This window comes from Pristis pectinata, chromosome 14, assembly GCF_009764475.1.
Source record: "Pristis pectinata isolate sPriPec2 chromosome 14, sPriPec2.1.pri, whole genome shotgun sequence".
In the NCBI taxonomy this organism is placed as follows: domain Eukaryota; kingdom Metazoa; phylum Chordata; class Chondrichthyes; order Rhinopristiformes; family Pristidae; genus Pristis; species Pristis pectinata.
In genome coordinates this window covers 37,252,257-37,358,374 of record NC_067418.1, presented here as the reverse complement: position 1 = coordinate 37,358,374, position 106,118 = coordinate 37,252,257, and the positions used below count along the sequence as shown (strand labels likewise).

Genomic DNA, 106,118 nt, shown 5'->3' with positions numbered 1-106,118 from the left:
AAGCATTGGGCCCAGCTTCCTTCTTTTTCTTCAAAAGGGCACAATTAGATATCACGTGGCCAGGTTTCCTACAGTAATAACAAGTACGCTCAACAGGTTTCTCCAGCCCTGGCTTCTTTTCATCTTTTCCTTTTTGATTACCTCCCAATTTAATCTCTGGTTTACCTGGATTGTCTTTGTAACTCTTTTGAAAGGTTTTAGGTTGTCCCCATTTGGATTTATGGGTTAAAGCATAATCATCTGCCAACCTAGCAGTTTCTTGTAAAGTTTCCACTGCCTTTTCATTTAAATATGTTGTTAATTCAGCTGGAACACATCTTTTAAAGTCTTCCACTAGTATCAATTCTGTCAATTTATTGTAATCCCCATCTACATTTTTAGCCAGGCACCATCGTTCAAAACATATTCTCTTTCCATTGGCAAATTCCATATAAGTCTGATCTGCAGATTTCCTCAAGTCTCTGAATTTTTGTCTATAAGCCTCAGGGACCAATTCATAGGCCTTCAAAATAGCTTGTTTTACCTTGGTATAATCAGCTGCATCCTCAACAGACAAAGCAGAATAAGCTTTTTGAGCTTTACCTTTAATCACACTCTGTACCATAAGAGCCCATCCTTTCCTTGGCCAGTTTGAACTCACAGCAACCTTTTCAAAATGTTGGAAATACTGATCAACCTGATCTTCTTCAAACGGAGGGACTAATCGAACCTCCCTGCTGGCTGAAAAATCATCATCAGAATCAGATTCCGAACTCCTACGCTTCATTTGTAACTCATGCTGCCTCTTTTTCTCCTCGTTATCCAGCTCCATCTGCTTCATTGCTAGATCAGCCTCTATCTTCATCTGAGTTAGCTTTTGTTCGGCCTCTATCTTTAACTGGGTCTGTTCTCGTTCGGCCTCTAATCTCTTTTGTTCTCGTTCGGCCTCTATCTTTAACTGGGTTTGTTCTCGTTCAGCTTCTACCTTTGCCAGCTGCACCTGTGCCTCAGAAATTGCTATTTCACTGCCAGGAAACTGTTTTAACACTTCCTTCTCAAACACCTTCTTTTCCACATAATGGCCAGCTATCAGTCTCTGAATATCTGCCTTTCTCATAGACTGCTTTACTTCTGTAAGGTTTAGCCTTGTAGCAATCTTTATCAAATCATCCTTTTTCGCCACCTCCAATCCCTTTTGGGTTGGTGACTCCAAAAATGCCTTAATATCCATTGCTGCTGGTTTCCACACACACAAGCCAATTAAAAAGAATTTATCAGACCTCCCTCAAAAATCTTTGGATTGAATCTCGCACAAATCTCGTCAATCTGGGGTACAATCCCAGACGACACTCGTTAACCTTGGGAACTATCCCGGACGAGCCCCCAATTTTGTCACGAACCAGCAACAAAAGAAACACACTGAGCATGATTTAGTGTTAAAAACTATTTTATTAATCACTACTTATGATAATACGTAAAATAAAAGTAAAAATGTTAGTATGTTAGAATTCAAGAATGTTAAACCTCGAACGTTAACCCCAAAACTAAACTCGTTGTGTGTGTGTGTGACAAAGTCCAAAACTCCCAGTTCCTGAATGGTTCTTAAAGTTCAGTTCCGCAAGCCATAAGGTGAAACATGAGCAAGGGCTTCTTCAACAACCACCGTTGTCTGAAGATAAGATGTAGATGTAGAAAAACATAGAGAGAGTACATACGAAATCCAAATGTTCCACGATGGAACCCAAACGACACTTCAGTGTTTACTCGGTAGTGACTTCCTCACCCCGAAAAGCATCCGAACCGTGGTCGTCCACACACAAATACCTGTTTCCTTCTACAGGTCAGCAACAAAGTGAACTCCACCGGATTACTTCCAACTTCCATACATGGATTTCAGTGGCAAACACAGTTATTGTTTCTCATCCATCGATAGAGAAAACAAGCAGGCTGGTGTCTCTCTCCCTTCTCTCTCTCTCCTTCTTCTTCTTACTTCTTCAACAACGTCATTACGTCCTTTATCTTCTATTGACGTAAGCACGCCCCACACACACATACACACACACTCTCTATCTTAAAGGGACTTTCACTGAGTCCGTAACACTTGTTAACACTTACTTCCATGGCCTTATATAAGTCTACTTCTGTACACCCTTCCAGCTCAAAAACCCTCTGAGATATCTGCTTTCTTCCAATTCTGGCCTCTGGATCTTACCCACATTTAATTGCTTCACCAATAGCAACCTTCAGCTCCCAAGGGCCTAAGATCTAGAACTCCCTTCCTGAATATTGCTGCCTCTTCATCACTCCTCCTTTAAAACTCACCATTAAGCTGATTTTTTGACTAATCTATCCTGCCCCAATATTTTCTTCCAATGTTGGGTATCAAATTTTGTTCGATAATGCTCCTGTGAAGCACCTTGGGATATTTTGCTAAGTTAAGAATGAATACAAATACATTGTGGTTGTTGTTGAAGGTGCTATAAAGATGTAAGCTGATGTTTTTAGTTATTGCAGAGAGAACTCAACAAAGCAGAATGCTACGCTGTATTGCCTAAGTCAGTTCTGGTCAAGAATAATGTGTTATATCTGCTTATCAAAGTTATAGGGAATATAGATTCATAGGATCTTGGAGTTATACAGCATGGAAACAGGTCTTTTGGCTCAACGTCCATACCAACCCAGGTGCCTACATGTGTTGGTCCCATTTGCCTCCATTTGGCCCTTATTCCTTTAAACCTTTCCTATCCATTTACCTGTCCAAATGTCTTTTAAACATTGTAATTGTACCACTTCTTCTGACAGCTCATTCCATATACTCACCACCCTCTGTGTGGAAAAACTTGCCCCTCAGGTACCCTATAAGCTTTTCCCCTCTCACCTTAAACCTATGCTCTCTAGTTTTAAACTCTCCTACTCTGGGATAAAGACTGTGACGATCTACCTCATCTATGCCTCTCATGATTTTTATAAACCTCTATAAGGTTGCTTCCAACGCTCCAGAGAAAACAGTCCCAGCCTATCCAAGTCTCTCCTTATAACTGAAGCCCTCCAGTCCCAGCAACATCCTTGTGAATCTTTTCTGCACCCAGTTGTGTTCGATTAAGTTTTCTTCAACTTGCTCTGAGGAAAAAGCTTTATAAACTCTTCAACCTTCAACAGACCTTTAGTATCACAATGGGACAATTGGAAGCAGTCCTTTCAGCAGTGTGGACAAAACTTTATTTTGCACGTAACCTGCATTCTACATGACTTGAAACAATATTTGATGGGATAGTATAGAAAGAAAAAAAAATCTAGTTAAACAGTGCTGGACTCTGGTACTGCAGCTCTGACGAGGACAGCACAAACATATATACCTTGATAATCATGTAAATAGTTTCCCAAAAAAGTTATTTAATAAACAGTATTTGTGTACTTACCTAATGGAAAGTTAATAAATAGTGTTATGGAGTCAGGATAAAAACTGTTCCTGCAATATCCTGATTATTATAAGTCCATATGTTTCATTAAGCTGAGTGACTGTATTGCACTCTATACTTATCCTCCTTCAGTAACACAGTGCTAATTAAAACACTACTCAGAGAATGCTTAGCACCAGTAAATAATTATTTTCTATTTAAAAAACAGATTACAAAACAGCCATTTAGGGCTACTTTTCCCCAATTTCCTTTCCCCTTTCTTCTATGTAAGCTTTTGATTTATGTTGGAGTGCAGTTCCGATCCAGATTCAAACCAGATCACAGTTTTGATTCCCACTGCAATTGTCAAAGTGCTCTGATTTGTTTCAATGACTCTTTACTTGAGAAGGGAGAAATTCAGCCAGGGTTCTCACTCCTTCTCAGCCTCCATGGGCTTGTTAGAAAAAGGCATTCAGTGTGAGATTCGGTGAAGACAGCATCCAGGATAACTAAAAAGGACTTCACAGTAGAATATCCTGATGGCATTCACTACCTTAGCCAACAGATGAGAAGACCTATATGGCAATGTATTTAAGAATCAGTGATGATTGTGCAGTTATCTCCAGCTGGAGTCCTATTTCTGGTGTGATAATGGAAAGACTAGGGGAAGAGAAGTACGTGTGGAGAAAGTGAAAGTAAAATAAACTACAATATTCTGTGAAAGTAATCTAGTCTCCCCATTTTGTTCACCTGTATGATGCTGGTCTGTTGCCTAATAAATGCTGGAGGGTTAATTGGCGAAAGATTTAATAAGCAAAAGACTGTACCATGAAGATAACACATATATAGCTGAGTAGATCCTCAGTGTCACAAGCCACTGAAAGAATCTCGGGTGAATTGGCTTCTCGTCCTATGGCTGATTGAGTTAAAAACAATAGTAATTTACATTTATTTTTACTAACACAGAAATGGATAAAGGAGCAAATAGAATGTCCAAGGTGGATATAACCAGCAGTTTATTTAGGAAATTACTTGATAATCTCTGGGATCATTTATGTAACCGTTCACTATATAACTATACAAAGTACCTTAACACCTGCAATCAGGATATCAGTCTTGCTATTCATTAATGCCCTGGGCCATTATGGATAAATTCAAGCACTTATAGATTTCCTCTATGAGGAATTATATACCATCCTGGGACAAGAGCAGCACAAGTTAAGAGGGAATAGGTATCAAATTAGCATTTACACAGTGTCTTTCCAACCTCAGAATGTTCCCATGTTCTTTTTAGATAGTGAAATTGTTTTAGTCATTTTTGGAAAGTAGAAAATATGCACACAGCAAGGTTCCACAAGCTGCAATGAAGTAAATAATCACAGAATCTGACTGGAAGTCTGTGACAAGTGATGTACTGCAGGGTTTGGTGCTGGGATCTTTGTCGTTTTTGATATAAGTGACTTGGATGTGAATGTAGGAAGGAATTTTAAAGGGGAAAGTTTGTTACACAGAGAGTGGTTGATATGCGAAATGTGCTTTTGCCCATCTACAGTAATCCCATTTGTCCACATTAGGTCAGTGCCCTTAAATGCCTTGCCTATTCATGTGCCTGTCTAAATGCTTCTTAAACACAGTGATTATATCTGATTCCATCACCTCCTCTGGCAGTGCATTACAGACACTAACGACTCCCTGTGTAAAAACTTTCCCTTCAGATTCCCTTTAAAACTCCTTCCTCTCACCTTAAACCTATGCACTTTTTTTGATACCCATATCATAGGGAAAAGATTCTGACTATCTACCTATCTATGCCTATTATAATTTTATATACCTGCATTAGGTCACCCTTTCTGCTTCCGTTGCTCCATGGAAAACAAGGCCTATGTTGGGGCAGCAACATTGTTCAGATGGGCAGTGTTGAGATGTCTGTCCAGAGTTAGGAACTTGCAGTAGGTCATCCATCAGCCACCCTTTAAATCGGCTTCCAGATCAAAAGAGATCGGGGAGCATGGATTACCACAGGATAAATATCACCACAGAAAATTACCCCGGTACAAAAGCATCATGCCGCATGCCTGGGAATTTTACGTGTGCCTATATCTTTTGTGGTTGTGCACCTGGTGCACATTGATGGAGTGGAAGCCCATGAGGCTGATGAATTCTTGTGATTCTTTCAGTGGTGCCTGGATTGTCTCGAGATTGCACTTGGTGATGCACTGCACCTGGGGAAATTCATAAGATCTTCATAGTGAGGTGCCTACTTATACTGACTGACATCATTTCAGGCAAAGCTGAAATAATTACCAGTCTTGATAAACAATCCTTCATTAGGTCGCCATTAACACTTTTATGCAGCTGTTTAAGGATCCTGGATCAACAGCAGAGCCTTGAAAGTAGCTTGAGACACATAGGCTGAGGGTGATGCTGAGCTTCATGGTCACTAGTAATATCTGGTCATCTGGTTCAGCAGGCAAGGGATCTAGTTCAAGGACATTGCAGCTGTTTCCACCTGGTGTGATGTCCTGGGGCCCCTGAGGCATTGTGGCTCAGACATGTGAATGATACCAAGTCTGCCTGCAGGTATTGTTTTATGGTTAGTGCCTCCTGCGAGCTGGGTTTCTTTCATCTGTCAACCCCATCTGCTGCTCCCTTCTTTGCTGCCCAAATCCACAGAACAGGACCATGCCACCAGTCCTTCTTGTTCTTGTGACCTCTCTTTGCTTTTTTTTTCCTTCCCAAATGGCTTGACATAGCTCTTAATTTTTAGAATCTGTTTCTCAGAGGACAGAAAGAGATCAGGTTAAAGAGGCTATTTAATTTTGGAAATATATTCATTTTAGAACCAGCTCTATACACAGTATGAAGGTTAAGCTGAGAGTCTATGTTAAAATTAATCTTACTAAATATTGGATCATATTTAACCCTGTCATATCTGAATTAATTCTATTTGTAGTTTATTCAATTTAGTACACGGTATTCACAAATACAAATTTATGATCACTTTGGTGAACATTTCCTTTCAGACTCCAAGCTTCCAGCTTCCCTATTGTTTTAATTGTCTACCCCACTCTCACTCTGAACTCCCAGTATTTAGACTCCCACATTGTTGCATTGAAGCTTGGGGGAGTCCAGAACTACTACATCTATTGATCAGGCATTTTACACCCTTCCAGCCTCATGATGTGTTCAATCATTTTAATCATAACCACTGCCCCCAGTTTGGTTGGTGTTGATTACGTTATTGCCCTTTACAGCTCCTCTAGAACCTTCTATAATTTACTTTACCCTTTATTATCTACCACACCTTTTTCTTGCACCATCGTCCTTATTATTCTTTCATCTCTTCTAGCTTCTGCTCCATCATAGATGTTCTCTTTTGTTCTTCTCTCACATCCCATCATTTTTCTCTGACTCTGAACTTGCTTGAAATTGGTTGCTGACTTAGAATTGTGGAGATCATTTGGCCCATTTGATCTTGGCCATTCTCCAGATTTACTCTATCAGAATTGTTCCTGACTTTCGACATATCCATCAAATATCTTTCAAAACTTCTATACTCTAGGGAGAACAACAGCTCCTCCATCCTCTCCATAGAATAATTTCCATCACTCTGGCACCATTCTAGTAAATGTCTTATTCATGATATTGAAGATCTTTTTTGTAAAGATCACTCAGAATTGAATTCAATTCCAACTGAAGGTTGAGAATGTTTTACAAAGGCTTAGCATGACTGCTTTAATTCTCTATTAATAAAGCAAAGAATCCTATATATCTTTTTTAAACAGCCTTTGTATCTTGTTCTACTCTACGAGATTTGTGTATGTCTACTTTGTGGTACTTCATCTGCCTCTTGAAAGTCCATTATCCAATATATAATGCACTAACCTCATCAATATACTATGTTACTTCATCAAAGAAGTCAATCAAGTTAAATAAACATGACTTGCCTTTAACAAATTCATGCTTTCATGTACTAATCAAATGTTTCCAAATACTGATTAATTTTGTCCTGGATTATGTGGATTGGCACCAGTGATGCCAGAGTTTGTCCCTTTCCCTTTTATCTAAAATGTAATCCTCTGGTGGCATCAAACGGGATTTGAAGTCTGTGTCCAGAACCTACCAGAATTTCTACCCTTGTTTCTTTCAACAGCATAAGACGCATTCATTCAGATCAGGTGACCATTGAGGACCATAATCCCTTTAATTATATGCATGTTATTTTGCCCTATCAGTTGTTGCTACTTCCTTGTCCTTTACTGTTCTACCGGAAGTATCCTTGTCCCTGGTGAAGACAAATACAACTTTCTCTGGCACCTCAGCTCTGATTCCACGAAGACATCTCTTTTTTGGACCTCATTTAGCCCCACACTTACTTCAACTTTTACTAAATGTGTGCCTAAAAAATACTTTTGGCCCCTACTGTGGGAGCAACTAATCTAGTCTCATATTTGCTCTTTGCACCTCAATCCCTTTTTTAGATCTCCTCTATACTTCATATATTCAGCCTGGTTCTCTGCTGTAATATGAACTTTGCAATTGTCATAAATCTCCTTTTTCAACCTCTATGTCTTTATTTAGCTTTGGATGTCCTTCCTTTACCTTTCAAGAATTCATTGATTTTTGATTCCAATCCACCTGGGCCACATCCCTTCACAACTCACTGAAGTTAATTCACCTCTAGTTAAGTATTTATTTTACATTTGATTGCATCTTGTCATTTTCCATAATCATTCTAAATCTGACAATGTTATGATCACTGTTCTCCAAACCCTCTCCCCCTGAAATATGTTCCCTTTCTCTTCTTTAGTCACTGAAACTCCATTTCTTCTTTCCTGACTGAGCTGGAAACTCTCTGGTCAAGGAAGTTCTTGTATACACATTTCAGCCATACCACCCCCACCCCCCTCATGCTTTACGGTATTACCATCCAAAAATATATACATACCAACAAACTGGGAAAATTGAAGTCTACCATTCGTTATTTCAGGGCAGTACAGTGGTGCAGCTAGTAAAGCTATTGCCATCCAACACCAGAGATCCGGGTGCTGTCCGCATGGAGTTTGCATGTTCTCCCTGTGACCACATGGGTTTCCTGCAGATGCCTGGGTTTCCTCCCACAAACCAAAGATGCACGGGTTGGCCATAGAATCATATGGTCATTCAGCATGGAAACAGGCCCTTCTGTCCAACTCATCTGTGCCAGCCAAGATCTCTATCTGAGCTAGTCCCATTTGCCTACATTTGACCCATATCCCTCTAGGCCTTTTCTATCCATGTACCTGTTCAAATGTCTTTTAAATATTGTAGTTTTATCTGTATCCAATTTTTTAAATGGGATTAGTGTAAATGGGTGGTTGATGGTCGGTGTGGACTCAGTGAGGCAAAGGGCCTGTTTCCATGCTGTATCTCTCTATTTCTCTATGACTCTATGATATTCAATATTGCTTGCAACTTACTGTAATCTGTAACAAAGAAATTCAGGTCAGCTTCACGTTTCACCCTCTTACCTCAGGTGGCAATAGCATGTCTTTTGGATTCTTGAGTGTAATTTTGATGCCCTCTCTAGAAAAATAGATTATCAACACTCATTTCTGTTTGTACGTAAAGAATGGATATGTGCACAAGAGACAGAGTTGCAATGTTTGTAGGACCATACCTCACCATAAGTCAGTGTCCTCAGGAGAGGAGATACCTAAGGAAACAAGGAAGGACATTTTGTATAACATCTTTATAAATATTACTGCATCGAATTACAAATAGTTCTCCTGTATCTCATGTTAAAAACAACGAGCTCATCAGTTTTAGGATATGAGATTATCCTTTATGTAAGTCTTCCAAAAATGCCAAGTATCATCCACAAATAAACATGTACTGGGGCCCCAAGGATTTGAAGTACCTGAACAAAAAGTTTAGTTCCTCAGAGACACTGGAACAAACAAAAAAACTATTTATCAAGATTGATCCCATAGGAGATCAAGAAATAGTCTTAACATCTTCTGTGAAGTTGCAAGCTAATCTGAGTTTCTCCATAGAATGTTCCAACCTTCCTCTCATGTGGACTAGGTATTCAATAAAAGGGGCTGCAGTCTAAGAACCCTTTCAGCTCCAGTAAGTGTTATTCTTGGGGCAGTACTTCTCCTCAGACAGTATTGGCAATCCACCTTCTTCAATACCTGCAGTCTTGAGTAGCTTGATACTACAGCCTGGTTTGCTAAACTACTTCAGAGGACAACTAAAGAGGTTTCACATCAATCCATCAGCTTCAAAGTCACCTTTGGCCAGTTTTTATTTCCACATTTATTTTTACTGAATTCAAATTTTCCAACTAAAAGGGCAAGATTTGAAATCAAGATCTATAGATTATTAGTCTAATCATTACAATACTGGCAGGATTTAATTTAGTTGTTTTTGTAATTATCTATTTTAATAAAGGCTACCCAACTTTGAGTGTACTTCTCACACCAAAAATTCTACTGGTGCCTTAGATCTGGAAAATAGAAAAGGGGACAAGACTCTAACCCCTCCAGGGTGTTTCAACATTTCATTAGATCCAGGCTGGTCTGCACTTCACCTCTATTTGCCTGCTTTAGAACATAGAACAGTACAGCACAGAACAGGTCCTTCAGCCCACAATGTTGTGCCGACATAACTATTCCCTCCTACCTACAGAATGCCCATATCCCTCCATTTTCCTCTCATTCATGTGCCCATCCAAGCCCCTCTTAAAAGCCTCCAATGAGTTTGCCTCCACCACCCTATCAGGCAATGCATTCCAGGCATCCACCACTCTCTTGAGTAAAAAACTTACCCCTCACGTCTGTTCTGAAACTACCCCCTCTCACCAACACCCTCTGGTATTGGCTTTTGATCCCTATTCCTTGATAACCCTAATCCCAACAAAAAATCTGAGGAGCTGTCAGGAGATGTTCAAATTGGCCCACATCCACAACCTTTTGAGGAAGATAATTCCAGGTTTTGGTGCAAAAAGCTGTTTCCTGAATTCTTCCTTGAAAATCGAGCTCTAATATTGATGGTGATTATTTTTTTGTTCTGGACTCCTCCACCAGAGAACCTGCCTTCTCTTTATCTACCTATTCAAACCTCTTTGTCATTTTAAATGCCTCAGTTCTGTCACACTCAATCTTCTAAATCAAGGGAATGAAATCTTAGTTTGTACAAGCTGTATCTCTCCGAGATCAATATACTCTTTCAGTTTACAAATCTATAAGTAATATTCAATATGGAATCAGATAAAGGTGCTGCACAACTGCACATCCCTTCCAGCCCCCTTTGCTTGAATGTCAAGTTTCCTTGAGCCTTTTCAATTACTTTGCAGGGAATGTTATCGACATCTAGCAAGCTGGGCCTGCGTGTATTGGCATCACTATCCCCAGGCAGAATGATGATAATTGAGCAATTCTCCCACTTAACATCACTGAGATAGTGCATTGATACTAAATGACTGGAACTGAGTTCAAACATATAATTTCTATAAAACTATCCACCAGTCACTCCAAAATGCAATAACATTATATTTTTCCAAGACCTTTATGTGAATAGACACTCCTGACTGATGCTGTAGTGCATTTTAAATATCTTATGTCTGCTGATTAAGTAGATTTTGTTTGCTATGAAATAGCTGATTATTGATACAGTAAATACATCAGAGTGTCAGTACACTGCTGTCAACCAATAAATTGGAAGTGAGGGGGGAATGATGGAATATAGTTTATTTCATAGTAAACAAAGTCTGTTTACTCAGCAATGTATTTATGTGTTTAAATGGGTAATACAATAAGCAGTCTATTGAGTTTAATTTTCAAATCGCCATGATTGGGAGAAAATGAAGTTCACAAGCATAAAGTACGACTTCTTCTGACGGTAGTTCCTCCATGAAGGGTTTCTGTTTGGCTATCAGCATGGGCTAAATTGTGACAGAGTGGTTCTCAGTGAGTACAAGGAAAAGAGCAAGGGTTGGCTGTGTCTGATTTCAGTGGGTGGTCACAGTGAGAGCTGGTACCTGAGTGGTCATTATGTGGCAACCTAAGAGAGTACATGTCAGTCATCAGTGCGGATAGCGGATGTCACATCTTTATGTATCTGGTGTGGTCATAATACTTTACTCCAACACTGCTCCGTGTTCCTTGTAGTCAATTAGCTGCACATATTCTGCCAGGCACTCACCTCCTCTCCTCTCCTCTCCTGCCTCTTTGCCATCTTATGATTTATTGTAAGTTGTTGCAGCATAATGTGTGAACAGTGCAACTCCTTTTTGGGCCAGAACCCCAAAGTCACAGCTGCTTGAAATTCCATTGGATGTTTTTGCAGGGTCAGCCACTTTCCAAATAAGGAAGCATTTGACATGAAAAAATACCAGCAGTCTTACAGCCAGGATCATGATTGAAAATCGTGATCCTCTGGCAGCTTTTAAAACCAGAACTAGGGAAAAGCATCCCACAGTTCTACCACTCCTGTTTGAAGCAAATGAATTTCTAAGCCTTTATAAGTCAATTTAAAGAGAGCTTTTGGAAATTATAAATTAATACAGGTTCAATTTTCTAACCAGTCTTTTCTGACAACTTGAAAATCATCAATTATCGAGATCTTGACTTCCATTATTTCCTCCATGACAGTTATTTATTGTTTTGAAACCAATAACTCTCTCCCCTTGATTTATTTTTGTTCCCTTGCATTCTTTGTAACTTTTCTCTTCCTCTACCATGACAATGCATATACATTAATTTAACTGGGCTGACATTGCCTTATCAATTGTTATGGTATCACCAGCATTTGTCTTTAATTGGCCTACATTTCCCCTTTAACATTCTCTTTCTCTTAATCTATTTAGAAAAAAGCTCTTAACATTGACAACCTTTGCAACTTTTTATTCCATGCTCCCATTTCGATTCACTTTGTGTACTGACTTAATTTATATGTCCAGGTTACTTTTTATAGTTCTCCCAGTCTGCATGGAATTCCAACTACCCTTGCAATTGTGTGTTGTTAGCTCATTACAGTTTCTTAATTTGTTAGTCAGTCATTGTTGCTGAACTGCAGAAGTGGCAACATGCAGTTTGGACGGTACATACAAGTTTGGTTTTGTACCCAACATAAGTCTGAATAATTCCTACTGTTTATCTGTATATTTACCCAGCTTCCACAGATGCTGCCTGACCTGCTAAGTTTTTCCACCCTTTTCTGTTCTTGTAACAGAAAAGCCCAGTTTACTGATATTTTATATTTCATCCTTTCAAAGCTTTGGAATTAAAGTTTTAGTTTGTGGATACTCCTTTTCAAACCTAAATAAAAAGGTCAATTATAGGGTTACTGTTTGCAATATATTACAGTCATTACTCATCATTGAGCTTATCACCTTCAGTTCTAGTAATTTGTTGTCTCTGTTTTTAAGCTACTCTGCTTATTCTAGTTTGTGAAAATTAATATATCCTGTTATAACCACATTGATTCTGCTACATGCACCTGTAAGTTCCATACTTATACCTTCCTCCACTATGACTGCCATCAGGAATTCTGCAGAGAACACACACCAGAGCTTTCCCCCTGATTGCTTTTTTTAGCTCATGCTGCTTTCATTGCCTATCCACTCAAGCTGACCTTTTCGTCCAGTGCCCCTAAATTGTACTTTTTTGATTAATCGATTTCATATTCATTGATTCTGCAGTAGTAATGACAGTGGAATATCAGTGTTTACTGTTGTTACTCAATGAGATGCAGTGACATTGGGATTCCTGCACGTGATATTTTTAGGACCAGATGTTTCGTGAAGCAATACACCTTTAAATCTCACTTTTGTCTTTTGCAAAAGGCTTAACATTTTCAGGGTGCTTTGCAGCTGGACTAGTTTGTAAATAGCTTAACTACCTCTCTTCAAGTAATTTCTTTCATTTACAGAGGAGAAGGCTGAAGAAAGCACAGCCACAAAGGTATGCTAAATCACTGACAGAATTCACAGAGATCCCAGGTTGCTGCTAGTTTCACCTAGTGAGGCTGGAAAAGACCAACAGCTTTGCCCTCATTATTACCACAAAATCTGGGCCATCATACTACTTCCTTAAATTATAAGCCTATTCTAGAAGTAGCAGTACTACAGAAGGCAAATTGAATCGAAGCATGCTTCTCAGTGAGCATGAGGGTTTGCAATCTTGTCCATCCTCCCCTTTTCTAGTGGGTATACCCCAAGACAAGTCCACAGTGGCTAAGGTACCTGTCAGCTTTATAGAATGATAAAACCCTCCCTGACCTCAGATGTTCACCAAAGTCTTACTGACTGGCCAATCACATTTCTTTCTGATGTGTGTGTTTTTGGACCACATATACTGAGAGCAAGTAAATAACAGACAAATTAAAATTATTTTGATTGATTTGTTTCCGTCACTGTCATTATCTGTTTGCTAATAAATTTACATATGTCTGAATTATAATTAATAAAGTTGAATTCTAATTAGCAAATTTGCATATCAGTAAGTCAGCTGGATGAATTTGCATTTAGCTGAATATATTTGCTCGAAGAACTTGAACCTTAGCCAATTTACGCTGCAAGAATTTGAATAATTTCGAAATGAGATATTTTCACTTATGAAGTGTGAAGTCAAGGTGCCGCAAGGACGTGCGACCCAGAAAGTGTTAAACAAAATCACGCTCTGCAATATTACTGGCGAGCACACCATAGCGTGGCTCATTGTGAGTCAGAAGATAACAATAGCCATGTAATGCTTTGTGATGAATTGTGTTTATCAACCACACTGAGGTAGTATGACTAAATAAACCAGATTCTATTTCTATTGCATAGTATTCTAGGATTTCTGATTTGCCACACCAGAACGGTAAATAAACACACAGCTGCTTTAATGTTTATTTCTACTTTCAAATGGGCTAACCTTGTTAGAATGTGTTTGGGGTGGGGCTTGTTATCAGCAGATAACAAATTAGTGACTACCCAATTTTGTTATTAATTATAAATACATTCAGAGTTTATTACTGATACCATTGTTCATTATAAGGAGTCAGCTGTGGCTCAGTGCTAACACTCTTGTTTATGAGTCAGAAGGTTGAAGTAACACTCGAGAGAGCTGAGCATTAAATCTACATTGACACTCAAGTGCAGTACTGTGTTAAAACTAGAAAAGGAATTAAATGAACGGCAAATAAATTGGGGGGGGCGTAAATAATTGATTAATTTGAAATTTGTAGATAAACAGAAGCAACAAATATCCTACTTGCCTAATAAATTTCCAGTATTTGCTAGAATTGAAAAAAAACAGCTTTTCATATTGTTCCTCTGGTTTCTTTGGAAAAACAGCTATATATGCTGTAGACGCTGATGAGAAACATTCTTCCAGAGTGGAATTCTTACCTTTAATTTTAAATGCTGCCCTGTTCTCCTCCCTTTATGTTCCTCTAACCTCCTACAGCTGTATCTTTCCAGAATATCTTTGAATTCTGGCCTCTTAAACCTTCAAATTTAATCATTGAAGAGCTGTTTGAAGAGAGGAAAATATGGCAGTCAGTTACAACTGCACAGAGGACAATAGATGGTTCTACAGAGCATATGTAGCTAAATGTATTATATTTGAGCGAATGCCTCACATTTGCTGCCACCAACCCCCACCCCTGCACAATCCTCGCAGCCACTATAACCTTTGTTTGCTGCACAGGTTTAAGCTCTGAAATTCCTCCCAAAATCTCTCTGCCTGTCCTTACCTAAAATACCCCATAAAACCTACTTCTTTCACCAAGCTTTCAGTCAATGCACTGATAGTTTCTTTGTGGCTTTGTGTTAATTTTATCTTATAAGGCTCTTTTGAAGTGCCTTGGTAAACATTGCTACATTAACAGGAGTGTATAATAGAAGTTATTGGGCTAACTCTTCTGCTGCTTGAGATCACTGGTTGCTTCCACCCTGGTCATGCTGTTTCTGCTAGTGTGGGTCGGGGGCAGTCTTCTGTAGGAAAGTTGGCTTCCAGCTCATTAGGAACAGGGGACACAAGAAACTGTAGACGCTGGAATCTGGAGCAACAAACAATCTGCTGGAGGAACTCGGTGGGTGAAACGGGGTTGATGCAGTGCTTCGACCCAAAACATCAACAGTTCCTCCCCTCCTTCCCCCAAACACAGATGCTGCTCGACCCCCTGAGTTTCTCCAGTGGATTTTTCATTTGCAACAGCCATGATTTGCAGGGCTACTTGTAGGATGAATGGCCTGCTGTGCTGAGAGAACAGCCTTCCCAGCAGGGCCTGTTGGAAGGGGGTGGGGTCGGGCAGTGTCTGTGGGAGGTGGGACCAGGAATCACCAGCTGCCTGACCTGCTGAGTGCTTCCAGCAATTTTTTTGTTTTTGTTTCAGATTTTCAGCATTAGCAGTTTCTTTGCTTTATAATCCCTGACCAGTTCTGACGTAAATCTGCTTTTCTCTCTCCCAACCGGATGAAGTTTTCAAGCATTCCCCTTTACTTTAGATTCCCAGCAACCGCTGCATTCTATATCTGAAAGTTCCAGCAGGTGATTTTCCTTTCCTCTGTCCTCCTTGTATCTGCATCTCCTCCAGACACATTGGTTGCCATTAACAAGCCTTAAGCATCCATATCTTCTTGGTCTCCAGCCTGTCACAGATCTTTTCTGTTTTCTTCATCCCTCCCGATTCCTTCAAAATGTACATTTTCTAATTTCTCATGTTTCTGAAGTAAGGACATCGACCTGAAACATTAAAGCTGCTTCACTCTCCACAGGTGCTGCCTGACTTGCAGAGTATCTCCCCCATTTTCTGTTCTCATCCAAGTTCTTCGGACTATTTTCGGTAAAGACACAGCAATTTTCAGTCTTTGTGTGTTAAGTCTCCAGTTTATTGCTTACACTGGATTACACTAACTGTACACCAGCTGAAAGTGGGATCCATTGGGCTCCAGAGCTTAGCAAGAGAAAAAAAATTGTAAGTTTCATTGTCATATTCAGGTGAAATTCCTTCCTTGAAATGATCATTGATTAAATAGTTAACAAGCAGAGGGGAAAGGAATTTCACATCAGATGTTAACTAACTTTTAGTTCTGTGCTTCTTTCTAAGTAGACTGTACCTGACCAGATGAGCTTTTTTGACATTTTCTGATATCATTTCAGTTCAACATATTTGTTGCCAGTATTGCATAGAGGAACTTCTAAATGAATCACTGGGATCCTGTGCTGGGAAGAGCGGATGTCTGGTGAAAATGTTTACCTGTGATTCACCACATTTTCTTCATAGGTAACTTGCTGTAGGTTATGGGTTGCCCATGACTAACCATGATTTGGATGAGGTATGAGGGAGAGATGTGGACTTCTGGAAATATAATCACTATTGAGAAGCCTGCTTTGGCACAGGGAGAGAAAGCATTACTTTGGCCAGCACTGCTCCAGATCTATGTTCTAGTCAACACATGCAAGAGCTCTAATCATCTTAGAAATGCAACACACAACACTCACTTCCGCTTTAGTCAAAATTACTTGAGGAGTGCATTAACTTCACAGACAGCACTGCCAGACGCCTGTCATCAGTGGATAGCTGTTCACTAACACAGCTCTGGCAGCCCCAGTTCCCTATGATTACGGGAGCCAATTCTCTGTCATTTGGGATCTGGTTATTGATGTTTAAACCCATCTGCCTGCAGTGAGCCACAGGAACTGGTTATCAGGCAGTCCAAAAGAGATTCACAAGGCTAATTCCTGGGATGAGAAGATTGTCCTATCAAGAGAGGCTGGACAGGTTGGATTCTTTGACGTTTACAAGAATGAGGGGTGATCTTATTGATACGTATAACATCCTGAGGGGGCATGGCAGGGTGAATGTTGAAAAGTTTTCATTAGTAGGAGAGACTTGAAGGTGGGGACATTGTTGCAGGATAAGGGGCCAGTCATTCAAAATGGAGGTGCATAGAAATTTCTTTTCACAGAGGATGGTGAATCTGCAGAATTCATTACCGCAGAGGGTTGTGAATACCAAATCATTAGATATATTGAAGGAGGAGGCAAATAAATTTTTGAAAGATTGTGGAATTGAGGGCTGTGGGGAATTGGCACAGAGGAGGAATTGAGGCCATGATGGTATTGAATGGTGGAGCAGGTTTGGGGGTCTGAGTGGCCTACTCCTGCTCCAATTTCCTTATGTGTATTCTTCTTTTCTTGTGTGGTAACCCTGGAAGCTGCTGATGCTACAGCTTTTAGTAATCCAAGGATTTTTTTGTTAATATTTTGATAGTTGAATTATGGTATTTACAGTCATAAACCCTTGTTAAAAGTACAAAATATTAGTCATTTTATTTGAAAGTATCCCTGTTGTCTATGATGTTCTCCCTGATATTCATCGATAAGCTGCTTATGGCATTGTTGACAAACTGAGAAAGATAAAGGCTGATAGCCCCATCTGCTGATGATTTTTCAAAGCACAGTTACGGTGGGTGACAGGTTCCCTCTGTCAAATGAACTCCACACAGATCCAAAAGTAGCAAACTCATATTTCAAAAATTGCAGTGCCAGTTATCCCAACTCTGAAAATCATTAATATAACAACCCAGTGTACCTTGTTGAAATGGTCCCAACTCACTGGACATTAATAGATATAAAATGTGGGGGTTTGTATTTAAATGCAGCTGGAGTACCAGGGTTTAAGTTCCAGGTAGAATGAGAATGTCACTGGAGGTGCGATGAATTTGAACAGCATTCTTTAAAAAGTCTTTTCCTGAGGATAGCTGCAAACTGAAGTGAGTACTAACCTTTATACCAGAGAGCTTCTGTATATCGATTTTTACCAAAGATTTTCCATAGTTTTAGAAAGAATGGCTTCATCTAAAGGAGTGGGCAGACAGATTCAAAGGTGAGACTGGTCCATTAGATAACTGCAGAAGAGCCCATATAGATGAAGTTCAGGGAAAGAGGGTGAGATTGCTTGTAATACATAGATAGAAATAACGAGGAATATCTTGCCAGATACAGAGAGGAAAAATTCATTGGCATTGAGTGCCTCAGGAAGTTCCTTATCCAAGTTGCAAGAGAACACAGAAATAAATTCAATGATCTCAGAAGGACAGGTAGGGTAAGAGAAATGGCACTGTTGCTTTTTATTCTTGGACAATGTGGGACTTAACAAGCCCAATGTTGGGTGCAAGCCCATAAATAGGTGACTTGGAATTCATTCAGAAGTCATTAGATCCCTGGAGACACAAAAGACTGCAGATGCTGGAATCTGGAGCAACAAACAAGGTGTTGGAGAAACTCAGTGGGTCAGGCAGCATCTGTGGGAGGAAAGAAATTATCGATGTTTCAGGTCGAAACCCTGCATCAGGACTGACAGTGGAGAGGCGAGATGACCAGTACAAAGGGGAGAAGGGGTGTGGTGAGAAAGGAGTCTGAGATGATTTGTGGACTGAGGAGGGGTGTAGGATGACAGGCAGATAGTGCCAGGTAGTGGAGGTAAGCGGGGGTAGAGTTGGAAGACTGGCAGCTGAATGATTCACGGACGCAGACAAAGAGAGAGGGGAAGAAGAAAGAAACAACAGATGGAGCGAGGTGGGGGAAGTGAGGTGTGAAGGTTGGAGGTTGCTGCTGGAGGGGAGATAAACAGGAACACAAAGGGCTACCAGTGCTGGACTCTAAGTAAAGGAGGTGAGAATGGGAACCATTAGGGGATAGATGGAAGGTGGGGGAGGGAAACCTGTGTGTGAAGTGGGTGGATGGAGTCAGGAGTGGGAAAGGGGACAAAAATGGGAAGACCGGAAGATCAGAAGAAGAGGTGGGGGGGGGGGGGGGGGGGGAGGAGAAGGTGGGTGGGGGTGGGGGGTGGTGGTGGGAGAGAGGGGAAAGTAAAGGAAAAGGCAGGGTTACCTAAAATTGGAAAACTCAATATCCATGCCATTGGGTTGTAGACTACTCAAGGTGGAATATAAGGTGTTGCCCCTGCAGTTTGTGTTGGGCTTCATCCTGGCAGTAGAGAAGGTCAAGGATGGACAGGTCAGTGTGGGAATGGGAAGGGGAGTTGAAATGATCTGCAGCTGGGAGCTAGGGATGGCCATTGTTCTGTGAAACGGTCGCTGAGTCTGCTGTTGTCTCACCGATGTAGAGGAGGCCACACCAGTAGCACCAAATGCAGTAGACGAGGTTGGAGGAGATGCATGTGAACCTTTGCCTCACCTGGAAGGACTGTTTTGGTCCCTGGATGGTGGTGACGGAGGAGTGTTATGAGTACTGCGAGGTCAGGGGAGAGTGCCAAGGGTCAGAGAGGGGTGGGTGGGGAGGGATTGAGCAGACCAGGGAGTCACGGAGGGAGTGGTCCCTGTGGAAGGCGGAAAGAGGTGGGGAGGAGAAGATCTGGCTGGTTGTGGGAACTCGGTGCAGGTGGCAGAAATGATGAAGGATGATATGCTGGATGAGGAGGCTCATGGGGTGAAAGGTCAGGAGCAGGGGAACTGGATCTTTATTCTTTCTGGGAGGAGGCGGGGTGAGAGCAGAAGTACGAGAAACAGAGGAGATGTGAGATCAGGCTCCATCAACCACAGCAGAAGTGAAACCACATTTTCTGAAATAGGTGGACATTTCAGATCTCCTGGAACAGAAAGCCTCATCTTGAGAGCAGAGGTAGCGGAGACTACAAAAGACAGGGTGGGAAGAGGGGTAGTCCAAGTAGCTGTGGGAATCAGTGGGTTTATAGTAAATATCAGTGGATAGTTTGTCTCCTGAGATGGTGAGAGAGAGAGATCTAGAAAAAGGAGAGAAGTGTCAGAAATGGTCCAGGTGAGTTTGAAAGCAGGGTGGAAGTTGGTGGCGGAGGTAATAAAATTGATGAGTTCTGCACGGGTGCAGGTAGCAGCACCAACGCAGTCATTGATGTAACAGAGAAGGAGTTGTGGAGTGGTTCCGGAGAAGGTTTGGAACAGGAACTGTTCTATGCAGCCAACAAAAAGACAGGTATAACTGGGGCCCATAAGAGTGCCCATGGCTACACCTTTGATATGTATTAAGTGAGAGGAGTCAAAGAGAAGTTGTTTAAGGCAAGAAAAAGTTCAGCCAGGCAGGTGAGAATGTTGGTGGAGAGGAACTGGTTGGATCTTTGCTGTAGAAAGAAGTGGCGGGCTTTTAGACCTTCCAGATGGGGCCGGAGGTGTATAAAGACTGGACGTCCATAGTGAAGATGAGGTGGTGGGGCCCAGGCAATCGGAAGTTGTCCAAGTGGGCATGCGAGGTGTCCCGGATGTAGGTGGGAAGGGACTGGACAAGGGGAGACAGGCTGGAGTCGAGGTATGAGGAGATACGTTTGGTGAGGCAAGAGCAGGCAGAAGCAATGGGCCGACCAGAACAGTCCTGTTTGTGGATCTTGGGTAAGAGATAGAAGCGGGAAGTGGAGGCTAAGGCACTATCAGGTTAGAGGCTGTGGAGGGAAGATCTCCTGACGTAGTGAGATCTGTGACAGTGTTGGAGGTGACGGCCTGGTGTTTTCCGTGGGGTCATCATTCAGGGGTTGGTAACAGGAGGTATCCGAGAGCTGTCATCTGGCCTCAGCAAGGTAGAGGTCAGTCCGCCAGACTACAATGGCACCGCCTTTGTCTGTGGGTTTGATGACTAGGTTACAATTAGTGCAAAGTGAATGAAGGGCTGCACGTTCAGAGGGGGTGAAGTTGGAGTGGGCCAGGGGGGTGGAGAAATTGAGGCAGTTGATGTCACAACAGCAATTGGAGATGAAAAGGCCGAGGGAGGGTAAAAGGCCCGAAGGGGGTATCCAAGAGGGAGGGGAGTGTTGGAGACGTGAGAAGGGATCATCAGTGGGGGGGGTGAGGACTCCTTGCCAAACAAATAGGCGCGGAGAGGGAGGCGACGGAAGAAGAGCTCCATGCCTTGGTGAGCCTGCAACTCGTTGAGGTGTGGACACAGGGGTACAAAGGTGAGGCCTTTGCTGAGGACTGACCACTCGGCATCAGAGAGAGGGAGGTCAGGGGGGAATGGTAAAGACCCAGTAGGGGTTGGAGCTGGGGCAAGGATTGGGGTCAGAAGAGGGAGACAAGGGTGTGGGGATTTGGGGGAGGTGAGATGAGTGGAGGGGGTGGGGTGAGGGGGGGATCTCAGGGGAAAGAGGGGTGGAGGAAGTATGTGTAGTATGGGGGCTGGGGTGGGATATAAGGTCAGAAAGTGAGGGGTTGTGGTGAGAACAGAGGTGGGGGAAGGAAGAGAAAGATCCAGTGGAGTGTTGGGAGCACAGGGCTGGGTGGGAGAGCGAGTTGGTACTGACAGAACTTCGGAAGAGCGAGGAAGTCCAGATGGACCTTCGGTAGCCTGGAGGCAGGCGAGTTTCCCATCCTTCATGGAGGTCAGGAACATGAGAAGCCACTGATTGAGGGAATGGATGTGGCGGAGGACGAAGAAGAATTTTGGACTGCAGCACATTTGGGAAAGCGAGGCCCGGAGCTGTGGGAGGAGAAGAGATAGGGCCAGAAGGTATCAACATGGCAGAGATGGTGGAGAGTAAGACACGGAGGGAGAAGTGTAGGGAGCAGTGGTGAATTGACTGCACGTACCTGAGATTAGATCCATGGTCACTTTCATAAATTACTGGAAGTCCCTAGAAAAGCTGAAGCTGCTTTAAATCTGACCTCTTGTGCCTCCCTAAATTTAACACTCAACCATTGGCAGCCATGTTTTTACTGACTAGGCCTCGAGATCTGGAAGTTGCTCCTTTCTGCCTCATTACTTTGTCTAAACTAAGATCTTTAAATCCTTTTTTACCATACTTTTAGTTATCTGCATTAATAGCTCCTCGTGTGCTCTGGTGTCAAGTTTTACTTGATGTCGTCTCCGTGAAATACCTTAGCATGTCACTGTTCAGGGCACTGTGCCTAAAGATTCATCCTTAGTGGGTAACACTAGACGGCCAATGCAGTCATGTCAGCACATTGTACTCTGCTGCTGAAAGTCATTCCATTGAAGTCAAAGGACTGAATTTCTAGATTTGCAAGCTTATGTTTTTGTTGTTGTAAAGTCTGGACCCATCTATTTCAGCAGATCATAACATTCTGTGATAGTCTTCTGTTACGAGTCAGGTTGCTATTTGGTGAAGGTCCCTTTAAGGCACCTGGACGGTAGAGTAGTGGTCTGTGTGTGGTGTTGTCAAGACAGCAAGACTATAACAACATGCTGACAGTTTTGCTCAGTGAGTCAAGAAGAGAGAGAGAGAGAGAGAGACACTGACTGCTGGTCTCTGTAACAATGGATGAAGAACAATAGCTGTGTCTGTCACATACAATCCATGTATGGATTTTTGGAGCAAACAAGTGGAGTCCACTTTGTCGTTAACCTGTAGTGGGAAACAGGTATTCCTGTGGGCAGCCACGTTTCGAATGCCTTTGGGGTGGCAGATACTTTGGAACAAAGCAATGGAGATCATTAGAGATTGAGGTGTCGTATGGGTTCCATCGTGGAACACGTGGATTTTGTAATTTCTCTCTATTTTCTCTCTACATTTTCTCTTCAGTCAACGGTGGTTTTGCAAAAGCCTTTGCTCACGTTTCACCTTGACTTGCTGAACTGAACTTTGAGAACTATTCCTGGACTTGGGGTTTGGGAATTTGCCACACACATGCTTTGTGTTTAGTTTTGGGGAATATGTTTGATATCTAATGTTTTTACCTTTCTTATCATTACAATAGTTATTAATAAAATAGTTGTTAACACTTATACATGTGTCGGTGTGTTTCTGTTGTTGCTGGTACATAACACTTCTCATTTCTCATTTTGCGGCATCTTTGAGTGAGTGGATTAGTTCCCAGTTTGCTTCGATGACTCAGAACTGGACAGAGGCTGTGCAGACACATTTCACGTTGTCGGTCAACAGAGGAGCTTTCTTCCCACCTTTAGTGGATTTGAGCCCAGTGTCCAGAAGTGAAAGGACAGTCGCCAAGCTCAGCAACCCACCAATACCCAGCGCTACATTACTAAGGAACACCAGGGCAGAATTTAAATAATGGAGCAGCTAAAAATAAACTCAATGGATTTATTTACAATTAATTTCCTCTCTGGATCTCAAAGTGTAGAATAGGACCAGAAATCTAAGCTGCAAGCCGACTTTGTGTACAGGTTGCTCCCAAAACCATGCTCTGGTTCACCAAATAAATCCCAGCATTGGAAGCCCACATAAAGCCTACTTTTGGTCCAGTGGTTCAGAAGCACAGTCAAGACCAGCTGTATTATTCAACATATCCTTGCCTAGGATTGCCATAACACCTTGTAGTTATTTGGTTTTAATGACCTCGGACCTTCTAGGCCAGTTAGTCCTGAGAGCTCTGGCCTCATTCATCCAGTTTAAGCAGAGGGAGCTTATTTCAGGAGATACATGGGATTCCCATACCTCTGCCGAGCTCTACATGTCTATCACCCACACAGCAAACCGATCTCCTAATGCTTTGTGGAAAAAAAGACTGTACATATGCCCAGAGCCAAGGAGGCTGCAACAAGACAGATGAAAATGCTGAATACTCAAATGGCCAATGTCCAAGTTAACCCTACAAAAACAAACAGTACCGTTGCAATTTAATGACAAACATAAGAATGAAATCCAGACTAAAATGTGGTTATGCAGCAGATATTCACAATCACATGGATCTGTCTGCAGAATATGTGGCCAGCTCAACACTGAAAGAAGATATTGAAAGTCAATGGTCACAAACTCATGCAGTGAGTTCCAACAGATTTAAAGAGGTGTGTACACAGAGACAAGCCCTTCATACTACAGCAGGAAAAACCTACCATTTACATGTAGGCACTTCTATTAAAGGCCTGGGAGCAGCTCTAACATAAGACAGGAAGCCAACAGTGTTTGCATCTAAAGCAGTCGTGATGGCTGACGCAAGATATGCCAATGCAGAAAGGCAACTATTAACAGTTATGTATGGTCGTGGGAAATTCCACACCTATCTCTGTGGAAGGAAGTCTGTAATAGAAATAGATCACCAACCGCTGGCACAAATCTACAAGAAAAGCCATGCAGAACATCAGCAGGACTGCACAGATTATTCTTGAGGCTTTGGAGTTACGACCTTACTCAGAAATACAAACCAGGGAAAGAATTGGATGAGCAGATGCATTATCTCCATTGTCACAACAAGTGGAGGTTGAGGTGCAAGATACATTAACTCATGAATCTGACAACAATGTTGGAGCTAATCAGAGAAAAGATTCAGAAAGGCGAGGAATTACAGATTCTTTTTCAACCAGTGACTTGAGGATGGTGGGAAAAGACCAAGCAAACACTGAAACATTTGGAGGATCGGAGATGACGTCTCACTGGAAGATGGTGTTCCATGAGCTGAATCTAGTATTATTATATCCAAAAAAGATGCTTGACCATGTGAACATAGAGAAGTCTAAGCTGAGACCTAGGTTAGTTGTATACTGGATTTGCCGTTACAAAGATATCAGTAAAAGTCTATCACTGAGCATTATGTGTTAGGCTTGCTCACTGGTTATTTCCCAACTGGTCCTTTGGGTGGTTACATAAACACAATGCAACAGAAATGGTGAAACCAGGAGAAGGGAATGGAGGGGTGGTGGAAAGATGTGTAGACCCGATAGCTGTTGATGTTGGTGTACACTGGTCACAACCTTTCCCTGAAAGAAAGATAGAGAAGTCAAGGAAAGAAAAGGGAGATGATGCTTGGGAAAAGGAGGAAAGGTTGAAAACCAGCAGAAATGTTAATGAAATATTTCACTGTAGGTATAAGCAGGAAGACGTTCTGATAAACTTATGAATGTACTGCAGAAAATGTCAGGGACAGGACTTCGGTAGGACTGGAACAAAGATACAGGCTAGGTATCCAGCATCACATGGGAATGACCCTGACAAGAAATAACATAGGGCCACAGGTAGAAGGGCCCAGGTGCAGTTCTGCAACTGCATCTTGTGGGTCATCTCTGTAACCCCCTCCGAAGGTAGGTGTCATCTGAAGGTTTTAGCTAAACACCCTCCTGATCAGATACCTTCTTCCTTTCCTGCCTGCTCAGTGGAATGTCTCCTGTTCCGTATCACAGTAGACACCCAGTTGAAGAACGGCCAGAGAACGGAAGCGTGTCAACAAAAAGGGACTGGTAACTGGAGATGCCAAGCTCAACTACAGGTATGCTCTGTAGAGGCAACCAATTTTACCTCCTCACTTCAACCATGAAATGCAATTTTCACAAACAAACTGAACTAAATCACTAACAAGTCTACAAATTACTGATCATCTGATTAAGTAGTGCAGACAAAGTCAGGTGATTGGGGTAGTAATTCTTCATGCCGCTATACACCAGGTTTCCTTTGCTTCGTTAACACATCATTATCAAGTAAGCCCTGCAACAGGATTGTCCTCATCAACTCCCTAGTTTGAACACTTCCAATGTGCAGGTGTGACGCAGGCAGTACCAGGCACCTGTTGCTGTGCAAGTTCTGCTATAAGTGTATGCTTCAATGGGTAAGTGCTAATGTCTGATAAGCAGTTGGGTGCAGTGGAAATTAAATGCACTTTCTCACAAGAACATGAGTTAAGACAAGCAGGATTCAAATTCCATTTCACCAAGTTTCTTTCAGTGCCTGGAATGAATCCAGGATAGAAGCATTCTAAAAAATCACATTATAACAAATTAGGAACTCCCAGCTTCATCACTGAAATGACATTTGCCCCTCTTTTTTTTTGACAGATGTTATCCAACCTGTTGTGCATCTGCAACATTCCTGGTTAACTTTCATACAGCAAGGTCCAGCACATAGCAGGGTTATAATGACCAGAAAAGTTGTTTCAGTGTTGTGAGTTGAAACTTGTGAGTTTCACCTTGCAGAGTCGGGAGTTGGAGCTAGATTTGGAGCAGGATCTTTGAAAAGAGGTGAGTCTCTGTGCCTGAGCTGGTGAAATTCACCTTGCAAGAGTCTAAATGAGGCACATTTGCAAATTGTTACCTGCTGATTGGCTTATTAACAGCAGCAAATAAGGTAAGGCAAGTGTAAGGGGAGCATCCATTGTGTGAGTGGATCAGTGTTAGAGTGGGGAGCTGAGGCTTTGGTTCAAGAGGTTTCAGGGAGAAGAGATGAAGGTAAGTTTCTTTCTTTGATTTGGTGTTCCCTTTAGTGCAGAGTAGTGAGAATGGCTCTAGGGTCAGTGGTGTGTTCAGCTTGTGAAATGTGGGAGTTCTGGGAGACCTCCAGTCTCCCTGATAACTACATCTGCATGAGGTGCATCCAGCTGTGGCTCCTTACAGACTATGTTAGGGAACTGGAGCTGCAGCTGGATGATCTTTGGCTCCTATGGGATACTGAGGAGTACGTAGATGAGAGCTACAGGGAGGCAGTCACTCTGAAGCTGCAGGAGGCAGGTAGCTGGGTGACTGTCAGGACAGAGAATAGGCAAGTAGTACAGAGTACCCCCATGGCTGTCCCCCTCAATAACAGGTATACTGCTTTGGATACTGTTGGGGGAGGAATTACCAACCAGGGGAAAGCTGCAGTGACCAGGTGTCTGGCACTGTGCCTGGTCGTGTGGTGCAGAAGGGGGGGAAGAGGAGGGTAGTAGTGATAGGAGATTCTGTGGGTGTGAAAGACTCCCAGATGGTATGTTGTTTCTGAGGTGTTAGGGATGTCTCTGATTGGGTCCACAGCATTCTAAAGGGGGAGGGTGAACAGCCAGAGGTCGTGGTACATGTTGGTACCAATGACATGGGTAAGAACAGAGATGAGATCCTGAAGAGGGAATGTAGGGAGCCAGGTAGGAAGCTGAAAAGCAGGAGCACAAGGGTAGTAATGTCTGGATTGCTGTCTGTGCCACATGCCAGTGAGGGTAAGAATGGGATGATTTGGCAGATAAATGCGTGGCTGAGAAATTGATGTGGGGGCAGGGTTTCAGATTTGTTGATCATTAGGATCTCTTCTGGGGAAGGTGTGACCTGTACAAAAGGGATGGGTTTCACCTGAACTGGAGGGGGACCAATATTCTTGTGGCCAAGTTTGCTAGAACTGTTGGGGAGGGTTTAAACTAGTTTGGCAGGGGGATGGGAACCAGAGTGATAGGTCAGAGGTTGGTTCATTCAGTGTACAAGTAGATGCAGAGTGTAGAAAGACTGTGAGGAAGGATAGGCAGTTGAAAGGGCAAACTTGCAGTCAGTTGGATGGGCTGAAGTGTGTCTACTTTAATGTGAGAAGTATCAGGAGCAAGGCTGATGAACTTGGAGCGTGGGTGGGTACGTGGAACTGACGTGGTGGCCATTACAGAGACATGGCTGTCGCAAGGGCAGGAATGGCTGCTGGATATTCCGGGGTTTAGATGTTTTAAAAGGGACAGGGACGGAGGTAAAAGAGGTGGGGGAGTGGCTTTGCTGATCAGGGACAGTGTCACAGCTGTAGAAAGGGAGGATGTCCTGGAGGGATCATCTACTGAGTCAGTGTGGGTGGAAGTCAGAAACAGGAGGGAGTGATCACTCTATTGGGAGTATTCTACAGACCCCCCCCCAGTAGCAGCAGAGACACTGAGATTGGGAGCAGCAGATTGGGAGGCAGATTTTGGAGAGGTGTAAGAATAACTGGGTGATTTCAACTTCCCTAACATTGATTGGCACCCCTTTAGTGTGAAGGGGATAGATGGGATGGAGTTTGTTCAGTGTGTACAGGAAGGATTCCTGACACAGTTTGTGGAGAGGCTATTCTGGACCTGGTACTAAGCAATGAGGCTGATCAGGTTTCAGATCTCTTGGTGGGAGAGCATTTTGTAGATAGTGACCATAAGTCCTTGACCTTTACCATAAGCTTGGAGCGGGATAGGAGCAGATGATATGGGGAGGTATTTAACTTGGGGGTGGGGGGGTGTGCTGAATTATGATGCTATTAGGCAGGAACTTGGGATCATAAATTGGGAACAGATGTTCTTGGGGAAGTGCACAGTGGAAATGTGGAGGTTGTTTAGGGAGTACTTGCATGGGGTTCTGGATAGGTTTCTCCCATTGAGGCAGGGTAAGGATGGTAGAGTGAAGGAACTGTGGTTGACAAGAAATGTAGAGTATCTTCTCAAGAGGAAGAAAAGCTTACCTGAGGTTTAGAAAGCATGGATCAGATGGGGCTCCAGAGAGTTGCAGAGTAGTCAGGAGGGAGCTTAAGAATAGATTTAGAGATAGAAGAGGGCATGAGAAGTCCTTGGCAAGTAGGATCAAGGAAAACCCCCCAAGGTGTTCTACACGTGAAGAATAAGAGGGTGACTAGAGTGAGGGTAGGACCGATCAAGGATGAAAGAGGAAACGTGTCTGGAGTTGGAAGAGGTGGGGAAGGTCCTTAATGAACACTTTGCTTCAGTATTCACCAGAGATTTTGCTGTTTGAGGTACGCATACGACAGACTAATACACTAGGGCATGTTGATGTGAGGGAAGAGGATGTGCTGGAACTAATGGAAAAACACTAGGATAGATAAGTCACCAGGGCTGGTTGGGATATATCCAAGGTTATTACAGGAAGTGACGGAGGAGATTACTGCGCCTTTGGAAACTATCTTTGCGTCCTCACTGGCCACAGGAGAAGTATCAGATGATTGGAGGGTGGCAAATGTTCCTTAAAGGGAGTAGGGAAAAGCCTGGGAATTGCAGACCAGTGAGTCTTACTTCAGTGATGGGCAAATTACTGGAGAAGATTCTTACAGGATTTCTGGGCATTTAAAGAAGCATAGGCTGATTAGGGACAGTCAGCATGACTTTGTGAGGGGCAGGTTGTGCCTCATGAGCCTGATTGAATTCTTTGAGGATGTGACAAAGCACATTGATGAAGGTAGAGCAATAGATGTGGTGTACATGGATTTTAGTAAGGCAGTTGGTAAGGTTCCTCATGGAAGGCTTATTCAGATAGTCAGGAGGCATGGGATTCAGGGAAAGTTGGCTGTGTGGATTCAGAATTGGCTCACCCATAGAAGACAGAATGGTGGTAGATGGAGTGTATTCTGCCTGGAGGTCAGTGACCAGTGATGTTTCACAGGGATCTGTTTTGGGACCCCAGCTCTTTGAGATATATATCTCAACATCAATATTAAATAAATGACTTGGATGAGGATTGGAAGGGTGGGTTAGTAAGTTTGCTGATGATACCAAGGTTGGTGGTGTTGTGGACAGTGTAGAAGGTTGCTGTAGATTACAACAGGATATAGATAGAATGCAGAGCTGGGCTGAGAAGTGGCAGATGGAGTTCAACCCAGAAAAGTGTGAAGTGATGCACTTTGGGAGATCGAATTCAAAGGCTGAATATGAGGTTGATGGCAGGACTATTAGCAGTGTGGAGGAACAGGAATCTTGGGGTCCACCTCCATAAGGTTGCCACGGTGGTCGGTAGGGTTATTAAGAAGGCATATGGAGTGTTGGCCTTCATTAGTCGGGGTATTGAGTTCAAGAGCTGTGAGGTGATGTTGCAGCTCTATAGAACTCTGGTTAGACCACACTTGGAGTATTGTGTTCAGTTCTGGTCACATTATAGGAAGGATGTGGAAGCTTTAGAGGGTGCAGAGGAGGATATGAGGATAGATTGAGCTAGGGCTTCTCTTTGGAGAGGAGGAGGATGAGAGGTGACTTATAAAGGTGGACAAGATGATAAGAGGCATAGATTGAGTGGACAGTCAAACTTTTCCCCAGGGCGACAATGGTTAACATGAGGGAACATCATTTTAAGGTGATTGGAGGAAGGTATAAGGGGAATGTCAGGGGTAAGTTTCTTAGTGGTGGGTGCATGGAACGCACTGCCTGCAGAGGTTGGGGGCAGATACATTAGGGACATTGAAGAGACTCTTGGATAGACACATGAATGATAGAGAAATAGGGGCCTATGTGGGAGGGAAGGGTTAGATAGATCTTGGAGCAGGATAAAATGTCAGCACAACATTGTGGGCCAAAGGGCCGGGCCTGTGCTGTAGTGTTCTATGTTGTTTGCTGAGGGATATATGTTGGCCAGCGTATCAAGGATAACTCTAGTGCTCTTCATTGCAGTAATGCTACAGGATTTTGTACATATTCCAGAAAGAGTAAATGGAATCTCAATTTAAAATCCCTATGAATATGAGGGTAGACTGGTGAGAAACACACAAAGATGGATTCTGAGCTTGGACCCGTCTATTCACAATTTAGATTAACAATTTAGCTGATGGGGATCAAATGTCATATCTCCAAGGTTGCTGATGATACTAAACTAGGTGACATTGGATGTAAAGACATTTCCATGGAATATGGACAAGTGAATGAGTGGAGAACAGGGCAAAATGGAAAAATGTAAAGTTATCCACTTCTGCGTGCATAATAAAAGCAGAATATTTAGATAGTGAGAGATGTTTGAAAGGGACTAGGTCTGCTTGTATATAGGTTGCAGAAGGCCAGCAAACAGATGTAGCAAATGATGTGTTGGCCTTTATTACAAGAAGATTTGAATACAGGAGTAATGAAGCCTTATTTCAATGTTTGAGGGTCTTGATGATACTGCACCTGAAGAACTATGTTTTAGTTTTAGTCTCCCTACCTAAGAAAGACTGCACCTGCCATTGAGGGAGTGCAGCAAATATTCAATGACTGGTTCCAGGAATGGCAGGTTTGCCCCATGAGGAGCGAGTGAGTCGACTGGACTGCATTTTCTGTTTAGTGAAATGAAAGGAGATGCCATTGAAACATACACAATCTCATAGGGGTTGATGGGTTACATGAGGGAAGAGGTTTGCTCTGGCTGGGGAGCCTAGAACCAGGGAAGAGATTTCAGAATAAGGGGTAGGTCATTTAGCACTAAGATGTTTCTTGAGTTGGAGGGTGGTGAAACTTTGGAATTCATTACCCCAGAGGGCTGTGGATGCTCAGTCACAAGATCACAAGACAAGGGAGCAGAAGTAGGCCATTTGGCCCATTGAGTCATTGCTCATTTAAAATGCTGGTCAGTAGGTTTCTGGACAGAAGATCAAAGGTGGTGGGGATATTGCTGGAGAGTGGCAGTGAGGTGGAAAATCAGCCATAATCCTGATGAATGGCAGAGTTGGATGGTTTACTCCTGTTCCTATTTCTTGTGTTCCCTCCCAAAGTCAACACCTCTGACAATGCTGGACCTTGTTAGAACTGCACTAGACTTCTATGTTCAAGCCCTTCAAGTGGGACTTGAACACATTATTTACTAATTCAGAAACAAAAGTGTCAGCATTGGAGGCAGAGCTGACATGCCTCTAAGACCAAAGGAGGCTTAATTGGTTGAGATGAGATATCGTTATTAGTCACAGGTACATCAAAACGCAGTGAAATGCATCTTTTGTATGGAGTGTTCCTATCACTTAAAAGCAATTGGGTTAACTAAAGAAATTTAAAAGCAAAACTTCTCTCCATAAATACTACCTGAACTGTTGAGAATGTCCAATGTCTTCTGTTTTCATTTTGGATCAATGAAAGTTTCAAATCCAGGAAAACCTTTCCTTTGAAATGTAACTGACTTTTTAACAGGATTGCTGGACACCACATACCTCCTTGTACATACAAAGACAAATAGACTCCTTCCAGAAAACACTGAACAAAAGGAACTGGATTTAATCTGCTATAGGAGTGAAAATATCCTAAACATGTCACAAGATGGAGCTCATGTCCATCACCAGAGCTCTGTAACTAGGACAAAAGTTTATTCCAGTGGTTAAATCAAAGACTGGGATTTTAGTTGAGATTTTATTATTTATTGAATCTAATCAGCCATAGACTAACCCTTTGGTTTGATCAGCAATAAGTGCATGTACTTATTCTAATATGCTGCAGAATGAATTATTTATCCAGTGAGGACTTGAGGGCCTAAAGTAACTGTGATACCATTTTGCTGCCTGAAGTGAGATGGAGCAGTGTCCACTTTCTATTAAACCCTAATGCTGACAGCTGTATACTGCAGGTCAGATTGTTGCTCTGGAAGTTGGGTGGGGGTTATTCAAGTCCAGCCTGCATTATATCAAGTATGTTTGGGTGTTGGATGGGGTGTTGATGGTGGGTTTATTTGGAAGAGCCAGATACTAGAACCCAATACTTTCTCAATGGTTTTCAGATGGGAGGAAGGAGCAGAAAGTAGTGGAAGTGAGGCAGTGATCTGGCCTTTTTAAAGGGGCAAAAACAGCACTGATGGAAACAGGCAACCTGCTCAACATGATGGGAGGTAGGAACAAGAAAAATAGTCAACATGAGGGAATGGGGTCTGTAAATCTTCCTAGTAAGTGCAGAGCTGGAGGGATGGGCTCTACAAAGTCAGGACTTAAAACGTGTGGAGGCAGGTCATTGGTAGTGAGTGCTCCCCATTGAAATTGAGGACTCATTGGTTGTAGTAGCAACAAGTTTAAAGTTCTTGGTGGAGCTGATGAAGTAAGCAGCATGCTTCTCAATGCCCCCAGTGCAACACTCACCCAGGCCTTCCCTCCTCAGATCCAGCCTAAGTGAAATGGGGCTGCAATCTTCCAGTTGGAGAAGCTGTTTGTAAGGGGGTGTGTGTATACTATGATGAAATAGTTTTCAAGGTATGTTCTTTGATTTTCATGGACAATGGGTTATTTGGTGGTCAGTCTGCCCTGAAATAGGTTATTAAATTGAACTTTTATTGCAGAAGTTGTTACTGTCATCTATCACATTCTTGAAAGTAACATTTTTGTCAAGACCTTCCATTTGATTGTCTGATCTAGCCTTGATGTACATGTCTCAATTATTTTTCCTCCCCTCCCTTCCTTGTATCTGTAATTTGGACACCTGTGAAAATGATGGTGTTAACTGCACAGTCAGGACTCTCTCCTCCACCCCCCCCCCCCCCCCCCACCCCCAGCTGCTGGAAATATGGGAGGAAATGCAGTACAAACTTCTGTTTTCTGATTGCTTCAGGCAAACATTTAGTCATTCAGGACCTGTCAGTGCAAATTGCTGGTTTGACAGATCATGCATGAATTTTACTTTGTCCACAACTATAACTTGACATGCAATTGTGCTACAAAGACTAAGTTTCTTTGACCCACAGGTTTGACTTTCATGATGTAAACATATACACTTCTTAAGAAATGGGCTCATCTTCTGCCAACAGCCAATTCTGAAAGAATGCCAAAATTTACTGGATACTTTAGAATTTACAAACCAAATTCATCAGAACAGTGCCAGTTTTGCACTCTGCAAAAAAAAAAAAAATTCAGACCCTGAGTATTGTTTCTCATTTCCTTTGAATGGATCATTTTTATGCCATATTTACATGGTTGGAGCAATTATTTATTGCACAAATGAGCAATTAATTGTGGAATTCAATTGCCCATACAGGACACCATAAGGATTAAAGAGATTAGGGGATGAGCCAAATGAATTCAGATGTGCTGATTAGTTGAGGTTTCTAAAAGATTGTGGAATGTCAATGTAAAGAAATACTGTGGGAGGTCTGGAGAACAACAGTTGAGATGCTGAGAATCTGTTTGAATGTAATGAATTGTAAATTTTAACCTTGGGCATTTTTCATCATAAAGTGAGGAGATAAAATACCTTGTCCAGGTAAGGGAGCAGTATTCAGTTGGAGCCATATGAAAATGTGGAGTAATTGGAACTTGTAATATGGAAAATTCTAAGCACAAGGAAAATATTCATGTTTGAGTCATGAATTAGTGGCCAACATATTCCAAGGGATGAAAATTGACCACTACATTTCAAGCTTCCAGATACTTCCTCTCTAGCCCAATGTGAAAGTATGCTTCCATAGCTAGGATCCTGCTTCCTATGAACCAAATGAACTCTGTAAAGCAACTGGAACAGCTTACCACCAGAAGTACACTGAATCTTTAACTGATATGTCATACGCTATTTTCTTTCTCAATGGAAAATCCAGCATGATAAATGATAAAATTTGGATTGAAACTACAAATCTAGTTTATAAAATTAATAAGGGGTTAAGTGTAACATATTTAACTGAAGGTGTTTCTAGTATGATAAATTGGGAAGATTGAGCCTGTAGTAGCCATCCACTTGGGTTTAAAAAAAATATTTTTGACAATGCTTCAGGGACTCTGGTATTGGGGTGACATTAAGAATTGAATAGGCAAAGAGCATCTCTAAATGAAGCTAATCCACTCCACCTCCATCCCATCCCCATCTATTATATGTATGTAGATGGAGCAGAATATTGATAATACATTTGCTAGTTGATACTGGAACTGTATGCAGAAACATGGTGTCTGACACCCATCAAAATGTATTAAGGTATAATGATTAAGCAATTATTAATAATATGCACTAAATGAATATAATTCCTGTTGTACCAACTAATTCAATTCATTACCTGCTCTGGACAATGGAAATGAAACTTCATAATACAACTGAAAATTTGGCTCAGTAAGCATTGCACACTGGTTTGATTGGGTAAAGCTGTCCTTTATTTGTGAAGTACAAGCGCATTGGATATGTAGTTTGGCACAAGGACAAGCACATTTAAAATACTAGAATTCAGCAAGAGTCACACAGTTGAAGACCATGACTGCTAATTCACTTATAGGTGATTAATATTAATTACACATACACTGAAGGGAATGGTTTCTCCCAATTTCATTTCAATGCATACAATTAGTCCCAAATTCATTGCATAATGCTAGATTACAACAGCTGTACTTGTTTGCAGCCTGCTCTACTTCCACTTAGGCTTTCATTCAAAGGTATTTCCTCTGGTGAAAGTTAACCAAACAAGGAGCCTCCTTTGATGCTGTCCAGCAAAAGAAGGCAGTGGAGTGTTGTCGAAAAGCATGATTACCCCAGCTTTCATCCAGTAAGCAAAAGAACACAGGTGCAACTCAATTTATTGTGTTGTTGTTTCCCTTGTAGGGATGACCCAGCCTCCACCTGGTGATTTCCAAGTGCTATGCCCATAACCAGGAAATCATTGTGCAAGAATCAGAGACCCCAAACTCATCACTATCAGCACAGGTCATTGTGTGCTCCATAGCCATCAAGCAAGTCTCTGGTTGGGACAATGTCCCTTCATAAAATATGACGGCTAAAACAAACTCTACCAGCTCGGCAGTATGTAACTCGCTCTTTGGTTGTTGAATCAGTCCTCAAACACTGTCCACATGTATGTATTTTCTGGCCAGAGTAACTCTGCAATAATCCAAAGGTGTAACACAGCCTACATTTCCCCTGCCTATCAGACAGCTAACACTCAGACCCTTCATCTAAGTGCAAATGGATATGAGGTGGAAAAACTACCCATGAGTCACCAGAGCTGTCTCTCAACGTGATGCACACAAGCTGAAAGGTTCAATTACTTATGGCTGTGATTTCCCTAAGCAAAAGTGTCACTGGTTATTGTGAATATGAACATGCGCAATGACTGATGTACAAATACTACTGCAGACAATTGGGGAACATGGATATCAATCTCACAGTAACTTGCAAATCTCCAGAAATGACAACAATGGCAAAAGCAGCAGGGTTTTGGACATGATTCTAGCAAATGGGGTATTCACAATATTAACCTGCAAAACCCATTCAGCATTGTTGGTACATATCTTCACAGCAAGGAACTTGGCTAATACAGGTAGTGTGGATTGTCACACTACTACACAGGACCAGCGTGTACAACCATAATGGCAGATCAAATTAGGTAACAGGCTCACCATAGTGTGATCTTAATGTCTAATACAGTTGCTGGATTATATTCTGTATTGTCAACCATCAGCAAATATGCAGCCTGTTGAAAATTACTGTCAGATCAGTGTTGTAACAATGTCAGGAGACTCAGCCATCAAACCTCTTTCAATATTCTAAGCTTCCTGGGCCAACGTTGAAGGATTTTTTCATGCACCACCTTTGCATTCTACATTAGATTTTCAATCCACCACTCTGTTCAAGCAGTACCTTCTCCAGAAAGGACATAATCATATTTATGATTGACCTGACCAAAACTCAATTATACATAAGACAACATACTCCTCACCTGCCTGCAGCATCATTTGGTAAGAGAAATGCTAATTATGATTCTAGCATTTAGCATTCCCCCATGGGTAATGGGTGAGGGATTGGAAAGGTGGGTAACCAAATCAATCAGTCTACAGCCTCACATCAGGAACATTACCTGGAGGCACAAAGGAGCTGAAAAATTCTAACTGACACTGATCCCTTTACATTGACTGATGGGGTTTGGTGGGTGTCAGGGGTGGGTTGTACGAAGGGCTAGGGGTGCATCCTTACAAAAGTCAGAATTTCTACTTGGTTGATGTTACTGAGGCAGAAGCAGAAAATCCTGATTTTCTGCAAATGATTCCTTTGCATTGAGAAGATTCTTTGCTATCTCTTTCACTCATTAGCTGCTCTATCAGTTCACCTATTTAGCCTATTAAAGCAGGAATCAGGATTCTTACCTCAAAAACAAGTTAATGAGTTATTTATATCAACAAGAACATCCTGTGTCAGCCATAGACCCAAATATTAGAAGTTGAGCAATGATGCTAATTGGGAATTTATTTCCTTGGACCACAAGTTTTACCTGTTCCATTCATGGAACTGTCATCCCATAAAAAACATTCCATAGGCTTGGTTGTCATGGTCAGATTGGGCTGTTAGTTAAGTCAATGGTTCCATACAGAAACCATGGCTAGCTGCAATGTACATATCATCATGTTGTAGACTTCTGTACTTGGGCACTGCAGTGTGGAAGTGCAGGTGTGCTGGATGTCAGATGAGTCCAGAAAGTACTGTAATGTCCCAAATGTGCCATATAACTACCTTAGCTCGTGCCTTCAGTGCAGCCCCCTTCATTTGAATGAGATCCCCAAACTTAACTATAAAGATAAATGAATTATTTCTCTACATCTATATTTTAATTAATAGCTCAATGCATTCAAAATGAAGTTTTCCAATTTTGTTAAATAATATTTAAATAAAAACTCAATTGATTTTAAATGATTGTCATGGCCACTTAAAAACAGTGAAACAGATCTTTGATTGCACAAGCAATGGATGGCCATGGAATTGAGGCCTTGTGCTCACTGGGAGCTGTGTGCCCCAGCTGCAGAGCCAGAGCAGGGCTCAGCACAGGTCACATCAAATAAGATCCATCAGTAAGGTGGCCTTTTAAATTACATTTTTAATTACAGGTAATGGGAACATGAGGAACCTGCTGCCCATGTACGATTCCTCTTGATGTGAAAGACTCTGCATAATGTACTTTGTCATCCAACAAAGTCGATGATTGAGACCGATGGTCTGCTCTTTGTGAAATTTGGTTGCCTTAGAATCTTGATAGAAATTGGAAAAGAACCACCCAAACCTAGCTACAATATCTGATATAACCAGAACTAGATGACATGATTCAGGATCAGTACAGAGCTGAGCACTGAGAGGTTTCTTACAGATGATAATTTGAACAGAAAGCAGTGGATATGTGCTGAAGACTCAAACAGTTGTACAAAGATATCTGCTTGCTGTTGCAAAATGGATAGTTTCCAAACCAAGGCATGCTTTCAATGACTATTTTTGCAGGTTAATGTTTTGTCTGGTAATTCATCTATTCACACCAAAGCAGTAATAACCTAGTTTAGAAGAGCGGTGGATTTGTGGGGCTGTTTATGGGGACAAGGGTGCAGGGGTAAGATCTCAGATGCCGAACTGCTTGTTCATCCTGCTGAGAGCATCAGAAACAATATCGAGCTCCTGGCGAAGTTCCTTCACGACATTTGTGATGCTCTTGGTATCTTTCAGAACTTCGACAGTCTGAGTGTAGGGATTGTATCTCACACTGAATGGGCGCTTGATGGTCTTTGCAAATTCCCTTCAAGAACAAAGTTGATAAATTACATTAAAGTGGTTTCTGTGCAAATATAGAGGCAGATCACTTCCTAAGCTAGCCATGCTAAAAGATCCCAGAATCCAATCCTGGTCTATGTCAAGTTAGCCTTCTGTGTTCCTGGACTATAAAAATATAGTTGCTAACAGCCCAGACCCAATCATTAGCCATTAACTCATCCTTGTTGAACCATCACTTTGGATAGTAGTTGAGAACAAGCCAGATAACTCATGATACATCATGGCCAAAATAGCCTGTGGTGGATTGACCATATAGGTTCACATGAGTAGTAACCATTTGAACAAGGTAGCAGAAAGCTTACATCTGTTCCAGAGAAGTGAACAGAAAAAGGAGAATGAATTTCAACAAACGCTCATGTGCATCTGTGGGAGGACAGGGATCAGAATCCACAATTGGACTTTCCTTTTCCATTTCTTAACCAGAGACAGTTTTGCCATGAATCACAGAAATTTTATGTTACGGAAGGAGACCATTATGCCTGTTCCAATTTAAAAAGAACAACTCAGTCTAATCCCACTTTACCGACGAGGTCTGTAGCCCTGAAGGTCACAGGTCTTCAAGTACTTTTTAAAACGTGATGAGGGTTTCTGCTTCTACTGCCATGTAAGGAAGTGAGTTCCAGATCCCTACCAGCCTCTGGGTGAATTCTCTTTTCTTCTCTCTCCTCTTTTTTTTTACCAATTACTTTAAATCTATTCTGTGCCACACACACACACACACACACACACACACACACACACACACACACACACACACACACACACACACACACACACACACACACTTTTGACCCTTCTGCTAAGAGAAATGATTGTACTACCTCTATCTAGGCCACTCATATTCACCCTTCAACCTCTATTCCAAAGAAAATAATCACAGCCTATCCAATCCTTCTTCAGAACTAAAATTTTCTAGTCCTGCCAACATCTTTCCCAATCTTCTCCACACCCTTTTCTGTACACCCACATCTGTCTTGTAATATGGTGAACACAACTATGTGTAGAAGTCAAGCTGTAGCCTAACTGGTGTTTATACAGTTTTAAAATAACCTCCCTGCTGCTACAGACTGCAACTCAGCTATTAAGGAATGCATCCATGCAGACTTTTTAACCACCTTACTAACTTGTCCTGCTACCTTTACAGAACTATCTCCCTGTTTCTCCACACCTCCCAGTATCGTCCCATTATTGAATATTCCCCTAGCTTGTTGCCTCCCCCACCCAACCAAATGCATTACCTCACAATTCCCTGCACTGAATTCAATTTACTAATTTGATGCACATTTGAACAAACCATTGATAACCTCCAGCAGTCTGAACCTTTCCTCCTCCCTCTCAACCACACAGTCAATTTTTGTATCGTCTGCAAACTTCCTTAAATACTAAGTCCCATATTTAATTCACCACATTGTCCTCACTCTACTCTTATCTGCCAACTCACCTCATCTTTTCTTTTGCTTCTTCAAAACTTTCTGAAACAAAATAGACATCTTGAAATGTGGTGATGAGACACTCCTGCTTGCAAGTGACCTTTGGGTCGAAAGGCTTCACCTTGGCATTTCCCGAGAGCGAGTACTATAACGTTACAAAAAGCACAGATCAGTGGTCTTCCAAAAAATGAGATTTTCAGCATCAGTACTCCTGCTCGGGAGACATGTAAAAGAATGGTAAAAAGAAAAACAAAATGCAGATCACCATTGAGAATAAATACGAGGTCAATTCAGATGCAAGATTTTGATGATGTCAGGGGCAGGAGGCCAAAAGTGGTGAAGAGTTTCACAGTTCTTGGTAAATAAGAAGCAGAATCTAGGAACTTTGCAACTGGAGCTTAGGAAGAAAAAGGAACACCTATTAGTTTTTTTTATATAGAAACAGAAATGGAGCAGAATAATTGCAATGGTGAGAGCAAGGGTTGAAGGTTAGAGATAAGAGAAGATGCAGATGATAATGTCCTCATACACTGAGTAACTCCAGACAAAACATAGTGTGAAGGAAAACAGCAATACTGGAAAAGTAATTTCTTGGAGATTCTTCTATCACCCTCAAATGCTAATTGTACTGATCCCAGTCTACAGAGAATAATACTAACCTTCAGCTCACTGACAGATGACAGCAATCCAGCTCCATAGACTCTCAGCAGGCCATCTTGTTTACACAGTCCAAACTCCACGGTAAAAAAGTAACACTAAATAGACAGTGAAAAGCATAATTAAAATTCAATTAAGCACTTCTATCATTTCACTGCAGTTTCAAACATATTCACAATGTTACTGTAACTTACTGTGGCTAGTTTCTGCACTGCTTCATCAGAGGCTCCCAGAGAAGCCAAGCCAATCTCCTGGGAAAACTGGGCAAAACTCGGCTCAGCCAGAAGAGGAACATGTCCCATCAGCTCATGGCATGTGTCACTGAAAGAAAAAATATACAAATCTTTCCACTGAGTGAACAAAAAAAGTTGCTGTAACTTGCTGAAACTATGGTGTTATGCAGGGGATGAGCAAAATATACTGTACAAGTAACAATTAAGATACAATTAAAGACTTAATTTGGACAGCTGCATTGCAATGAATGGAATAAACCTGAATATCACTGTACTTTGAGGATCAAAACACATTGCAATATTTATAAAAATATATTGTCACGGAAGAAGCTGTTGGAGTCGACTTCTTTATTGCGACAGGTTTAAGTCAGCCTGTGAAGCTGTAGATTTGTCACAGTCATAGTGTTGTATAGCACACAAATGGGCCCTTCGGTCCATCACATCCATACCAGCCTTTTTGCCATCTACACTAATTGAGTATTATGTAATGTTTAAATTGTACAATGTGGTTGGTCTGCAAGGTGGCAACTTTGTTTCATGGGAGATACAGATTTGTCTCTATGGTCATCTATTCATTTACAAACAATATAACTAATGATAAATATGAATATCTGGTTTTATTTCAATTATCTTTTAAATGTATCATTTTACACATACTCGTAAAATATTTTTAAACAGCATGTTTTTGAGATTAAACAAACAAAATTCTCCCTCCGCCCTAATGCCTATAATACTCTATCTCTCCTCTCTTTATCTTCACCTGCTTCTTAGCAATACCATAACCAATACCATTGCCAAAAGGTACAATGCATCATACCCTATAGAAACTTTCAATATTATCCTACATCCTGTTTTACATTGCATCCCATCATATATCTTATTTTAAATCCTACCTTAAATCCAATGCTGTAGTCTTCCCTACAGTCTATTGTTCTCTATTAGCTTCTTCATTTCCCAATATTCAACCTTATCTCCTGACCTAAAATCTACTGTAATTCCTGCCCCTTACTATTCATCTTATCTCACTCCTACCCTTAGTTTAAATCTTAATCAGTATTTTAAACCCATCCTCATTAAGAATACTGAGAAAATTACCTCAATACTTACATTGGAACTCATTCAATACATTTGATTTTTAATTCTGTTTACCCAAGGCCATGTTAGCAACATAATGCAAGAAGGGCATTAGAATACAAATTTTATATTGCCAACACCATTAATAATGAATTGAGTATTAGGTTTGCCACGTGAATTTTAAGTTCTTACTGAGCCTCCATTACACATCCTCTAGTCATGAAATTAGAAACAGTTGTCACTTCGGCTCTATTATTAACCGCACCTGTGTGTTAGGGCTCATTCTTAAATCTTGGCAGAGATATTAAAGAGTCCTTTAATTTTCAGCAGTGATCTCTGACTTTAACTAAATTAAACAAATATGTTGTTCCTTATGTTCCATATCACACTGTCCTGCTGGCCTCGTTTGTTTTACCCATTGTTCAATATCATGCCAATGAAACACTCACGGTTCAGGTGTGTAGAGAGGGTCTGAACTGTGTCTCACATATTGAGTACAATGAAAGACTCGGAAAGCCAGACCAGCCAGGAAATCCCGGGGAGACAGGTATCCAGCCACTGGTCGGATAGTGAACCCTGTCCGTTCTAAAAGACATGATCAAAGAGTTAACATGGTAAGAGTGAAGGAAATAAACTGAGTAACAAACAAGTGTCAAGAATAGATATTAACACAAGATTACTCTGTTAATATGCCATAAGCAAATGACAATTCTAGGCACCCAACAGGAAAGATTGGGACCAACAAGCTTATCCCTTTTGAGTTGATTAACCTAATCTGACACCATCTCTCCCAGCCCCCCTTTTACCTGCAAAGATGCATTTACTTTCTCTCGAGTAACCTTTCTAAATGATTTCACTCCACAAAACAAAAAGTGTATCTAACTTCCTTCTTCACCAGCTAATTCCTCATGTTCCTAATACTTGAGCCCAAGCAATATGAACAATATTTCTGGAACAAATTTGTCAACCATTCATCACTTTAAAAATGGAAGAACACTATAAAGTCTAGATTGAAAAAGCATAACTTGTCCTATCAAGACCATTCCATTCAGTACTCAGTCAAGGCACCCAGCCACTTGCTCGTCATACAAATCTTTATCTCTTTTACTTGCAGTTCCTTGTGCTTTCTTCATATCACATAATAACATTACATAAGCAAATCAGCTTCTCATCCTTTAAATATCTTAAAGGATTCCAAACCCTTGGTAGCTATATTCTCAAAACTGTTCCTGTAAATAATCATTTCTGGTTATCACCCCATTAATTGCTATTTTCCACAACAGGTGGAATGCATGGATTTCACAGAGAAGGTAATTAATTTGGGATTAATTGATACTTTTGAGAATGTAACACATTTATTGCAAAATACACTCATAAATAAACACCCTCATTCCAGCTATTGTCCTGCTGAATTACTACCGATCTCTCTCTGAATAATACACCTCGCTATATTAGGATACTTAAAGCTGATCACTCCAAAAGAGACGTGGTTGGTGTTCCTTTTAACTGCAATATTATTTCTTTGCATTTATATCTTGCATGTTGGAATTTCCAGTGTGGTGTATGTTGGCGATGTGCCACAACAGAACCTCTGTGCCGAGAAACTGGATCATGTGGTCCCATGTTATTGTGCACAACATGACTCAAAATCATTTCCTCCATGCATTTGACAAACTGACCCATTAGTCTCTGGACATGCAGAGTGATGTTCATCTGGGACTCTGGATCTGGTTCATGCATATTTGACCTGATGTTGGCATGAACCACTCACACAGAAACACTGTGGGCCTGCTTTAGCATTAATTAAATGGATCTGACCCAGTGCTTGGGAATCAATCCGTTTTTCAATAATATATTTATTTGTCACGATGGCTATCCCCCAAGTCTCCACCAACCCCTCTCACAATTCCAACTCCACCTTGCAAACTCTGCCCTATACTGCCCTCCTTGTCACCAATACATTGTGGGATTACCCCGACCAAACATCAATCAGTTGTCTGACCAACTTTCCTGACTATCAATCTGTATTCATTCCCCACTGACTCTTCGTCAGCTAACCTTCACCCTGACCTCCTCACTAATTGCCAGCCTGACCCTCACTCCAACCACTTTACCAACTGCTCAACCTGACCCTCACCCTGACACTCCTACCAATTCAGGGGCTGATCATTGTAATCACACCCTCCCCACCCACCAAAGGCTCTGCCCTATCCTCCTGGACTATCATCCCCACCATCCCCTGGCCTCTTCACTCACAACCTATTCCCTCCAATGCCAACATGGACCATAACTTCTCTCCCTGGACTGCGCAGGAGCAGAATGTGCTTCTAAAAAGCCTTTCAGAGTGTCAGGCAGATCTTCAGACTTCGTGTGCTGAATTCTGAGTGGCAGGACCTCAAGCAAAACATTTGTTAACTAGTCACAAACTGCACTGTTAATTGGCCCTTTCAGACACCATTTAATTCATGGGCTATGGAGTCAACAGAATTGTGTGTGTTGAATGGGCTCCTGGGGTGCAGTGTGCTCACAGAAGGAAGTCGTGACTTGTAAGCCTACAAGAATTCTTCAAGGAATTCATGAAGTTAATGGAACCATTTGCCAGAAAGGTTCCACTAACAGGTACATCATGATTTTTTTTCCTTACAGAATGAAGTTGAGCCGTTCTGTTAGTCCACTTACTGTTTGGTTTATTTAATTAACTCATTTGTTTATATTTGGCCTCGTCTCTCCAAAGTGTTAATGTTGAATTTTAGAAGAATGCACTGGGCATGACTGCATCCATTTCACAGAACCATAACTCTCTAGGTCATTATCATGAAAGGATTAGACATTTCACACTGTAGGAAAGGTCCTGATTGTAAATGATTCTGAAGCTGAGGAAATATCTAACACAGACTTTAAAATGTAACCTGTTTTAACACCAAACCTGGAAGAGACTCATGACATCAGATAAGATCAGAATAAATTAGAATGTGATTCATTGCACCAAACCAGGGAACATACAACTTACAACCACAAAGTGTAATGCAAGGCATCAACCCACAAAGCAAGGGTAAAATATACAACAGGTAATTTCAGAGTGCTATACCATGTGCTTATTGATTATTACCTACTGGCACCATGGGAGTAAATGGATGCTTTACCAATTGTATAATGATGCAACAATTATCTCATCGGAAAGTAAAATCAGAGTAATGATTTCTGACAGTATTAGGATTTCTGCAACTCACCCTTTAGAAACTTGGAGACGTCTTCCAACTGAGGGATGTTGTCCTCTCTGTAGCCACAATATTTTGTTAGTAGAGGCAGATTCTTCAAATATTCTCTGCAGGCATGGGTTGGATACAGCTTGGTCAACTCTCGGAAAACAGTACCCCAGGTCTTTACTTCTTCCTCCGTAAATTCTATCCGTGGAATGGGATCGCCACTGAGAAGGAATGTCACAATTAATTTTGGATGGCCTTACATAACAGCTGTGAGGAGTTACCACAACATATCAGTCCATATCACTCCCACATCCCATTATGCAGTAGTTCTTTGTGAGATTGTGTTCAAAGTGAGGGATATTGCTTTTCCATTTATTTTTTATATTTCTCATCAACAACAGCCTGCCTTGGAAAGCCTCTTCCATGCTTAAGAAAACATTACGGTAGGTGACCAAAAGCTTGATCAAAAAGCTAAGTTTTACGGAATATCGTAAAGGGGAAAGATAGAAAGCGATGGAGAGATCTAGTGAGTGAATTTCAGATCTTAGGCTTTGACAACTGATGATCCAGTGGTCAGTGTTGGAGCAAACTAAGGAACCTCAAGTGGGCAGAACTGGTGGAGCACAGATACCTTGGAAAGTTGTGTGGTTGGTGGAGCTTACAGAGATGGTGAGGAATGAGGCCATAGATGGATCTGAAAAAAATTTGATTTGATGTGTTAGTAATGACCCATTGTAGATCAATGAAAGGCAAGAAGATGGGTGAACAGAAGCCATCTTAACCTCAATGTAGCAGCTTTGGGTTCTCATCAAGTTAGAACGGAGTTTACTCTGTTTCAAAGTAGTGCTATGGCTAACAATGGAGATGGAAATTTACACAATATAAATAGTTTTCACAGCATGACAGAATGGTTACAGCACAGGAGACCAGTCATCCTGTCATGCCTGCACCAGCACTCTGTCAGAGCAACTCACTAGTTCCAATCCTGGCTCCCTCTCCTTGCAAATTTTTCCTCATATTCATCTATTTCCTTCCTGAAGACCACAATGAAACCTGCTTCCAACTCAGGTAGAGGCAATGAATTTCAGATTCCCAAAAAAATGCTGCATTGAAGATTTATTACTCATGTCACTATTAATTCTGTTCCCTCTTGTTTTATAACTGTGACCTCTAATTCTTGACTCCTCCATTAAAGTGAATAGCCTCTCATTATGCACACTGCCCAGATCCCTCATCATTTTATATACTTCCAGTAAATTTCTCTGTAACTGGATCCTTAACTTTCTAACAAACAGACCGCAATCAGTGAGGATAGGCAGCAATACCTCCAGCACGATTATTCTCAACAGATGCCACGGCCAAGAAATCTCACCAGTGCCTCTACTTCCTCAGGAGGCTAAAGAAATTTGGTTTGTCCCCTTTGACTCTCACCAACTTTTACCGATGCACCATAGAAAGCATCCTATCTGGATGTATCACGGCTTGGTACGGCAACTGCTCTGCCCAGGACCACAAGAAGCTGCGGAGTTGTGGACACAGCCGAGCGCATCACGGACACCAGCCTCCCCTCCTTGAACTCTGTCTTTACCGCTCGTCATCTCGGTGAAGCAGCCAGCATAATCAAAGACCCCACCCACCTGGGACATTCTCTCCTCTTCCATCGGGTAGAGATACAGGACCCTGAGGGCACGTACCACCGGACTTAAGGACAGCTTTTACCCCACTGTGATAAGACTATTGAACGGTTCCCTTATACAATGAGATGGACTATGACCTCACGATCTACCTTGTTGTGACCTTGCACCTTATTGCACTGCACTTTCACTGTAGCTGTGACACTTTACTCTGTACTGTTATTGTTTTTACCTGTACTACATCAATGCACTCTGTACTGACCCAATGTAATTGTACTGTGTAATGAATTGACCTGTACGATTGGTTTGTAAGACAAGCTTTTCACTGTACCTTGGTACAAGTGACAATAATAAACCAATACCAAGTTTCCTTCAGCATTCTCTTCAAAGAATGTGCAATCCATTTTTTAAAAATCTTTAATGGGCTTCCCTCCTCCATGTTATACCCTTCTACTATTCATATGCCCACGGAACACTTTTGGATTCCCTTTTATATTGCCAGCTAATCTTTTCTCATTTGCTGTCTTCGTCTCTTTTTATGTTAATTTTCACTTCCCTCCTGCTGCATATGTAATAAACCTGGTTCTCTGTCATAAGCAGCATGCTTTTTTTCCCATTTATCTTCCTCTGTATCTCTTTCATCATCCATGGAGCTCTAGACTTATTTGCTCATCCTTTGCTCTTCATGGGAACGTGTCTCAGCTGAACGTGAGCCATCTTTTTTTTACTGCTTCTGAGGTTTGTTGTGCACCAGCTTTGCCTGTCAATGTTTGCTTCCAATTTACCTGGATCCATTTGCATCTCACTGAAATTAACTTTCCTCCAGGTTAGGATTACTTCTCCTTTTATATAGCTAATCTAAATTTTATGATGTAATGATCACTATCTCTTGAACGTTTCCCCCCCCCCCCCCCCACCACAACTTGGTCCATTTGACACACACCATTCCCTCAAACCAGGTCTAGCAATGAAACTTCTCTTCCTTAAAGGCAGCCCACTTTACAGTTTACCCTTCAACTTCTGACTCCAGTTTACTTGGGCGAGATCCTGTCTTGTCCCACTAAAATTGTGATGATTTGTAAATGTTTCAACACTGACAATGGCTTCATGAAATGGAATGAGTTTGAATCCCACAATTCAAAATTTCTCATCCCAAGTATAAGTTCACTACTCACCCCACCACATCCCCCAAGTTCAGGCTGGTCTAGTAGTAACTTCTCTAGACTGATGTTTGCAGTCTACAGGAGTAAAGATGATGCACTAAAGTGGAAGTGGACATGCTGATACAATAAAATAAAGATAAAACAAAATAATGCTCCTCCAATTGAGAGGGTACACATGTCAGGATTATTGGCATGCACTTACTGCTTGTAGTCCATGGCCAGATCAGCAAAATATTTTCTCCTTTTTCGGTAGACATTGTCTTTGAATCCCTTTTGAAACCAGAATAAATAAATGAGCATCAGTCCATATCACTCCCACATTCCATTATGCAACAGTTCTTTGTGAGATTGTGTTCAAAGTGAGGGATCTTGTTTTTCCATTTATTCTCATGGTTCAATAATTGATTCTCCAAATCAATGAAGCACTCAGGAAAGACAGTAATCATAAGAAGAATATTTAAATGATATTACCTCAAAGTGTGCTTAAATGTGCTTCACATAGTCAGGATATTCAATGAATTAATTACATGGTCAATCTCCGGTCTGATGTGCTCTGGGCCAGCGTGCCCCAGTAACAAGTTCAATCTGTACACTCACTTTCAATCTCCACACAGTGACCAACCCCAACTTTGCCTCTACTGCAAATGGATTTCGAGCAATAGGTGTCTGGGTCAAGTCTGACACTCACTGTTGCAGCTCATGCATGATTAGTAGCATTTTAGGAGCTACAGTGAGCCTGCCAGGAAGTCACAGTTCCCAAGGAGTGGGGGCATCAGGCAAAAAGAAAATAAACACTGCAAAAAAAAAAAAATCCAGTGAATAATACTTCTGATGTAACTGCACTGCCCCATTCACTAAATCATCCCACAGAGTACTGTGATACAGGCAGCTCCAAAGTCACATCCCAGTAAATGGGCAGAATAATTTCTGAATAAAAGTTATCCCAGTTCTGGGCCCCACCCTGGAAAGTCCTGATGGCCTTTTTGACAGTTTGCTGCTGTCAAATGCCTTTGAATCATTTATATTTTTAAATTTTCATATGTCTCTCATATGAAACTGGGCCTAAGTAATGTAACAAATTAAAAATTAAGATAAAAGAATAAATTTAATTGAAAATGCCTTAAAGTCCTAGACATCAAGGAAAAGAAGTAAACCACCTATCTACACCTAGCATTTTACTCAAGGTACTCAATAACCTCATCCTATGAATGGGATCACATTTCTCATGCCAGCCATCGTTGGGGTATAACTGAGGGATGAATTCGAGGTGCATCCACCCCCATCTCCCCAACACATCTGGGAGTGCTCTGTCACTGGACCCAGTGCAAGTCCCCCGGCGAGGCAGAAGGTTAAATGCACCAATCATCTCTGGCTTCTGCCTTTCAATGCCCAGGTGCGGAAGTCAGGGACAGGGTGACCAGCAAGGAGGACATTGCCAAAAGTTCTCTACAGAAACACTGGCCACAGGTGAGCATGATCCCACCCAATCTTGCCTCAAACCTGCCTACTTTGGAGACAGGTGGAGAGGCAGATGGACAATCCATTCTCAAGAGGCTGGCTGGTCATTCAAGTACAATAACAAGGCTGCAAACCTTTATTTAACAAGTGGTTTATTTCTTAACTGTAAACAGGCAGCTGAAAGCAGGGGAGAGGCTGAATTCATGAGGTAACTGACTTTACATACCGGGTGATCTGCATCCAGGTCAGAGCCATACATCAGCACCCGGTTTGCACACTTATCTAGATCAGAGATCTTCTTTGGAAACCACGGAGTAGATTCCATATCTGTGCAGAGAGGTGAATAATTAAATTACAAAGCAAGTCCACTCTCCATATTAGTAATATTAGTACAGGAAAATGCTCAGATAGTCAGCAGGACAGTATATAACAAGACAGGAATAAAAGTATTTGGGGATACTTTTCATTGTTTTGGTGGTGATTCTATAGCTTCTTCTGCAATTAATTTGTAAAAAGAAACAGGTGATATTCTGTCAGCTGAGATGACAATCACAATAGAGTAAAAAAATAAGTAACATCTTCTCAGCATTGAAACTTAAAATTGATTTACACATCTGTAGAAATTCAGATCCAGACCAAGCCCATTGATGCCATATTGATATAAAGAGAAATAATGAGACTTATGTATCATTTTCCCCAATGAAATTAACATAGTAAACCCACTGATATTGCACATCTGAATCAGAAGATACATTACAGACAGAATAATTTATATATGTGTAAAGAACATTCCTGAGAATACTGTCAGTATTACCTATTGAAATTTAAAAGTAGACAAGCATATAAAAGATGAGTAAATTTATAAAGAGAAACATACAGATTTTAGTGGGATAATATTTAATATTTATAAATGGAAGTTACTGAGATTACAGAAGGATAATATTCCACTTTTATATTGAGAAACTTGCTTATTATAGAGGGGTAACAATCCATATTTACATTGGGACAGACACATCTTGACAGGTAACATCCATGATTATGTAAAGAGAGATATAACAAATGAAAATTGTAATATTATATAGAAAATCATAAAAAATACACAATGCAGGTAGACAATACATCACATATGGAAACACAAAGGCAAAAATTACAAACTAATATTCTCCATTTATAAGAAGACAAACAAAGCCATTAAGATTCTATATCTACAAAGAAAAGTATACATTACTAATGGCTAATATTGATTTGTAAAGAAAAAAGCATATATTAGCAACACTTTTATTCTACATCCATAAAGAGAAACTACATATTGCAGATAAATAACATTCATTTCCATAGAGACCGATGAAGATATAAGAAATGAGTAATAATATGTACTTAAGTAGAGACAAGCAGAGTAAAGACAAGTAATATTCTGTACTTATACAAGGAAAGACATTGAATCATTCAGAAACAGGCCCTTTTGGCCCACCTCAACCATGATGCCCATCTACCCTAATCCCATTTGCCCACATTAGGCCCATATCCCTCTGTGCCTTTCCCATCCAAGTACCCATCCAAACCCCTTTTAAATTTTCTAATTGTATCTGCCTCCACCACCTCCTCTGGCAGCTCCTTCCAGATATTCACCACCTAGATTAACCCTCATCCTGTATGAATCCTTATTTTTCCCCCTTTCTTCATTGTATTGACTTCAAAATACTCATCTTCATCTTTAAATCCTTTCATTACCTCACTTAACCACCCTCTGCATCTGCCACCAATCTGATAACATGATTGCCTTCTCCACTCTTACAGGTGTCTTAATTTTCCTTATTTATTCCCTATTCTCAATGGAAGAACCTTTCATTATCTCCCCCCTCTACATTAATTACCGTTACAAACTCTGACATCCATGACAATTCCATCTCCAAAAGGCCCAATTACTTTATCTTTCGCTTTACCAATTGTTATGTCTGATATTAAATGTTTAAGCACTTCTGGACATTTTAATATATGCTATGCTACTTTTAAATTATTCAACACATTTTTTCAGTAATACTTAACATTCATAATTTCACATAGAAACTTTGCTGCAATATTTAAATTTGAAATGCATTTTTTTAAACTTATAATTTATAATTATATGATATATGCCTAAAACTTGCAACATAAAGGGCAATATATCCATAGCAGTTGCACGGAGAACCGCATGGCAAACTACACTACTTACAACAGTGCGTTCGAGACTTCCATGCATACACACTGCAGCACATTAGTACAGAACACGATAGAGGTCAGATGCTGGCATGTCTGACCTCTTGCTCCACTTGTGTTCTCACCACTGAATTCAGGGGTGCTTTGTAAATTACTGAAGTCAAGAGCCAGATAAGCTGATACCCCTCAGCTTTATACCAGACATATTTAACAACTTTAGAGCAGCTGCATTCACTTGAATGTGGTCACCAAACCTCATTAAAAAAGTTGGTTTATCAAGGACTTTTTAATTTTTTAAAAATTTCACCATGCATTATATTTTAATTAATTAACAGCAATTTAATTTTTTTTTAATGTTTTAATTATTTAACTCAATTTCAACTGTTTCTGATCTTCAGAGATAGAAACATAGAAAATCTACAGCACAATACATGCCCTTCGGCCCACAAAGTTGTGTCGAACATGTCCTTACCTTAGAAATTACCAGGCTTACCCATAGTACCATGGGTAAGCTCCATGTACCTATCCAAAAGTCTCTTAAAAGATCCTTGTCGTATCCACCTCCACCACTGTTGCCAGCAGCCCATACCATGCACTCACCACTCTCTGAGTAATAAACTTACTCCTGACATCTCCTCTGTACCTACTCCCCAGCACCTTAAACCTGTGTCCTCTTGTGGCAACCATTTCAGCCCTGGGAAAAAGCCTCTGACTCTCCACATGATCAATGCCTCTTATCATCTTATACACCTCTATCAGGTCACCTCTCATCCTCTGTCGCTCCAAGGAGAAAAAATCAAGTTCACGCAACCTGTTTTCATAAGGCATGCTCCCCAAACCAGACAACATACTTGTAAATCTCTTCTGCACCCTTTCTATGGCTTGCACATCCTTCCTGTAGTGAGGTGACCAGAAATGAGCACAGTACTCCAAGTGGGGTCTGACCAGGGTCCTATATAGCTGCAACATTACCTCTCGGCTCCTAAATTCAATTCCCCAATTGATGAAGGACAATACACCATATGTCTTCTTAACCACAGAGTCAACCTGTGCAGCTGCTTTGAGCGTCCTATGGACTCAGACCCCAAGATCCCTCTGATCCTCCACGCTGCCAAGAGTCTTACCATTAATACTATATTCTGCCATATTTGACCTACCTAAATGAACCACTTCACACTTATTTGGGTTGAACTCCATCTGCCACTTCTCAGCCCAGTTTTGCATCCTATCTATGTCCCACTGTAACCTCTGACAGCCCTCCACACTATCCACAACACCTCCAACCTTTGTGTCATCAGCAAACTTACTAACCCATCCCTCCACTTTCTCATCCAGGTCATTTATAAAAATCACAAAGAGTAAGGGTCCCAGAACAGGGGTGGGTTCTCAGGATACTTCATCTGGAGAATGTCCCAAGTCACACATCCCAATTCACTCATGAAATGGCTGCAGAACCAAGGCTTCCAGGTGGTTAAAAGCCACTTGACCACAGATGCTAATGGGGCAAGCACATGGGTCAAGCGTGAGCAGTGGATTGGATTAAGAATGACCCTGCCTAATATTGATGATAATATACTTGTACTGCAGAATGCTGTCCTGTCTCATTCTTTTACTCATCCCATTTAATTCAATAGTTTTGCAACTCTTTGCATAGTGCAGTCTACTTGTACAACCAAAATATTACTGTAGTATACATACCATCAATAAGGTTGGAATAAATTTGTATATCTATGTGACAAATAAAATCATTTACCTATTTTAACTTAAGGATGTGTTCAAACTATAACATTGCATCCATGGAATTTTATTCTACAGATGTGGCATTGTCTTATATTCAGAAGCATTGCTCACTCTGGAATAATTACTGAAACATTTCTTTGGAAATAACGCAGAGTAACACATTCAGTGGCACAGATGCACCTACACAGAATGGCACGTCCATAGAATCACACTAACATACTATTGCAACATATATTTATTTAATAACGTAATGAGCCAGTGATACAGATACACTTGTTAGGATTCATGTCAATACGTTTACTGATAGAAAATGACATTTATATTGTCATGGGCTGACATATGAACAGTGACGCTCAGGCACATAAAGTACATGTAGATTGGCTATAGATAATAATGCATCATTTATAATAAGATTATCATAATGCACTTTTCGTTCCAAAGATGTACAGGTTAGGAGCTGTGGGCATGCTATGTTGGTGCCAGAAGAGTGGCGACACTGCAGGCTGCCCCCAGCACATTGTCAGTAACGCAAAAAGACACATTTCCTTGTGTGTTTCAATGTACATGTGACTAATAAATAAAATAAATATCTTTTATAGGACCTCCTCCATACTCACTGGCACTCTTTCAATAAAACATATTCACAGCAATGAACTGACTTGATTCTTACCATCTTCCTGTGGATAGGAGTTGTCAGGCGAGTTTAGAGTCACTACGTTAACGTGACTTTTCAGAATTTGGATGATTTCATTGAGTTGTTCTCTGTTACTGTCACAGTCTAAAAAAATCTCAAACTCAGAGTTCCTCCGTTTGGACTTTCGGGATTCGATGTGAACCAGATTCACGTGTTTCTCCTCGGGAGTGAAAAGACACAATACGTGAAACCATGAGGTTTACACTGAAAATGCTAAAAATACATAGCAATAACTTCCAACATTTGGCAGGCTGCCTTTGCACTTCACAAGTGTTTTGCTATGTTTGAGTGTGAAGTATTCCAAAAGAACTTTGAGAGCATCTACTTCTCTTCAACTAAACTTTAATAAAAGAAAGCTGCTATATTAAACAAGCAATACAAGGAAGGCAATGCAGACTGAACCTAATTGGGTCCTGATTAGACAACTGCCTTGGGTACAGGTCCTAACTCAGCTCCATATCTATGCTGACAGTCAAGCAGAATTGGAATATACTAGGTCAAGGGATCAGCCTATCTCAACTGACCGATGCTGTTTATGTGAAAGGCAAAAGGGACAGAATCAACCCGAGAAGGCATGAGTTGTGAGCAACAACACAAGTAGTGAAGCACCAAAAGTGTTCCTGGTAAATAAATTTGAGTAGAATCTCCACCATTTTTGTTTTGCGGTGCTATTTGCAATTTCTTCTAATGTTTTTTGTGTTGCGCTATCTTAGGGATATCTTTAGGATAGCTAGCTACATAAAGCACTAATTGTTAATTGAAATAAAAGACGGAATTCCTGAAAATGCTCATTTAAGTCAGTCAGCATATTTGGAGACAGAAACAGAATTAATATTTCAGGCTGTTGATCTTTCATTAGCAAGATGTCTTTTATTCTTGCATTTGCTGCTTTTCCTGTTTTCCAACATTTTATGTTACCGTTTTAGATTTCCAATGTTCACTAGACTTCACTTTTACTAGTTATTAGTTCTTCACTAGCCACTCTTCAAGCTTGGTAAGGGGAGTTGTGTTGAACTCATGCACTTTTGTACAGGGTAGAATAAACAGGTGGATTGAATTAATTGCTGAGAGAATTGTATGAAGCAAGAGAAAGTTATCAAAATCTAGGCAGTATCAACAGAATGAAAACCAGATTTAGGATGCACCTTCTAATTAATCCAATTTAAGATGGCAGCTGCTACATGACTCCCGCAGACAGAATTTACAACTGACAAGTCTGAGTTAAGATGCTCGTTAATTAATTTATCTATTTAATCTAGTCTTTTTTATATTAACAGTTAAACAAACACTCCTAAACATTCACATCCTTTCTACATTTCTGCTGCTATCAGTTTAGACTGTTGTTATCAAAAGGAATTTAGGTCAGTTTAGGATATGGAATGCAATTGTAAAGTTGCAGGTGCACTACCATGGATTTTTAATGATCTAATCTAGATTTACAATTGTTCTATTAGATTATATATTTATATTATATTAGTTCTACCTTTGGGATACATGAAGCATTGCATGCAATATTACTGTAAATACAGATTCACCAAAGTAGCTGTGCATTAAAATGCCTCACTGTGAAATATTAAAGTCCCATGATTTTACTTTAGTTGGCACCTAATGTGAACAGTTTCTTTACACTAAAATTATACAAAATAGAAATTCTGGAGGTAAATAGTATGGGTTTGGCATATTTAATCTGGCAAGATTATTTTCTACAAAACTAAGTAAAATGTATGCCTAAACTTAGGAATAGGGAAGGAGTAAACCAAAGGTGTGGGAGAGATTTGTGACAATGATAGGTTGTAGATTCAGAGATCGTGAGCATCCTAGCACATTTTGTGGCATCAGACCTGGAATCTCAGTCTACTTGAGGACTACATTTGTGCATAGCCCAAATGTGAAAAGTTGGCACACTGGTGCAGCAGTTAGTGCAGCTGTCTCATAGTTCCAGCAGCCCAGGTTCGATTCTGACCTCTGATGCTGCCCGTACGAACTTCACACATTCTCTGTGATCGATCTCAGTAAAGGTGTGTGGTAGGAGAACCAGGGTGAAGTTGATGGGCATGTGCATTAGAGTGTGTTACTAGGAAATAAGTTGGGGAACTGAGTTAACAGGATTGCTCAGAGAGCTAGCATAGATTTGATGGGCTGAAGGACCTCCATGTACGTAGTAAGAAATATTTTTAAATGAGAATGTGAATGAAGTGGAAAGCAAAACAAAGAATGTATAATGCTAACACACAGTTAGCTCCAAAATGCATGCAGTGATGTCACCTGGAAGAGTCTCAGTGCCTTTGCCAGACCTCCGACCTCATTCTTCAAAGAGAAGACCACAGCCACTCGCCCCCGCTCCACAGACACATTGCAATTCTCCTTATTCTCCTTGTTCTCTTCAATTTTGCAGAAATTTGATTTGTTGATCTGCAAGATATTCAAAGACAACAATAATGACAAAAGAGTGACAGGGATGGTTCTGAGAGGTTATTCTAGAAAAGTGTCTACTAGTAACATGAAGTTGTCTCACTAAAACCGGATATGATCAATCAATGCGTAGAATCTAATGTGTTTACAGACAGCAGTTACCATGAGGCAGCATACAAATGTGAAAGTGAACACCTGAGGCAGTGATATGGAGAGGGTAGAGGGGTCATTGCACAAGGCTCTCTGCATTCAACTGGATAGTTAAAAGTGGAACTAACAGTTCTGCTCAACTGCACAATGGAGAAGCAGCTTTGGAAAAAAATGGTATGGTCGATTATATCAAAAGTTGCAGACAGGTCTAGAAAATGAGGAGTGATAGTGCACAACATGGGCTATTATTTGTGTTTTTTGTTAGAGTTATTTCAAAGTTTTACGTATGTTGATGTGCAGTCATGTGCTTATTGTCTGTAAATTGTCAAGTTGTGTACAATATAGAGGGTGTACATTTGTGAAATGATGGGATGCCTTCGTGTCAATGAGGAGATCCCTTCGGCAATGGTATGCAGGTGCCAAGGGTGACATAATGATATCATTATTGTATCTTCTGGTGGGCAGCTGCACTAGCTAAAAGCCAATACTGGAAAATCACTCAACATTTCCCAATATGTGTTCCCAATATTGTATAAATTGGCTCATGTCCACTGGAAGAACATTTGCCTGTGTTTTTACCTGCTGTGGTCAGTCCATAGTACACTACTCATCAAAGTGAAGAGAATTATGGAAATGGCGAGTTAAGGACGTAAAAGAGGGAACCCTCAATCTCCATGTCCATGAGTGGCTGTCCATGTGTTAGCTGCAACACCAAAGGATATTGGGAGTAGACTGAAGGTGGGGTTGAATTAATTATTGCATTTTTGTGTGTTTGTGCATAGTTACCCTTTGTGTAATGAGTTATTTGGCCAGTGTGTCCATATTCATCACCATCTGTGTGTGTTATGCACTCTGTATCTTTATTAGAAACTTTGTTTATTAGTCTATGCATTTAGTGGCTGTGTACATTGCTCAGTGTTCTGAAGATGAATGCCTATCCACATACAGTGATATTATTTTCTGCAACAAGGCTACATACATACAAATCTATGAATTAGGAGCAGGAATAGATCACTTGACCCCCCCCCCCCCCCCCCCCCCCCCACCGAGCCTGCTCCGTCATTTAATGAGATCATGGCTGATCTGATTGTAACCACAACTCTGCATTTTCATCCATCCACAGTAACCTTTCCTCCCCTTGCTTATTAAGAATCTATCTACTTCTGCCTTAATAATATTCAAAGACTCTGCTTCCTCTGCCCTTTCAAGAAGAAAATTCCAGACATGATCCTCGAAGAAAAAAATTCATGTCAACTCTGTCTTAAAAGCCATCCCTTCTTTTTAAACAGTAATCCCAAGTTCTAGATTCTTCTGCAACAGAAAATTTCACATCCACCTTGTCAAGACCCCTGAGGATCTTGTATATTTCAATCCCATTCCCTCTCCAGCTGATACAAGGCAAGTCTGTCCAACCTTTCCTCATAAGACAACCTGCCCATTCTAGGTATTAGTCTCGGAAACCTTCACTGAACTGCTTCTAATGTATTAACTCATTCCTTACATAAGGAGGACCAAACTGCATACACTACTCCAGATGTGGGTCACCAATGCCCTTTATAACCTCCGTATTTTTGAATTTAGTTCCCCTAGCAATAAACAATAACATTCGGCTAGCTTTCCTAATTACCTGCTGCATCTGCAAATCATGCACTGGGATATCCACATCTCTTTACAATATTTTTATTGAATCCATGAAAAAAATAGAGTACATGCATCAAGAAAGAAGATAAAAATTTTCAAAATTCTAAATCTTTTAAACTTCAACGTGGAACCAGGCAGGGATGTCCTTTGAGCCCTTTGCTCTTTGATTTGGCCTTAGAACCTTCAGCTATTTCTTTCCGAGAATCTAGAGATATCCTTGGTATCTCCAGAAGAGGTATTAACCATAAAGTTTCTTTATATGCTGATGATTTACTACTCTTTATATCTAATGTTGAAGCCTCCTTACCTCCTATGCTTTCTTTACTTTCTCGCTTTAGTCATTTTTCAGGCTACAAATTGAACTTATACAAGAGTGAACTTTTTCCTCTGAATAACTTGGTACCAGTTGATATTAACGTTCCTTTTAAAATTGTAAGAAATCATTTTACCTATCTGGGGGTGTCAATTACTAAAAATTGTAAGTATTTAAAGAAAAATTTTTCACCTTACTGCACTATGTGAAAAGGGTTTTATCAAGTTGGTCTCCCCTTTCTATATCATTGATTGGCCAAATTAATGTTATTAAAATGAATATTTTACCTAAATTTATACATCTATTTCAGGCTTTACCTGTTTTTATTCCTAAATCTTTCTTTGACTCTCGAGTCAATTATTTCTTCCTATATATGGAATAATAAACATCCTAGACTAAATAAAGTTCACCTTCAGAAGGTTAAAAAGAATGGAGGTTTAGCCTTACCTAATTTTAGATTTTATTACTGGGCAGTCAATATATGAAATCTTACGTTTTGGTTACATTACATTAATCAAGAGGCTCGTCCAGTATGGGTCTCTTCGGAAATTAATTCTGTTAAAAAATTTTCTATTATCTCTTTGCTTGGTTCTTCACTTCTAATATCATTAAATAAACTAACAGATAATTTAGTAGTTAAACATGTTTTGAGGATTTGGTTACAATTTAGAAAATATTTTGGTTTATTGAGTTTTTCTTTGTCCAGTCCCATTTTCTTTAATTACTTTTTTAAACCTATGACTGATGTAGTTTTTAAAGAAAGGGACAAATTGGGATATCCACATCTCAAGGCTCTGAAATTTCTCACCAGTTTGATAATAGGCTCTTCTATTTTTCCTGCCAAAATGGCCAATTTCACCTCCTGTATTACATTCCATTTGCCAGATATTTGCCGACTTACGTAACCTTTCTATAACCCCTTTGTAGCCTGGTTGTGTTGTCTGCAAAAATTACTTTCCTCCCTATCATTGAATCATCAGCAAATTTAGCAACTGTATCATTGGTGTCTTAATCCAAGTTATCTGTATAAATTGTAAAAAGTTAAAATCCAGCACCAATGCTTGTTGCATCTTATCTATCAGAAAAAGATCATTTATGCCTGATATTTCCCGTTAGTCAGCCGAATTTCTGACCATTATAGTGTTACCTCCTACGAGCTTTTATTTTCTGCATTAATAGCTTGTCAAATGTTCTCTGGAGATCTAAGTATTACACACCCATCATGAATGGCAAGTGCGGTAAATTAGACTTTCCCTTGCTCGCTTGATCATGGTAACATTTTACGCCACAGATTGCCGGAAACCGTGAGTTGATAACCTGGCCAACTGTGACCTCAGCGAACAGAGCGGGCAGCCGTGAACACCGGGAGCACTCAATCAGTTCGTTTAACGCAAGGACTGGCAAGTAAATTATTGCGTGTGAATGCATTTCAAATCAGGTGGATATGCAGAAAGTAATGGCAAGAAAGGTTTGATTAACAGAGAGAGAAATTAGAAAGGTAAAGCTTCTTTAAAAGAAGAACTTGCATTTTAAATTTTTCAGCAATTAAAGCCCAAAGGAGTGAAACTCCGCACTGGTAATAGTTAATTTTCTGGGCCTGACGGATACATTAGCAGTAACTAACACAACTTATCTTTCAAAAAGCGCTTGCGCTGAGTGGACAAGACTCTCGTGTTTAAAAAAAACAAATTTAGTTGTTAGCTATCACATAAATGCAGACAGCAACGTCACGCAGTACAATGCTTTTCCACGGTGAAGCGGGCGGACAAGTATTGTTCGACCCACAGCGACCCTCGGAGCCGAACATCTCGGGCCGCTCCACTTCAACGGCCACCGACCCTCACCTAATGTTGCTGTGTCATGTGGACATTAAGTATGTCAACACCTTTAGCCTCGCGGTTATTTTGACAGCATACGTTAACCCAATATATTTGTACAATTATATCCACGAAAATTAGATTTTCTTAACTTCTTTTAATCAATTCGACACTTCATGGATGCGCGATAGTTGTGGATTTGCTTTGTATGACATCACCCCTCCAATTTTTCCAATCATATTTATTTCTACGTGCAAAGTTCATCCTACAATCCTACTTAATTTGACGAGAGTTTAATGAAGGTCGGCTATGAATAGCTGGCTTTAGTTAATACGCAATAAACAGGGCTCTGAACGTTGGATTAAACAATTTCATCTCCAACAGGCATCGCTGAGAAGCTCCAGCAGTAGGAGATAAAAGCCTAAAAGTGAGTTTGGGATATCAACAGTTAATAATTAATATCAAAAAGTTACTCCTCCGCCAACTCACTGCTCGCCTATTCTCACCTCTTTAATGTCTATTTAACAAGGCGAAATGCAGTCGTAAAAAAATCCCTAGTCACACTTAACGCCCGACAGAGTGTAGATTCAAATATCGCAGCCTGGACCCAAGTAACGAAACAGTGTGGGAGAATGCTGTGACCTTCAAAGTAAGCGGGGATACTGAGGTTGAGCTCGACTTGCACAAATCTCTTTGCTAATACTTTAAATCCAGTAGAATCGCGATGGCAATGGGCCAGAGTCGGGGAAATGAGATTGTTCCAGATTTGGACGAATTTCTGGCGAATCTTTTATGATCATCGGACTACCGATTCTTCTGTTGGTTAAGTACAACCGTGTTGAGAATTTGGTATTTGCCGTTACGCGAATTTGCATGGAGGATTCCGATCTTGTCTGGTCCATCCAAAACTCTCCCCTTTCGAGTCCTGTCAAAGCGCCTGTTGGCGGATTACACGGTCGCAATATTTCAAGACCACTGCGACCCAAAGAACTTCTCCAAACCCCGGAAATTCTCACTCTTGGACATCAAGTAGATGAGCCCGAGTTGGACAATTCAGATCTAAAGGAGGACGATAAGGCTGCCAGAACCGACCGCCCGGACACTGCTGTGCGGGAAGAAGGAGGGAAAGCGGCCCTATAATGAACTAACCACGGGCAGTAGGGGATCCAGGTCGCGCCCCGTAACCTGCCTTGAGGTGTTGTGAATTCTGAATACTTATCCTAAAAGTGTAATCGGTTACTAGACTCAGATAACTTCAATAACTACAATTTTATATCGAACACCTCACCATTTATCACCAACTTCCTAACTTTTCTCAGCCTATTCCCAGCTAAACGCGTTAACTGAAACGTCTTTGCAGACCGCTTCCGATGTATTGACGCATAACGCAAAGAAAATCTTCCCCTCTCAGATATATTGCTATTCCGGGAGTAGTTTTAGAAATTACACTAAACATATAACCCGTTTCACGTGTGTTCCCTTGGTTCCCTGCCCCTCCTCTCTGCACTCAGCATTATACTGTTCTGCATGCTCGCTCTACTCTCTGGCCCTTCCACCCTCCTCTCTGGACTATCCCACTCGGTATACATTTCTCCTGGCGTACATTCCTCCTTCAGCTTGGCTGCAATGAGTGCCCAGCTGGCAATATCTGCCCACTTCAAGGAACCGTTGAGTACAGAGTCGGCAAAGCGCATTCCCCCTTTTATCTATCTTGACGAACGTCCCAAAAATAGTTTCAAATCCTTTCCATTCAAATAGTGGGATTGTGTTGCAGGCAACAACTGACGCATTCACCTGACGTAGGGACAACAACACGACTAACCTCGTTATTTAGATGTTTCTCGTCCAAGTTGGAGTTCATGGATTCAAAGGATCGTCCTCTCCTGGGTCCCTCGTTCTTGTAGGAGTACATGTCGCCAAGATCCGAGGTGTTTTCTATCAGTCTCTGGGACGCTCCTGTCGGGTCCCCGAGCTCTGGTCTATCTGATACTGCGCCCACGCTGCTGTCCTGCCCTACACTCTGCTTCTCCTGCTACTCTCACCACTCGGCTGCCCCTGTGCCCTGCTGCCTCCTTCTGCTCTCCTCTCCGCTGCTACGCTCTGCTATTTATATATGTCTTGGGAACCGGTGCTTCACCGCCCCACCTCTCCAACTCCTCTTAATCTCCAAGGAAAAAGCAAACAAGGAAATAAAAGGATTCGCGTCATTCACTCACACAGCATCCACACCTCCCAAACAGGCGGCGCCGAGAAGATGGGCTGCAATCGGTGGGGGGAACAACATGCGCAATTACCACCGTCCGCGTCTCATCCTTTTCTGTTGAATTTACAATCTGGGGGAAACGACAAACTGTTGTTGCTGGATGATGTTACAGCTAAAAAAAAAGCCAGCAAGCAAACAACGGATCCGTGTCACTTGTTGCAATGAAAGGGAGAGGTTAGATGGAAGTGGGGAAGAGTGCAGAGTTTGTAGAACATAGATCTCTGGGTCCACGCACAGCAACAACCCTGGGCTCCAGGAACTCAACACCAGGATGTCAATATGAAGAGTAAAATGATCGACGATTAGTTCAGTGCACGTAACTAACTGGTGTTTAACGACATGTTAGCAATTACAAAATTCAGTTCACAGAAAGGTTTTCGTTAAAGACTATTACCTTGCAGTGAGTGCAAACAAGTAACTCTCCGCTCTGCAAATTAATCGGCACTGAACGAAATACTGTAATTATTGCCTGAAATCAGTATGGCCCGTGCCTCTCTAACACCGTCTCTTGGTTACTTTCCTCTTCATTCCCTTTCCGCATTTACATCTCGTTCAGTCTCACTTTTCAGTTTTTATCTATTTTCCTACGTCCTTGGCTTTCTGTTTTTCTTTCACTTTGCATCTATGTTTTCTTCTCTGCGCTTCGTTTATTTTTTCCCGTCTTAACAATTTTCTGCCACTTTATTCCATATAATTTTCCATTCATCTTTCCCTCTCCCTTTTCTATCGGCTTCTTAACCACCCCCCCCCCCCCCCCAGTTCCATGCCTGTCCTTGCTGAATTTGTGTTATTGTCACTGTCAGTCACCGTCTTTCAATCTGCCCACTTATTTCGTTTCCTTCACTATCTTCCATATTTCCCCTCTACTGCTCCTGTTGCTTCTCTGAACCCTTTTCGTTGTTTGATACTTTTGACTTTGTCTTTATATCCCTTCCATTTCTTATTGTTGCTGCATCTGTTTGTTTCTCTGCCATTTGTCTCCTTCTCGCTTAACAAGTTTCTGCTTCTCCCCCCGCCCCTCCCTCCCGCCCCGCCAAGTCTCTTGGTTCCCTCTTCCACCCGTCTATCGAGCTGTATCTATCACCAGCGTTCTTTTTTGTTGCAGTTTCTTTCTCTCCGAGTTCGGTAAATTGTTAACCATGTGGCGTTCCTTACATAATCATTAAAAAACCCGACGCAAAGATTAGATCAAAAGGTTTCCCAGTGCCCGCACCCAGGTATTCTAATCGTTCTATTCACCAATACGATAATAACAACTCCGAGAACAAACTGAAAGGGCAACTTTCCTTCCCTGTTATACAAATGTGTGGTCATTTCAGAATGACTCGTATATATTAGACCTCAGAGACCAGGACCTGGGGAAAGCGGTTCGGTTTTCCAAAAGGCTGTCACTGGTCATCGTTCTGCGCATTTAGAAAATAGACTCCTTGATCTTGTTTCTTTCCTGCTCTCACCGATTTTCTCCCAATACATAATAACGAAACAGAGGGATCTAGTCAACCAAGCACTCAGCCTATATCATCGCAACTTGAAATGCAAATACCTTTTAAAATGACCACAATTATAACCAAGATGCAAGGATCCGGGCCGAAAGGGTCACAACTATTGCAACACACTGGGGGAAATGCCGAGCTCAATTCAAATGGAAAATCTCACCTAATACAGACTCAGTGGAAACGTCAAAAATGTAATTAAAATAGAAAGATCCCAATTGTGGTAAATTGAATGGAAAGAATGGAAGTATGTCAAATGAGAATTTCCCAACCATGGGGCGACACAGACACCAGCTAGTTGAGCTGCGAATCACAGCTTCAGCGACTCGGGTTCAATCCTGACCTCCGGCGTTGTCTGTGTAAAGTCTTCACGTTCTCGACTTCACCGCGTGCGTTTCCCCCCGTTCTCTTAAGATGTACTGGCAGATCAACTGGCCACCGTAAATTACCCCCGATGTAGGTGGGTGGCGGGAGTTGATAGGCAGTTCAGAGACGGCAGGTTACAGGGAAATAAGTGGCTGATGGAACTGATAAGAATGTTCGGGAGCCAGCAGTGTCATCGGGCCGAATGGCCTCCACAATACCTTGGCACCACTGGCTTTATGGATTGTTTTTGTTGATCACCCAATTTTGTTATTTGGAAAGATTTTTTTTAAATCCGGTGAGACAGTTGTAGTCTGTGTTTAATTACTGAACGAGTAAACCAGGTGTCACCTTATTTAACAGAGGTCGGACTTCATTGCTAAACACCCGTCCTGTTGTTGCCACTGAAATGAAACCACGCCATTTCCGCTGCTGTTATGTTAATGCATATTACCGCGATGGAATAATCTCAAATCACCACGTTATTCGCGCTGAAAGGAAAACATGCAACTTCATCATCACTACTGCATCGGAAAAATCCGGACCCAAAGATGCCACAGAAGCGAGAAGTTCACCTCACGTTAAGTCCACGTTACAAAAGCGTCCTGGTGTTGTAAATGAAATTAAAGTGCCCCATACTATTATTGAGATATCCCAGGGTATTTTCAAAGGCAAAGATCCTATTCATTATTGTTACCTTAATAGAAAGATGTAGGGAGTCAGTTCCTCTCCTCGGCCCTTCATGTGCACTTATTTTCAAAGGCCAACATAGAAAGGGGTGCAGAGATCCATGGGATTTGGTGTCTATCCATATAGCACGTCAGCACACAAGTGGCCACAGATTAAGGAGAGTAAGAGAAGCAACAGAAGATAGCAATGTGTTTTCATAGAATGATAGGACATGCCAAAATATGATGTGTAACATTTGACAGGGTTGCAGCCAGAAGGCAGCTTTCTATTGGTAACAACTTTTTCTAGACACAAAAATCATTACCAGTTCTCTCTGCAATTTCCCTGTTCCCTGCAATAAATCAAAATCCCCAACATTTGTAATGGTTACAAAAAACAAGAGTGTAGATGCCAGTAATCTGAAATAAAAATAGAAATACTGGGAATAGCATGTTCGCAGTTTGTGAAGTGGGGCTGGTATTGAGACAGCTGTGGGAACAGAAGGGACAGCCAAAGCTTTAATTCATGGGGATCAAGGACTGGTTAGGTTGGGTCGGGGGGGGGGGGGGGGGGGGGGGAGTCATGATCAAGATAAGATATCTTTATTAGTCACATGTACATCGAAACACACAGTGAAATCCATCTTTTGTGTAGAGTGTTCTGGGGGCAGCCCGCAAGTGTCGCCACGCTTCCGGTGCCAACATAGCGTGCCCACAACTTCCTAACCCGTACGTCTTTGGAATGTGGGAGGAAACCAGAGCACCCGGAGGAAACGCACACAGACATGGGGAGAACATTGTCAAGGTTAGGGCCATGAAAGAATCATGGAGGGAGTTGGGACTGCAATCTATTTGGAATGTAGTGCTAAGGAACCTGAAGGAAACCCACAGTGAGGGGTAAGGAGAATACACAGTGGATCTACCTATCTGAGGTGACCAATGCTGGAATCCATGGCTCAATCTGGTCAGGCAACTTCCCTTTAAGTTATTATGAAACAGGCCATAAATGCATTGTGAAGACATGCTTCTGCATTCATGTCTGCAGTTTGTAGGCTTCACATGTGTAAATTAATTTTGTGGAAGTGGCATCAAAATAGGCATTGAATGTTGTTTGGCACCATAGAACATGCATGGGGTCCTGTGTTCATAAGTGTGACGTGAAACTGATTTGAGATCACTGCAGTGAGCACCACATCACTTTCCATGATTTGATTTTGATTAAACTGCATTGCATCATATACGTTAATTTTGTGCTGTGTTATTTCTCAGGCACAGATCTTTTAATTGCACATTTGCCATCCTCGTCTCACAGGATCACAAGTAGGAAGGTAGTTAGTAATGATGTATTTAGCTCAATTTAATTCATCCACACAGAAAGGTGCTTCTGCTCTTCCACTGCAGGATGTATTGTACAGTTAATGATTTCCAGGAGGGTATGCTCCAGAAAGTTTTACAGCTGCCATTTGTTGAAGCTGACTTCCTAATTTCAATGTCCGCTTCTTCTGTCATACCCAACCAATAGGAAGAGGAAAAATATCTTCATAACCACTTACTGACAATCACTCTTTGCCCAAAAGTTGTCATGATCCTGCTCACCTAATCAAACTTGTATCTCAGAGATGATATGAGTGAGTAAAATGTATTGGATAGAAGAGAAAGATACAAGATGGCAGCGCACTGCCATTTGTGCATCTCTGCCCCTTGTTATAAACTGCTCTTTCCTATGGATGTAGAAGAATAGATTGATTATCTGACAGTGCATCCACACCCTGAACCTATGTTCTGCTAGGGTGTGGAGAGGTCTGAATGCTGCAAGTGAAGGTCATGTTATGAGTCTAAGTACAAGTTGCCTTCGGGTAAAGATGGTCCTAGTATACAAGGGAAAATCTGGAAAGTGTACAATGTAGACAAGGTTCTTGTGGATACTCAGTGCTTCACCTAATGTACACCTTGACTCCCTCTAATATCCACAGTCAGTACAGCTGGGAAAACAAATAACATGCTGGAAAATAAATGCTGGAATCTGAAGCAAAAACAGAAATGCTGGAAGAACTCGGCAAGTCAAGCAACATCTGTGGAAAGAGAAAGCAGTCAATGTTTTGCATCAGCAGTTCCAAGGAAGGGGTGCTGACCCGAAATGGTGACTGGTTTCTCTGAATTCTTCCAACGCTTCTGTTTCAGATACAGCTGGGCCAGTGTTTGCTGACTATGATATGGTTGATGGGCACAGCTATGATAAAATTGTTTCTGGTGTTGGCCTCCTAACAAAACGTATTTGGCCAGAACATATTTCTTCTGCCAAGCCATCCACACTGATCTACATGGTAAGAACACATTTACCTGTTGCTGATGGGTGCCAACACTGCCTGAGGCTGTCCAGATGCTAGTGGTGAGGTCCTGCATGTATAAGGCCAATATATCAAGGGGAGGGGAGGGGAGAAGACTTAGAACAAGTCCCACCCACATACAACAGCTGAACAAAACCATGACAGCTGACGATGCCATATCCCTAGCTTAGCTGGTTTTCAAGCCTGTCAAAGACTATGTTTCTGAGTAAATAAAACTGACATAAATGAAGTACTTAGGGCAGTTTTAAACAAATGGAAATATTTAAAAAGTTCAATTCATTCAAAAAGCTGTAAATGACCTAATACTTACCCTTTTCCCTTGCATCTGTTCTCCACAGTTCAGTTGGCAGGTTTCCCAGTGTAAGTGCTGGGCAACTGTAGGATGTTCGCACTTCACAGCTGCATTCCACAAGCAGTGGAGCATAGTCAGCAAAACTCCAGCAAAGAGTGGGCAGCAGGTTTGTGATTTCTGCAATTGCACAGGAATCCCATACCTGATTACATCATACAGAGAACTTCTGGGTATCCCATGCAGAACTGCTGGCATTTTCCAGCAAGATCCAACCCAATAGCTTAGCATTTATAACCAATAAATGTGCATAGAGCAAGGCAACAATGTTCCAAAGCACAAGGGAGCCAGACTGCCTGTTAAATACCGATTAAATATTAAATAGTAGTATAAAGACAAAGCTGAAGCAAATCCTAACCACCTTTGATTGGCACAAAGCTCTTTCTTATCCATTTGCTCAATGGCCTCCAACCCCATTAGTTAAATTGCTTGCTGACTACAGCAGCTAATGTATTGCAGGTTGTCCAGCCTGCCAGTGTGAAATCCTTGTAAATAGTTATACATAAACTATTGTCATTTGAAGAGGAAGAAGAACAACTGGAACATTTGGAGATAAAACAATGGGTACTCTAATAAGAAAGATCCAATGCAAAAGGATGAGAGGGAATTTTCATGCACTTATTAGAGTCGTATGGTGAGTTGTGATAAAGCATTCCAGCTTTGCATGAGTGAAAGGAGAGCTAATCCTTTGGGTGCCAGCAGAGGTAACTTTAGGTATCAGGAGGTGAATTAATTGAGAAACTGGATTGGCCGTTTCAAAGTTCCAAACGTTAAGAATGCAAGCTTGCTGGTTGTTTGTGCGTATATGGCCAAATTGGAGTTCCATTCCTTCCTCATTTATCTCAAGGGCCAAAGCATGTCTGAGCACAGTAAACATGACAGGAATTGTCCAACTTGAATGACATGACTCTGCCCCGCAAATATTGTCATTTTTTTTTCCCAATGCCAGCTAATCAAATAAAATCTCAAGGCTAACTTTATGAAAAAATGCTGCTCTTCTATGGAGTACTTTGTGCTTTATTCTGTGACTCTCACATCAATATATTAGCAAAAATAAATAGAAGCTGTGTCTCCATAAATAGAATCCCAATCTTTAAAGGTATAGCAAAACCATAAATGGAATTTTTGTAATTAACCCAACCCACAGTATCCAATTTTTTGGCCAGATTGCCAAAGTGTCTTCCTTGATTTGTCAGATCGCTTTAGTAATTTTTCTTCTTTGACAGTCACTTGAGATTGAGGATGACTTACCTCCACTGGGAAGTGGAAGGTGCCTGTGTGCGATTTCTTTTAACCTGGGACAGCCATTGCACAACCAGCTTCTACATGGCCTTGACAGAGCAAGGTCCTGGTCTAATGCCAAGGAGGTCCAAGACAATAGGAGTCCATAATCTGACTACGAACACAGGTACACAATTTTGTACACATTTTCTCAGCCCCCTTCCCTCTACCCCCGACCCTGATCCCCTCCTTCTGTCTCACCTCCTTTCTAGTTTGCCCATTCCCTCTTCTTTACCTTTTTGATTCCTATGCACCTACTCCACTCCTGCTGCTCCCCAATCTCCAGCTGCCAGCTGCCCTTCTAAGAGTGAGGCACTGAGGTTCTCCAACTACCAATTGCACACCCCTCAACCCTGCACATGCCCAAACCCTGCAGTTGCACCACCCAGAACCTGCAGCCTAACCAAGGACCCAACAGGAGACTGGGTCCCAACAGGAGACTTCCCAATGGATGGGGTGGATTCATCCTGCAGGAGGGGGTGCATCTTATCCATCAGAAACAATGATTCTAGGTCCAGGGGTGGGCACTTGCTTTCTGCAACAAAGAATATGCAAATAGTAGCCTAACGCCTCTCAGTCATGGGACGAATGAAAACACTCACCATCTTGTATATCACTTGAAGCCATCTTGGTTGTTTTTGAACTTCGGAAACTGGAAAATTAAGCATTCTATTAAAATATGGTTTACGCTATAAAATAGTGAAATTAATTTACAGCAATAAATGGATAAATTAATATGACAACATAAATCGTATTTGTTTTTAGTAATTCTGCATTACTATTTTCACAGTATGAAAAACAAACAAGGTTTCTCAATATAAATACTCAACATTAAACCAACCTTTAGAACACCCCTTTTTATATCTGGCATTCGCTGTTCGAGACTATAGAGTTTCTGACTTTCCCTTATCCTTGACAGCTTCAGACATGATACAAGTTCTCTGAAAATAAAACAACAATGTCCTTTAAAGATACCCTGGAATAAAGGAGATTAAAATCAGTATTTCTCTAACTCAGATAGAGCTGAACTTATACATTTAAAAATAGGAAATGAATTTTAGATGGATCTTCTATGAAGGGAATTTCCATTTTATACCTATTATGTTCTTGTAAGTGTTTTGTATTGCTTTATTCTATAGTTCTTATCAACCACTGAACAATACGAGTAGGACTAAAGTGAATAGGAAATGTTTTCCTCTCTGGATAAGGATGAACTACTGAATCAATAGTAACCTAGTTCAGTATTGAGTCTTCTATTAACATCTAAAAAATATAGAATGTTTTCAAGAAGTTGTGCACATCTTTTTTTCTGTAGCTAATTTCACACCAGTGTAGATTTAGCGAAGTACTGAAGGTCCGAGGGGCACACTGATTAGTTTGGAATTACAGTGCTGCCCTAGCTTATGCTGAGGTAAAGCTATGACTCTGTAGAAGACTCTCTCCTCCCTCTTCTTGTATTTAAACTTTGCTCAATAACTTGCATGCACAAAGCCTATTTCTAATTTCCATTGCCCTTCTCATGTGCGTATGAGTATTCTGAACCTTTATGTTGTTGTGGAAAGAAAAACAACTTCTCTCAACAGTGACACTATTCACTGGACCATGCACTTTATCCAGCACCTACTTAAGTGCTAGAGAATGGCAATGAGGAAAATACTGATGAAAATTCCTTCCCGCTACTTATACTTGCTTCAGAGATTCTTCTCTCCATAATTAATCATCAGTTGACCTTCTACACTGAGACAGTCACTATTCCACCACCCAATCCCCACCCATCACCATATCTCACCTTCACCCTTTACTCATTGTCCAATACTCATGTATTCCTAACACGACTATTCAGAACTAGAAAATATTGCTTCCATCCATAAGGCTACTGTCACAGGTCACGATCTTCACACTCTACTTCTCAATACCCATAAGCTTTTTTAAGTTGATGTAGCTGCATATAGAAACACTCCTTCCTCTTCTATGTTGGAGTCCATGTCTGTTGGTCCTACCATTGGGACCATAAAGATGACCACAGTGCAGATATAATTTGTTTCTTTAAATGTCTTATGCATCTTATAAATCTTATGCATTTATACATTAAAGCCCTTAATATGATTAATCTTTTCTCATAACTTGGTAGCTCTGTTCTCCAAGTTAACTTATTAACTTTTACCCCTATTTATAGACCCTGAAGGTGAGGACATGGGCAGCTCCCATATGCAGCATATCCACATTTGACACATTTCATTTATCACTTACTCCTCATTCTACTCCAAATTTAAATCATGATACAAAAGATATTATTACACTGGAAAGTGTAACAGGAATTAGAAACTCAAGACAAATTGCCTGGTGCACCCCACACCTCAAGTTGTATTCACACCTCATTAAGATGGATCTGCTGTCCAGCAGTTATTGCATTAGAGCACACTCACAACCTTAGTGGAAAGGCTTTAGAAAATAAGGAGTTGAGTAATTAAGTACCTGGTCAAGGTCAGTTTCTTAGCAATGATGATCCCTGGGATGTTGATGGTGAAGGACCTGCCAATGGTAATGCCATTGAATGTCAAGGGGAAATTGTTGGATTATTCTTGCTGGAGATGGTCATTGCCTTGTACTCTGTGCAAGTAATGTAATTTGCTATCATATCTGCCCAGGTCAGAATGTTGTCAAGGTCAGGATAAGAGATTTTCAACTATAACATTGCAACCAGATCATGCACCTTCAGGTACTTTAGCTTAATGCATTAAATAAATTGCTGTAAAACAATAAGAAGGTAAACCCTCTCGCAGACAGGATTAAGTGAGGCTAATTCCAAACCTGGCCATTCCTAATTCATTCTAATGATTGCTGATGCAAGTTCACTGAGAGTTGTTATTCTATTTTAGGGAAGTGCCAACCTTGAAGACACCACAGCTATTCAGTGAATATGGTCTCAGAATTTATTCGAGGGGCAAGATACCAAATCTCTGTCACATTTCAGAAGTTTTGGTGCTTCAATTGGTGTCCTGTGAGATGAAAAATAACCACATTCCTCTCTTTCTAGAACAATTGCAATATTAGCATACAAAGCTATTTATGTGCTAGTGTGTCAGAGAATGTCAAAGGCATTAATCTATTTCAAATAATGCACTTGTATGCTAATACCAGTGCAATACACTCCATGTGTCTTCCTTTCTGGGTTTTTTTTGCTCCTTCTCTTCCTCTGTATGTTATTTTTCTCTGTCCCCACTTCGTTCTACTCCTAAGTAGTTTCTTCTTGCCATCCCCAGCATCAGAGAAGCCAGTCTTTAGCCAATTCAATTCACTGATATCAAAAACAGTGAACAGCACTGTATACAGCAAATCCAATGGGACCAAACAACTACCCAGCTGTAGTACTGAAGGCCTGTGCTCCAGAATTGGCTGCACTTCTAGCTAAGCCATCTGCCCACCCCACCTCCCTTTCCTATCAGGTTCCATCATCTGCAGCCCTTTGTTACCTTCACCTATCACCTATCACCTCCCAGCCTCTGTAGTTATTTCCACTCTTCCCTCCTCCATCTGCCTGTCACTCCTCCTCACCTGGTTCCACCTTGTCAGCTCTTGCTCCAGCCCTTCCTCTCATCTCCCCCTCTGTCTTTTGGTCCAGATGAAGGGTCTCGACCTGAAACATCAACTGTCCATTTCCCTCCACAGATGGTGCCTGACCCAGAGTTTCTACAGCTGCTTGGTCTTTGCACTGATTCTCAAAGTTTAACTTATTCTATCTGTATATGTGCTGTGAGCCTAACATTTTCATAATGCCTTTGTACTGATGGAATAGTTTTCTTAAGTTTTTAGCTTTGTTCCATTATCTTTGAAATATAAGAGGTCAAAATACAAAACAATTAGATAAAATGACATGTATGAAGATGAAAATGAGAAGAGAAAATATTGTTCTAATTATACACCTGTTGTAGTTTTGTGTTCTCTATTCTATTTTACAATTTTCTGATATTCTGTTGGGTTCAATAGTATTATTTACATAAACAATCTGTGTATCGGATATTTGTCCTCAGACCTTACCGTTAAACATGTAATATTATAGTGGCTGTGCTTATTAAGCTGCTTCTAAAATTCCATTCCATTGAAGCCAATGCAATTAAATTCAGGAGGTATTCCATCCTGCCAAATTTCTAGGTATGTATTGGATAACCAAGTCTGTGACAACAAAACCTTCAGTTGTAGGAACTAGATTTTGCTGTCTTTATGTATCCGCAATTGTGCTTTTCCACTCTTTTAATAGGTGTTACTGAGGTAAGCTCCAGATTGATGCAATTAAAAATCAAAAAGTCAATTTTATTGTAATAGAGTAACAATCTTCATGACATACCATTTTTCATAACATTTATGCATGGTAATCTATAAAACAACAAAGCAAAATAAGAAGCATTGTTGAAGGGACAAATACTCACTTTGTTGTTTTTCTTTCTGGTCCAGTCCCAGTTCAAATCTAATTCCCAGCCTTGATCTTGACCTATTTCTCACAGCAGCTGTTACAACTGACCTCAGATTTGTTCTTTTTGTGGCTTTCCAAGACAAAATGTTTGGCAATTGGCCACTAGCTCATTCCCTGTCCAGTGTTGGCCTAGAGATGCCAACTGCTACAACCTTCCCTGAAATTATTTTCTGCAAATGTCAGAAGACTGAAACATTGCAATCTCTAAAGTGTAAAATGGCTCCTGGAGTTTCCTTTTTTAACAAACTTTCATTTTATGAGACCACCTGAAGCAAATCTGCATGTGAATTGTGTCCCTGTCAAATTGCTGTCTTGTGAATCTAACCACCTCAAAGTATGTTTCAAAACAAATCACACCCAAGTCCTCCTCCTGTTATAAAATAGTTATAAAATCCAGAAGCACTTTGACTGATAAAGTGAATTAAAACAAGAGAATATGGATAAACTTGGGATTGCAGGGTCAGGGTGGGTGGAGGAGAGCGGGACAGTCATTTGTGTTGTGTTTAGAGAAATAATGCTATGTACCTATATCTATGAGATTTTCATTTCCAATGTGATGAGGCAGGCAGAAGTTACACATATTTGGTGAAACGTGTATATGTAATTACTCCCCAAATTTTAATTTGATTTTCTTTGTTGGATATTGATAGAAAAATCTCTGAAACAATTCAATAGGAAGCAAGGAAAGAATGACGGAAGGGTCTCTAGCCTTTTTCAACCAGCTTCAAGGGAAGCAGGTGGACGTGGGGTGAATGATGGAAAACTAAGGGTAAAATGAGCGACAACAAAGCAAGACAACAATAGGAAATTGGACTGTGGATTGTTCAAGGGGAATAGTAATGAAACTGCAGTAATTGGAGGAATAAGGAGTGGGGACTTGAACAGCTAGATGTCCAAATCCAAACGTAGAGCATCATTGAGGTCAACTTTCCCTACCAAACGCTTGGTCACCTCTCACCCAAATAGAATAAAGCAAAAAGCTGATAGTGAAGCAGAAGACAAAAGAAAAGTTAAGAAGCAAAATAAAAGGAAAAGACAGTGAGAAACTGTAAAACAAAGACATAAATATCAGGTAAGTGAGAGTCAATATTTTCTGCTTTGCTACACAAAAAGTTGCAGGATATAAATTATAAAGTAAAATATTAAAATTATAGATGCAAATGCATGTGCTCTCGATATTTCTCATTATAATTTACTATTGCCACATTTATAGTGAAAACATGTTTCACTGTAATTAAGTTCTTCCAGAAAAGGCATTTTTAGTGCAAATATAAAAAAAAGTAGAATCCATGACTCCAAAGGGGAGATTTGCAATGTACTGAGATGATTACCTTTGTGTCTAACCTCACTTCACCCGAAAAATACATGCAATCTTTATCCCCATGTAGATTGTTAGGGAGAATCTGCAAGTGCTGTGGTAAACCTTTTGTGACCCTTCGTCAGAAGCGGGAAGGAGACAAAAGAAGCTTGTTATGCATTTCTGGTCACTCTGTCCTTCAAGTTAACAATCTGCATTGTCCATCCATAAAATAATCCAACCTTTGCTATTACTTTCATCAGTAGCCAGCTCACTGTAACAAGTGCTGGTTGGAAGCACCTTGAATACTGTTCCAAAAAGGACTGTCCTCATCCTTCCTAAAAGAAAACCAATGACCTCTTAGGTGATGAGCTCAAGCTTTACTCAACTCAAGAGAGAGAAAGAGAGAGAGAGAGAGAGAGAGAGGAGACACTGGCAAAGTGAAGTTTAAAAATGGTAGAAGAGCAGAATTTTCTCAAATATTACATGTACAGCAGGATTTAATGAACAAAATCACAAAGGAAAGGGACACAAGCCTCCACATACGTATATATCTAAATAAGATACTTTGTTGTACTGTATATTATTCCTTATTGTTGCCTCACTGTATTTTTGATGCTACATTGCTAATAAAACATCAATGCCTGTAGCATCTCACTAATTCTGGAAGGGTCTTTTCATCTTATGTCCCACATTGTATGGAACATGCCTCGCTGAATTTTTTTCATGTGCTTTTTTTTATAGCTTGGAAGCCCCTCTGGTAAAGAAACAACTCTGGTGAAAGGATCATTTCAGTCACCTTTTCTTCCAATGCTTCTGCTTCCTCCTTCTTAACAGTAGGTGGCTAGCCATGACCTTTTCATCCTTCAGTGACTGAGTTGGCTGCATCATACAAAAAAGCACAACACCTGCCCTGGTTTACTCACTCATGTTTGCTGTTGTAATATGAACACATTCAGAGGACAATAAACAATTACTACGTAGCTTTTAATAGGCTCCTGTTTGTCTCAATTACATTGTAAAGTCAACACAACCCAGTTCAGATAGATTTCACAATTCTGAAACATCCAGATGAGTTAAATAAACGAGGAAAAAATGTCACTGCCGGTGTGATGGGATTAAGTAAATTACTGTTTTAAAAAAAATATAGAATAAGCTTAATTTATCCAAATAACCTTTGCAGAAGCATCAGAAATGATGAATGTTCAATACTTTACACAGCCATACTTCATTCTCATTAATCATCCATGCACTCTACCACAGTCAGGCTATGTTTGTATTACTTTATTCATTATGTCGATACATTTGTTACACAGGTTGGACTAATCAATGTCACAAATATCCTTTGTACCGTTTCAGAATGATTTCTAATCATTAATGCTAAAACAAACACCATATAATGTGAATGTTGTCATAAATTAAAAATTCAAAGAAGTAACTTTAATCCAATTTTATTGGTCTACAAACTTGCTCATAGCCTAGCTTCAAGCTGGTATTCTCATTCATAAATTTACATCAGTGCAATTCCCGCCTGTCTCACTGTGCTACTGGTTGTCACTTATCAATATTTTTATATCAATGTTATTCTTCATCCACATTTGTAACCTGCCTGTTTTATGTAGCATGTCTTCTGATCTGTCAACTTGGTTTACTAGCAGCGCTGCTGCTGATGTCTGACACTAGCTTCCCTATCATCTTTCTTCACCAGCCCAAAAAAATTACCTTGCATATCCAAATCCAAGCCATCTCTCCTGTATTTATAGTCACAGTCATTCTGCACAGAAACAAGCCTTTGGCCCACCACATCCATGCAAATCATCTAGCACCTATTTACATTAAGCTTACACTGATCCCATCTTTTATTCTTCCCACAATTCCATCAACCCCTTAGATTCTACCACTCATCTACTCGCTAGAGGTAATTTACAGTGCACATTAAACTGTCAAACCTCATCTTTGGGATGAAGAAGGAACAGAGTACCCAAGGGAACCTGATGTGATCACAGGGAGAATGTGCAAACTCCATACAGACAGCACAGGAGGTCAGGATTGAATTCAGGTTGCTGGAGCCGTGAGGCAGCAGTTCTACTAGCTGTGCCAGTGCCACCCCAAGTTTAGCTTGAAAATGTGTTCAGAACTATGATGCTTGGTTGTAAACTGTTAAATCTCTAACTTCTTCCAGTCCTCTTGAATTATTATCAACCTAAAACTAAGGCTGGAACTTACTTAGAAATGGTGGCAGTTCCCCAGTAAACCATTGGCTTTCTGAATGTGCTCCAACATAGAAGTCCCATGGAATCATGCAGCAGAGCACAGATGTTTATACCAGAGAATTTACTGACTTAACTTGCACCAGGTTAGACTTTGAGCAGGAGCAATCTGATTCATTTGAATGTAGTGGTACAGTTGTACAGTTGTAAGGCACAGAGCAGGTATGAGGTAATTTACTTTTTTTTAAAAATGAAGTTATTGACAATTTTAATGGCTTAATTTTGTGTTTTTTAAAATTAATTGTTCGATTGATTTTTAATAGACTTTGACTGTCAGAATCAGTTGATTTATCAAGACTATTGATTTCAATAGTATAAGACAGGACCTGGTGGAAGTTGACTGGGAGCAGCTGCTAGAGGGAAAAACAACATTTAATAAGTGGGAGCAATTGAAGGCAGGATAGCAGGAGCTCAGAGTCAGCATGTGCCTGGAAGGGTAAAAAGCAAACGTCAGGGAATCTTGGTTAACAAAGGAAATAGAAGGTTTGATCAAGAAAAAGGAAGCACATGTCAGGCATAGGCAATTGGTATCAAACGTGTCCTTTTCAGCTTATAGAGGATATCGGAGAGAAATTAAGAAAAAAAAGGGGCAAAAGGTGGGCAAATAGGGACCATGAAATAATTTTGGCAAGTGGGATTAAAGAGAACTCCAAAACCTTTTATAGGTATATTAAAAGCAAGATGCTAGCTAGGGAAATAATAGGTCCCCTCAGAAACCAACAGGGAAATTTCTGTGTGGAGCCAGGGGATACGAGATGGGTGCTAAATGAATACATCTCATCAGTATTCACCAGGGAGAAGGATGTAGAGGATGAAGGGTTAGGGGAGGGGCACACTGATATTCTGGAACATGTTCGTATCAGGAAGGAGGAATGGCTAAAGATATTGACATACCTTAAGGTGGATAAATCCCCAGGGCATGACAGGATGCTATGGGAAGCTTTGAAGGTGATTGCTGGGCTCTGACAGATTTTTTACATCTTCATTAGCGTCAGGTGATGTTCCAGATTACCGCAGGATAGCAAATATTGTTTCCTTATTTAAAAAAGGCTGTAGGGATAAGCCAGGAAGCTACTACTGGTAAGCCTTACATCAGTGGTAGGGACATTTCTGGAAAAAATTCTAAAGGACAGTATTTATGTTCACTTGGAAAGTCAGAGACTGATTGGGGGGAGTCAGCATGAACGTGCAGGGAAAATCCTGTCACATAAATCTGATTGAGTTTCCTGAGGAGGTAACTAAGAAAATTGATGAAGGCAGGGTGGTATTCATGGCATACATGAACTTCAGCAAGTTTGTTGACAAGGTCCTGCATGGTAGAGTGGAACATGTTAAGACACAAGGGATCTGAGGTATGCTGGTAAACTGGATCCAAAATTGACTAGGTGATAGAAGGCAGAGTGTGTATATGACTTGGATGAGAACACAGGTGGTCTTATTATTAAGTTTACTGAACACATGAAAATTGATGGAGTCATAGATAACAAAGAAGGTTGTGAAAGGATATAGAGGGATATAGAAGATCTGCAAGGCTGGGTGAAATGGTGGCTGATAGAATTTAGTATAGACAAGAATGAGGTGGTGCATTTTGGGATGTCAAATACTGGCAAGACATTAAGTGGCAGGGACCTTAGGAGTGTTGATGTACAGAGAGATCTTGACATGCAAGTTCATAGTTCCCTGGAAATAGAGGCTCAGATGCATAGGATAGTGAAGAAGGCATTTGGCATACTTGCCTACATAGGCTGGGGCACTGAGAATAAGAGTTAGGACATCATATTACAGTATTACAGGTGTACAAAACATTGGTTAGGTCACATTTGGAGTACTATGTACAGTTCTGGTTGCCACTCTACAGGAAGATTGTGCTGACCTTTGAAAGAGTGCAGAAGAGGTTCACCGAGATGTTGCCTGGAATGAAGGGCCTTAGTTACAAGAGGAGATAGGATAAACTGGGTTTGTTCTCACTGGCACAGGAGGGGTGAATTTATGTAGGTTCATAAGATTATGAGGGGCATAGATAGGTTAGGTAGTCAGAGTCTTTTCCCCAGCATATGGGAGTCTAAAACTAGAGGACATAGGTTTAAGGTGAGAGGGGAGAAATTTAATGGAGTTCTGAGGGGCAAGTTTCTCCAAACTTAGGGTGACTGTTATATGGAACACGTTGCTTGAGATGGTGGTAGTGGCAGATACAATTACAAGATTTAAAAGGCATTTGGACAGGTACTTGGATAGTAAAGGAGCAGAGGGACACAAGCCTAATGCAAATAGGATTAGTGTAGACAGGTATCATGGCTGGCATGGATGAGTTGGACTGAAGGGCCTATTCCTGTGCTGTACAGCTCTCTCACTCAATGGACAGGGTTTGTTCTGGCCAGCACACAAGTGATACCATTTAATTGTGCAAGGCCCTACAATGCAGAACACCTCACCATTTTGGATCCAGGTCTGACTTACCAATAAGTCAACATGAGAGATTTGCAAAAGATAACTATGCACATTTTTCTGTATGTCAGTTGCATTTGCAAGCAGCACACTGATGGCAACAACTTCTGGCCCATTAACTCTTTTTCTTCCTCTACAGATTCTGCTCATCTTGCTGAGTGTTCCCAGTATTTTCTGTTTTTATTTTATGAAATGAACTTAAATTTGTTTTTATAGAATGTTCCCAGCTATTCATTTACACGTTCCATTTTCTTTGAGAATTGCACTCCTCTCCTGGACAATGAAAGTATACCAAAAACATTCCTTTGTATGCCTTATCTTTAAGTGACATTTAGAGCATACATTACCACCACTGCTTTCTTTAATGCAACTATACTCAAAAATTCCCCAAACTCTAGCTACCTCTACCAGACAAATTCCTATGGAAGGCATCTTCTACATAAACATTGATAGTGCCTCATCAATTCCATAGCTTGAAGGCTCAGCCCACCATCCATTAACCCAAATAGCAAGAACCCTTTACAGAATGCAGGCTGGTACAACTCCCTAGATAGTCACACATCCTACTGTGCAGAAGGAACAGTGTGACTAGAGAAACCATGGAACATAATCCCAATCTAAATGGTTAATTGTAATTAGCAGCAGCCTAGAAAATCATTCTTGAAGACCTCAAGCATTAAAAAAAAAACAATTTCATAGAAGAAGCCATATCAAGATTATCGTGGAGCGGGGAAGGAAAGAATAATTCAGCTTCACTGATCCATCCACAGATTAGCGTGATTCCACGACAAACAGGAATGGCACATGAATGGGATTTGTTCATTGTACAATCCTGGGGCAAAGATCAGATATATTTGTTCGGTTCAGCAGGAGCACAATCTTAAAAGACATGAATGGATTGTTGTTCTTCTCCTGTTTCATGTACGTCAACATACATCCACCCACAGAAACATACCAATAAATGAGATTTAATAAAATTCACACTTGTATTTGTAATCCAGTAACAATTTTTGAAATTACAATGGATGGTCCCCTGGTTCACGTTGTGTGGTCCTGAGCTTTTAGGAACAGGGAAGACCATTATTCGATTCTTACCTAGGCTGAATTCTTTTTAAAATTCAATAAATGGATTCATTTCCTCAAGCAGAAGAATGAAAATGAATTAACCAGGTTTCCATTTCTGATTATTGTCCAGCGTGATGTTGCCAGAAGTGGCTATATAATTACATATGCACAATGAAGGCATGATAAAACAAATTTGTGATGTTCCCTCATACTGTAATATCTTACCAAAATCATGGATAACTAATCTCACAGATGATCAGGGACTTTGGAAAAGCAGTCTTGGACTCCAGCTTCAAGATCTTCACAATGTTGTCCTACCAATACCTGCTGACTTTGTTGATAAAATGCTCCCTCTTCAGGAATCTCTCCACCTGAGAAAACCGAGATGCTGCAGTCCAGTTTCCAGGATGTCCTGTGTCTGCTCAGAGTGGAGAACAGGTAGGACCTCAGCAAATAGGAATATTTCATGTTTGTATCCCAGGCTCTATGCACAAAAGGTGGCCATCACTCAAACTTTCTCTGCTTAAAGAAGTTGGGAGGAGAACCTGTAATTATACCCAACTGTTTGGACATACATTCATAGCAGAGTTCTAATCAGTAGGTTAGTGAGGTTTCAATTAGATTGGGAACTATGTGTATCTGTCCTCTCTCTGTGGTCTTTTCAAGTAATGGATCATAATCTTCATATTGATCTTCCTCTTCTCAGGCAATCCCTTGGGATCGAGGTTAACTTGCTTCCACTCTGACATTCTGGGTTCTGAGCCAGCTAATGAAACCAATGTGGGAACTGCAAACTTTTCAAAAGATACTAACCTATGGGTGTACATTAGAGCCAATCTAATGAAGACCAATATCAATCAAGTATACATAGTACTAAGTAGTGGAATCACACAGACCTTTACCGCAGTAATAAACATACGAGTACAAAAAAGGGCTGAAAAATTCTGCCTAATTTCCCGCAGATAATAAGATGCTTAAGTAAAAAGATGTTACACTGACTGGCAAAGGAACACACTGGCTGAGAAGCACTTTGCATCAGAAATGTGTGCAGCTGAACAATTCCAAGCAGGCTTTGTGCTTTTAATAAGATGTGTAAGTACAGCTCATGCTTAGTCATCCACTGCCTGAACCTCTCCTGAGAGCAGCTGAGAACACTTCAAATGACACAGATAAAGAGGCTCCACTTCTCCCCATACACCCAATTCAGGCGCAGCTTCTTTGATTTAAGGGCATTGTAATGCCCCGAGCTACCCCGATAGGCTGTTTCGAAATCCAGCCATTTTCTAAAAAAGGCTCTGTGTTTCTGTAAAAGAGATTCAAAGCAGATTAATCCTTCCTCACACATTACACATCCAACCTAACCAATGTCTTTGTTGTGACATGCTATTAGTATTTACACATGATATGGAACACAGGGTACATGGAGTGAGTATGAGGCACACTTCCTGGATAATAAAGTACAAGATATAGGAGAGCAGAGGTTGAAAGAGTAAAAAAACAGAAGCGTGTTTCTGAATTTTAATCGCAATTAGCCATCATTATTTGTTAATGAATCATTCCAAATTCCATTTCTTTCCCCTCTTTTACTGAAGGTACTGATTCACGGTGGAGTAAGGCACTGGTTTATTTCAGGCAGATGGTTGTTGTTGAATAGACCATATGACCACTGGTAGATTTTTCAACAATCAGGACATTACAACTGAATTTAATACCATTCCAATGACCACACATCACGCCAAGCCAAACTCTCATTCACCCCATTTCTCTGCTTGCAATCAGTTGCCAGAGTAGGATTCAAGTGGAATTAAAGATGGGAGTGAAGCTTTTTGCAGACTTAGCAAGCCCATGCGTAAATATATTCTGTTTTCGAAGTTTGTACACAAACTGGCTCCAGTGTGTACAATGTTAAAAGATCAAATACAATTCAGCTAATACTTAATTGCCTGCTAATCGCCTTTGGACTTTGAAAATTGTAATAATATAAATGCAAGTCTTGATTTTCTCACCTGCTCCTCCTCCAATCACTTGGCCCGACTTATGGAGAACTCTGGGCTTCCCTTATCCCTCAAAAGGGTCACTCCCAACGTATTGTTATACCACTCAGGACTAGCCACTCGATCCTGCAAAAATCTGTGCCTTATTACAGAAACAGTGGATAGGAGCTGGAGTGCTGGAGGAGGATGGAGGAAGGTGGGAGGATCCAAGCCTGCATCAGCAACCACAGACATCTCAACCCATGCATAGAATGGATCCAGTTGGTGTGCATGTGCAGTCTTTCCCAGGACCACAAGCCAGAGCTTCTAGCTCCCTCAGGCTTCCTCTTACAAATTTACCGTGGCTTTAGATGACCACTCTACCTGTTTTACTTTATCTTTTATTTGAAACATTGTAGTCTTCATTGTTCTCTGTTTAATGATCTTCAACCTTGAGTTTCAATGTTTTTTTTGTTTAAAAGCAATCTCTTTCTCGGCTTTGTGCTGCTTCCACCAGAGGATGCACCACACCTGGGTTCAGCGCAAGTGTAATTAACTTTCATTCAATGTATGATAAAAGCACTTTGCTTGTTACCAGTGTCTCTGTAGCCTTTCAGGCCTAAACAGGCATAGGCACTCTTCAATGCAGAATAGTTTTAATTAACGGTGTCTCTTTCATCTCTGAACAAACCGTGAAATAGCAGCTAAGGAGAACAGCTCAAACCTCAAATCACTCAACCAATTAGTTAGAAACCATAGAAGAGAACCACACAGAATAGAGATCCTAGACCAGTCTAATTTACACTAGCAAGATTACAGTGAATTTCATAGAAGATAGGTATAGATGGCTAACTGTGTCCTTTATTCCTCAAAGTAGTATATGCATATAATAGGTTTCCAGAAGGTCTATAGATGTGATGCAGTGGCTATTAATCCAGAAAATGACAGGCCTGCAACATCTTTGCTGTCTTTTCTCTGCTTCCATACTTGCTTAAAGACCATTATATCTGTATTGTCTACCTGCCCCTAACAATAGGTCGCTAAAATAAAAAAAAGATAGATTTGTCATCAGCAGCAAGCATTGTTAACTCAAAGAGGACTGCAAAAAATGCCTATTTATATCAGGTGACCTTCCTGGTGCAAATTTGCAGATCACTAATATTTCTCAAGGTTATGGGATATGCTAAGTAATAAAAATAATGAAACATATATTCTATTCTTGAGTCATTTTTATACCACGACTTCAGTTAAATTTTATTTAAATTAGTTTTATAGTTTTATGCATGTTAATATATTTCGATGAAAATCATTAGTATTATAATCCTTTCTTCCATTTAATTTCCCATTTCAAAACAAAAGTTGCAAAGAACAGTAGGCTGCATACACAGAACATTGACAGCTGCATAGGATTCAGTATAGTGTGGGAGGGTAGGTTATAGGGTTGAGTCGAGGATAGATGTCTTTATATATGTGTTAACTTTTTTATTTTCAAAGTGCACCTTTATGACAGCCTGAAGATTACCCATTACAATTTACGAGGCTCAAAATTCACTTAATATGTACCTGAGCTTCGATGCCTGTCAAACAAAGTGAAGTTTAAATGTTAACATTCATTAAATGGTGAGTCATCAATGTCAATCTATTGACAATTAGATTAGTCCAGCTGCAATTCAACCTAAGCACTAATATGGTCCTTATCTTTTTGAAGCATTATTTGAATGGTTATGAGTTTGCTCATTCATTTTATTGTGACAGGCCTTCAAAAGGTCATGAAATAGTTTAATCAAGTTATCAGGTACACATCAAAGAATCAAACCATTCTGGGTGATGGATTTGATTTACAGCAATATCAGAGCCTCCCAGAGAAACTGGGTCACAAAATCTTTGCAAATCCTTTTGCAGAACTGCTTTGGCTGGAAATTTCTGATGGAACTGTGAATTATGAAATCACTAGTCTAAGGCAGACTACTGTTTTCTTCCAGCCGTATTACAGTGTTTCACCACATCTGATTCCATAGAGTCATACAGCACAGAAATGGGCCCAACTGGTCCATACCGACCAAGATTCCCATCTAAGCTAGTCCCATTTGCCCGCGTTGGCCCATATCCCTCTAAACCTTTGCTCTCCAAGTCCCTGTCCAAGTACCTTTTAAATGTTGTTAATGTACTTGCCTCAACCACTTCCTCTGGCAGCTCATTCCATATACTAACCACCCTCTGGGTGAAAAAGTTGCCCCTCAGGTTCCTATTAAATCTCTCCCCTCTCACCTTAAACCTAGGCCCTCTTGTTCTTGATTCCCCAACCATGGGAAAAAGACTGTGTGCATTCACCCTATCTATGCCCCTCACAATTTTATGCACCTCTGTAAGGTCACCCCTCATCCTCCTACGCTCCAGTGAAAAGTCCCAACCTGCTCAACCTGTCTCCATGACTCAGTCTCTCGAGACCCAGCAACATCCTCATAAATTTCCTCTGCACTCTTTCCAGCTTAATGGTAGCTTTCCTAAAGCAGGTTGACCAAAACGGAACACAATATTCCAAATGCAGTCTTAGCAACGTCTTGTACAACTGCAACATAACATCCCAATTTCTATACTCAGTGCCCTGACTGATGAAGGTCAGCATGCCAAATCCTTCTTCACCACCCTGTCTACCTGCAACACTACTTTTAGGGAATCATGTACTTGTACTGCTTGGTCCCTGTTCTACAACACTCCCCAGGGCCCTACTGTTCACTGTGAAAGTCCTACCCTCATTTGTCTTCCCAAAATGCAACACCTCACATTTACCTGAATTAAACTTCATTTGCTATTCCTCAGTCCACTTACCTAGCTGATCAAGATCCCTCTAAATCCCGCTAACCATCTTCACTGTCAACAACAACACTTGTTTTAGTGTCATCTGCAAACTTACTAACCATGCCTTGTACATTCTCATGCAAACCATTGATATAGATGATAAAAAGCAATGGGCCTAGCACCAAGCCCTGCAGAACATCTTTAGTCACAGGCCTCCAGTCTGAAAAACAACCTTCCACCATCACCCTCTGCATCCTACCATCAAGCCAATTGTGTATCCAACTAGCTAGCTCTGCCTGGATCCCATTCAATCTAACTTTCCATAGCAGCCTACCATGTGGAACCTGATTAAAGGCCTTAACTGAAGACCATATAGAGTACGTCTATTGCCCTGCCCTTCTTGGTTACTTCTTCTCACTCTAGTTTGAGGCATGATCTCCCATGCACAATGCTGTGCTGACTATCCCTAAATCAACCCATCTTTCCAAATGCTTATATCTTATTCCTCAGAATCCCCTCTAGTAACTTACCTAGCACAGATATTAGGCTTACTGGTCTATAGTTCCCAGGTTTTTCTTTGCAACCCTTCTTAAATAAAGGCACAACATTAGCCACCCTCCAGTATTCCAGCACTTCACCTGTTGCTAATGATGATGTGTGCATCTCAGTTATGTCTCCCACAATTTCTTCTCTAGCTTTTTGGACATACCTGGAGATTTATGTACTTTCATACATTTAAGGCATCCAGTACCTCCTCTGCTATAATGCAGATTATCCCCAAGATATCCCCATTGACTATCTCAATAGTTAATACGTCAATTGAGAGGAACATAAAAGTAGTCCCATTATGACTTTAAGTACATCAAACAGAATAATATTGTGTATCAACAACAAATTAGATCCATTTTTACTGTTTTCTGCTCCACTAGCAATTCTACATCATCTATAGCCTCAGATGAAGGATCCATTTAAGGATAAGGGGTTACATGAGATGCAGAGATTTGGAATGGGAGGGGGTGGTTGCCAGAGGATGCAGCTGCGGAAGTACGGGCCATATTAGTTGAAAATGACAGACTCACTAAAAGGCTGAGAGATCACAAAAATATTGGTTTCTCTGAAAATGTTCCAAAAATTTTCAACCTCAACCTTCTGACTATTGCGTCCACTTCGTGTTCAATAGTCCACCTGTTACTGAAGATTATTTGACTATTCCAACAGATAATGGTCTTACTATGAGAGAGTTCTTCACAACCTCTTTTGAGAGGTTGCATAGATGGCTGGGATAACAGTAGCATGTGCTCTGGCAACATCTTCCAGGGCAGAGAAAAGATTGGTCAAATCTCACGTGCAGTGAAGAAAGTAAGTAAACAGTTGTAATAAATCACTGGGATTACTGACTAAATTACTGCTTGGGGTTCAGTTACCATGCGGGATAGCAGGGAATGTGTACAGTGAAGAACTTTAGATTAGCGAGTATTAACAACTAGTTGCAAGCAGTAAAAATTTTGCTTAATGATGAACACTCTCTCTTCAACCTGTCAATCCTTAAAAGGCTTAGAGATCACAAAAATACTGATCCAGTCTTCTCTGAAAATGTTCCAAAAAACTTTCAATCTCAATCTTCTGACTATTGCGTCCACTGCACGTTCAACAGTCCACCTGCTACTAAAGATCATTTGACTATTCCAATCCACTCTTGAACCCCTATCCATAATTTTATGTAAACAAGCAAACTTTTGAATTTTTATTCTGTATTCTGTTTAACATTAACTGCTGCTCACCTGTTACCCTTGTCCTCATGAACTACACTGGCTCCTGGTTCTCTACAACTCAAATTTAAAGTTCTCAAATATATATTTAAAACACTCTCTAGCTTCACTCTCATCATCTTGGTCATCTACAGTGCTAAAACATCATCCAAAATCTTCCTTTCAGTACAATTTTGGTCTACCACTTTTTGCTCTTTATCCAACATTTACAGCTATTCCTTACTCTGTCAAGGTCAAACATTGAAATTTGAGAATCCCTCTGCATCCTCGCATCTACTATAAGGACTACTTCTTTAAGCAAGTCTTCAATCACTCATACTAATATTTTGTCCATTCTCCATTTTCTTTATTTTTATTCATTGAGGAGTTGTGGCTGATTCTATGTCTAAGACATGGTTGTTGGTTGTGGTCCAAAAGCCGGGTCTTTGGAATCACTAGAATCAACAGTCTCTCTAGCAACCACCATTTGGATAGCAAAATTATGAAGTGCACGCTATCAAAATTCACTAAATGATACTTGGTGGTACCACAGCATGGCCCCAGGACCAATACAGACACAGGAATGCCTTAAGCATCAGATTTTTGATCTAGTGTGAGCAGGACTTTTCTTCAGCACTGGGAGATCTTAAGAAATAGCAGCATGAGGAATGGAACCCAGAGGTATCATTATTACTCAGCAGTCATCTTCCTTGCACTTGCCAGTGAAATCCTGCTGGCAAACTGGAATGATGAGGCATAAAAGCATCGCAACAGCTGTCCAAATATTATGAGTTCATATGCACAGTAATGTGTCTATGAGCACAACAGAGAAATGGAATCAACACTTAATTTTCTAAATTGCAGACAGCACAGATCCATTCTGCTCAATCTTATCTCAAAGCACAACCCATTTATCGCAGGAATTATTCTAGTGAATTTGCACCACAGCATCTACAAGGCATATATATCCTTCCTTCAAAAAGGAGACCACAGTTTAATACCCTCGATGTTAAAGATAGTGGACATCATGTTAATCCAGATATTGCAGACACCCTAATGCTCCTGTTAGCTGGGAGTCACCCGATTGTTTGTGAGGTGCACTTCACAAGAAGAGCTACCTTTCTGGAGTCCTTGAGAACTTCAACACTGATCTTCTTGCAGTGCTTTGGGACCAGGATAATATGGATAATAGAAAGGATTAGGTGGCTGTCAATGCAGCAGTCATCGAAGCCTATTCTGTCCTCTGTGATGCAGATATTCCTCATTCAGATGGCACTATAATCTAACAAATACCAGGGCCTATACCAGGAATGTTGCCACAGGGCCTCTGCTCGTCTCCCCAGTGAAGAAGGATGTCGGTTACAAGACTATGCTCCAAGCATTTTGTCAGGAGGAGAATCCTGTTGGACTTGGCCTCCCATACTTCCTCCTTGCCAATGGTACCTTGCCATCGGATTGCATCTTTTCACAGTCTGACATTGAAGTCGCCCAGGCAGATGAATTTCCCTCCCCCTGGAATGTGGGCCAGGGTTTTTTCTTCTTGGCCTCATCAACTGTCTCCCGGGTTGTGCCATATTCACTGATGACCAAAGCATTCTGGTTTCAAGTTAGAATGAGGCAGAGAGTCATGAGGCCACAGGGGAGTTACTGGGACACCAGGCTAGTTCATTCTTGACAGTGAAACCTACAGCATAAGAGCACTGTTCCTCAACCAGATTACCCTCCCAGAAGGTGTGTCATACTCATCTTCCCTTTGTTGTTTTGATATAGCTTCCTTTTGTCTGTTGTGTCTCACACTAGGCAGCAATGTCAATGTTGAAATATTTGAGCTCCTTGCCTACACTGGTGTTGTGCAGTTCAGGTCTGACCCTATAGGAATAGCTATGAAGGCCCTGAGATTCCAGGTCCCAAACTTAGTACTGGGGAGAGTGGAAGTTGCCTATGTATAATTTCTTTTTCCCTTCAGTGAGCAGCAGTCATAAATTCATAACCACTATGAGGATGATGATCTGCCAAGGCATTTCAGAGACAACATTACTGTGGCCACCTTCAAGAAAGAAGACAAATATGACTGCACTATCTGCAGTCTGATCCCCCTGCCGTCTGCAATAGAGTAAGTTATTGCCAGGATCCTCCTCAACCACTCCCAGTGATCAGTACCCTCCTACATGCTTCTGAAACTTGGGTGATCTATGGCAGACACCTCAAAACATTGGACAGATACCACCAATGTCATCTTCGCAAAATCCTCCAAACACACTGGTGGGAAATGTGAAGCAATGCCAGTGTACTCTACCAGGTCAACAGCCCCAGCACTGGACCTGTAATTACACACAGCAGGCTCCAAAGGGAAGGCCATGCTGTTTGCATGCCAACACAAAACTACTGGAACACATTCTATTCCAGGCTCTCTCATGAGAAGAGATTACCAGGTGGACACAGGAAAAGATTCAACGATGTTCTCAAAACCTCCTTAAAAATTATAACATCCCCTCTGGCCCATAACAACTCATAGAAGCATTCATAAAGGTGTTGAAAACTCCACAGAAGCGCAGCATAAACAGCAGGAGGAGCCCATCAGCTCCTGACCCACCTGTGGCAAAGTCTGCAGATCCCACATTGGCCTCATCAGTAACCACAAAACTTAAGTGGAAGCAAATCACTGTTGACCCAAGGGACTACCCAAGACTCCAGATGTGGTCTCATGAAAGCCCTGACAGCTGTAACAAGACTTCTTTACTCTTGTACTCCATCCCCTTAATGACATTACTTTTTTGGGTTTCTGCCTCCATCACTCTCTCTGCCAGTGATTTCAAGACTCCCACCACACATTGAATATTTTTTTCTCCTCACCTCTAATCCTTCTACCAGTTAACTTAAACCTATGCCTCCTAATTAATGACCTCTCTCCTAAGGGAGATAGACCAGCTTCTTACTCTTTGTTCTGTGTAGTCCTACCCTTCAATTAGATCTTCCTTTGGACTGCTTTGTGCCTAAGAAATTAGACCCAGACTAGATAGCGTCTCCTCATAACCTAATAACATCCTCATAAATCTCCTCTGCACCGTCCCTTGTGCCATTCCATCCTTCTTTTAGTCTGGTGGCCACAAATACACAGTTCTTCTGCTATGGTATTACTGATGTTTCATGTTTCTTGAATGACCTCCATTCAATGCCCCAACCAATAAAAACAAGTATCCCACAATCTTTTTTAACCATCTTGTAAGCTGTCCTGCTACCTTTAGGGATAGGTCAAACTGCTGTACAAGATACCCGTTTTCCTTATTTTCTTTGCCCAAATGAATTAACTCACACTTCTCTGGATTGAATTCCAGTTACTGCTCTCCTAACCAGTCTACATGAATATCTTCCTGCAGCATAGGACTTTCTCCCTCATTGTTCATCACATTGCCAATTTTGGTATCATCAGCAAACTTCTTAATTGTCATCCCTGCATTTAAGTCCAAATAATTTATATACCATGAAACCAAGGAGCCCAGGAGTGAACCCTCTAGAACCCCACTGCACACCATCAAGGATTCCCATCAAGCATTGCCCTTTCCTTTCTGCCACTGAGCTGATTTTTAGCACAAATTGCCACTTTCCTTTTGATCCCAAGGGCTTTAACTTTCTTGATTACTGTGCCATGTGGGACTTTGTCAAACTCCTTGCCAAATTCTAAATATCCTACATGCAATGTTCCACTCTCATCAACAGTACTTGTTACCTCCACAAGAAAAGTTAAAGATAACCTTCCCTGAACAAATCTATGCTGACTGCCCTTGATTAACGTGTGGCTCTATAAATGTTAATTTATGCTATCCCTAATCTTTTTTTAAATGTGTTTGCCACTAATGTCAGATGGCTGACCTAAAGTTATTTCTGAACAGGAGTACCACACTAGCAACCTTCCAGTCCTCTGGCACCATACCTCTACTTGGCTATTTAGTGGAACAGTTTGCTCCACTTTAGCATGTTTGGAGGTCTTTGCAATGTGCGTCATTGCTGCATCCAGAATCCAAGTGGCACACCCGTATTTTCTTCTTAGTGGTTTTCCTGGTATTCTTTTTCAGAAGGTAGTTAAATCTCAACCACACTTTTGTGGGTATGAAGTCAATCACAGGTCAAAAAACAGGTCAGATATTTTCCTTACAAGATGTTAGTTTTTATGGTAAGGTGGTGGTTTCGTGGCCACCATTACTGATACCATGTTTATTCCAGATTTATTTAATTGACTTATTTTAAATTCCCCAGCTGCTGTGCTGTCCCTAAATCATTAAACCAGACCAACACTATAAACAATGCCACTGCTCTCCTTCAGCCTAATCTGTTATGTTATCCTACTGGTGGGGTAATCCAGCTCTCATTTTGGTATTGACCAATAAATCTAACTTCTCTTGATGCCTCTTGTTCTTCTTCTTCCTCCACCACCAAGTGACATTTTGCTACATTAAAAATGTCCTCTCAGTCCCAGTAGTCATTGCTTTCATGCAAATTGAGATGCCCATCCTTCATTTACATTCAATTCCCCCTCCAGTACAAACCTCTCCACAGATGATGGATAATCCAGAAGACTGCCTCACTAAAATGATGCATTTTATTTCAGTCACCTGCAGGTAATTTTAATTAATGTCAATGTGCTGAACAGTAATCCCACTAACCAGAGTTTATTTTAATCAACCACTGCTTCTTAATTGATCAGATCAAGGCATCAGCCTCTGTTATTTAGTGGCAGGTAAACAAAATGTCTTATGGGATGACAAAAATCACTAATGGACAGGTGACTGTATCCCACCCTATGCCTCTGACTTATTGCATCAAGAGAGCAGACATTTTTTCATCCTGTCTTGTAACCTACAAAATGATGATACAGTCCTTTAAAAGGTGCAAATCTGGCCTATCTGATCCATACCCAAATTCTTAGGAGTCATACAGCATGGAAACAGGCCCTTCAGCCCAACCAGTCTATGCTAACCAAGATGTCCATCTAAACTGGTCCCATTTGCCCAAATCTGGCCCATAGCCTTCTAAACCTTTCCTATCCAGGTACCTGTCCAAGTGTCTTTTAAATGTTGTTAATGTACCTGCCTCAGCTACTTCCTCTGGCAGCAAGGTTGCCCTTCAAGTTCCTATTAAATTTCTCCGCTCTCACCTTAAACCTAGCCTCTCTAGTTCTCAATTCCCCAACCCTGGGAAAAAAATTTGTGTGCATTCAACAAAAAAACTGTGCGCATTCTTGCCCCCAAATAGCTCAAATCCTTTCTTCCACCCTCACCAGGACAGGAAGTTTAGGGACAAAGTCTTAAATGCAAATGGCAAAAAATCCAATTTTGTAGTCGTCGTTTATATCTGATTCTAGACATCATCATCTAGTCCACAGGCACACGGCATATTAATGATAGATGTTAAAGGCTTATCAAAATAAATTATTGAAAGAAGAATAAACCAAATTACAGTTATTTAAAGAATAAAGCTGTATAAATTGTGACTGAGGAGAAACTTTTCTTTATAACTTGCTTGGTTATTTTCTTTTAACAGACTGGCTCTGTAATAAATTACTTGCATAATTTAAATATCAATTTAATATTTCCATATTAATCAATGTAATTAATCTGCACAATTTCTACACTCTCATCTTTAAATATAATGGTAAATTATTAAAGAAAATGTATAATTATACCTAAATATGCATCAATTTCCAAGCTTTCCACAATTATAGGTCAGTCTTTCTGTTTCAGTCTTTCCCTCCCCTGATAAGTTTGTCCTCTGAAACCTGGGTCTTAAATCTGAAAAAAGGAAACTACAAAGGTATGAGACATAAATTGGCTTTGATTGGGAAACTGTATTACAAAGTATGAAAGTAAAAAAGCAATAGTTATAGAATTAAAACATAGCTTCATGTAATATATATCTGTTTAAGGCAACACAAAAGGAAACCGGAAAATTGGTCCAACCATATAGGGGCAGCATAATGGTGCAGCTGGTAGAGCCACTGCCGCACAGAGACCAAAATCTGGGTTGAATCCTGATGTTGGGTGCTGTCTGTGTGGAGTTTGCATGCTCTCCGTGTGGGCTTCCTCCAGGTGCTCAGGTTTCTTCCCACATCCCAAGTGGCTGCTGTAAATTGCCTTTGATGTGTAGGTGAGCAGTAGAATCTGAGGAGAGTGGGATAAAATTGGATTAATGTAGAATTTGTATAAATGGTTGGTGCAGACTCAGTGGGCCAAAGGATCTGTTACTGTGCTGCATCTCTCTGACTGTAACAATTAGGGTAAATTACAGACAGTATTAGATCAAAGGATAAGGCTTACAATGTTGCCAAAAAGAGCAACAAGCCTGAGGATGGGAAAGTTTCAGAATTCAGCAAAGGAAGAACAAGACATTGGCAGAGGAAGGGAAAGTAAAATACTACAGTAGACAATGAGATATATTTAGAGACATCCTTAGATTTTCTATAGATATATAAAAAGGATCCCTTATAGACTGAGACCAGATAAATTATATTGGTATGTAAATGGGAGAGAAATTAAACAAATATTTTATTCTGATCTCACTGAAGACAAAGAAAACTTGCAAAGGTTGCCAGAAGAAGGAGGCATCACTCAGTGGAGGGGGACCCTACATTGGCTGCTATCTCACTGTTGCACCACTGTCCACCCAACCCCTGACAGATGGTCCAGTGTTCAGCTCCAGGACTCTGATATATCCTTCTCAAGTAGGCACAACATCATGTGGCAAATGAACTTTCAGGCAGCAGGCTGACTTTTGTCCCATGGTCACTAATCCCAGACTGCTCCCTCAATTGGCTGTGGCAGCAGTCTGAAGGTGGCCACTCCACTGCAAGAGCTTCATGCGAGTCTTTAAGGCTTTATGTCCACACTCCAACTGATAGGGAGCAGTGGCAGACTGCAGCCACATGAGGGACACCATAATATAGTGCTAGAGTTTTTTTATTCCTTGTATTAAGTTATGAAAGGCTGGGGTTCTCTGCGCAGAAGGGGCAGGAATCTGCTTACAAAATAGAGGTGTGGGAGTGGTGGGCCACTGTCTGCACAGAGTATTGATGTGAAGTTTCTAAGGAAGTCCCTTTTTTCATGCAGCAGCACACTGCCTTCAACCCACTGCTAGCAAACAATGCCATAGTTCTTCATCCCAGGATTCCACTTCCTCTGACTCTGCCTCCTCATCTCTCTCTGGATCTCAAGGCTCTGGGACTCTAACCTCTTCTTTCTCAAGATTGTGCTGTTGCCTATCATTAGATTATGCAGCGCACACTAATAAAGTTCATGCACCTGCTTGGAGTAGACTGGAGGCATCTCCTAACTTTTTGCATTGTATCTCAAGGATGTCTATAGCATTCTCTAAAGTGATTCTGGTCCTCATGTAGTTCTTAATGTAGCAGTGCTCTGCAGTAGCATGAGAGAATCACAAGAGTGAGGAGTTGGGGAAGGAGAGAATATCCCTTGTCCCTCAAGATTCATCCTTCCAGGCAGTGGTGGCCTCTGTAGATGTCTGGCAGTTCACTCTTCCCAAGGATGAATGTGTAATGGGTGCTGCCAGGATACACTGTATTGACCACGAGGAACATCCTCTGATGATCCACCATGACTTGAATGTTCAGAAGTGAATACCTTTTCTATTAATGAGAAGATCAGTCTTATTGAATGGAGTGCTTATGGGCATGGCTGCAATCAATGAACGTCTGCAGATTGGGAAGTCAGCAAGTCTTGCAAATCTCACTGCCCAAGAAGTGACTTCTTCCTCAATGAAAACAAAGTCATCCTTCCACATGTAGGGTGCTTGCATGACCTCTTCAACGCAGTGGTGAATGCCAATTATAAGACATGACAGAGATCTTGTGGCTGCTTAGAATAATCTGTGTGAGCAAGTGGACATCGTGACTTTGACCTCAAATGGAGAGAGTAGCCCTGGCATGAGGTCTTTCTTTTGCAGGTCACTTGTCTCCATGAATGCATTTAATGACCTGAGCCTACTAAAATCTTGTTCTTCACAGATGATGAGATAGGGAACAGAGTTTCTGCAGTCTGCCTGGAAATAGGGTCTTCTTCTGATGGATGAAATTCTGACCTATCCTGCATGACCAGTCATCATTACATCAACTCCTGCCATAATACGTAAACACATCAATGGACACTAATACAGCCACCACGGTATGAGTATTTCAGATATGAAATGTAGCAAAACTCATTCACTATCGATTTCAGCAGAGTTGATGGGTTTGAGAAACAAAAATATTTAGCACAACTACACTCCATGAGGGCCTAATATGGTCATTCCTTTTTGCTGTTAACTCTTCCTATCACTATTATTCTAACCTGCTATCTTGAAGCATGCATCTCAAGTTCATACTGACAACCTTGACAGATTCTTCTTTTATAAAGTCAAAACCCTTCTACTCAACTTCCCGTACACACACACAACTTTTTTCTTTGAAACTACTGCCCCTGGTCTTCGGATCTTCCCAACATAATTCAGAAAGCTTCAATTCGATTTTCCACAATTTCTAAACTTCTCCAAATAAAACTTTAAAATTCTGAATTTACTGAATTCCAGATATCATAGTCATATTTATCATTCTGTCGTATATCAAGAAGAATATGACCCTGATGTTGTTACATATTACATAATACAGAGCATCTTGATGGTTTCCAGCCTATTTAAGATTGGGAGAATTATGCCATGTGCTTTCCAGCATGAAACTAAATAGTTGGTGTGGAAGTTGAATGAACTTTGGCTTTAGGAAGTACTCATTCCTGCTTCATTATGGTATCTTGTAATCCATTTCCTACCAGCTCAGAGTTGACAGATGGTTGTTCAAGCTATTAGCTGTTATTTAAAGATATGATATGAATGCCTGACTCTTTCTTGATGCACAGCAACTGAAAACCTGTTAGTAATCACAGGAAAATCCCAACACAAATGCACGCAATGCTACGCAATTTAATAACTGCACCATCTGATAACTTCAGTTCAAATATTAGTTAACACATTATATGCAGCACTTCCTTGTGCCACTCACTGTCCCATCCACAAATTCAGTCCTCTCTTCCCCCAATGACTCAATAACAACTGCATACAACTTCTATACCTGTGCTAAATCAATGACTACAGTTACAACCCTAGTCGGTGCACCACATTTAGTATCAGGTGTACCTAGGGAATGGTGTGTTTACCATATTAAAACATTCCAAGCTACTTTACAGAAACATTACTGAACAAAATTTAACACCAAACTACATACGGAGATGATGGGACAGAGATTTAGTTTTAGAGAAAGTAAGTGTTTTTTTTTGCACTTTATCCTTGCATTGCCAGCACCAAACAAACAGAAACTGACACCATGCCACAAAGAGATTAGCGCACATGATCAAAGCCTAGTCAAAGACCTGAATTTAAGGAGTATCTTAAAAGAGAAAGGAGAAGTAGTGAAATAAAAAGGTTCAGGAATTCAGGTAGCCAGCTGTGGCTATGCCAACAATAGTGAAGCAATCAAAAGTGGGAACATGCAACTGCCCATATTGGAGTTCAGAGATCTCAGGAAATTATAACACTGAACCAAGTTAAAGATGGGGAGGAATATTAGCAATGTCAGTCACCATAGATTTCATAAAAGGAAGCCGGGTAGTTAGCAGTTTGTTGGGAATAGGGCTGAGAGGCTGATTCTTTCATATTGGAGCAATTTTTTCTGGTTCTTCTACTACACCATTAAACACATCACAAAAAAAGTTTATCTAAGAGATCCATACCTCATCATAATTTAATCAATGTTATAATAATAAGCATTTCTTTAAACATGCTGCTCTCCAAAATAAACACCCCTGTGCATTCTTTCCCCTCACTGCATCCCCACTATGTTCAGAATCATAATCAGGTTTATTATCACTGACTTATGTGTCGTGAAATTTGTTGTTTTGCGGCAGCAGTACAGTGCAAAGACATAATTACAATAAATTACAAAACAAGTAAATAGTGCAAAAAAGAAATAATGAAGTTGTGTTCATGGACTGTTCAGAAATGGTAACACAACACCTATATTCAATTATTTCAAAGAATGTCAAAACTGCATAAATCCTTTTCTTCCTCAGATTTTTCTTTCTCCAGCAAACATGAACTTTCAAAACCCTGCACTTTATATCACCCAGCTACTTCCTAATTCTTTTTTCAAATATTTCCTTAATTGCTCCATGGCCTTTGGTTTTTACAACTTCATGTCTGAGTTCAAGAAATGATGCTGGATTTAAATGAGCTCTTGATTGCTGTCTAGGTATTGCTGTGCTATTAAATGCTCAGCCTCAACAGCAAACAATGTCTCCTAGCAATTCCCAATCATATTGGATCAGTTTATATTGCAACATTTTCAATAAATCTCTACACTTGCATTGTATCTGAACACTCCACCCCATGAATGATGTCACATACAGACACCAATACTAATCTCACAATACATGATTACCCAATATGTCCTCTCACTATTTGTACAAAGATTTTAATACAAGCTCCTGACTGATTGAGACATTTTGTTGTCATGCCTCATCTAGTAACAAATCCTTAATTCTGGCAGATGCATCTTAACAAACCAACCTAAAGATGCAGGAAGTGTCTTGGTTTTTGTTTGTTAAGGTGCATCTGCAAGGCAAGGTGGTAGAGTACTTGCACACATCAGTCTGTCAGCTAGACAGCTTCAAGACCTTGACAGACTGGTTTGCTGTCAAATTTCAACATTGGATTGTTCTGAGACAAATCAGGATATCTTCTATTTGTAGGTGTCTTTTTTCAGCTCCCCTAATACGAGGATGTTCTTTATGAAACAGTGAGATTTGCATCTTGCTTTGTTCAATTTGCATTTATCGAACTGATCTTACCTGTAGCACTGCAGGGCTTGGGAGGAGACAAATCAAATCAGTTCCAATGCTAACCACACTCCAGTGGCTCCACTCCAGTTGGAAAGCCCACATGTGCAGATGTTGCAGAGGACAAAGTTTGACTTGAATGACATTCTCCCCACCTCTGCCTCACCAATGGTGAAACTCCATCAATGTTCACTAATCTTAAACATAAAAATGGTCTCTTAAGTGAGATCAAACAGCCTGGTCACAGTTAACCAAATGAAGAGGGGGGCTGGCTTTGGGAAGACAGGGGGAACAGGATGGAAAGGGAGAGATCTGGGAGACACTGGTGGGGAAGAGGAGGAGAGACGATTCCGGGAAGCCCAGGGAGGATTGGGGAAGAGTGCCAGGAGATCTTGACCCTAGGACAGTGGAAGATGGTAGTTTTGTGGAGGGGTGGGAGGGTGGTGCTGAGATAGTCATACAGCACGGAAACAGGCCCTCCAGCCCAACTGGTCCATGCCAAGAATCTTATTGAAGCCAGTCCCATTTGCCCATCTTTGGTCCACATCCCTCTAAACCTTTCTTATCCATGTACCTGTCCAAGTGTCTTTTAAATGTTGCTAATGCACCTGCCTCAACTACTTCCTCTGGCAGCTCATTCCATATACTGACCACTCTCTGGGTGAAAAAGTTGCTCCTCAAGTTCCCAATAAATCTCTCCCTCTCACCTTAAACCTATGCCCTCTAGTTCTTGACTAACAATTGAGGAAATTCACAGGTGCACTAGACAGCCAAGGTGAACAATTACTGTACTAGGTAAACCACTGAGTTTTTCCATGCAGCAGCCCTCACCTCCTTCGGCTAATGGCTTTTTTGTGGCCTGTGAAAAACCTGCCAGCTGACTATAGTTAAATGAGAAAAAAAGTCTGAGCCATGCACCCTCATTAAAACATTTAAATGAAAACATCTTTTTCAACTCTGTTAAAAATGGAAATGGGGAGGATCAAGGCAGGGTGGACTTGGTTTGAATTTTTTTTAGCTTTCTGTCTGCTTTTGGGGTATAACAATTCCTCCCACACATAAGACAAAGAGAACTCAAGTTTCCTGTTAATAATGCCACCTTCATAGGAGAACCTTATGGAAAATTGTGCATTCCACCTTCCCACCCAAGGACCTTGGTCTCCTCCCACCCCCTAATAAGGATTTTGGTGGTAATGTCTAAGACTGAGATGCATTAGGTGAGAGCTAAAATAGCTCAGTTAACCAGTGTTCTAAGCAGAATAAAAGGCTCTCTTAAAATAATGGAACCCCAAACACATGATAAATTATGATTGCTGAAGTAGCTGAAGCATTTGAGGGATAGGTGCTCCTTGCATTAAATGAAGGGGTCTTTAAGGGCCCTAAATTACAACTCTAAAGCCAAAACCTGCACTAGAAATATGCAAGAAAGACCATGTTATAAACCATCTTATCCATCAAACTGGTATGACTCAAAGCATAAAGAAATAGTGAACTGCAAAATTTACCATCAGTGGGGGTTCAACTAAAAGGCATAGCTGGATTAAAACTATATCAGGGGAGGCTTAAATCCTGAAAGAGAACTTTTAAAGTAAAAGTCTTCTTTGGCTAAGGTAAGAAGCCAAGTCTTTTGATGTGCCTACTTTGGAAGTATGTAGAAAAATTAACAGGGAACACATGTGGAAAGTAAGGGACACCTTAAGCACACAAGAATGGTCAGAAGTGACGAACTGGAGACAATATGGGAAACCTCATGAAGGTCAAAGAAACAGCAGAAAACCTAAAGAAAAGTTCTGCAAACACTTTTATAGAGAGAGAGGGGTTGTGATATCTGGCATCAGCTTGGCCTGACAGGACCCCATCCTATATCATGGAGGTATGGGTACCCAAAAGAGAAGCCTGTCTTATTGACTCTAACAGCCACAAGGAAGTGTACTTAGGTCAGAAGGATTGACAATGAAGTAAACAAGAGGGATATGTCTGAACAATTATATTCAATTCAGCTATCAAAGAATGAAGACATGCTTTCATCAACTGCAATGGACAGCCACTGAACTGGAAACAGTCCTCACAAATGCCAGCCAATGAGAGGATGCCATTCAGAATGACTAATACCAACATAATTTCATTGATTCAGGTCAGATCCCAGATTTGTTCCAATTCTCTGTCAAGTTCTCTAAAGCAGAAGAAATACATTTGTAATCCTACAGCAATCCAGAAGTTAGTAGGTTTAGTATTCAGGTCCCACTCCGGAGACTTGAGTACAATATCCTGATGTTATAGTACCATGCTGATGGAGTGCTGAGCTGGTCTTGCTAACACCAGAAGAAATAGGAACAGGTGCAGGCCATTTGGCCCTGAGGCTGCTCCATCATTCAATAAGATCCCAGTGATTCAACTTTCCTCATCTGCTCTCCACCCTACCCCCTTAGCTCTTGATTCTCCAGAGAAAAAAAAATCTATTCTGCTTTGAACGTATTCAAGGATTTATCCTCCCTAGCTTTCTGGGGCAAGGGATTCCAAAACCTCTCAACCTTATGAGAGAAAAAATTTGTTTGAATAAAACATTGTACTCTGAGCCCATCTGCCTTTACTGCTGGAATGTTTAATAAAAAAAATCTCACATTCCCCAGAATGCTACCTAATATTTATACTTTTTTTTAAAAAACTGTCCATCATCAGATTGCTATGTGGTATCTTTCTGTGCACAACATGGCTGATGCACTTTCTAGGTAACAATACTAACTAAATCTTACAGTTTGCTGCAAGGTCCTTTGCTTTGTTCTGAGGCCTGGAAGATGATTTACAAATATCTCACTCATCTGTTTCTCGCCAAGTTTTTTTGCTTCTCTTAATAAACATTGCTCCCAACCTTTATGAGTAAAATTGAGCGCTGACTGCTTGCAAAGTACTTAATTGTAACCAATTTTCTTCCAGGATATCCTGATGTTTGCCAGAAGACTTCCTTCCTTCCTGCCTTAATAATGAACAGAACGTAATTGTAGCAAGTCAAATGCTGATTCTGCTTCATCAGAGAACTTAGATTGCAGCTGCAATCAAATACTGACTTGGAAGGCCCAGGAGCACAGCAGCTGAGCATTTATCTATTTAGCTCAGTAGCCCTATATTCATCATTTTCTTAACTTATAGAACAGCAGATGGAAAGACATGGCTGATAATAAAATAGGTTTCGACTGTTGGTCATTACTAGGTATTAAAGTTTCATTTGACTTATACTAGGAATATGCGATTGCAGCTGACAAGATTTTCCTATCATTTGGTCTCACTCAAAGTATCGCTGTTAAGTTCTTCCCACAGTCACATATTCTTTAATATTAATGGAATCATTCACCCAGCAAGATATGTAAGACTATAAAAGCAAATTACTGCAAAAGCTGGAAATCTGAAATAAAGACGACTCTTAATTCTGAAGAGCTCAGCAATAGAGGGAGAAAGCAATATAAAGAATTACTTTTCAACAGAACAATATGTAAAAGTTCCAGGGCAATATCCGCTCTACAACAAGTAGAGGACATCTCCCAAAAAGATTGAGAACCAACTTCACTGAGATGAGAACACAGGTTAGATGACAAAGAGTTGGAGTAGACACAAGGGAGATGCTGGAGCGAGTGAAAGTTCAAAGCAGAAGGGGAATGAAGTTACTGGGAAGCCAGAAGGGGGGCAGAGACACTGATGCCTATCTCTGATTTTACAAATTTGGCACAAAAAAGGATAGATATGCAAAATCAGGTAAATGGGCAGACTGACCCAAATTTGCCACATCAATTCGATTCCTTTCCCTAATGTAAATACATGCCTGTGCAAGGAACGCAGCATTTAATGTGTTGCATTGACAGCAGCTCCTAAAGAAAAAGTAACCATAGTATCAGGAAAAAGGATTATTTATTTACAATGGCACAGTGCAGGAATGTGGGCAGTGCTGTTCCATGTAAACAGGAGGGTATATAACATGCAAATTCAAAGCAGTCATTTTAAAATTGTATTTGGCCTTGGTGTGACTACAGCTGGATATTTCAATTGAATACTATGGGGTAAAACCACAGTCAAAAGCACGTTTTTTTGGGTGCAACACTTGCTCTTTGGGTTCCAAAATCAAACATCATCTTAATAAAGGGGTTACTGCTCATGAGCCCTTAACATCTGTAGTAGTATGCAGAACTAACATATTTTGATATCATTCATTGTGCAGAACAACAGTAGAATACTCCAAAATACTCCACGTTATCTTCTATCACCGCAGATCTGTATGGTCTTAATCCAATTCTAAACAGGAAGAAACTTAAAAAACTAACTAAATAAAATTAGAAACCCAAGAAATAGAAATGTGCTGCCAATACAATTCGGCACGTACCATTCACATCTTCAGGATTTGTACAGGCAAAAATGGGAATTGATTGATGGCTCTCAATGTGCAGACAATTTCTGAAATGTGGGAGGCCCGCAGTCAACATGTTAGTATCCACTGAACATACTAACAGCAGAACAGCAGCCTGAAGTTCCCTTTATCCTCAGCAGTTAAACCTACATAGTATTTGCTATTGATTTTCGCTCTAGGGACTGCTGGGTTTTAACAATCGTCAGAGACGTCAAACTATATTATGTATCAGTGTTTCCATAGTCTTGGTGCATCTGAGGTATGGCAAACTACAGTAAGCTTTTCACACAAGAAGGACTTTTGTCATTCTAATACAAATAACTGCCAATATGTTAAAAGTGAGCACCCAAAGCCTGGAGAGATCCCTCAAGGACATGTCTCTTCAGATAATTATTCTGTCAATCAAAGTAGTAGTAAGATGTGGAAAGGAACACAACACAGAAGATTTCACATACAACTTCACTGGGTGAACAATCATGTTCAATTTTTGATTGTTTCTTCCCCAATTTTCCTCATTATTTTGCTGGTGTCATTTTGCATAGCATTGTTTCTGATGCACCACATCAAAACCTTGGGAACAAAAGTAAATACCTATTTTTCAAAGCCAATACGGAAGGCTCAGCTTCTGGAGTTCAAAACACGGCCTGTAGGAACACACAAAAAAATAGGAGCCAGGAGTAGGCCAACGGGCTCCTCAAGCCTGGTCCCAACATTCAATATGATTACAGCTGATTCTCCATTCCCGGAATGGATTGTCGAATTTGCTCCATAATGTGGAACCGTTAATTATATATTATTAATTCAACAAAAAAAACTGCAAGAATTTAATCCATTATCTCACCTGCTTCTCTGGCCTTATCCGACTTCCTGGCATCCTCTCATTCCACGTTGTCGTCATTACTTTTTAAATTGGGGCTACTTGGCAAAAACCTTTAATGTGAGGACCACATGAAGTACTAATGTACCTTAGTGCTTCTTCTGACCAACTCACGCACGCTTTCTTTTTCACACCCACGCTATCGAGACCCCTGCCCCTCCACTTGGGCACACCTGGCCCCGATCCCGGCCTCGCTCCAGCATCCCGCTTCCGAGTTCGGCCACGTTCCCGACCCCGACTCTCGGACCGCGATCTCGGCCCTGTTCCCGCCTTCAGCTCCTGGCCGCACAGCCGCCCCGTTCTCGGCCGCGCTGTTGTCCACGGCGCTACGTCCGCACACCAGTGGTAGCTCCTGTTGACCCCGTTCCCTTGGACCCGTTACATAGTGCAAAACGCAACTGATACTCCAGTAATCTGCTCTCACCACCACTTTGTACCAAATAGTCCTTCAACCATTCACCCACCCATCCAACAGTTTTATTCTTCAGCATTAAACTGAAAAACCAAGCCAGCACTCTATATGCAATTATAGACCAGGATTGTTATCAGGACAGGTTATCAGACATTGTTATTAGGACAGTAAATTTATTATAAGAAATTTAACATTTCTTTTGTGCCTAACCTTAGTGAAATTTAATTACTTGAATTTACATTTCACCCTGCTTCTTGTGCATCCAGTTACCAGCTGAGGTAGAAGCAGGCTGCTCAGATGCCAGACAACAGCCGAGATGTTCTTAATGTGTAGGTCAATAGTTTAAAGAGAAGCAGGAGTGGGCAGCACAGAAGTTCTGCTGCTGCCCCACCAGTCCAGAGACCCAGATTCCATCCTTACCTCTGGTTCTGTGTGTTGAGTTTGTATATTCCTCACCCACCACCACCACCCAGTGTTTCCCCTGCCTAGACAAACCAAGAATGTGCTGATTAACAGGTTAATTGGCTACTGTAAATTACACCTAGCGTTGGATGGGAGGAGAATCAGAGTGGAGATGACGGGACTGTAGGAGAGAATAGTTAGAAGGGAATTAAGTGGGGGGGGGGGGGATGGAATTGATAGGGTAGCTCTGTGAGACTGTGTTGACTCAGTGGCCTTCTACATCATTAAAAAAACAATGAGTAGACAATTCAGCCTTTCATGCCTGTTCTGCCATTCAATTATAACTTAGTTTGGATCTTAATGGCTTTGCATTTACAAGAGAAGTGGCAGCCTGGGCAAGATTTGGGGAGTTTCAATAGGTGAGAAGTGGGAACACTCGGAATCAAATTCCAGTGTGTGTATTCCTTCTCTGGAGCCATCGTTATATCATTCCTACCATTCTACTGCTGGTTAAATTCTTAAAGCACTTCTAGAATTCTCCTTCTCAATAACAGTTCCTAGTTCTGACAAAGGGTCTTCGATCTTAATCATTCACTGTTTTTCTTTCCACAGATGTTCCCTGATCTGCTGAGTGTTTCCACCATTTTCTGTTTTTACTCCTCCAATTCCCTTCCTTGAAAGTACCCAGTTTACTAATCTGGAGGCCACCATATTTGCAGAATGTTCTACATTTGTTTCATATTCCCTGTGATTTTTCATTGAATTTATAACTCTTCTTTGTAGAATTCATGACCTATTTCAGGATCAATGGAAGGGAACTTGAAAATTGCAACATTCCAAATCTATGCTCATTCTTGGTCAAATGAAATCAATTTATGATTTTATAACATAATCTTGAGGGTTTCACGCATAGTGCTCCTGTTTCTGAAGATTGGTTGAAAATTCAACACCAGATACCACTGATCTTTTCTAGTCTAGTGTTCAAAATAATTTTTTGTATAGCTAGTGCTCTTGTATTTCCAAGAGATGTGATCACCCTACGCAAATCTTTTTAACTTGTAACTCATTTTCTGCAACCAAGATGTCCTTCTAAAAGCAAAATTCACTGCATCCAAGCCAATGAAACACCAAAGACCACTCAAAGCTGATGTGAAACAGTACAATTCATTAAAATCTAGGCCAGCAATAGGCATATTTAAGAAAAGCCATTTTGGTTTCTTAAACCCTTCTGTACTTTTCAGGTGGGTCTGTTTCCCAGCACCATGAGATACAGAGGGATTTGCACCTAGATATTCCTTTGTTTGTTTGCAGGCTATTGACTGAGTTTCACATAAGCAGCTGTAAGGTTCTGGTATTTCAAACGATGTGCAACCTCAATTGAAGTCATGGAAAATATGAAATGTTTAATTAAAGATGAATTGATAGACTCTATTCTTTGTAATGCAGATAAACAAAGTGGATGCTGAAAGGTTAATGAAATGGAAAACTCAGTCGTGGATAAAGAATTTCAATAGCGCTGGGACTGTCATTCATGTACAGGAGGGGTGGGAGAGACATCACTCTGAACTGACAGTAGCCAGCAATTCCAAACTGAGATGAACTAACATTGAGTGGAAGGGACATTCTGGACCGAGAGGCTGATCCTGAGGGGAGGAGGCATTTTGAACAGATGCTGAATGACCTTAAGTGTTTTCAGAACTGGGAATCTGACAGTGGGAGGGCAGGGGATTGGGACAGTCGGAGCGGAAGGTGGAATTTGAGAGCATTTGGAAGGCTATGTTTGGTGATGATGGATGCACAATGAGGCAGGTTCACTTTTTAAACTATTAAAATCTTAACTGACAGAAAATAGCTTAGGCTGTGAAGGTGCCTTTAGAGTGCTGGCTCTGTACTTCATGACATAGCTTTAATAAAGTAACAAATTCTTCCACCATTGTACTTAATTATCAGGTGGATTTTATAAGCTTACACTGCCAATTAAATCCTTCCATTATCAGTATTGCAAGTTACACACCGTTTAGAATTATACAGGGTATTGGCGAACCTGAAGTACTGTGTACAATAGAGGCTCCTTCCCTGAAAAAGGATACATTTCCTACTGAGGACGTGCACAGCAAAGATACACTGCAATGGTTTCTGGGATGGCAAAAATGAAAACAATTTTGGAAACACTTGGTAGACCTGGGGTAGCTGCAAATCCCACATCCCTTGAATGAATATACAAACAAAAAAAAGGTAGATATCTTATTATTTGGAGTTTAGAAAAATGAGAGGTGTCTTCACTGGAATGTACAAAATTCATAGAGA

General features: G+C 40.8%; 1 protein-coding gene across 3 annotated transcripts; it reads right to left on the bottom strand.

The window, feature by feature from the left end:
* Positions 1-34,761: 34,761 nt before the first annotated feature.
* On the bottom strand, positions 34,762-103,391 carry LOC127577625 (tryptophan 5-hydroxylase 1). Of its 3 annotated transcripts, XM_052028933.1 has the most exons (13): positions 102,962-103,391; positions 69,630-69,729; positions 69,391-69,440; positions 55,956-56,102; positions 53,667-53,850; positions 49,287-49,387; positions 47,805-47,872; positions 44,830-45,026; positions 42,049-42,184; positions 40,487-40,613; positions 40,295-40,390; positions 39,647-39,780; positions 34,780-38,170 (listed from the first exon to the last, which is right to left on the bottom strand). In XM_052028933.1, exons 3-13 carry the CDS (start codon positions 69,391-69,393, stop codon positions 37,996-37,998), a joined length of 1,368 nt encoding a protein of 455 aa, XP_051884893.1. In that variant the 5' UTR covers positions 69,394-69,440; positions 69,630-69,729; positions 102,962-103,391; the 3' UTR covers positions 34,780-37,995. The 3 variants fall into 3 exon arrangements, with proteins under 3 accessions (XP_051884891.1, XP_051884893.1, XP_051884892.1); XM_052028931.1 differs by lacking the exons at positions 69,391-69,440; positions 69,630-69,729; positions 102,962-103,391 and adding an exon at positions 61,846-62,330 and having other exon boundaries at positions 34,762-38,170; XM_052028932.1 differs by lacking the exons at positions 69,391-69,440; positions 69,630-69,729.
* Between the last annotated feature and the right edge of the window lie 2,727 nt (positions 103,392-106,118).

Excerpts from the sequence above, each read along its gene's own strand:
- LOC127577625 (XM_052028931.1), bottom strand. The coding sequence starts at position 61,935 with ATGTACTCCTACAAGAACGAGGGACCCAGGAGAGGACGATCCTTTGAA. Across the intron at positions 53,851-55,955 it reads AGGCACTGAGACTCTTCCAG|GAGAAACACGTGAATCTGGT; the intron begins GTGACATCACTG and ends TTCACTCCCGAG. Across the intron at positions 38,171-39,646 it reads GAAGCAAAAGAAAAGATGAG|GGAATTTGCAAAGACCATCA; the intron begins GTGAGTTGGCAG and ends TTGTTCTTGAAG.